The sequence below is a fragment of the Pollachius pollachius genome, assembly GCF_949987615.1.
Source record: "Pollachius pollachius genome assembly, chromosome: 14".
NCBI lineage: Eukaryota > Metazoa > Chordata > Actinopteri > Gadiformes > Gadidae > Pollachius > Pollachius pollachius.
This window is the reverse complement of record NC_136947.1, coordinates 8,262,676-8,406,854: the sequence shown is the minus strand read 5'-3', so window position 1 is coordinate 8,406,854 and position 144,179 is coordinate 8,262,676. Positions and strand designations below refer to the sequence as shown.

Below are 144,179 nucleotides of genomic sequence, written 5' to 3'. Positions count from 1 at the left end.
ATGCATGCATTATCTCACATGCTTTCTCGACATAAACGAGTGAGTGGGTTTGAAGTGAATTTCAGGGGGGCAAACCGTTGTTTTTCTAAAGTTAATGGTGGAACTGAATCCAAGTGTAACTATTGAGGCCTGAGTTGCTGTGAAATGGCCTGGGATTGAAAAGCATTGGATGAATAAAATCAAAGCATGGTTCCCTCTGTAGTTATTAGATCAATAGATCTAAGTAAATAATTGAATCAATAACAGCAGAACAGAATGCTCACATTGGTGACAACGGTGCTTTGAAATCAGTTGGTGTGCCACTAAGTTTGTTTTTTGGCTTTACGCCAAACTGAGGCCTCAACATCACGGTGGAAAGAGTAGGTCTAGGCCTGTAACACTTTAATTTATGCATTTATAATCCACCGATAACGAAGGCCTACACGGAGGATTATTGCAAAGCTACGGTCTTACATCCTTACTGTACCGACCGCGATATGTTGTTGTTTCTCTCTCTTCTGACAAATTTCCTTATTGTAAGTCGCTTTGGGTTAAAGCGTCTGCTAAGTGCCCTAAAAGTAAATTTCTCTAAAGTATAAATTGCCGTTGAGTCTCAATTTACATGTTTATGTAATTTCATTTTTAAGAGCTGCTATCTAATTTACAGTCAATAATTTAAAACACCCAGGCCTCCATTCCCCACTCCCTAACTGACCCAGATAGAGAGAGAGAGAGAGAGAGAGAGAGAGAGAGAGAGAGAGAGAGAGAGAGAGAGAGAGAGAGAGAGAGAGAGAGAGAGAGAGCCATGGACCCCTACCTGATATGGTCTGAAAAGTTTCCGAGAAGTTGAGCAGGTCTTCCCTGGCCTTGTCCCGGGCGTGCAGGTCCTCCTCCAGCGGGCTCCCCTGCCGCCTGCTCCCCGGGTCAACCGCACCAAGCCTCGGCCCGGGCAGCTCCTGCGGTGGGGGGTAGAAGCTGTCTGGCGGGTCGGAGAAGCTGGGCAGCGTGGTGGTGAGGGCCACCATGGAGGGCATCCCCTGGCCCAGGCTGGCGCAGAACGTGTTGGTCAGCCGGCCCGCGAACGAGGCCAGCGGGGCCAGCGGAGGCAGACCCGAGGTGAGGGGCGAGTGGGACATGGCTTGCGGGATAACCAGCGGTCTGTAGGGCATGAACATGGGGTAGCCGGTGTAGAGCAGGTGTCCCGGCCGCGGCTGCGGGGTTCCTATCAGGGAGTCGATGGAGAACGCGGTCCCTTGGCCGCCGGGTCGCTGCATCTTGCGGAAAAATGCGGTTTTAATTTCAAATTTAAGACGTCCGTCCGGTCCTTCCGTCCTTCCCACCCTCCCACCAAGTTAAAAGACCCGGCCGGTAGGATGACGATGAAGGGCGCGCGCTACAGTGGTGCTGCTCGAGGGAAGCGGAAGTAGTATGTCCTCTGTTGCGCTCTCATCTCGAGGACTGAATCGCTGCTCCAAAACCTCCTCACGCTATATGGGACCCGAGCCGTTTGTTTGCTGCTCACTACCTAGTCCTCTGTTTGTCTCTCACACACACACACACACACACACACACACACACACACACACACACACACACACACACACACACACACACACACACACACACACACACACACACACACACACACACACACTCTCTCTCTCTCTCTCTCTCTCTCTCTCTCTCTCTCTCTCTCTCTCTCTCTCTCTCTCTCTCTCTCTCCACATCAAGCTCTCTCCAACTCCTCCCTCTGCTCCTCTTGTAGGGGTGTGTTTGTGTGAGTTTGTGTGAGTTTGTGTGTGTGTGTGTGTGTGTGTGTGTGTTTGAGAGAGAGAGAGAGAGAGAGAGAGAGAGAGGAGAGAGAGAGAGAGAGAACGTATTGGTTATCATCTGCGGAACAAGGGGGGTGAGAAGGGGGCGTGTCCCCGGGGGCTCATCCATCTTCCTCAAATTACGCTTCATTTCCTTATTCAGCCCCTGACTTTTTGGCCGCCTTGAGAGGCGGTGGTTTCCCAGTGGATAGCCTACAAAATAGACGGGTCGCCCCAAAACCACCACCCCCACCCTCCTCAGCCCCCCCCTCCACATTGACTGGGAGCGGTGTGAGAGACTTCTCCGGCCCGGCCCCTTCCATAACCGTTGACCACACCAATCCAATCAGCTATTATTAATTTTGATTGATGATAAGTAATTACTTTGGACTGGAGGGACAGCGTAAGGCCACGGTGGCTTTTGTCCGCGTGACGGGACGGATGGCTTGGGGGGAGAGGAGGGAGGAGAGGAGGGAGAGGAGGAGGGAGGAGAGGCAGATGTTTCGCCTCTCTCTCCGGGAGAGGCGCTCCTCTTCTCCTGGGCTAAAACAATGCGTTGGGTCTCGGGGAAAGAGAAGCACCGCGCCGATTGCTCCCTGGAGAGACGCTCTGTCCGAATGATCAGAATCCAATATAACCCATTTATGAGGTCAACGGCAATCCGTGGCAATATGTTGGCCCGCCTGGCTCCGATTGAATGGTGCACCTTTATTAGGTCGCTGGAGTAAAGAAATGTTGAACTCAATTGAAGATAATAAAGCGGAATATATATGTCTCATCATAAAAAGTAAAATAGATTTAGGAGATGATGATAATAGGCCTTCTAGACATTGACACTATGCATGCATTATCTCAACATGCTTTAATGGCGTGCTTCCATAATTACGACATCCCGTTCTCTGTGTTCACGATGCTGATTTAATCGGAGATTATTTGCCCGTTTAAATGTCAATCCGAGCTGCTGATGATGATGATGATGATTAGCCGCATTGAGTCCAGGACGCGCGGCCACTCCAACCGCTCGTCTGATTGCAGGAGGACATCAACATGTCACCGCCATCTCTGATTGGCCCCTGAGGGCCGGGCCATGCTAATTCTGATAATTGCGGATGACTTCAGCAGCGGCCGCCTTGTGATCCCGCGGACTGGTCTTTCTACTGCTATCTCCCTCACAGCCAAGAGGACTTAAAAGTTAGCCCCCAGCTTGGGCATCTTAAAAACAACGCCTTTTTACCATGCAAACTTGACTTCAAAGTTAATTTGTTTAAAGTCACACAACAGTATAATTGTATTTTTATTATATGGGGCGGCATTCGACACGGCTTAGAACTGCCTATAATTAATTTCAACAATTAATGTATGTGTTTTCCGTGACTATAATTATATTTGTAGACGTGTTTCCAGCTTGCGGAAAGGTCACTCATTATAAAACGCAGAGCTATTTAAAGCTGATTCATGGCCGGCCTGTTGCCTCCTCCTCCTGATTTAGGTGCCAACAATGGGCCCCTCACGGTAACCGTCCTGTCTTCTGTGGGCGTTTCACTCAGACCTAACTCACCACAAAACAAAACAGATATGCCTATATGTTATAGATATTTAATTTAGTTACCGTGTTTTTTTTTTTACCTAGGCTTATATGCTACGCTTTATAATAAATGTTAAGATCTAGGCTACTTTCAACCATATGTTGTTGGTTTTTAAATTTAACCAATGTTATAATAATATTTAATAACATTTACAAATAATTAAATGTACAAATAGGATCAATGCACAGGCCGTCGCCAACAAACACCAGACCCTATGCTTAATAAAACGGAACCATTTTCTGAACTGTGGCAGAGTTACACCTATAGAGCAACGATGGTAACAAACTAATGAACACATCCATAAACAGCAATGCAAAGTTTAATTTATTAACAAATAATCGCCAGTTTCAAAAATTGTTAGGCCTGTGACCTACAATATAGGCTGTAGCATATTTATGGAATTCAAAATGTGGGATTTATAAAAATATTTTATCATGTCGATCCACGTTGGCAACCAACATTGCCTATGATCATAATTCATTTGACACATATAAAAATACAACAACTGTACATCCCAAAGTCGGCTCATCTATCTACATCTTAGCGTCTCCATGGAGATCTGCGTCAGGATCCCAGGCTGTCGCCTCAGGTCTGCAGCGCCCTCTGGTGGTGAGACCTGGTACAACATGGGAATTTACCGTGCATGGGTTCTAGAAATAAGATCATGTTCAAAACAACGTTTACATTCAGGGCATCTAGCAGACGCTTTTGTCCAAAGCGATTTACAATAGGTACATTTGTCAGAAAAAAGATTTTACAGTAAAGATGTAGAAGCAAGTGCCAAGCACTAACAATTGTTAGGTTAACCCATTCCCCGAATAAAACACGATAGCTAAAATATATTTAAACCGTCTCTTTCTCCACCTTGAATGTGCTTTATCAACTACACAATAAAAAACGTATGGCTTTATGGAGAAATATGACCAAAATAGTGGGCTATATTTATGTGTCTTTCAGACAGTCAGTCAGTCTGCTCTATTAACCACATCTAATGGTGGATTTTAGTAAGTGTTTTTTTTTTTAATTTTACATTTTGCCTAATGTGGGAAAGAGTCAATGAGGATTATGGGATTTTGAGCACATATTGTTTCCCAATAAATTTGGCCTGTCTGTCTCTCCGTCTGTCTGTCCGTCAAACTGTTTGTCTTTCTCTGTGTCTGTCAGTCTGTCTAACCACCATTTTATTCTTACAGACATCTACAGAGCATCTGCTAAGCATTTATCCAACAATCTGTCCTCAACTCAAACACTAAAACATTAAACACATAAATAGGCCTACTCGATCCGGATCTCAAGCGTCCAATCACGACACTTAATGGACGAAGCCCGTGAAGTGCAGCAGCAGGTAGTTCTGGATAAAGGTGGGCAGGGGCAGCTTCGGGACCACCCTGAGCAGACGCCCCTCTAGGTAGACCCGGACCCTGCAGCGGGCCAGGTGCTGTAGGGAGCGGGGGGTCCGGGCCAGGGAGAACAGGGACTCATAGAAGTCCTGGTGATCCTGGGTTTGGGAACGAACCACAACAGGAAACCTGAGTGAGTGTGGACGTTTTCAGTGCGGTTGATTGATGCTTTCGCCGTACAAATGCAATTCAATACATTGGATTAAATCAAGTGTGAAGGGAAAAAATACGAAATAAGCATTTATATATTAATATTGATATATATGTTATATCTATAATATTTATATACATAGCCTACAACCAATATATTTAGATAAGACATTGAATATAAAATAAATCCAATGTTATTCACCTCATCATCAGAACAAACTCAATAAATCAATCATCGAGAATAAAAACGTGTCTTTAAAGTTTTCCTCAAATCGACAACACCACAGTTGCGACGACGAGATGATGATGACGATGATGATGATGAGGAGGATGAGGTCAACATCTCCTTACCTTGAAGACTTCCGGGGGCACGGCCTCCACCCAGGCATCCGTGACCTTCAGCCGGCTGTAGGCGTTCAGCAACACCTCCACGGTACGAGGAGACCCGCAGCAGTGCTTCAGCACCTGCACACACACACACACACACACGCATACACACACATACACGCACACTCACGGCCGTCAGGCGGGTTTAGCAACACAACAGCTAAAGAGACGCTAAACACGTCGACGGTGGAAACCCGTTCAGCGCGACTGAGCTCGTGATTCCATAGCATAAAAATAAGTGAAGTAATTAAACACTTGTGAAATGAACAGATTGGTCTTCCCTCTAGGGGTTTAACTGGAAATTATGCAATTAGCGCTAATTAATCTCCTATTAACACTTGCCTAATTAGGAGCCGTGCCTTTTTCTGCTGAGGCCCACGTGGGTTCAGCAGCGATAGTGGTAGTCAAGCGCCCCGCGGAGTGGGGAACGCCTCACGTCGTGTCGCGGAATAGGGAATGTTTAAGTGAGGTTGTGAAGACTTTATTTTCAAACAAAGCCGGCTTGTTACCTCCAAGTGTGTTACACTTTTTGGGCTGGCTTTCCTTTTGGAAATAAAAATAATGTCAAACTAACTGAATCGACGACCAAGAGTTTTTGTGTGCGAGTGTTAAAGCTGGGGTAGGACAGTTATTTTAGACACATTTTTACTAATTTTTGTTGAAATTCTCTAAACATTAAAGAGAGCAATAAATTAATCAAATATTCTGGCAAAACTTCAACCCATCTGTAGCTGTTGAAGGCCTGTAATAACCAGTCCAATCATTTCATTCTGCCTGAATGAATTGATTGGATGGCTTTCCTGACTGTCTACCTTCCTACCCGCCTACCTGCGTGCACTCCTCCCATGCATGACCTGAGTATTCCTCAAGGCTGGGCAGACCTACAAAGCCAACGAGCTAGTCCTCTTTTTTGGGAGAGTAAAATAAATAAAAAGCTGAAATAATAATAACTCCTGTAAAATAATAACTTTATTTTACAGGAGGTAAAATAAAGTGACCAAACCAAAGTTAAAGTAGATGAAGATGAACGTACCATGGAGTGTAAAGGAAGTAAAATAAAGTTAAAGCAGCTGTAGACGAACGTACTATGGGTAGTAAAATAAAGGTAAAGTAGCTGTAGATTAACCTACCACGGGCAGTAAGATAAAGTTAAAGTAGCTGTAGATGAACCTACCAGGGGCAGTAAAATAAAGTTAAAGTAGCTGTAGATGACCTACCACGGGCAGTAAGATAAAGTTAAAGTAGCAGTAGATGAACCTACCACGGGCAGTAAGATAAAGTTAAAGTAGCTGTAGATGAACCTACCACGGGCAGTAAGATAAAGTTAAAGTAGCAGTAGATGAACCTACCACGGGCAGTAAGATAAAGTTAAAGTAGCAGTAGATGAACCTACCACGGGCAGTAAGATAAAGTTAAAGTAGCAGTAGATGAACCTACCACGGGCAGTAAGATAAAGTTAAAGTAGCAGTAGATGAACCTACCACGGGCAGTAAGATAAAGTTAAAGTAGCAGTAGATGAACCTACCACGGGCAGTAAGATAAAGTTAAAGTAGCAGTAGATGAACCTACCACGGGCAGTAAGATAAAGTTAAAGTAGCAGTAGATGAACCTACCACGGGCAGGGCCCCGGGCCACACCCGGATGGACCCGTAGTTGAGCAGCGACTGCACCACCCTCTCCGGCTGCTGCGCCGTCTTATAACACACCACCTTCAGGATGTTGTGCATGGGCGCCTCGCCGCCGTAGTCCATCTCGTTCACCCCCGCCCCGTGGGCCAGCAGCAGCTGCACCACGTCCGCGTTGGCCTGCTTGCACGCCATGTGCAGCGGCGTGCGCTTGTCTCGGTCCAGGGGCCCCACCTGGGCCCCGGCGGCCAGCAGCAGCTGGCAGACCCGGTGGTACCGGGTCAGCTCGTGGGCCTCGTGGGGGTGGGCGCAGGCCGCGCTGAGGGGCGTGAGCTCCTCCTCGTTGCGGCGGTCCACCGCCGCGCCGTAGCGCAGGTAGAGGTCGGCGTGCTCCGGCAGGCCGTGCCGGGCGGCCACGTGTAGGGGCGTGTCCTCCTCGTCCACGCTGCGGCCCGTGATGGCGGCGCCGTACTGGAGGAGCTGCCGGGCACATCTGGGGTTAAGGGGGGGGAGGTTAGAAGGCTTTTGGTTCGAGGGAATCCCTAGATAAGATGGGAGTGTGATTAGTCATTAAAAGCCCTTCCCTGTGCCCTAGCCCATTCTGCCCAAAAAGTGATTTTTCCATGAAAAACGATTCAACAAAGAACCTAAATCCTACTAATACTATCATTGCTGTATACGTTTCTCAACCTAAATCCTACTAATGCTATCATTGTTGTACACGTTTCTCAACCTAAATCCTACTAATGCTATCATTGTTGTACACGTTTCTCAACCTAAATCCTACTAATGCTATCATGGTTGTATACGTTTCTCAACCTAAATCCTACTAATGCTATCATGGTTGTATACGTTTCTCAACCTAAATCCTACTAATGCTATCATTGTTGTATACGTTTCTCAACCTAAATCCTACTAATGCTATCATGGTTGTATACGTTTCTCAACCTAAATCCTACTAATGCTATCATTGTTGTATACGTTTCTCAACCTAAATCCTACTAATGCTATCATTGTTGTATACGTTTCTCAACCTAAATCCTACTAATGCTATCATGATTGTACACGTTTCTCAACCTAAATCCTACTAATGCTATCATGATTGTACACGTTTCTAAACCTAAATCCTACTATTGCTCTCATTGTGGTACATAAGTTTCTCAACCTTAATCCTACTAATACTATCATTGTTGTGTACATTTCTCTACTTAAATCCTATTAACAATCTCAGCGTTGTACAAGTTTCTCAACATAATCCTTTTAATACTACTACTACTACTAAACCTACATATACATTGTTGTGTATACGTTTCTCAACCTAAATCCTACTAATACTACCATTGTTGTGCATATTCTCCTCAAATGTCCACCATCGACCCTTTCCCGCCCGTCCACCCGTCCACTCACTCGAGGGACTCCGGCAGGGTGCACACGTGCAGGGGCATGAGGCCGTCCTCGGAGACGGCGTTGGCGTTGGCCCCGTGGCTCAGCAGCAGCTTGGTGCACTCGGGCTGGCAGCTCTCGCAGGCCTCGTGCAGCGCCGTGCTGCCGCCGGGCGCTAGCTCCACATCGGCCCCCCGCTGGAGGAGAAGGCGAAGGCAGTCGGCGAAACCCCGACACGCCGTGATGTGGAGGGGCGTGGTCAGCTCCTGCTCGTAGGATAGGGACCACAGCCCTGGACAGGAAGGGGAGGACGAGGGAAGGAGGGAAGGAGGGAAGGAGGGAGGTAGGAGGGAAGGAAGAAAAAAGGAAGTAGGGAAGGAAGAAGAAGAAGAAGAAGAAGAAGGATGCGGCAGAGATGGGGAGAAAAGGTCAAGTTTAGACGCCCTCATCAGCTTCATTGGCATTCAGGTAAGACACTCCACATAGTAGAAATTTAGAGTTAATCAAATCCTCCACTTTGGTTCATAAAAGATGATGTTGCTTGGTTTGTGCCTCCTCAGAACCGTACAACTTATCTCCTCCAAGAAAGTTTGTTAGAATATGTCTCAAACTTGTTTCATATTTCCGTGTCTCCGGGATGACGTACTCAGTCCTCTGTAGTTGAACCTGAAGCTCTTCCACTCCTCTATGTTGCTGGTGTCATAGACAGAATTGATGAGGAAGGTAAACTCCTCGTCATCCATGATGCTGATCAGTGTCAAACCGTCTCCAACCAGGAGAGCGTTCCAGAATTGCAAAACGCAACCGCTGGCCTGAGCTGTGGCGATCACATCGCTGCGGTAGGTCTTCGGCTTGCAAAATGCAAACTTGGAGAGTTGACGATCCATAACTATAAAATATGAAACAAAAACTACGACATCGACGGAGCTGTTTCTACGTTTTCATTCTGGTAAAGTGTTGAGATTTGATGTGCTGCGTTTTCTCCTAGAGGAATCAAACCACTTAATACAGTCAAGTCAGGGTTATTCAGGGCGTTGTAACGTGATATCTTGGTCAGCCCTGTGAACCGTGCCAGGGGTACGCCTCAGCAACAGATAGCGGGTCACATGTGGCATGCTAACTGTTGCATCATAAGCACCGTTGCAGTCAGTGGTGAGGGAGTTGTGGGGGCTTTATGTGGAATGATGAGTGCATTTAAGCAAATTGCAACTTTGCAGCATAATGCAAACAATGCATTATGTTTTTAGTATACTGGATGTCAGACAATTCTAACCCCCAGCTCTGATCACTATAAAACATAACGGCATCACTTGGCTTGAATGTACTCTTCAGGTCTAACTCCAAGTTGTAGAAAACCCTCATTCACTCAGTGTCAGTTTTCGATTGCCAGTGTATCCAATGAACGCAGATTATTTTGAATCGTTAAGGCTCTATCCAACAGAAGTTAAGTGGCATTTTCCGAACATCTTTTGTGAGGCGTCTGCATAAAGCCGGAAATTGGAATGGCACATTGTTTTTCAAAAATTGGGAGGGTTGATGGTGGTGGCTAGGGTAGTGTGACGCAAACTTCCTAGCCTTGATATTTGAATCTGTCAAAAACCAAAAACCTGTCGATCCCTGCGCTGTGAGCTATCAGTTGACAAAAGAGCAATCAAAGCAAGAGCTTCAATTTGATAAAATACTTGTTAGTCTAACACCAGTGCAGGCGTGTGTCATGACTATGATAGACATCAATATATCAGAAGTAATCACAAACAAATGTTTGGGGCGAAAATATATATGAAAAACACCTTCATTTTCTTTTTTTTGTTTTGCTGGGGCTATACCATGGTAATAAAGTCATTCAACAAGAGCTAGACCCAATTTGGAGCACACACACACACACACACACACACACACACACACACACACACACACACACACACACACACACACACACACACACACACACACACACACACACACACAATTCTTCAGACATCATTGTCATCAACACTGCTCAAACATGAACCTCCACAAATTATTACTAAAAATAATTACCAGTGACGCCTCACCTTCCCCGCTGGCGACCCAGCGCATGTCCCCGCCCCGGGGCTCGATGATGAAGTTGGCCCTGGTGTCCTTGGGGAACAGCTCTCTGAGGGCCTCCAGGTCTCCAGTGTACAGGGCATTCTGGGTGACCAGGTCCTTGCACACCGCGGGCGGCGCCGAGGTCCTGGACGCCAGCAGCTGCCGGCTCCGGGCCTCCTTCTTCAGCATGTAGCCGGTGAGCTGGCTGGAGGCCGCCCTCCTCTGGTGTCTGTGTCGCTCCAGCATGTCCTCGTCCAGCTGCAGCGAGCGCAGCGCCGTGCTGCTGAAGACGAAGCTGCTGTTCTGCGACATGTCGGGACTCGCTCGAGAGAGAAACGTGTCGGGAGGCAAACGCCGTGAACTCGAATCTCGTCGCTCAGAGTTGCGGTGCGGCAGTCGTTCCGAGGCTGCTGCTGCCTGCCGCCACTGCGTGTTTCTGTCAGAGGTTCCCAGTCTGGCTGACATGTTCACGGACGTGTTGCCAGCTGCTGGGAGGTTGAGCCAACAGGGTTGTTTTGATATCTTACACCAGGGCCCCGGCGGACAGCGTGACACGCCGCAGTTCTGTATTTATAGCACCTCAGTCGGCCTCTCTTGTTGTCTCGCCTCCCAGCTCCCAGCACAGCTACACGGTTGAATTGAAATGCTGTTGTTGACCGAATGAAATGTGTTCAATCACCGACCGCTTCCATCACACACACGGCTGGCTCACAGCACATTTCTGTTAAGACCAGACATTGGATAGGGTCGTGTCTTTATAAGGTTTATAAAGCAGGGCCATACTGCAATAGCCTATATGAAAATATATACTTGGAAAAAAACTTTTAAATATTCATTTTATGATTCATAACAAGAATTTACTGTGTATTGAAATTTCCGGCAAAGATCACTTACACAGGGGAGGGCTAATGGGGTTATATCCTTCTGCCACAGGCACAAGGGTTTGTATAATTTAAATTACAAAGGTCAATGGTTTAGTCTAAATGTTTTTTTGTCGAGACAAAACGTACATACTATTATACTTCTATTATACTACTATATGTACAGTTGTTATTGTTCTTCAGTTTCGGGTTCGTAAAGGAAACCAGACATGCTGCGTTTGGACGAGTCAACGAGTGCAGCGTGTGTGTGTGTGTGTGTGTGTGTGTGTGTGTGTGTGTGTGTGTGTGTGTGTGTGTGTGTGTGTGTGTGTGTGTGTGTGTGTGTGTGTGTTAATGGCTTTTCTGCATCCGCGCGCTGGCTCCCTCCATCAGAACATTAGAGTCAATGACTGGCCACCGCTGTGTCACTCTGCCCCACGCATCGCCCGGTGATGATGGAGGGACCGCCGCATAATTAAGGCTTTTACGCCCACAGACAAGTGTCACACACACACACACACACACACACACACACACACACACACACACACACACACACACACACACACACACAAATAGACAAACCCATATTCCCACACAAACTACCATACACAAACAGAGACACAAACACATACATACAAACAAACAGACACACATACACACACACATACACAAACAGACACAGACACACAAACAGAATTTCGTTGCTCTGTACTCGTGACATGTGCAATGACAATAAATTCTATCTATCTATCTATCTATCTATCTATCTATCTATCTACACACGCACGCACACACGCACGCACGCGCGCACACACACACACACACGCACACACACACACACACACACACACACACACACACATCTCTTTTTGATGGATGGACCATACTTTCTAGTCCTGGTTACCAGCAAACACATGACCTACAGCCAAACTGAAACCTCTTCTGAAACATCGCTCAGGGTTGTTGTGGGTTAGGAGTGATACAGGATGAGACAATGACGGAATTGGCTTATCAGTTGCCATTAAAAAACCCTGTGTATTACGGTGAGCTACGATGCTAAACAGATTACCATGGACTTGTGCTTAAGTCGACCGACCTGTCCAGCACTCTGCACAGCGAGCCAAGCTATTCCTGACAGCAGAGGTTACTTAGCCCCGGTTCCGTTTGGAAAGCAGAATTCATCGCTTTGTGTCATCCACAAACTATCTTCGTATGGAAATCAAGGACATTTACCCTACCGCCGCCACATTAAAGTAAAGGCGGTGTAAGAGTTTCAACTTTGCAAACACACATTACCAGAGAGAGACAAGGAATATTGTTTTTGCTGCTGGAGTACATCCTTTTAAATGATATCCATAATGAGTTTATAATATGCATCTGGGCTACCTCCTTTCTACTTTGATGTCTTCCAAATGGCCTGCGTGTCATCAGCAAAACATGTAGGCACTTTCCCGCCTCATTGACTCCCAAATGTATTTTAAATATCGTTCCTGGTAACGCAATTATTTAAAACGCTGAACTAAACACTTACTAATGGGGAAAAAGACAGTGACTTCGATAAATTCATTTCTGAAATGGTGGGCATTCATGGGGGCTTTTTTCCCCCTTCTCCCTCCCCCCCACCCCCCGCCTCCTCCGACACTCCCCCTTCCTCTCTCTGTGAAGCAGAGGAAACTCTTTACGACAAGGAAAAGGCATCAGTTGTGGCTGCACCCCCCCCTGCCCTGGGAGGCCCCCCGCGGACTCACTAAATCTTTGGTTTCCTCACATTAGCCACCAGGCGCTGACTGCAAGGGGCTCTCTGTATTGTGGTCAACCTAGTCTCTCTCTCTCTCTCTCTCTCTCTCTCTCTCTCTCTCTCTCTCTCTCTCTCTCTCTCTCTCTCTCTCTCTCTCTGTGTTTCGGTCTCTCTTGTTCTATGGTTCTCTCTCTCTCTCTCTCTCTCTCTCTCTCTCTCTCTCTCTCTCTCTCTCTCTCTCTCTCTGTGTTTCGGTCTCTCTTGTTCTATGGTTCTCTCTCTCTCTCTCTCTTTCTCTCTCTCTCTCTCTCTCTCTCCTCCCCCCTCTCTCCCCCTCTCCCTCCTAGGGGCGGTGGCTTGAGACCGGACACATGGAAATCAGAGCTCTCGGGACGAGATGGAGCCACTTCATTTATGCAATCATAGGCAATTAGTTCCCTCTGATTATGTGCCTCTTAATGCTGTTTTGAGTACTGCAGTGCACAGTGATACAGAAAGAGATTAACGCCCTCCCTCCACACCAAGCAGTCATTTAATATACTGAGACCGTAATGAAATGTACACAGTAATTACTGTAATAATGAAAGCTAATGGGTTTGCGATTGTTTCGGCTGTTCGTCTACGGCATACTGTGCGTGCACACAAAGTCCAAGTTTAGAGTGTCACCATGGTTCCTAGCATAAATTCACCCTTTTATAAACGGGGCTGACGATTACTTCTTCGGTGTTGGTTTCACATGCTATTCTTTGCCGTTTCCCTTTTAAAATGTAGGTAGTTGTGTGTAGGTTAGTTGAGGGTAAATCGGCATCAATAGCAGTCCAACTGTATACTCTACGTTGGAGGTCACCATAGTATCACCATGAATGATTAACAATCACCTCTCTCTACTTGGTGTAGAGATATCTGACCACCTCTCGATTTGATGACAACATTGGCTAACCTCCATTAAGTGCAATTAACCTTACACAGTACAAAGCCAATTAACTATACCTCTTTATATCATACATATCATTATGTATACATACATATAAAGCCTCAGTCTCAAACTGAACAGTAGCCCTGAACTATTCCGTGGCACCAGGATTACTTTTTCCCTTGGAAAGCCGTGAGCCCACCCCTACCTATAATGCATCAGCCTTTGCGGATTCCAATCGTCTCTCAATGCACTGATCAACACGCAAATAGCTCCGCGCTTCATCACGACAATTGAGAGGTTCATATTTCAAGCTAATAGTCCTCGATAACTTTAACCATCAATCACAACCTCATTTCATTGCGTGTGCAGTTAATACGCGCTTCCCTGCCAAGTGGAACATTTTCTAATGATGCGCTCGCGCACGACAACAAGAGACACACGAGCCAGCCCCGGTCTGCACATCACTAATGCATCCATCCATAATATGTTGGTAGCAGTCGCTCTAAAGAAGACAGCAATGAGTATGGCCGGGGCCGTGGGTGTGTGAGTGTGGCTGTGGAAAAACGGGAGCCAAGATGGGAGACCTACATGGCAATGATAATCAAGGACAAGAAAAAAAAAACCTGGCCATTAAAGGTCTTCATCCTCATAGCGTCTGCAGATTTTATATCATTACCCCGATCACCAGTAAACATGTGAAACGAGTTGCCAGAGAGACAGGTGGCCGGGAGGAATCACGTACACAAAAGTATTAACATGAGAGCTTTGTAGGACGAAGCGGTATGTATGTATGTACAGGTTAGGTTGATGTAAACATGCTAATTGGTAAGACCTTTTTTATTATTTTCCATCTTTATTATGTATGGCATCGGCATGATGTCATTAGACTCATTATGTTGCAATCAAAGACTATTCAGTGTATGGATAATCACTGATTAGGTCTTTCATGAAGCTAATGAGCAAGTGTAACAGGCAGCGAGTCGTGCAGATCCCTGTGTTTTCTGTACTGCACTAAAACACACTCAAAGCCACTTTTTTTTTTTTTGCCAGTTGGTAGACTGCAAATAAGGTAATGCTAGGTATTGTCAGATTTGTTTAAATAGCAGCTTTATTATGTTTACATTAAATAAATGGATAAGTTAATGTTCAGTGTGATACATTTCATTCTTAATGCATTTGATAAATGTTGATTTAACAGCCTCCACATTGGATCCTTGCCTACTTTCTATTGATCCACATGAACATGAATGCAAAGGGCAGCATCTACATTAAAGCCTTGATCAATTTTGCGTCGAACGGAGTGAACATAACAACCATTGTTGATGCTTGAAGACCGATGAGAAAGAATGTATCTTCAAACAATTTACATATGCTTCTGCTGTCCCCTGTAGGATTACAGAGACAACTACAACAATACAAACTAAAACTGCAAGAGACATTTATTCAGGCTTCATAAATGTCTCCAGGCGTTTTAGTAGATAGGGTTAGTGCTCTATCGATATTTTTTAAGCTAGAACACGATTTTATAATTTCTAGCAAAGTATTTTGCGGAGCCCCTCGTATTGCCGACGGAACCCTGGGGGGTTCTGTATAAAGCAAATATAAAGTTATAAGATTTGCTTGTCTTCTCTCTGATGAGGAATCCCACCCCCAAAAATATAATTTATTTCATTATGATTTAAAGCATGACATGGAAAATCCATTTTGAATTTCTTATGCTGTAGGAAGTAGGGGAGAACGGGGTAATGTGAGACATTGGGTAATGTGAGACACCCCCTGTATCTAGGCAACGGGACACATTTGTGGTCATGTGACCATTATGTTTTCAAGCCCCTCCCATTTCCCCTTGGCCATGAAGGAGAGAACCTCCTGGTGCTGTGGTAAGCATGTTTTTTTCACAAAAATATATTTTTTGCATGTTAAAGTAAATTTTCTTGCTGTCAACTTAATCAACTGTTGTGCCAAAGCAAATTGATTCAGGTAGAAAAACTTATATCATACATGTTGATGAACTACCAACATATAAAACCATGTGATGATGCTAGCTGAAGATTGGCTTGATTTACTAAGAGAGGTCATTTTTTCTAAAATGGTGGTGGTGGGGGAAAGTGAGACAAATGCTGTGGGGTGAAGTGAGACAGTGTCTCACTTTACCCCACCATGAGGCACAAGTTAAGTTTAGTCTTAAACATATTTTAATGTAATATTACGTCACATATGTTTTATTTTTAATGTCATAAACATTGTAGAAAAGCCATCATGCCAAGGATATACAGCAGGAAGACAACCTGGGGCAAAACATCCCTTGAGGAGATGGAAAGTGCAGCCGCTGAGGTCAAGGAAGGGAAGATGTCTTTAAGAGCAGCTGCAAGGGACAGACATATTGACAAGTCAAGCCTCCTAAGGTTCATGAAGAAAAAAGAGAAAGGGGAAGTAAAATCAGTAGCCTGGGGTGCAGTAGCTGAGGCAAAGAGAATATTCACAGATGAGATGGAGGAGGAGCTTGCCCAACACTTGAAACAACTAGCTGACCAGTTCCATGGCCTTCCTCCAGTTAAGTGCCGTCAACTGGCATTTGAATATGCAGAGAAAAACTATATCCCTGTCCCTGCCAATTGGACAAAGACACAATGTGCAGGTAGGCTAGGGTGTTCAAGAGATCACATGATTCTGTAGGTTAACTAAGGCCAACAGATCTTGCCACAAAGCTAAATCTTATAATAATGAATTGTCTACTCTAGGTGCAGATTGGTTTGGCAGCTTCCTAGCACGTCGCCATCTCTCTGTCCGAACTCCAGAGGCAACATCAATGGGAAGGGCTACAGCCTTCAATAAAACTACAGTCGCGGAGTTCTTTGACAATCTGGCTGTAGTGATGGACAGGTGACAGAATTAATTCTGTAGTTGCACATTTTTATGGAGGATTTACCAGTAATATTTGTTTTTGATTCTGATAAGGTTCTTCCCTTGCGTCTCATCTTTAACAGGCATAAATTCCCTCCACACATGATTTACAATGTGGATGAAACAGGCGTATTTACAGTAAAAAAGCCACGGCAGGTAAGCTACACATGATACACTAGAGAGCACCAGGCTGATACTGAGTGGCTTGTGATAATGACCAGCTAGCTATTGACAGAATGCAGAAACTAATGCTATTAGTAATTTTGTGAACTTGTCAACTGGAAAAAATGAATGGACTGAAAATAAGTACAATTAAATACAACTTTCAGACCAGTGGTAGCCTACTAATTGCACATGCCATTGATTCTAAACTTTCTATTTGATTCAGGTTGTGACAGAGAAAGGAAAAAAGCAAGTTGGTTCTGTCACATCGGCTGAGAGAGGAGAATTGGTGACTGTGGTGTGTGCAGTGAATGCTGCTGGGAATGCCACATCTCCCATGTTTGTCTTCCCCAGAGTTAAGTTTAAGGACTGCTTCATGATAGGAGCACCTCCAGGAGCCAAAGGTACCTCCACCAGAACGGGATGGATGAATGAAGACACCTGGCCTGAGTTCCTTGATCACCTGATACAGCACACTAACTGCACCCCTGACCGTCCCATGCTGCTTATCCTGGATAACCTGAAGGCTCACATCTCACTCAAAGCAGTAGAAGTAGCCAAGAGCAACGGTATTGTTCTGCTCACCATCCCTCCCCACACATCCCATCGATTGCAGCCTCTCGACGTGACCGTGTATGGCCCGTTCAAGACCCAATACAGCCAAGCTCTTGATGGGTGAATGAGATCTAACCCTGGCAAAACAGTCTCCATCTACCAGATTGCTGGACTTGTGAATGAGGCCTTCATGTCAGCAGTGACACCACGCAACATCACTTCTGGATTTAGGTCCACTGGGATTTTCCCATATAACCGAGAAATTTTCCCTGATGGAGCGTTTGCACCATCCATGGTGTCCGACCGGCCAAACCCTGAGCTGCAGCCTGCCACTGCAGATGATCCGGATGGTCCACCCACTTCAGATGGTCCACCCGCTGCAGATGGTCCACCCGCTGCAGATGGTCCACCCGCTGCAGATAAATCACTTGATGATGCTAATTCATCCACTGCACATGGTCCACATGGATGTGCCCCGCCAGCTGACTCAGATGTGCCACGTGTTCCCAGCCGACCTGGATATGTGTCTCCTCGTGAAATCGTACCACTTCCCAAATGTTCCCCCAGAACACAAACCAAACGAAAGCGTGTGAAGACAGCCATCATAACTGATACTCCTGAGAAGCAGGCAATTGAAAAGGCTTATAAAGAAAGTCAAAAGAAACTGGCAGGGAAAAAGCAAAATAGCAAAGAAAAGGGAAAACCGAAAAAGAAAGCAACTAAAAAGAAAATCGTAGTTAGCAGCTCTGAGGAGAGTGATGTCCCTGTCCCACTTGATGATGTGTCTGACGAAGAGAGCTCTGAGGATGAGAGAAGTGATCCAGGAAACACAGATCTGTCCGTGGGTGACTTTGTCATAGTAAACTTTGCAACCAAACACAGGAGCGTCCGTTACATTGGCATGGTTGAGAAAGTTGAGGATGACGAAATACTTGCACAATTTCTCAGAAGAATCAAGGGAAACATGAAAGAGTGCGAGAGACCCATGTTTGCTATAAAGGAAAATGATGTGGCACATGTTCATAAAAGTGACGTGGTGAAGAAGCTGCCTCAACCTAAAAGGCCTGGAGGAACCACACGGAGAGAGCAACTCTTCATCTTTCCCTGTAACCTTCAGGGCTGGAATGTAGAGTAGCCTACTTCGAGTTAACACATAAAGCACATCCAAAGAGTAGGCTGATGTTCTAATCCATGTGGATCTAGTCCTGTGTTCTGACTCCCAGACTGTGTTCTAATCTATCTGGTTCTATCTGTCATTTGAATGTTAATTAAAACATTTTGAATTATACTATGTTGTATTTGATTTTGTTCAGAGTTACTTTACAGTGTTCAGAAAAAAAAGGGCTTAATTGACAATCCCCATGATTCTGTAACTAGTCTGAAATTAGTTGTGGAATGTGTGGTTGTCAAGCAAGCTGTCAGGATTCTAACTGTTACAACATGTTTTGTTATGGTAGTTTCAGAGTGGATAAAGTAAGTGGATCAGTTTACCCCTTGCTGATTCACTTTACCCCATTGATTTCGCTGGTCTGTCTCAGTTTACCCCTGAGATGGGGTAAAGTGAGACACAAGACCACTTTTTAAAAAACAATCATATTTTCACTGCCCTTCGTCCTGAATTCATTCTGATAATTTCCATGGCTAGGAAACATCCTGAATTAATGGTAAATGTGTGCATTTTACTGATATGTCATTTTAGCTGGCTTAGAGGGGAGCAAATGTAAAAAATGTCTCACTTTACCCCACTCTCCCTATGGTATGCATGGTATTTTTACCTAACAAAAAAAGGGATTATGGATCAACATTTTTTTTAAGATAAACGTATCTTCAGTGTACTCTGGGGCATAAAAGGAGGAGTCCCATAATAGGGGTTTATGAGCGACACCTGTGTGTGTGTCCTACAATGACAGCTCTGTGAAACTGGTCTGTTGATTGACTACTAACTACTATGAGCCTCGGATTAAGGTGAGTTATTATATCTTTATACGTATGTTCTCTTGTATGTTGTATGTAGGTGTAGGGATTCCTGATTGATGTTTTGATAGAGGGGTAGGGCGAAGTGGTAGTGTTGAGGTTTATTCGAGTCACACTCGAAACAACACAACGTGTCATCTGCAAGAGCTGGCGAACGCTGCACAAGCAACACCCGAAAACCACAAATGCATTTTTGCAGTTAATAAGGATTAATCAATTATGATAATAATCAGACTCAATGCATTGTAGATATTCTATAAAACAAAAAATCGCCAGTATGTTGATGGCATTTTGAATTTCCCCCTTTGCCGGCATATGACGCCCGTGGACAAGCTGCTAAGTTGCTGTACTTATCACCGCTCCTCTTACAGCAGACTGTTAGAGCAGGAGCATGGACTGCTGGCCTACAGAGCAACCCTATTCTCATGAAGTGGCCTGGTAATGAAGGTGTGTTTTATTTTATTTACATTAATTGCATGACTTGGTTTATCAATTGATGGCGGGAAACGTCTACGTTGTAAACGTTTTGTGAGCGCTCATGCTTCCCTGATCTCTTTCCTGAGATATGCCAAATAACCACAGAGAGTCAGAGGAATCCCCCAGTGGTACCAGATCATCTGGACTGGACCCTAGCTGTTCCTAGAGTGGTACCAGATCATCTGGACTGGACCCCAGCTGTTCCTAGAGTGGTACCATCTCATCTGGACTGGACCCCAGCTGTTCCTAGAGTGGTACCATCTCATCTGGACTGGACCCCAGCTGTTCCTAGAGACATTTCAACTGCGCTGAAATGTCAAGTACTCGGTCATACGCGATGCTGAGACCATGGTCATGAAGCATCTCTACAAGGTTTTTTGCCTGCGTAATATTTTGGGAGCTGTGGCAAGAGCAAGAGCATCAGAGTAGTTTGATGTTTCAGACAAGACCGGGCCAACATCTTTTTTAAAAGCCAGAAGAACATCTCTTCCTTTCTTGTATGCTTCAAGCCCAGGGATCTCTGCCAAAAGGCGGTCTTTCAGTCTAGTTGAGTTTACATCTGGGATGTCTGTCATGAATTGTTGAAGCCTCTGCTTGTACAGGCTGACCAATTTAGTGAGTCGAAATACAACAGGCTCGTCACTGTTGTTTCTGGTCTCAGTTACATAAGTAAGTAGCTCTGAGAACACAAGTGGGAGTGCTTCCCTTTTTCTAGATTCACACCATTTGTGTCATTGTTCTTTTCTAACTGATATGCCCTCTCTATATTGTATAGGGCTGCTAAACAGGAGCAATGGTACTTCAACTCCTGGGCCACAGAATCTCCACTACTCAATATAGAAAGGAGTTTACCATCATTAAGGTTACGGGCCCATTCGTTGAGCGTCATTCAGTTGTATGGTCATTGCCTGTCGTAGTTCGGACATGGGTTCCATCATCTCACACAAGAAACACATCTGCACTTGAAGCACAGTCCTGAGTGCCCCTCACCAGGGTCAATCTGGATGGAAGCTGCCCTTTTTCTTGTACGCTCAAGCTTGCTATTATTGAACATCAGACGACGGCTTTGGTGATATTTTGCACTGTTCCTTCTCAGTGTTTCCTCAATGCCCCCTCCATCGTCCAACCAGGACATGTCTAACCTGATTGGCAACTGGTTGATTGCTTGAAAGAGTGGTATGTTTGTGGCAATCATTGAATAACCATTGCTCTCAAGACTACATGAATAATGAGTTGGAGAACTCAGTGGATTAGAAGCAGCCATTATGTGTAATAGTTGAGGCCGAGGGACTATCCTTTTATCACCTAACCATACAAAATACAAAAGTACATTCAGATATGGGATACAACCAGGTTCATACATCAAAGGGCCCTACACCTAGCCCGATCGTTCATCCAGTGCCATTTAAGTCCCGTGCGATCCGTACAAAATACAGGTAGGACTATTCCTGCGCAAAATTAACCTATTAACCTATTACCTCCTAACGCTAGTTGTCGGGGCAGAGGGTGTGGTAAAAAGAAATCGCTATTACTAGACCACTAACAAGACTCAAAATAACCCCACACTTTGATGGTAGCATAATGAAGGCCCCTACCTGTAAACTGAAGCATTGAGAACTTTGTAAATATAAAGATAATTTGCAGAGACAGGTACAAACTTCACGTTGACAGCTAGCGTTAGGAGGTAATTAGTGGTTTGGGCTAAAAGTGGTCACATTTGTTTAGCATCAAATCAAATCCCGGCAAACCTCCAAACTTGGTACACATGTGTAATTAAACCCTAGGTTCATTTTGCGCCGGAATTGTCCTTTAAAGCCCATTACCCTTGGCTCGGCTTTCCCGCGCTGGCACATCCTGTCAATTCAGGTGCGGCTATCTAACTATACTACAACTAATTAAACTAATAGTTGGTGCATATAAGATAAGATATACTTTATTCATCTCAGCAGAGAAATTTAGGAAATAAAAATAAAGGGCTAATTAGATAGCATTTGGGACACTAAGCTATACTTGCTATAATTGAACTGAAGTGAGTACTACAATTAGTAGACTACAACTACAGTAAGTAGGCCTACTTTACCTGAACCCCATGCTGAGTCTCACAGCACCACCAATGTGCCCTGGTTGTGCTTTGACATCACTCTCTTACAAAGACGTTTTTCAACATTTTGAGATTGAGGACATTTTAATGAGGATCAAAAGATTTTTGTATAATTTGGAAAATTTAAACTTCATGTGTGATAACATTTGACAGAAAACTGAATTTGAGTCGAAAAATTGCCGCCATCTTGAAAACTAGACTTGAAATAGATTTTTATTTGCACCATTGGATTTGTCTACTCAAAATACAAGTTGATGCCTAGATAATTTAAACATTTCCAGCAATTACCATTGTACAATAAAAATGGTTTTGATACATTTGATGTCGCAGCCATCTTAAAAGAAATGGCCGCCATGATGGATTTTCAGGTGGCTAGTAGGGTAAGTAGGGTCTAGGCATTATTCATGCCGAATTTGGTGCTAGTATCGCAAAGTGAACAATTGTCCTAAAATATGGATTTAATCTGCCGGACTATAAGTCTCTCTCCTTTTGCCCTTTTTCTTTGCTTTCTTCTTCCCTCCTGCTCCTGCTCCTCCTCCTCCTCCTACCTTCACCTTCTTCTTCTTCTTCTTCTTTTGTACATCGTTAGCCATTATTGTGGCCTGATAAGAATGCAAATCGTCTGAACGTTTTTTTGACTTGGAGTGCCTTTTTGGAGGATAGTCCGCTTCTTCCTGAAGGCGCACCTGTTTAATATTGATTAATGATGTTTAATAATCAGCCACGTGGACACGTGGAGACACAGAGTGAAGCTTGAAGCGATGCTATCCGCTCTGGAGCCTCTGTGATACACAATAGAAATACATTGAGGAAATTACATTGAGTCAAACATACACAATAAAATGCAGAATATCGTCCACTAGGTGTCGCGCTTGCATCAGCTATTGCACACAAAGCCATCACTTTACATCCACATCCGCAGCGACCACCATGTACGTTATTATCTGCAGCAATAGTTAAGATCATACACTGTTAGCAACACTGTGTTATATATCCTACTTATACTCTTGTACTTATATGAATCCAATGTTACAGATCGTTGCTCTCTGGGCCAAAATTTGAATACATGGATATTTTTGGGATCAAGACCTCCTACTGAATACCCAGCCCAGAGACAGGTATGTTGTGTCTGACCCCGACATTTTTAAAACCCTGCCCCTCATCCCCATAGCATGTTAACACATAATCTAGGATACAAATCCATGCATCCAATGCTGTTGCTAGACTACTAAAGAGTGTGTCTGTCCTTGCTGGCAGATGGAGGGATCTTATCTGTTTAATAGATGAGCAGCAATCTGCCATTGCAGAAGTGGACAGATCTTAGTCTAGTCATTGTACAGCCTTTTATTTCCTATATCCTCCCTATAGTTCACATTTATCCATCCTCGTTCATTGTCCTCAAACAAAACGTGTCATTCGGAGTTAAACATCCACATTTCGTTCTAGTGAATTCTGCTATTAATTATAGTAACAACAGTGATTAATTACCAAAAACCTGACAACATTATTACATTTCTTGGGCACTTTTGATCCAATTTAAAGTGTCTGAGTAATCACGGCTGTGCGGTTGACATGCTTTGTGCTAGTCTGTCTAGTTTAAAAGCAGCCTTGTCCTTATCATCACATCAAGCTGAACAATTTGGTCTACAAAGACGTATCCAAGGCCCACTGAACCGATTGGTTCCCTGCATGCTTTGAACTGTATAGCACACATCTGTAGACTCCTCCCCCTTGCGTCCAAGGTAGAATCTTCCCCCTCAGTTTTTATTTCTTTGATTGGAACTCATATTAAGCTAAGTGTATGCTCACATTCATGCCAATATCAAGATAAAATTTCATCAATTCTATTATCTCAGGGAATGGTTTAACCTAACAATTCCTAGTGCACTTGGTTCTATGATCATCCTTACTATACCGACAGCATTGTTTCTCTTTCTTCTGACAAATGTACTTATTGTAAGTGGCTTTGGATTAAAGAGTCTGCTCAATTTAACTATGAATGTAAATCTAGGCAGAGCTTGGTAATAACCTAAGGGTGGTAGTACATATGTTTCGCTCTTAATCCCAAACTTCCCAATCATGATGTCTGTTTACGTTCACAGGTCACAGGACCTGTGTTGTGAGGGGCGGGCCCTCATGGTGTCATCAGCCAGCACGTAAAGTTCATACCTGATGGTTCCCCATGCACTCTGAACACACTTCTCCCCTTTGTTTCAATTATTTGGTCATTGACGAAAGTGGGTTCATAAAATCCATTTTTGAATTTTCCAATGCTGTAGGAAGCATAATGCATGGTATTTTTACCTAACAAAAATAGGTATTATGTATCAACATTTTTTTTGAAGTTAAACATACCTTCACTAGTGTACTCTGGGGCATAAAAGGAGGAGTCCCATAATAGGCGTTTATGAACGACACCTGTGTGTGTGCCCTACAATGACAGCTCTGTGAAACGGGTCTGTTGACTCATTGTAGTTAATGTGAAAGTGAAGTCGACTTTATTTCAGGTGCGAATGGAGATGACGCAACTCTATGGCGGGATCATTCTGATTTCTAGAATGTTTCTAGCGATTAACCAATGGTATAGAAGTATCAATCCTGGTAGTAAAGTTTAAGCCAATCAGGACTTGTTTTATTAAAAAGAAAAGTGCATTTATGTTTGATGGGGAAGTTATATGTCGTCATTATCCTTTTGGACACGGCACGTTAAAGTTGGATAGCAAATCTACGCATTTTGCAACAGACCTCACCTGGACGATGTCTTCTTCCTTCGTGAGTAATTTTATTGTTGACATTTAATCTCTTCGACGAGGCGTGTTTGGATGTGTTGAGTTCCGTTTTGGCAGCGGTAGTTGATGGTAGCCAAGTGAGGGTTAAGCTTTGCGGATTCATTTTAAGAGATTTCTTCAACCCTTTGCTGGAGGTACTGAGCCATTTCTCACACAGCATAAGGGCTAATTTACACCAGATTAGACATTTGGGCGATTACTGCAGACTGCTGCGGCAATGTGCAAGAGTCACTACCTTGTCTATTTATAGCCGCCATCTTTAACCACTTCCTCATTGCAGGGTTATCAGTTCTGAAACAACACGGTGGCGATCAAACTCTCTTTGATGTTTTCTAAATTAAATTTGTAAATATATTTCCTTCATTTGTAAAGGAAGGCAGAGTGATCCAGCACTGAAAAATTAAAGAATGTAATGGAGCAGTGTGGCAGTGTCGTTCCGAAAGTAAAAATCCCTTCATTTTCTCCATAGATGTTTTGATTAAAAGCCATAATGTCGTAACCATTCAAAGCATACTTACCACGCGCCGTTATATTGTGAGACGATGGTATATGCTCCTGTAGTCGCCACAAGTTAAAGATGTTAAAGGAGACATATTATGGTGTTTTCCCAACAAGTAAACATAGTATTTAAGTTCCAGAAAACATGTTTTTGAAGCTGTTTTCTGGAAATAGCTTCAAATCTCACCTACCACTATTCCCATCTGTTTCAGTGCCTCAGAAGTCGCTGTTTCTTGTGGCTGTAGCTTTAATGCAAATGAGCTGCTGCCCAATGACCAATGAGCTGTCAGACTGAACCACAGCATGGAGGAGAAAGTTATTGTACTCCGGGAGCTGAGCTGCCGGACTTGCCGCTGAGCTCCTCGTGTCGGAGCTGCCGCCGAGACCTATCTCCACCGGACCTGCCAGCTTTGGCGGCAGTTCAGCTCCCGGAGTACACCTGCCGGAGCAGCCGGAAAGCTTCCGCTGCAGTTCAACTCTTGGAGTACACTGCCGGAGCTGCCAGACTGCCGCTGAAGCTTCGGCGGCGGCCGGACGGCTTAGATGGCGGCCAGACTGCTGCCAAAGCTTCGGCCAGACTGCCGCCAAAGCTTCGGCGGCAGTCCAGCAGAGAAAGGGATTGTACTCCCGGAGCTTAGCTGCAGGGCTACCGCCGAGTTCCCCCCGCCAAAGCTGCTCGTCCGCTGGTCCACAAAATCTTAGCTATGCTCTGATTGGAGGGGAGTGGGGAAGTGGGAGGTAATATTCAACTGTGCCCCCTTCCTACGTAGAATGGGCCGCCGAATGGGCCACTGTAGGTGGGGTACTTTCAGAAATGCACTCACTCAAAAAATCATGTACAGACTTTTTTCAAAGTTTGTACGCGTGTGGGAGCACCAGAGACCCAAAACAACACCCCAAATCCCAGGAAAAGTGTCGTTTTCATAATATGTCCCCTTTAACTTCTAGTTTTTAGAAGTTTTATTTGCAATGTCATTTAAAAGCACTATAATACCCACAATCCTAAAGTGTAACACAACGTCTATGATTGGTTGAGCACGCTGTTACCATGGAAATGTTACCCGCAACCGCAAAAGTCAAGTCGTAGATGACTGCTGCTAATGAACTTGATCGCTTACCACAGAGAAACCATAATTTCCCTTAGATTAATGGAAAGTTTGAGAGTTGGTGTTAGAGCCGTAGAGGAAATGAGCTGTACATGTTGAAAAATAGGTTGACATAAAATATATGATTAAAAGATATGATATAGCAGTGCTTTTTAGTAACTTGGGTTGGAGAAAGGCTAGGAATACATTTAACTAGAATACGCAACTGAATTCACATGTATTAAAAATGTCACGCCCGGCTTTGCCATGCTGGGTTTGTCTCACTCTACCTGGCTTTCCATATAACATCTCTAGTCTCGCTCCCTACTGGCCTGCAGGGGGAGCTGTCCTGGTTAGCCATGGTGGCTAATTGGCTGCTGATTGAAGGGAGCATTAAACCAGTTCCTCCATGGCAGCTCTCTCTCTCTGATCTGATGCTCTGGCCCTGACGCCACGGGGGCTGGCTGCAGCACCTATCCCTTCTCTCCACCACCTTGTTTCTTTGTTTAGTTTTGCTCCAGTCAGCGCTGCTGTCTAATTGTTTGATTTCACCTCCACATGCATACACCACATACTCCAAGCACCCACACATTGTGACAATCCAGTGCTCTTTGCTCCTAACCTCTACCTGGTGTTTTCGTTGTATGTGAGTGTTGCCTATGTAGCTAGAGCACTGGCTAGCCATTAATGGGTGGGTGTGATTCATTCTTAGACTTATTATTCGTTTGAATAACATGTTTGTCTTTGTTGTGAGTGTACCAGGGGATCCCTGTAGGTGGAGTTGTAGTTGCTGCTGGCTTATGGTGACATAGCTGTGCCACTGTGCCACATGGAGGACGCGATAGTATTTTCCTTTTCAAATTTGTGAATTGCTGCAACGCCAAAGTTTGCCATCACCTTCTTGCTGAACTGGTAGTTTGAGGGGATGCCGATCGTGGTTTGAGTTTGATAATTATCTTTTTAAATCCGCTCCTTTCAACCAGTAATGCCAAGTACGGTCTAATTTCTTCTGCAATAAAACCCATTATGGCTTGGTGATCATTTTGCTTGTTCAAAAGCTGCAGAGAGAGGCTGCTGCTTAAAGGGGAAAGGGGCAGCATTTTTATTTATTGGTACACTAGTTGAGATACCTAGGAACATTGCACCTACAGAAGTTCTCAGATGACTCCACGTGAGCTGCATCAGTGAGGACAAGTACAGAAGAGTGGTGGAGGGTTTCGTCAGATGGTCCGAGGAGAACCACCACCAGCTCAACATCAGCCAGACAAAGGACCTGGTGGTCTACTCCCGACGGAGTAGGAAGGCCCCAACCCCCATTACCATCTAGGGGGTTGAAATAGAGACACTTGACTCATACAAGTTCCTTGGAGCACTCATAAACAATAAACTGGACTGGACAGACCACACAGAGGCCCTCTATCGGCGTCAGAGCAGACTCTTCTTCCTCAGGAGGCTCAGGTCCTTTGATGTGTGTGGCAGGCTACTAAAGATGTTTTATCAGTCTGGTAGCCAGCACACTTCTTTGCTGGGGAGTGCTGAGGAGGTGGCATCAAGGCTGGGGAGTCCAACAGACTCAACAAGCTGGTGAGGAAGGCCAGCTCTGTTGTAGGGCTCCAGGGGGTTGAAATAGAGACACTGGACTCATACAAGTTCCTTGGAGTACACATAAACAATAAACTGGACTGGACAGACAACAGGAGGAGGAGGACAAATTCGGGCCCATCCTTGGTAACCCCTCTCATCCCCTCTATGTTGAGCTGTGGCAGATCGGGAGCACTTTCAGTCACAGATTCTAACCCCAAGGTGCAAGACGAAGCGCTCCTTTGTGCCGACAGCCATTAGGCTGCACAACAACACCTGATGTATATATGTGTGTGTGTGTATGTTTGTATGTATGTATGTATGTATGTATGTATGCAGTGGCGGTGGGTCAATAGAGAGCGCTAGGGCGCCGCCCCTCCGTGAAATATTCACTTGAATATCTCTGCCAACTATTAATCAACTATTATCAATACGATATAAATCAACAAAAATACATAGCGTTTATCCTCGTTTAATTGTGTGATATACTTTTCACTGCCAGCAACCATTTAAATGCGTCTGAACGTCAATGATTTGGGCTAGGCTAGTTATTGGTCATTTGAAATAAAGCCCTCCTCCACGTTGAAGTCAATGTAAGCTCACTAACTATTTGCTGTCTATCAAGCAGAGACAGCTTTTCATTAACGCAAGAAAATTCGCCCTCAGGTCGCACCAGTGTGTGCCCCAGGCCAATGGTATCGCTTTTCTTTTTTGTTATCACCACAAGGACAATTCAGCGATCAAATAGGCTACCTCCCTAAGCAGCATTCGCGCAACACAACTACATGTAGAGAACAGATAGATCGCTAACTAGCATAGCGTTGTAAGCACTTTCCACCCTTTTCAGTGGAGGGATTGGACTCCTCAAGCAATGTTATACTTAAAAGGAGCAAGTAAGTTACATATTAATTTAGTCTTTCGGCCTGTAGCTTATAAACAAAATGAAGCAACTGTCCCATATTTCTTACTGCATTTGAAGTTGACTCTCAAAAAATGGACGCTACAGGACAGTGATCATGATTTGTCTCAATATCAGAATAACAACAATGGGTCAAATATCAATGGCTGGTGGGATGGCCATAAAGTAGGTCTGTATATGCAGTGTAAGCTTGTCCAGGCCCTGAAAGTCAGGATGTAGGCTATGAATCTGAATGAATAGTAGGTAAATAGGTAGTGGCCATCCCGAAATGCACCAGAATACAGGAAATCAAATCTATTAAATTCAATTTTTTTTATGGGGAGGGGGAATCCCAGACCCCCTGTCTATTACTGTGCCCCACCAACATTTTTGATCACCAGCCACCTATGTATGTATGTATGTATGTATGTATGTATGTATGTATTTATGTTAACATTTGCATTTATGCTGTGAAGTACTTGTAAATAACCACTTTATAATTTATACTGTTTATACCGTCTGTTTTGTTTGCCCTGTTTAACTTTACTTTAGAGTCTATTTTTGTTTTTCATTAGTTAGTTTCACTTTGTATTTTTATTGTACTTTATCCTGTTACTTCCACTGCTGCTGGGCTGTTGGACAAAGTAATTTCCCCTCTGGGGGATTAATAAAGTATCTATCTAGTGTCTGCTGGGATGCATAGCCATGCTAGTTCTTAATCAGCTGATTTAGAGCCCCATTCACACATGGCTCCCGGCAACTGGGATGAAATTGAAGGAACAGCTAGTGGTTTACACTATTCACACATGCAGCTACGCTCAGGAACATTTTTCGCCCGTTCACACATGGCATAGCAATGCCGGAATAAATGGGCCAAGGGACAGTCCAACAGATGGCAGTAATGCAACACTTTGATGCCAACTTCCATAGAACTCACGGATCGAGAGGAGCTCTCTTGTCTTGGAACTTTTCCAGTTCCCAGCCATTCTTGAAAAGAGGAGCTTGTTTGCAAATCAAATGATCCCTCAGGAACATTGGCACGTTAAGATAAACGTCCTCAGTGTAATCTTGTGATTGAGTCATTTGCTCGCTCTACGTGAGAGCGTCTTACGTCAGACAGATGCAACGCTTTACGTGCCTCTCACGGCAATGTGACTGCTTTCATTCACATTACAGGCTGTGACCTGGAAATGTTGCTAGGTCTTGAGCAGGCAAATTGCTGATTTCCCGGATTATCGATCCCTGTTCCCATTTACACATGACCCAATAAAGGAAATCTTTGCAGGGTAAGACTGCATGTGTGAAAGGGGCTTGTTAGTACCAGCCACTAGCCATCTGCAATTAAAGAGAGCTGCAACCACAGCAGCACCACATCCTCCACCTGTCTGAAGACACACAGCAAAGGTTGGTCAGAGAGACATCCTGATACAAAGCCTCATGTATCCAATGCTTCTTCTCTTCAAACACTAAAGGCAGCAGTTGCTGCTGGGCTGGAATTGCGCAGTTTGAAGAACAGGCCGCTAAAGAGAGAGGCCAACTCGGAAATATGCCAAATACCCACCAAGAAAAGGAAGATCTGCTCCCATCATCCCGAGGTTGTGGTGGAGAAGTTGGACTCCAGCCACTCAAACATGGAGATAGATGACCCCCTGGGTATGTATTTGTCTCCAGCCAGATACCAGCACAGCAGCTTTATTTTTCAGTACCAGCACCTCCCGATGGGAACACAGCTGTTGCCAGTTGTACCAGCTCATCTGCTTTAAAGAACCCTCTGACCACAGCACCACCTCGTCAACCTCGTCCGTCTGAATACAGAAAGAACGGAAAGAATCTAATTGGTGTGCGCGTGTGTTTTAGAGGGGCTACATAAGGCGCTGGAATGGCTGGAAATAGAAGACCATGGTAGTGTCTCTCCTGCTTTTGGTAACCTGCATAATCTGCAGGTAAGAGTTAAACAAAACCACACAAAAACCTAAGTTGCACACAGACTTTACTTTAAATCACCATATCCTCTAAACGCCATGCAGTGAATTTGCGTCATCATGTAGGTGGCCATGAAGCACATCCCAAAGAAACATTTTAATGTGTCACCGCCGGTAAGTCTTTCGTTTATTTATTTCTTAGTGCGATGTTACCATGACTCAAGTTAGGATGGCTAGCACATGTTAGATGCAGTCTGAACAGATGAGTTTTCAGTCTTCAACAGAAGATGTGTAGAGTTTCTGCTGTCCGGATGTCTGCGGGACACTCAATCTTACATGTGGAGCCAGGATGGGCAACAATCAGGATTACGTTGAGCAGCAGCTGATGTTATGGAGCATGAATCTGCAGGAGCAGGGTGTCATTTTTTTTGGCAGCAAAGGACAACCGGTCATCCAGTGTCACACCCAGGTTCCTTGCCATGAAAGCCACAGATACCAGCATTCTCAATATTGATGGAGAGGTTGTTGATGGGAGATGCCTACCCTGGAAGAAAGAGCAGCCAGGCCTTCTCCAGATTGTGCCTATCCCTCATGCAAGCCACAATCATCTTGCTGAATCTTAGAGAGAGGTTGTCGTGACCATACTGTCGGGGTGCTGAACTTCTCAATGACATCGCTGAAGAGGAAGTTGGTACTGTACATTGTCGCAGAGTCATGTGGGAACAAGAAGAACAGGAGGGGCTGAGCACAGTAACCTGAGGGGTGCCTATGTTGGTTATCAACGTTGAGGAATTGCGTTGCCAACCAGGAGACCCCAGGGGGTGAGAATCCCACAGGTGTTTAGTCCTGGGTCCATGAGCTTGAAGACAAGTCTGGAGAAGATAATAGTTTTGTATGCGGAGCACAGCATCCCCACATACGTTTTCCGTTTGTCCAGTAAGAAAGTAAGGGTGAGGGCATTGTTGGTGGAGCTGGTGGACTGGTATGAATTCTGCATATTGTCCAAGGACTGTTGACGGACTGTTCTCACAGAGGGCCTAATGCTGGTACTGCTAAATCGGTAGCCCATAGAAGGTTCACCATAACACAGACCCTCCATCCCTGCGCTTAAATGAAACGGCTGTTTTTTCTTGCCGTAAGATGCAGAACCAAAACAGTGTATCAATGTAACACTGTGTTGTACTTCTGAGTTGAGCCAGGTCATGACAATAGCGAAGACACAGCAGTAGCTGGTGTTCCACTGGATCATACAGGATGAGCGACATTAGCAGGGACTGAGCACTTCAGTGCGGCCATGTTGCTGGCGTATCGGAACAAGTTTTGCTGTCGTTTTTTTCTTGAGTCTAGCCAGGACAACATATAGGTGTTAATGCTTCTCAGCTATCTAATGAAACTCACCCTACGGTTCAGATTTGGAATGGGCCGTCCACTGATGATACCAGCTCATCTGGCTGTGACATCAGCTCATCGGCAATTGAAGAGCGCTTCAACCACAACACCACCACCACCACCTCCTCCTTTCTGAAGATCCAGAGCAAAGGTTGGTCAGAAGGACAGACAACCGGATATGAGCAGAGGATCTGCTCATATCCTCCCAGGCAGTGATGGAGAAGGTGGAGGACTCCTTCCACTCAAACATAGAGACATAGGGACACACGTCCTGGATCAGTATCTGTTCCTTCAGTGGCACCAGATTATATGCAATGAAAGAGAGCTCCCATCACAGCACCACAAAATTCTCCAGTCTGAAGACCCCCATCAAAGTTCAGAAAGACAAATTGATGGATAGAAAACCGAATACAAAGCCTCATACATCCAACTTCGTCCTATTGATACTTCAATTTGTCCACTCAAGGCAGGATTGTCTGCCAGGAAGAAAGTGTTCAGGATTTGAAGGCCGATTTGAACAGGCAGCTAAAGAGAGGCCAACTCTGAGATATGCCAAATACATACTTGGAGGTAGAGGACCTGCTCACATCCTCCCAAGGCAGAGGACTTCAACCACTCAAACATAGAGACATGGAGACTCAGGGATCACTGGGTCTCCAGCTGTATCCTGGGACCGTAGCTGTTCCTTCAGTGGTACCAGCTAACACTACAATGAATGAGAGCTCTGACCACAGTACCACCACCTTCTCCCATCTGTAGTCCCACATAAGAGCTTATCAAAAGACAGACAGACCGATAGCGGAATGGATAGTAAGTATTTGTGTGTGTGTGTGTAAGCTGAATTTCAAGCTCTATATGAGGAGCAGTACCACCTGGGGAAAGGAGGCTATGGTAGCGTCTGGGCTGGTATCCGCAAACAAGACAATCGGCCGGTAAGAGTTACACAAAACCACACAAACACATCACAGGTGTGAGTTTGACTTTCATTCACACAGACTTCACTTGATTCACCAAATCCTTTGCACAAGCTTAACTAGTGCATTTGTGTCTTTATCGTGTAGGTCGCTATAAAGCATATCCTCATGAAAGATGTCGTTATGGCAGAGGGGGTGAGTTAGTTTAATTTATTGTTTAATTTATTATTTATTCATGAATCCAGTTAGGATTGCTAGCAAATATCCATGTTAAATGAAATAACCTGTTCTTTGAAAACTATTGCTAGGTTTGATGTTGTTCTTCATTTCATTTTTGAGCTAACTATTGAAACTCACACTCTTGTTTAGAATGATCGGCCGACTTATTTTCCACTGGAGATCTCCTTGATGCTGAAGGTCCAAGGTGAACGTGGCTCTGCGAGCCCAGGTGCAGCTGTCCTCCTGCTGGACTGGTTTGAACTGGACCAGGAGCTGATCCTTGTGCAGGAGAGACCAGTGCCCTCCACTGATCTCCTGTGCTACATGAAGACCAAGGGGGGTCTCCTTGAGGAGCAGGAAGCTAAGGTCAGTTGTGGGAGGTTGGATGTGGGTTCAGTTCAGCTTTCATGTATCTTAGAGGGAGGCAGGTGTTGGTTAACTTCAGTGTTTGTAATAACGCCGTTTAAAATAACGACCTTAGGTAACAGCGTTATTTTTTCAGTAACGGGGTAATCTACCTAATTACTGTTTCCGTCGTTACAACGCCGTTAGCGTTGCTGTATGTTAAATGCGGTGCGTTACTATGAATTGATTAAATTGAACTGCGCAATCCGAACGCACCCCTGGCTCCAAACACAAACTGCTCATGAGGAGACCGGGTGGGTTAACAACGAGATAAGCGATTATGATTGGCTAAGGCAGAGTCATGTTTCATGGTAGCCAATCGGATCCAGTGTAGCCAATCGGATCCAGTGGCGCGTGTGCGCCACACGCACACGCACACACAAAACTGATTCGATTAAGCAGCAGAAATGGCGAGTCCAGAGCAATCCGATGAAAAGTTGGAATTTTCTGTATTATTCTGCAGATGTTCCACAGCCTTTGCAACCAAGCAAATTAAAATTCAGTTTGAAGTATATCAGGGCCTTGAATGGGCAGTTCAACCATTTAAAAAATCCAAATCCAAAATCCAAATTCTTTGACATATAGCAACTTATTTTTTTTACAGTAACGCAAATAGTTACTTTCCCTGGTAACTAGTTACTTTTATTATAGAGTAATTCAGTTACTAACTTAGTTACTTTTTGGAACAAGTAGTGAGTAACTATAACTAATTACTTTTTTAAACTAACGTTCCCAACACTGGTTAACTTATACATCATGATGGAAACAAAATCATTAAATGTAAACAGCAGATGGAGTAGCAGATTATTGCAGTGCAGTTATTTATGGATTTCTATGCATGTGTGTATTCTTCCCACCAAAATAAATCACTCTCTCACTCTCCATCAGATGATTATGCAGCAAATCATCAAAGCAATCACTGACATCCACTCCAAAGGCGTCCTACACCGAGACATCAAGCCTGAGAACATCTTGATAGAAACCGGTTCCGACGTGCCCCGTGTCAGGATCATTGACTTTGGATGCAGCTGCCTTCTCCACAACGGCGAGCATTATCAGTTCTCAGGTGAGCTTTTCCTATTTGTACTAGCTCTGTTCTTACAATGTTGACTTCTGAAGTTAAGCCCTTCTTGGTTTCCTTCCAATGTATTTATTGTTTTGTCTTTGTATATGCATCGTCTGTTCCAGGCACTTCCCGCTTCTATCCTCCAGAGTGGTTTAAGCATCAGTCTTACAGGGCAGAACCTATGAACGTGTGGCAGTTGGGGGTGCTTGTGTACTGTATGCTCGTTGGGAAACAACCCTTTTCTACAAAGAAGGAAATAATCAGCAAAGAGCCATGCATCGGGAGAGGACTATCACCAAGTAAGACACACACTTACATTCAAGCAAGCACTATTACAAACAGACACAACCATGGCAACAGTCGTATACAATGAGACCGTTGTTAAGACCCCATCTTTCTCTCCAGACTGCCAGGAATTTGTGTGGAGCTGCCTGGCCAAGGAACCTCTGGACCGTCTGCCCCTGGATAGCCTGCTGGCCCACCCCTGGTTGCAGTAAAGCAGCTTGATGAACCTGAGGACATCGCTGTGGACTGAGCTCAATGTTGCACCTCCAGGCCCCAGAGGTGTCAAAGGCTACTGTGCTGGGATTCTGTGTCATTAGCGCACAACTTTTGGAGTGTATATATTGTAAACTTTTTAAAATACATTTATTTAATATTATTTATTATGAAAAGTGGATATGGGCACAAAACTCAACTATGAACGTGAACATGGAAACCGGAAGTAAGCAGGTGTCCAAATGTTTCGTCCCGCTTTGACCACAGGGAAACCTAAACTGCCACACCTCCCGCCTCGTTGGCCGAAATGTCTGAAACTTGATATCGGAGCCATCATGCTGAACCTTTTTGCTTCAAGGACCCATGAGGTCCGTCTAAACAGATCTTTCTCTACCCGGACAGTAAATGCAAATGATATCTGGCCTGTTAGCCAAAAAGCAAAGAAAGACAGCTGCCTTTGGATATGTTTCACGTCCTGCCGGCCCACTCATCACTATCGTTGGACAAGGATGGTGTCGTTGACAAAGAAAATGGTTGCTCATCCATATGCTGTTTTATCATTCGCTGTATTGATCATTCATCACAATGTGTGCTTATTGATAGTGTGGCAATTGGTCACAGGGTGGCAGTATCCATACTACATACTATCCATACTGCGTCCGGTGCGTCCTGGTCCCTTCTTCCTCGTGTTTACCTGTGGGCAACTCGTTGGTCTTGGCCGTGAAGACGTGGTGTGACCCAGGTACGGAGTGGCCTGTGGACATATGCTGACGGTTGTTGCTGTATGGAGCAATTATATAGCGATACCAAGATAACGACTCAGGCGAAATAAGTCTTCTGCAATCTACGGAGGGTCCAATTGGCTTAGTTCAAGTTTGCCGACATTCAACAGCAAGTTTTTTTTATTATCTTGTATATATTTTTTATTTATTTATATATTTTTAAAAATCTGGAAATTGAAGTGCAGCTGTTGAGCACTACAAGCTATAGTATGTTACTTTGTCACAAGGACTGAAACAATGTTTTTTTAAATAAATTAATGCTACAAAAAAAACGAAAGTCATCGTATTGACTTTATTATGAAAGCATGGCAATTGAAGACACACAGCTATACACTCCAACCATGATACAATGCTTTCATAAAATGTATACATTATGCCTGCAATTGCATACAGGGACACAGGGGAATCGTTGACACCCTCCCTTAAATGTAGAATAGCTTTATAGCCACTTACAATAAACACACAAATTCACTGCCTAGTGTTTAGAGGATTTGTTGAATCAGTCAAGTCACTATTAACCTGTGCCTTTACCTGTGATGGGTATGGTTTTGTATAAATAATTGTTTAAGTTATTTTACTCACACAGCATGGCATGCATACACCTCATATGTATCAGACTAACTGACCTGATGGACCTACCAGCCCATGTCTGGCTGTGAGAGGGGTTGGCACTGAGCGCAGATGTTTAATTTTGTTTCAAAGAACTAGACAATCAATAGGCCATCTACAAGAATATAATACATGATATATAGATACAATTGAAAGACATAATTGAAAGTAAATGTACCTTGATTTATCGATTTTGTTAAGAGTAAGAATACCATACACGGTACTGAATCGGGAATCTAAATATAGTTTTGTTTCATTTATTTCAGATCACTAGGCTTGACAATCTCTGGAAATTTGTGATTTAACATAGTCTTCTTGATAAAAAGGGTTAGTGGTCATATAAGGAAAGCACTTTTATAAATGCTGATCTCTCAGTAAGTCAACAGTTAAAACGATTTCCAAAATAATGGCTAAATGTTTCCATAAATCCAGAAGTCAAGAAACCATGATGGTCAACAAAAATAGCAGCCTACACCTCCATCTAGAGGCGCTGGAAGGAACTCCGGTAGACCCGGAATCAAGCAACAAGTGAACCTGCAGTCATTTATTCCAACAAAATTATTAAACCAAAATACAAAAATCCGGTTAACGTTCCCTTCTTTTAGGAGGCTACATATCAAAATATGTAAAATAAAGTCCGCTCGTTTCATTTGGAGCTGGTGTATTTAGTGACCGCCTTGGTCCCCTCGGACACGGCGTGCTTTGCCAGCTCCCCGGGCAGCAGCAGCCTCACGGCGGTCTGCACCTCCCGGCTGGTGATGGTGGAGCGCTGGTTGTACTTCGCCAGGCGCGACGCCTCTGTGGCGATGCGCTCGAAGAGGTCGTTCACGAAGGAGTTCATGATGCTTATGGCTTTGCTCGAGATGCCGGTGTCGGGGTGGACCTGAAAGAACGAGAGAAAAATAGTTTGGTAACATCTTTTTTTGGAGGGGGGGTACACATGTCTGACGACGACACCACCCACCTGCTTCAAAACTTTGTAGATGTACATCGCGTAAGTCTCTCTCCTCTTGCCCCTTTTCTTTGCTTTCTTCTCCCCTCCTGCTCCTCCTCCGACGACCTTCCCCTTCTTCTTCTTCTTTTGTACATCGTTAGCCATTATCGTGGCCTCATAAGAATGCTAATAGTCTGAGCGTTTATTCGACTTGGAGTGCCGTTCTGGAGGATGGTCCGCTTTTTGCTGAAGACGCACCTGTTTAATATCGATTAATGAAGTTTAATAATCAGGCCTTCATCTGACACACGTGTTGGCTGTGAGTACGCGTGGAGACACAGTGACGCTTAAAGCGATGGTATTCACTCTGGGGCCATTGTGATGCATAATAGAAATACATTAAGGAAATAACATTGAGTCAAACATAAATAATACAATGCAGAGTAACGCCCACTAGGTGTCTTGCTTGTACCAGTTATAGCCAACCACATCCGCAGCGACCAACATGCACGTTATTATCTGCAATAGTTAAGATCATACACTCTGAACAACACTGTGTTATATATCCTACTTATACTCTCGTACTTACATACATCCAATGTTACAAATCGTTGCTCTCAGGCACACAATTTGAATACATGGATATTTTTGGGATCATGACCTCCTACTGAATTCCCCAGAGACAGGTATGTTGTGTCTGACCCCGACATTTTTAAAACCCTGCCCCTCATCCCCTTAGCATGTTAACACATTATCTAGGATACAAATCCATGCATCCAATGCTGTTGCTAGACTACTAAAGAGTGTGTCTGTCCTTGCTGGCAGATGGAGGGATCTTATCTGTTTAATAGATGAGCAGCAATCTGCCATTGCAGAAGTGGACAGATCTTAGTCTAGTCATTGTACAGCCTTTTATTTCCAATATCCTCCCTATAGTTCACATTTATCCATCCTCGTTCATTGTCCTCAAACAAAATGCGTCATTTGGAGTTAAACATCCACATTTCATTCTAGTGAATTCTTCTATTAATTATAATAAACAGTGATTAATTACCAAAAACAGGACAACATTATTACATTTCTTGGGCACTTTTGATCCAATTTAAAGTGTCTGAGTAATCACGGCTGTGCGGTTGACATGCTTTGTGCTAGTCTGTCTAGTTTGAAAGCAGCCTTGTCCTTATCATCACATCAAGCTGAACAATTCGGTCCACAAAGACGTATCCAAGGCCCACTGAACCGATTGGTTACCTGCATGCTTTGAGCTGTATAGCACACATCTGTAGACTCCTCCCCCTTGTATCCAAGGCAGAATCTTCCCCCTCAGTTGTTATACCTTTGATTGGAACTCATATTAAGATAAGTGCATGCTCACATTTTATGTCACTATCAAGATAACGTTTCATCAATTATATTATCTCAGGGTCAGGGAATGGGTTAACCTAACAATCGTTAGTACTTGGCACTTTGTTCTATGAACATCTTTACTGTACCAACAGCGATATATTATTGTTTCTTTCTTATGACAAATGTACTCATTGTAAATTGCTTTGGATTAAAGCGTCTGCTTGATGTAAAAGTGAATGTAAATCTAGGCAGAGCTTGGTAATAAAGTAAACTAAGGGTGGTAGTGCTGTTTTGCTCTGAATCCCAAACCCTTGTGATTCCATTCCCTTGTTAAGGACCAATTATGATGTGTGTTTATGTTCACAGATTACAGGACAGGTGTGGTGAGGGGCGGTCCCTTATGGTGTTATCAGCCAGCAGGTAAGGTTCACACCTGATGGGTCTCCATGCACTAGAAACACACTTCTCCCCTTCGTTTTAATGATTTCCTCATTGAAGACTGGGGGTTCATTGAGATAATGGAGGAGTCTTGCCTATTTCAATAGTTTAGTACAATGCACTGTTTCATAGCATTGTGTTCCCTATATTTTGATGACTGTGTGCTCTTGAAATGGGATTTCAGATTTCGGTCGCTGTGACAACACAAATACAGTTTGTGGACACCTTCTTTTCCTGTGTTCCAAGTCTGAATCCCATTTCGATTGGCTCGGGCGAGTCTTTTAGTATTTAAGGTTGAAAAGACTTCACGTACCTTATTTCTTGGTCACTGATTACATTTACATACTACCCATAGCACTACCATTTTAAACTTCATATAAAGAAAGGAATTAATGAAATAAACACATTTCCTTACCCTGCAACAAATGTCATTAAACAAAAGGATAAAAAATGAAATATAATAATTTTAAATATGGAATCAAATGAACACACGGTTAGCACTTAACACATCAACATGGATTTTCCTTTTTAACAGGATGATGTGGAATGTTAAATATTCGAATCAAATGAAAATTAAATTGAGACATGGCAGGTGATTCATACAACGTTTGATACAATGTGCGCTTGCGGCGGTTCTAATCACAATAATTAATATGTAAAGGAGACCTGTTTCGTTAAACAGTTCAGATCCATCAGCACACATGTCAAGATGAGACAGTAAAGGAATGACTTATAGCCAGAGAGAAAGGTTGTGGGGCTTTCTCTAAGAAGTAGCCGGATTAATCTACAAAACGAGCATAGTGTCGAACATTACCGAGACTACTGGGATATGTATGTCCAGAACACTAGTAGTTCACTAGTAATGTTCTTTTTCCAAAGGAATCCATAGAAGAAAATGGCTTTTTATATGCTAAAAGGTAATGTACATACTAGGCTCAGAGCAACCCACTATATCACACTGATAGTCCAGGTTCAAAAGCATACCCTCTCCAGGTTATTCTCTATAATAAATGAATTAATGCATCGACTGAACCCAGCAGCCCGATTGTGTATTCAGAGCCACTGGTTAAAGTCACATTACAAATACAATAAAGACAGGGAACTAATGTAGAAAGGAAGCATGGAGTGTCTCAAATAGCTCTTCCACCACCTCCTCCTTATTAATATTCACTGCATTATGCGGCACATTCTACAATCCACTTGAAAGCCAATTACGGTTGAGGAGCCTAGCACTTCCAACCTCCATTTTGCAACAACAGGCATGCCGGCTTGTGTACCCCCAGTTATGTTTCCAAAGACTAATAGATTTTGCAAAAGCAACATCCACGGCATGCAAATAATTGCACCGCGTGTGAACGTTAAAACTATTGACGTTCTGTTTGTGAACATCGGGGCATAATTACAGATGCAAATGTATGCAGAACGCAGGACGACTTTATTTATTATCCCCTAACGCTGGATATCAAGATATGTGTGTTTGCATGCGTGGCATTCAATATAAACATACTATCACTCTGTATTCACGCGGTGAAAATCCAATGTCTGCATGGCCTTAAGGTTGGCCTTCGTGTTCCTGTCACTCTGGTAAACGGACAGTTTGGGCTTTTTCCCTTCATGCAGAGCAGATGACAGAGCCATTCCAAACAGCTCGGTGCTAACCTCTGTGGCCAGCTGTGTACTTTGATAACGACGTACAAACACGGGGTCTGTCTACATGCTTGGCTCCTGGTCTCTTTTAGCAACGCTATTCCCCTCGGTCTCCAGCAGCAGAGCTGCGGTTCTGCACGCTCGCCCGCACCAGTTCTGTTTATCGCAAACAAAGTAGCAGCTATGCTACGACGCCTAATCCATGCCCCAACTGCCATTTTAAGCAATAGACTTCATATTCGACCTCTTTAGCTTGCGATACAAAAATGTCATTGCCAGCTGCTTTGCCTGTTATGTTGTGCATTTGACAAATAACATTACTTGAACTTGAAGTGACTGACTATTTGTAGAAATACAAATAAAGCGTTATGAAGCGATATACAACCTTCTGCCACGTTCATCTATCACCGTTGTGTGACCGTGGCAGGTTTATCGGCACTCGGACTGACTGATAGGACTGAAAAGCAGTGTTAAATAAGTCTCTGGATGGTAATGAAGTTCTTTCTGAAACCTGGATAAATGTGTGTTTTGCAGTGAGTAAGGTTAGTGAAAGGTAACAGAACGTCATTGTTTCTTTTCTTTTTTTAGTGTAAATATGGGCTGGTGGCGCTTTGTAGAATTTACATTTGAACATTTACGAAATGTACACTTACAAAAAAGTCTCCAGATTCTTCATCGGCCAAAGACATTGTGACACACAGATCTAAAATCACAACCGAATATTGCTCCAGCCATTGCGGTCCCATTCTCCTCTGCAAAGATTTTTCCAATTGGATTTCTGCAGCGATATTCTGTGTTCGACATGGCTTTCTCTGAGAACTTGATGGATGAGCCAGTATTTTTAGTTTCGTCTCAATCGTGATATGCTGTACTGTTGGTGGTGGGTACTGGTTGCTATGCTGTGCACTTGGTAACCAGGGCAAAATATTGATTTAATCCTCCAGGGTTGCGGTCATATCCTTGGAAATTCACCTATTGTTATGCTAATGCAGTCTCCCGGAGGTAGCCAATGAGTGATATTCTCTCTCTTTGCGACTCAGAGAAATGAAAGGGTTAGCTCGGCGTCATGTGGTGAACTTTTAACCCCAATAAAAACAACAAGCGCTCGGTTGGTCAAGCATGAAACACAGCGTTTGTCTACTGACAACCGTGGAGCCGGAGCCAGGGAAGCAGCACGCTTTGGGTGTTAGCCTACGGTGAACATGCAGGAATTAATTCATATCTTCAGTCACACCTTCCCAAATACACCAAGATTTCAATAATCATCCCCATTGTTTTTGCTAGTGTTTTTATTATGATTTAATTATGATTATACAGCGTAAACAGATTCACCCATACATGCCTACACTTGACACACATTCGTATTATATTTATTCCTTTTTTCTTTTTTTTTAACAATACTTTGGTTTAAAAAACACAAAATGTAATTGTTCCTTTGTTCTAATTTAGAACACAACCTGTGGCATCGGCGTTCTCCCGCGGTATCGCAGATCTCATCGATCGAACATGGTGTTGGAGGGTCTTAGAGAATGCTAACTCAATGAAAGGCGCTGTGTTCAGATTGAGTGACTTCCACGGTGAGCCCAGCCACACTGCGAAGGAACCGCTCAGCAGTGGGATGGTTCCTGACTACTAAAGAGGAGAGAGAGAGAGAGAGAGAGAGAGAGAGAGAGAGAGAGAGAGAGAGAGAGAGAGAGAGAGAGAGAGAGAGAGAGAGAGAGAGAGAGAGAGAGAGAGAGCTTGCGAGGGAGAGGGGCACAGCTCCAGACGGCAGAGTGTGATTCTGTACTTGTAGAGGAGAGACATCACGCTGGACAGCTCCCAGGCAGCCTGGGTTTCCTGCGGGCTGGAGGTAGCCCTAACACAACAAGAGGTGCTCCGGCGTGTTAATTGCTGATCGGCGCTAACGAGGAAGTGGTTGGAGAGCTGGCTGAAGCTGTGTGAGACCCCCCCCTCCCCCCTCCCCTCCCCCCCCCGCCCCCTACCCCCCCGGTGATCAGGCACAGTGGACGGCTGGTCGGAGGTCTCTGACCCCCCCTCCTCTTCCAACCCCCCACCACCCTAACCACCACCTTTTCATTCCCATTCTGGAAGACGGGAGAGGAGCCGGCGAGAACGGGAGGAGGAGGAGGAGAAGGTGGCAGCAACCAGCGACCAGTGAGCCGTTTCTCTCTTTATTATCTCCATTCACAAATCCACTGCGTCCTATTGTACCGGCGATGTAGAGTCGTCGCGGCGACCGGAGGAGGACGGGTCCCATTGACTGCCGTGGCTCAGCCCCTCTCTCTCTGTCTCTCTCTCTCTCACAAGACGCTAGCCCTTTTCATCGCAGTCCCCGGCTTTTCCCTGATTCTCTCCCGTTCCACGTCTCCGCTTTTTCTTCCTTTTTTGCTCCTGTTGGTTGTGTCTTTGTCCCTTTTCACGCCACCGAGGACCCAGAAGGCAGTGGCTTTGGCCGGGAGTGGGTGTGTCGTTTGTGGAGCCTGTCATTGTGCTTGGTTCTGCTACAAAGGACAGCGGAGTGCGGAGCGAGGAGGAGAGCACCAGAGATAATAGGAGGGGAGGCTGAATGGTAGAGAGCACGAAGGAGCAGGAGGAGCAGGAGGAGGAGGAGGAGGAGGAGAAGGGGGGAGAGCATGGGACCACAGGAACAATCTCTGGAAGGTGAATTGTGATAAAGGAAAACGATGACAGGGATTGACGGCACCTCGGAGACATCTGGTCGTTCCAGCGAGTGACACTTCTTGGGGGACGCAGGAAGCAGTGCTTTGCCCCACCAAAGAGCCGGCGGTGCTGTTGCTAAGCAAAGGGGTCTGAGCCGAAGTTGTGGTTGTTGATTTGTGATCAGGAGCCATCCCCTTAACTGCCGCCACCATGAAGGGGGACTCCGAGGAGAGCATCGAGAGCACCAAGCCCTCAAACCTGCAAGCCTTCGCAAACATCTCCACCCTCCATGGCATGAGCCACATCTTCGCCTACGGGCACATGACGTTCCGCCGGTTCCTCTGGACGCTCTCCTTCCTGGGCTCGCTGGGCCTGCTGCTGCTGGTGTGCATGGACCGCGTGTCGTACTACTTCGAGTACCCCCACGTCACCAAGCTGGACGAGGTGGCGGCGCCCAACCTCACCTTCCCCGCCATCACCTTCTGCAACCTCAACGAGTTCCGCTTCTCGCGGATCACCAAGAACGACCTCTACCACGTCGGAGAGCTGCTGTCGCTGCTCAACAGCAACTACCAGATCGCCAACCCGCACTTGGCGGAGCCCGAGGTGCTGGCCTCCCTCAAGGATAAGGCGAACTTCCAGAACTTCAAGCCCAAGCTGTTCAACATGACCGACTTCTACAACCGCACGGGGCATGACATCAGCGACATGCTCCTGCAGTGCACCTTCCGTGGAGAGGACTGCCTCCCAAGTAACTTCACCACGGTGAGTATCCCCTGGTCGTCACTGGCCGGTTCTGCGTGCTGTGTGCACGGCCAGGCCTAAAGGTGAGCTGGTGGGTGGAAGCCATGGAGGTTTATGTGTTAAAGAACAGTCTGGGAAGGATATACCCGTGATGTGATGGTCACATATGGCCAATGCTTGGATTCATCCCGTAGCCAGTGTGATGATTGTTGCTTTGTGATGCTGTTGTGTTAAGAGAAGCTCAAACGTGCTGAGTTTCTTGGTTTGATTCACAGTTTGGTTCTTTTTTTAATTTTACTGTGAATTGTAACATTTGGAAACTACCTTGTTATTTACACTCATAGCTTAATTGTGTGTGCGGTCAAATACAAACCAAAGGAAGTAGTCAACTGAAGTATATCTACTGTGGGTCACAGCAACAATTATTTGTCCCTAATGCGAACACACCTGTCTGTGCCTTTGTAGCTATGCTAAGGCTTCTAATGTGTACTAGCTTCTTGTAAGCTGGCTTCAACAGATTCCTGCTATCTGCACTACATATGGAATTCCAATGTTTTGGTAGAAACTATACTCAATGCAATAGCGGGAGATATTATTGATCAACACATTCCAGACTTTTTCCAACCAGATGTGTTGCTCTAACCTTCCTTAAATATATATATATATATATATATATATATATATATATATATATATATATATATATATATATATATATATATATATATATATATATATATTATCTTTGAGTTGCATATGAATGAGTGTCTGCTCAGTTGTGGCACAAAGTGCAGTGCAGGGAATTTCAAGTGCATGCAGCAATTTGCTGACGCTGATAAATAGCTTTTCAGACTTTTCTGACTTAATTCCTAGATGGGGGTTTTATATGTTGCAGTTTGCTATCAGTGAGGAGAAGGTATTTGGTGGAGGATGGTGTTGGTTGACGCCATCCAAGCACAACCTTTTAAAATGTATTTTATACGTTTGCATTGAGATTTGAACTCAGTTCCTCGTGGTTTACATGGTGAGACAATATTAACTTGAACTGAATAACCCAACAGAGCTTGGATCTAGTGTCATGTAACTTAATAAAAATGTCTGTTTGTACTATATGTTTAATGCCATAACCAAGAACTAAAAGGAATACTATATAATTAATTTTGTTCTTCCAAAATCATTGCGTTTATGCATATGATTCCCTCTTGCTTTCAGGCAGATCTTGATATTTTGAATTTGCTACTTCAGATCGAAATAATCTCATTATGCATGCATAAATTACACACCTCTTCCAAATAATCCCCAGCTATCCTTACTTATCTGCTTTTAAATAAGTTATTTTAAAATAAGAGCATGCCTGAAGTTTCGCTTGCTGCTTGATTGTGAAGTGCTGTTTTATAGCCTAACTAAAACTGCCCCTCGTTAAAAAGGCTGTTAGAAGAAATCTGTGAGTCAAAAACCCAATCTAGTACTAAATGGCAATTAACATATCATGTTGCATGTAGATGTTTTCGCTGTTGGCAATAAAACCTAAACAACAACTGTCAATTTTGCTATTATATTGGAACCGATATTTTTCCTGTGGTGGTGTTTTGATTGACTAAGACTCAACTCGCCATAATGCATTGGGACTACAGTGGGCAAAAATGTGCTCATCAGGAGACTAGATAATGACAGTGTGCCATACCCCACCAACAGATTGCTGGGGGCTGTATCTGGCCAGGCTATTTTACACGGCTGACTGGGAATATTGACTTTAACTCGTGGACTGCTTTAGTTCCCAACTTTTTGTAGTGGAAATAAATGGAAACACATCTGCACGTTTACTACTCACAAAATAATTCTTATTGATGTTTACAAAGGCCTGTACGACATTATTGTACAGTTCACCTTCCTCCCTATAGAAGTTTTTTTTTTACAAAATGTTCAAATGTTAAATATATCTAAGAAAACAATTGAAGTCATTTCCAGTAATTTCAATGTGTCTCAATGAATGCATAAGTGCAGATTGACAACACAAACAATTATGGGAGTGATAAACGTTGACATCGGAAAACATGAAAACAATTAGCATGAAATGCTGTGCAGTTTGTTGGATTCTGTTAGGCGGCTCGCGTTCCTCTTTGACACAATCAGTTATTCGTAGCGTCAACAATGTCTTTGTAGACTAATGTCATAAGTTGTATGTAAAGTCACTGCAGAACTTCACCTTTTGAACGGCATGTCAATTTTAGTTTGCACCACCTGAACGGTGATGATGATTCTTCTGAAATTAAATGAATGGATTTATCTGCCGGACAAGTATATATTCTGACACCTCAAATGAGATGAGAAACAACAGCATTGCAGACTGTTGAGAGTCTGCATTTGAAGTTGACTTGAAGTTGTCAAAATGGCGGTGCTTTCAAAGCGTGAGCTAATGGTCCATGTCAGCGTTTAGGCAAAGCTGTTTCTAGTGATATCAGCCCCAGCAGAACGCTGAGGTCCTGTGTCAGTGTGCTGCCATGTTTTCATTTCTGCTGATCAACATAAACTTTTGACTAACTTTAAAAGTCCCACGAGAACACCAATACAATTTCCAAGGTTCTTTTTGATAATCGTTTCATTAGTAGTTACCTTGGGAGTGGGTTATTTTTCAATCTAGAGATATAATATCTTCACATTAACAATTAGAGGTGTAACGTCTGCACATAATCACTGTAATTATGACACATGCACCGTTTTCGATGATACTGTTTATTCGAGTTAATGTAGAATCACATTTAAGTGGCTTTGCTGATAATGACTGTAATCTAGATTTTCACCTGTCCTTGGCATTTTATAGTCTTAGATGATGGCCTGTGAAATAGTAACATGTGAGGGCTTATTGGCCCAGCATCGCTCTCTAAACAGAACCTCATTCAACATGTGTGTTTGGAAGGGGCAGGGGGAGGGGGTTCGGATGCACAGTACTGAACTTCAGCGCTTTAGAGGTGAATTGGCTTTCATCCTCTCGTCTAAATGACAGTGGCTGCATGAGTCCCGGCTGAGTGGCTTCTTGTTGCTCACAGATTTTAAGTTGGCAACTCTTGGAAATAAACGTTGTAGAACAGCAATTCTGAGTCTCGAGGGGAATACCGGTTATTCCCGTGGGTCTTCAAATGACTTACAACCTGCTGCTGCCGCTACTGCCTGCCTAGGGGACAATCAAAATGCTGCATTCTCTGCTTCCTGTGAATTGAAAATGGCGTCTTCTTGTGTTCTTCTCGTTTGTTGCCACAGTATTTTGCTTGGGAGATAATGCAGGAAAATGTGTTTGGAATAATGATCATGTCCTAATTATAAAGAAATGTAATGATCTGATTCAGAAACCTAAGTAGCCTGAAATTATTGAACTTTCTTTCTAGTTGAAGACGAGCGAGCAGATGGTATATTACGTTTTCCTATGTTAACGATACGAGCATCGGGTTCTTTAGTGTTTTGTAACTTTTTGCTTGCGCATGATTGCGTTTTCCATTGAAGTATTGTATCAGAACGTGGGAGCACAAACGCACATGCCTCCTGGTTAATCGATTTGTGTCCCCCTCATGTTCAGAGCCTACAGAATTCCCTGTGTGTTTTGCCGAGGGAGCCCGGTGACTAATTACCAGAGCTTCAAAGACCGCCGCTTTCCAGCGTCGTAGACTTTACTCCAGCATCTCGCTAATCACGCAGGTCGAGTTGTGCAGAACTAATTTTACCTGTCAGTGCCCTGATTGCGCTGTGTCATAACTGTGTCTGCGGCGGTGAAAGCCATTTGCATTCGTGTGCGATGCTGTTGGTTCCCGTCCCTCATATCCTGCTGCGCTTGCCGTATTGTTTATCACAAAGGTTAAGTGTTATCCATTTGTTTTTATGAGAAGCAGAATTTGTAATCGGTCAACACACTGGTACAATGGTTATGTCCATTCTTGTGTGTGTGTGTGTGTGGGTGTGGGTGTGTGTGTGAATTTTAGTGTTTCAGCTTTATATACCAAGCAAAAATTTATAAAAAATGGGATAATAATTATTTAGTTATTATTCTAGCCAGTTTTTCTATTGTTTTTTGCCACTTTAATATGTCCTTTAACAATTTTAGGCCATTATATTTTTCAAAAAAGGCCTAATTATGAATTCACTCTGTGTTAAAGTACATCCCATTACCTTGCATTATTGTTATTAGCCCAACTTCTACAGAAGTTCACCACAGAAGAAATCTGCAAACTCTTCAGCATAAACTCTGCTTTTTGTTTTGCCTACGTTAGCCCCATAGTATCTTCAGTCAAACAAATGGCCAATGGCTCCATCCTTCCCTAAAAACAATTCCAGTTGACACCTGAAGTGGATTTAGTGAAGCATTGGAAGATGTTTGATGACAGTGAATGTACTGCACTTTATCTAAAAAAAAACCTGACAGTTTGCATTGCCAGTGTACTAGAAACACCTTGTCTATTCAGTAACCGTCACAACGTAGCATACATTGTGGTCTCACTTTGGGTAACACTGCCTACATCGGGCTTACAGAAACCATCGTACCTGTCCCCAGTTTACTGCTTTATTCTCTGTGCCTTAAGGGTTTAATTGAAAAAGTATGATAGGCTAATATTGGAGAAACACAGGCCGTGTATTACATTACATGCAGCATGTTCATTCCTGTTATCTCAAGCACACATCTTTTGTTGTTTGTTAGTCAATTAGAGGGATCTTTAATCTAAAGAAGGTTATGTTAAATATATACAGTAAAATATAACGGGAGGCATAAAACTGAATAATCTGTGTTCTTTGAGGACACAGTCAAGCAGTCTTAATTAGCTCTTTGCATGCTTTCTTGCCAATGGCTTTGTTCTGTTTGGTCTCTGTTTAAAGCTTTAATGCACCTTTTTAATCTCAGCTGAAAAATGGTTGCATTAAATGTTCTGATGATGAGGATGACATGACCATTGATGCATTGGTTTATAATGGGCACGCTTCTCTCCTGTGAGCGAGTAGACGTGCCTGCCGCCTCGGTCAGGTCTGTTGCCATGGTATTCCCGTCGGAGGCATGGTTCGACCGGCTTGTCATGAATTGCATTAGTCCGCATTCAGCATGTGTGCACCGCGTGTATGTAGTAAATACATCCATAAGGAAGTTGCAGTTCAGTTCTGGACCACATGATCATGTCTTGTATCGTTTTTACTGAGTTATCACTGAGTCATCACTGATGTTTTTGACACGATCATATATACTTATAGGGGAATTTGACACGATCAAATAACTCCTGTATTTTGCATTGATTTAGAGTCTGTTTCATGGGACTTGCCTCACAGCCAACACATTCCATGAACCACCATTTAATTTAGAATCAACCCAGAAACAGGTTAGCTCTAGGAGAGATGAGATAACTTTGAATTGTTTGGCTGGCTGCTGAAGATGCGAATGTGTAAAGAAGCAAGCCGGTCCCCTCTACCTTGGTCTCGTACACTTACATACATGCGAGCAGTGCCTTGCTCAAAGAGGCTGCCCCACTACAGGTGTGCCGGGGCCACGTGGGGGATTTGTTTGTCAGAGTGCTATGACTGTGAACCATCTCTAAAAAGTCTCAGAAGTAAGATTCTTGTAAACGGAGAGAGAGGTATGGACTGGACAGCGTTTTTCAACATACCAGTTGTAGTTGAGCAGTTTATGGATAACTTTATCAAAATCAATATTGATCAACATTTTCTATAGATATGCCCGGGTTATTTTAAACTATAAGCTAGTTGAAATGCCACACAAAGCGACTTCAACACTTGAAAATGAGCTGCTTTTTGTCCCTTAACAAGTGAATCATTATAGCTTGAAATAGCTTTATTTCAAAATGTTAATCACGTAATTTATGTCTAAGACACACATATACATTTGAATGCTTGCACAAATGTACAAAATCTACTTCGTTCAACTGCTTCAAAGTCTTCTTTGAACTCAAAGACGCAAGCCCAGAACATTATCTTGGCTTATCGTTGGTCAGCATATAGAAAATGCTTACCAAGACTGTATCATGAGTTTGCGATGAAACAGGTTTCATCGTATGTTTCAGAGGAAAAAGTTGATGATTTTGTTTCATTGGTTGTGTGTGTTCACTAGTGCCAAGGAGTTCAAAAGCAAACAACACAGTCACAACATAGAGATGGACAATGAGATGAGCCTGGAGAAATGTCCATTAACATTCAAAAATTCATTTTGCAGCTTGTTAGGATGGCCGTCGAAGAAGTTCATTCCTCTCGTTCAGGGGAGATGATGTTAAATAAGTGAGTATGAGTGTTGCTGAGTGTGAGTAATTGTGCAGCTATAGGCCTACAGCTGTATAGCAGAAAAGACAGCCACTTAATCCACATCAGCAGTTGAAGTGGTTGCCTTTTTATCCTATACCTAAGCCAAATATTACTTCACAAAATCAATTTTCTCTTGATTGATATCTTGTAGAGTGGAGACTGCTGCCTCATCTCCAGCACATGCATGAATTAATGCAACCCTACATACTTAAATGTGAGTCCTCCAGCCAGATTGCTATGCAACTCTACATACTTTAATGTGAATCCTGCAGACAAATTTCCATGCACCCCTGGCCTGTGTTTCATTATCACGGTCCTGAGCGATGAGGTTCTGCACCACTTTGACGCCAGCCCGGCTCAGCTTTGTTACTTAACATGTTGGTGTTAACCTTTTAGTTAAATTTAATTTATTCTGATCATCATTCCTTAAACACTGTCAAACGACTGAACAGACCCACTGTTTGTAAAGACAAACACTGCACCATCCATAACATATTTGGTTTTGGGACGATAAGCGAGCAAACGCATTGGCATGCATAAGAGGTACTGCATTACAAAACATATATAGGGGAGGTGTAGAATGATGCAGAAGGGGCCAAACTCCAGGTCCACACTGCGTCCGTTCCAACACCTCCGCCTCCCCCACACCTGCAGAGTGAGTAACTATAGGACCGACCCAAACAACATAGCATAAAGCAGGGAATAAAGCCGCTCAAGTCAATACTGGCTTGGTTCTAATATACAACCATGATGTTTAAACATCAGGAAATGTAAACACATCTTTTAGGAGGAAGGAAGGAAAATATCATACACCACGAGTTATTGAGTAAGTGCACAAGAATTGAACCAAGTAATTAACTGTGTTGAATTATTAGCATACCATACAGTGTACTGCTACTTGTAAACCAACAGCAGGCAAAACTAGATTACCTTTTCTGAGAGATTAAATGCGAGCTTGGCATCAATTTTGATTCAAAGCAATAACATCCTACTACTTGTGTGACATCAATAACACCCTACTTAGTTTATAAAGCAATAACATTCTACTACTTTATCACAGTAATATCATCATACTTATTGTGTCACAGTAATAACATCCTACTTCTTGTGCCACAGCAATAACATCCTACTTATTGTGTCAAAGCAATAACATCCTGCTTAAGAAATAACATCCTATTTCGTTTATTACAGCAATAACATCCTACTTTTTGCGGTGATATTTGGTAATCCACTCCCACATTGACTTTTGTCTTTGCCCTAGCATTATCTTATCTTATCATCATTGTTTGGGTTTGATCAAAAACGTTTTTCCTTCTACTTCCATGAAGCCGATACCATATTGCTGCCCTTCTGTGAATAAATATTAATGTACGGCTATGTGTTCATGTGATTGGTAGATAGTAAGAAACTCTCCACCTGATGGAGTTTAAAAGAGACAGAAATTAAAAATAGAAATGTGATCACAGGGAGACGGGATGTGCGTAGCTCATTTGTCTTTCTCAGACAGCACACAAAATATATTGCTCACTGAATTGCAGATTTTGCCAAATTCTAAAGTAATTATACTAAAAAGAACATACCTACTGAATCTTTAATCTCTCCTGACTTTTAATTTTCTTAAAGGCACATACCTTCATCGCGCCGGTCTCCCCAGGGGCTCATTACGACTCCAAACCCGAGGATATAAAATAATTGCTTCACTAGAGATGCAGGCCTCTCCAGTGTCACGTCTCTGAATTCGAGTGTGTTTGCCACAAAGTGTCTTCATCTATTTTGTCAAGGTACTTGGCTATCACAGCATGGACACACTTTACTTGGCAAGTCCGGATTTGACATTCAGACAGTCCTTCCAAAGTGTGACACGAGTCGCCTGTTGTCATGGATATTCAGATCTGGCCAGCGCTGGGTTGTTGTGTCTGCATCCCGCAGTAATTGGAAGACACAATGGTTCTCATTTATTGATGGATCTGATTCTGAAGCCTTAAATGCCACCAGGGAGTTTCAGCGAAGGCCAAAATCAGAAGCGGACGCTTTTGTCATTGAGGAAAAATAAGATAAACCTTTAAATGTGGGTTACCAATATCGTCTTAAATTAGGAGAACTCAACAATGAGTCCAATAACGCCTTCCTCAGGAAATTGCATGATTCGTATTTGAAGGTTCGTCTTGTATATTTCAAGAAGAAAATGCTTAAATCAAATAGATCATATTTGCAGATTATGATTATGGAACGTAAGGCAAAGCACTCTGATTGGCTTAGGATATAGCCAATGAGGCCCAGTCATTCAGCAGCATTCCGAGAGTAGAGTGAGGTTAGATATCATAATTTGACCAAAATATGACTTAGGCAATTATGCTATGAGGCTAATGAAATCCTTGCATTGCTATTGGACAAGACCAAAGTAAGGTAAGAGAAGTCCACGCCTCTCTGCCGGGCGGCTGTGGGGCCACGGTGTTCGAACCCATAACCAGCAGCCAGTCGCATACAAATGCAATCAGGGAGTCAGCAAGTCACTCTCATTTCTGGTGGGGGGGGGGGGGGTATTGTGTTTTTCCTCTACTTCTTCTGGTAATGACCTTACCTGGAATGAGCTGTTGTTCTGAACTGACGTGAGGAGTAGGAGGAGGAGTGGTGACTCATCTCGTTTGCATTTCCTGTAACCGCGCTTATCTCCCAGTGTGTGTCTATTCCAGCGGCACAATGTGTTCCTGCCTGTCATCTGCCTCCCCCTCTGTAGCTGTAGGATGCTAAGCCCGTAGCGCCGCCACCTCACCCCTCTGCCCGCCACAATGGAGGGCTTAGTCAGACTTGTGTTGAATTGTATTGCATATGTTAACGTCTTGATCAGTCGAGGAGCGAAAAAGACAAAACTGTAAGCTGCAGAATAAAACGCACAACACGTCTGTTGGGGAAGGTTTGGCTGCTTTATAGTGCGACAACGACTCCAGCAGAGATGGAGTTCTTTCTGGCATGGGGAGTTTGTCTGGCAGAGAGTTCTTCTGCATCTGCTGTATCCCCTTATTTTTCCTTCGCCTTTTCATTCCTTGCCAATAAAGGAGGAAGCACATTTGTACATTCCCCTGCAGAGACTTGAGTCCTACCCAGGAGAGCCCCCCACTTCCTCTTTACCCTTGTTTTCCTCTTATCTGGAGATGAGCTTTATTAGGAGCCCTGACGCGCAGCAGCCAATCTGGATTCCTGCTTTTTAAAGGCACTAGGGTACAAACATGCAGAGCAGAGGTTCCTCATGAGAAGAACGCTGCTCTCGGTTGGAGTTCTAACTGTCTGGCCCTGATGGCCATGCTTTCAGGAATCTCTCTGTCTCTCTCTCTCTCTCTCTCTCTCTCTCTCTCTCTCTCTCTCTCTCTCTCTCTCTCTCTCTCTCGTGTTTGTGAGATTATTTTCGAGACACATTCAGCCTGCGGGTTTTAGTCAAGTATTTTGTTTGCTCACACTTTTTTTTTTTTTTGAAAGGTTTCTTGTGTCCATACCGCAGATGAACTTCAACAGACACACTCCTCCTGGCTGGATTGTGCTGAGGCTGGGTCAACGGTGGGTCTTTGTCTCACTGCCTCTGCGTGGTCAGGCCTGCAGGCCCCCTGGCGGAGGCCTTGCTCTCTCTCTGCATATACATTAAAGGAGATAGCCTGGGTCCCCGCTGTAGTTAGCTTGCCCGCTGCTCAGCTCTGATCCCAGATCCCACACAAGGGGGCTGATGCCTTAACTGTGTTTTGAAGCCCAATCCAACGTTAGGGGATGATTCAACCTAATCTGCATCCTCGGGGCTAAGAATAAATGACGACCAACATCGTTTGCTGATGTGGAACCATTGTAAGCAAATGAAAGATCATTTTTTTGACACACACAACTGTTGTCATGGCGATGTTTCATTTGCGAGGAGAAGGGTCTGTTCGTTGTCGTTCCGTATTGTGCCACGCGTGGCTATACATCTCTTGTTCCCATTATGAGATGATTTGAGTGATGACCTCTGTGAACTCCAGATATCTACACCATTGTGTTCTGAACGGAACAATATATGATAGACAACCTTGCAAGACAAAGGGTGTTTCTATTCTAAGAATCTTTAAAGCAAATGAATGATCTATGTATTTATTCTCCTTATTTGAACAATGCAATTTGTGACATTTCAATTCATAAATAACTCAAATGTTAGTGCGTGCTACACCGATGTATCATGATGCTCGTAACAGAGCAGTGGTGGTCCTATCTGTCTAAGGGTTTTCTGTCCAGGTTGTCTCGTATAAACTCTGCCAGCGCAGAAGCACACAAACGATTTAGGAAGGGGAATAAAAGTTCAACTAAGACCCTTTCATTATCATAATGAAGTCATTATGGTTTGAAAAAATCGAAACGCTTGCCAAACTAACAGAAAACCGTTGCCAAGTCATATAGCTCCATTATTTCCTCTGCTAGATTAGGCTCTAGTCGGTTCAAAATGTTTCTTACAATAAAGGTAATAAAAGAACGTTGTTCTGAGATGTTGGGATGTCATTTAACGTGTGGCCGGCGTGTCTGCAACACAACGTGTCCTCTGAGGACCATTTAAGGGCCTGTCCTCATGCGGGCCATACCATGACACCCCAGTAATCACAGACCTCTGTGGGCTGGCTCTGAGCATTTCGCCTCATCATTCATCCGTGACATCGACCAAACCAACCCAGAGCCCGGCAGACTGTGGATACAATGCTCATTGGGGACCTTCCCCATCGTAGACGTATGCGGTGGTTGCCTATTCTCCAGGTCATTTCTGTTGCGTCAATCTCTTGCCTCTTCTCTCTGCCTTTCGATTGGCTCGTGAGGTCTCACACACTCACTTTTGCCCCTGGTTCCTCCAACAGGATTTCGCTAAGACTCCCTCCTCCATCCTCCCTCCCACTATGCATCCCCTACCCCTCAGCCAACTCCCAACCTCATTACCCAGAACAAGGTCCTCAATTGTCTCTGAATCACAGCCACTGTGGGAAACGTCATGTTCTTGTCCTCGGTATAAAACACTAGGGCAAATTCATTTTCTGCAACCAGAGTGTTTGAGAAAACACTCTGGTTGCAGTCATTATTTTCGCCTTCTAAAAATAAACGACCCGCATCATGCAATAACGAGTGTATTTAATTAATGATAACATTTAATTATATCTTACACATATTGTGGTAGTTTCTATTTTAACTCCCGAAACATGGAGAAAGTCTTCCAGTACCAGTATTTCCTGGCACAGTGAGCGTTGGAGCCGTACCGGACGCAGCTTCCCCTGCCAGCGATGTTCACAGTCCTGTCTGCTAGTCTCCCCTAGTTTCATCCCCTGCCAAGAGCCTCCTCGCACACGGCCCCTTGGCGTCCTGCTCCCCCTCCCAGAGCCACAACGTCCACCCAACGATCCCTCCCAAAAACGGTCCCTTTTAAAACTCATGAACAGCGACCACAAAATCTGACCTCGTCTACGGCCGTGAATAACCTTGGGTGGATACCAGATGTGGCTGAAGGGAAGGCCGTGGAGGAGGTTAATGTCTGTTGAATGATGGGGCTGGATTCAGTCATCAACAGGTTGTTTGGCTGGTATGGAGGTCATTTTGCAGTATGCCATTCACTCAATTCTTATTCAACGGCGCTGACTTTAATTCAAAGTGTCTTTATATCGTAGTTAAAAGTGACTTTTAACTACGAACTTGTTCAGTTGCCAGGCGTTGTTTATCTCTGTGTTGTGTCGTTTGGTAAAAGAAAGGCGTAGAAGTCGATTTGGACGTGTTTAATACAAGAGGGCAGGGCAGCATAGGGGCAGACATTTGAGTTATTCCACCAGTGTGGACGCTGACCTTTTTTAAAATGAAATTTCCCTAAGAGCAGTGGCCAGTGCCCGAATGTAGGCCCTCAGTCTTGTGGCTGTAACTCTGACATTCAGAATCCTTATGTTTATCTCATTGATTCTGCAACCGGCGCGCACACACAGTCCCTACTGCCCCACCCGCCGCCCTCCTGCCGGACATTTTACAGTCGTTCGTACGGTGAATACAAATGACTTGTGTGATATTTAAACACCCTTAACATTTGCCTAAATCACGCCGTTTGTCCCAGAGCAGGTTGCCTTTCTCCGTGTGGGAGAATGTGTGTCAAAGGTGTGTTGTTTGTCACAGTTTATGATCTGACCTCCTGTCCTCGCTGGCCTGGCTGGGACGACAACAAATTAGCCGTCGGCTCTGAGTCGTGATGACAGTTAACACAGTCATGATGTTAGTCGTGAACACAGAAACCTGTGTTAAGTGGAATGATAGTTCAGCTGGACATAACGAGATAGTTACGTTATTATGTCCAGTAACTACCTCATTACTGAACCTAGCAACGGCACCCACCCGAAGCACTCTGAACGCTAAATCGTGGCAGACAAAAGCAAAGTCAGGTATCATGTGTGGGTGTGATTTGAATAATGCAAAAATACTGCGGTTTCTCTTTGAGTGGACTTTGTTCAAAGATGTGGTAACGTCCAAAAAACGAATCCTTACACAATCCCACATAGTGCTTTCACAAAACAATTAGAGGCCAGTAAATGCTCCATCACCCTAATTAAACATGCGAGGAGGGGAAAGGGTGCCAGGGGAGTCATAGCCATGCCTTAAGCCCTACTGTCTCCGGTCCGTCCCTCTTGAGGGAGAGAAACAAACACTACAGTGGATTGGTTTGTCACAGGATTAATCTTCCTTTGACCAGATTCTTTGCTTGTACATTCACATCTGCAACACGGATTTCGAATTTGAGGCAATCTTTAAAGACTATTTACCTAGACTCTGCATAGCCTCCCCCCTAACCCCTCCTATGCACTTATTGTATGTTGTACGTCCTGGCACTTAATGTATGCAATTATTGAATATTGTACGTCTTGACACTTAATGTGCACATTTATTGTATGTTGTGCGTCCTTGCACTTAAAATAGTACTTAGCATCTTATCCTAGCTATCGTTGTTGTCTACGGGGAATGGGTTAACCTAACAATTGTTAGTGCTTGGCACTTATTCAATGAACATTCTTACTGTACCGACAGCGATATATAGTTTTTTCTTACAGATTTACAGATTGTAAGTCGCTTTGGATAAAAGCATCTGCTAAATGCTCTTAATGCAAATGTAAATGTAAATTCACAGACGAGGCCAGTGGCCATAGCTTCAGTCCTCCATTTGAACGGGTGCAGAGTCACGGTGGTTGACATGGTTCGTCTTGGAGCGGTGGTAACATTATTAAGGATGAGAAGACGCTGTGTCCACCTCCTCTCTGTGCTTCTCCTGCAGGCCACAGGTGCTGCGCTCTGCATAGAGTCCTATAATCGACAGATTTGTGTCCCCCAGTGGCGAGATGTTGGACACACTCAACTAATGCCTGGTGGCCCCGTGCCACCGCTGCTGGCGCTGCCTGTGGAGAACCACTCTTGGCTCCCAGGACCGGTGTAAACACACAGATCCATCACGGCCCCCATCGCTGGGAGATATCAGCCAGCTACAGTTGGATCTGAACACCAACAGGACCACCCTGATTAATGTGGCGTTTGTGCCCTGAGATGAAAGCCTGCATCAAATCCAAATCCACTGCACTGGAGATATTTAGGCGTCGGACTTGTATTTATAGCTGCTGAGCGTGTCGAGTCATATTCATGTTTTTTGATGTTTATCTGTACATACGATATATCTGCAGGCGGTACATGGTGTGTGTGTGTGGGGGGTCTAAACAGCATGCCACTGCTCGCCACTGATTGGTATGTATGCATGTATGTATGTATAACCTTTTTAAATGCTCTGTCAGAAGCACATGCTTCCCAAGTCAACATCGACACATTGGCTGGAAAACGTACTGTTCAGCATGAGTGGTACGTTTTCCAGCCAATGTGTCGATGTTGACTTAGGAAGCATGTGCTTCTGACAGACTGTAATAAGGCTGTAATAAGGAAAGTGGTCCTCTTCTCCTGACCTCAAAAAACCCCTCAAACAACCACGGTGTCGAGCTGCGTTCACCTCCCCTTTCATACTGCAACGTTGACCAGCCCTCAAACATCAGTAATTTAGGCGTTGGTACGTCAGTACAATCATGAACCAGATAAAACCAGCCCGGACGGCCAAATGGAGTAGAGGAGGATAGAGAGACTCTCCGACAACACAAAGTGTTGGCGATTACACTGAGAGCAACACCGTCGATCAGCCTGCCGAGCCCCAGCGGCACACACACACACACACACACACCTCGCTGTGTAATATTTGTTCCACTCATTTCAGCTGGGAGATTCACTCTGTTTCTGATGGAGTGCAACTGCTGCAGACGAGCAGTGGTGGTTCTCCGGAGAATTGGTGTTGGGTCTGTTCGCAACAGTACCTGAGAGGTACTTTCAATCAATGACCCCCGCGGTCACACAAGACTTTGGTTCTGATGTAAAGGTGCCCTCTTGACATAAGAATATTGTTGTTTATAGCGCAGACTGCTTGTGAACCCCTAGTCTGTTTTGTGTCAAAATCTGATCACAAAAACTGGCGGATCTAGAGTTCTGAGAAGTGTTTAAGAAGCTCACAGCATGGGCTGACTTGTTATAATATGTTCCATAAAGAAAACTATATGGAACCAGCAAAACCAAAAGTGATTATTATGCAAAGATAACACTGCATTTTTTTCGACTTCTATGTAATTAGGGCAGGAAAGCAATATAATAAAAGAATGGGAGCCATTATATTTAGGATGCTGGAAGCAAGCTCTAGTTTGGGCAGATGGAGATCAGAGAAGAGAATCTCCCTCTGCGCATCACAGTTTCAAAACATACATTTTTATTCAATCCTAAACTAAACATAGTTTAAAAAAAACATCAGTATGTAGTGTAGTGTACTGTATGGATGAATAACTCCATCAGGGTTGCTGCTGTTTTAGAGGGGGGAAATATACTGAGAACATTGCAGAAATGCATCGGCCCATGGGCAATTTGGAATAAGGAAAAGATTCACTGCGTCAAACCTATGCAACAGGAGAGAAAGGGGCACACAGATAGCTGGGGTTGTGAAGGGACTGCTTGGAAGATGACAGAGGCCTTTGGGATCCAAGTTTGGAATCCAAGTTTTTGAATGCAAAAAAAGGGTGCAAAAGGGTTTCTTCAGGTTTTTAGCGGATGTGTAGGGCTGCTGACTGTACTATATTCCAATAGGTTTACAGCCGCAATACATCTCTCCTGCGTAATACTCCTGACAAACAATGTTGAATATGTGCTCTTTAAATATGCTTCGTCATATCCATTTATTCATAATTTTTCCATATCGGGTGTTTTTTTGATACTTTATTTAGATTTCTGCACTTATTCATCCATTATGATGTTGATGTGTTTATGGTTATTCTATTTATGACAATCTATTATTAAAAAAAAACAACAGCTAACAAAATGAAAATTGCTATCATTACTAAATTGCATTTGCAGTGCTTCTCTAATTTTCTCTAATTTCTACAAGTAGGATTATATTTGTGAACAAAATAATGACAGAACAAGTGGAATAGCTTATGAGAAGGAACTGTTTAAATAAAGATTCTTAGTTCACTCAACACAATATAATTAAAACAGGCATTATCACAAACGTTACAGTCGCGCAACTCTGAACAATCTCCACCAGCCCAGAAGAGAATACACAAAAACAAAGTTGACTCCAGAGACTTTCTCTGTTTCTCAAGTCTCATGTTCCTGTAACTATTCTGTGATGTCAGTTTAAAAGACACCGGGACATCAAACGCCGGTGGCAGCCAATTCAGCCGCTCACTTGTATTTCATCATTCGTCTAACCTTTAGACGCGGCCTGCTCCGAAGCCCAGACACCGCTGCTGAGAAGGCAAATTTACCGTGGCTTTTAGTTGTACTCGCAAAATAGATTACTGCATTACCATCCATCGTATAGCGGCTCTGTTATTCCATCTCGTACTGACCCCGCATAAGAAATGTCCCTGCCCTATACGAAGTCAGGAGGAAGGACGTATAAATTGCCCGGGAACAGCAATAACACTATAGTGTTTTTTTATACGTTTTTAAATTGAAAGGGAGGAGCAGACCCCAGACGGTCCCTTGATGGTGTGAGGGATGTGAGCGGAGGGCGAAGATAAAGAGGCCTCTTGAACGCACAGCACAGGACAGACCCCGATGGTTACTGAGGGATGATGTCCCTCTGTCAGCCCTCTGAGGATTTACCGCCATTTTGTCTTCATTATTTTTCCCAAAACGTCCTCGGCTCCAGATTTAGTGAAGACTTGACCTGCTGTACATCACATCAAACACAGGCAGGAAAACATTTGAGGGCCCCGGGAATTTCACTTAGTTAAGGATATGCCTCATAAGGTGTTAGAGTACAACACTTGGAGAGCTGTTGTGAGCGGAACCAACACTCCCCTCAGATGTTTTCATGTTCCTTTTACACTTGTCTTCAGGCTAGTGTTTCTGAATGGCAAGTTCTCAGTGTGAGTGACGGCTTGACCAGCCAACACCAAGCAGAGGTTTGGAAAGGTCAGGTATGCGTGTGTGTGGGTGTATGTGTGTGTGTCTGTGTTTGTGTGTTAGTGTGTGCATGCGTTTGTGTTCCACCTGTGTGTGTCTGTGTGTGTGTACCTGTGTGTGCGCCTGTTTCTGTTTGTGTGTGTGTATGCCTGTGTGTGCGTCTGCGTATATGTACAGTCTGTGTGTGCATGAGCCACAATCCTGGCAAGGCTCTGCTCTGTGTCTGCGAGTATTGGCAGACGTCGTTACTGGAGGAGGAAGGGATTTCTTTATCCTTAAACATGAAGGCAGACCGTATGCTACTGAGTAACGCACCGGTTCATGTTTATACTCCAGATTGACTCGTCTGGTCTGAACCCAAACAAAAGTATTGCGCTTGTGATCACACGATACGCACTCTGACCATGAGTCACTCAAGCTTTCTTTCTCATCATATTTATATACAGTGGGGAGAACAAGTATTTGATACACTGCCGATTTTGCAGGTTTTCCCACTTACAAAGCATGTAGAGGTCTGTAATTTTCATCATAGGTACACTTCAACTGTGAGAGACGGAATCTAAAACAAAAATCCAGAAAATCACATTGTATGATTTTCAAGTAATTAATTTGCATTTTATTGCATGACAAGTACTTGATCACCTACAAACCAGTAAGAATTCCGGCTCTCACAGACCTGTTAGTTATTCTTTAAGAAGCTCTCCTGTTCTCCACTCATTACCTGTATTAACTGCACCTTTTTGAACTTGTTACCTGTATAAAAGACACCTGTCCACACACTCAATCAAACAGAGTCCAACCTCTCCACAATTGCCAAGACCAGAGAGCTGTGTAAGGACATCAGGGATAAAATCGTAGACCTGCACAAGGCTGGGATGGGCTACAGGACAATAGGCAAGCAGCTTGGTGAGAAGGCAACAACTGTTGGTGCAATTATTAGAAAATGGAAGAAGTTCAAGATGACGGTCAATCTCCCTCGGTCTGGGGCTCCATGCAAGATCTCACCTCATGGGGCATCAATGATCATGAGGAAGGTGAGTGATCAGCCCAGAACTACACGGCAGGACCTGGTCAATGACCTGAAGAGAGCTGGGACCACAGTCTCAAAGAAAACCATTAGTAACACACTACGCCATCATGGATTAAAATCCTGCAGTGCATGCAAGGTCCCCCTGCTCAAGCCAGCGCATGTCCAGGCTCGTCTGAAGTTTGCCAATGACCATCTGGATGATCAAGAGGAGGAATGGGAGAACGTCATGTGGTCTGATGAGACATAAATAGAGCTTTTTGGTCTAAACTCCATTCGCCGTGTTTGAAGGAAGAAGAAGGATGAGTACAACCCCAAGAACACCATCCCAACCGTGAAGCATGGAGTTGGAAACATCATTCTTTGGGGATGCTTTTCTGCAAAGGGGACAGGACGACTGCACCGTATTGAGGGGAGGATGGATGGGGCCATGTATCGCGAGATCTTGGCCAACAACCTCCTTCCCTCAGTAAGAGCATTGAAGATGGATCGGGGCTGGGTCTTCCAGCATGACAACGATCCGAAACACACAGCCAGGGCAACTAAGGAGTGGCTCCATAAGAAGCATCTCAAGGTCCTGGAGTGGCCTAGCCAGTCTCCAGACCTGAACCCAATAGAAAATCTTTGGAGGGAGCTGAAAGTCCGTATTGCCCAGCGGAGCCCCGAAACCTGAAGGATCTGGAGAAGGTCTGTATGGAGGAGTGGGCCAAAATCCCTGCTGTATTGTGTGCAAACCTGGTCAAGAACTACAGGAAACATATGATCTCTGTAATTGCAAACAAAGGTTTCTGTACCAAATATTAAGTTCTGCTTTTCTGATGTATCAAACACTTATGTCATGCAATAAAATGCAAATTAATTACTTAAAAATCATCCAATGTGATTTTCTGTTTTTTTGTTTTAGATTCCGTCAATCACAGTTAAAGAGTACCTATGATAAAAATTGTAGACTTCTGCGTGCTTTCTAAGTGAGAAAACCTGCAAAATCAGCAGTGTATCAAATACCACGCAAGGCGACAGCCAGCTCGTCAGGAGCAACCAGGGACACCTCGACACTCAGCTAGGAGGAGCTAGGATCGAACTAGCAACCTTCTGGTTACAAGTCAACCTGCTCTACCTACTGAGCTACTGCAGAGCTACCACTGTCTTCGTACCTTCGGTTGTAATCGCTTCGGAGACGGAACCAAAGGGAGATGGAGTTGACGTGTGTTGGTGTACATGGAGCTGTTCCGAGGGACCCTTCAGCCACCCCTGAATAGCAGACCACCTTTCCTGGTGCTCTGAAGGGGGCCGCATGTTTTTTCACTTCTGTTTAATGGAGGCTCGGAGCCGTCTTATAAGGATGTTACAGAAACATTCCACTGCCGTTGGATCGCCGCCAAAGCAATCGGCAATGGAAGGGCAACTTTAATTAAACCGTTTCCTGCTAAACTGTTGCAAAGGTGAAGTTTTCTCACTCAAATTCTTAAGTGCCAGAGGTTAACTAATTCAATTATAGACACAGGGAAGCTGGCCCCACAATAGTCAGGGGAGCATGACATCTGTGTCGCGATTTTCATGATCTTTCCAGCGCTCACAACTGTGGACTTTTAATATGTGGAAAGGTCACGGTCCCAGAAGATGTCTTCATGGGGAGACTTGTAAGGCGCACACACACACACACACACACAAGCAGGCACGCGAACACACACACACACACACAAACACACACACACACACACACACACACACACACACACACACACACACAGACACACACACACACACACACACACACACACACACACACACCGAAACGGCCAACCCCTCACGTCTCAAATTTATATAAAAATCCACCTGGTCTTTAAAGTCAGGATCAGATGGTCTTTTGAAGCTTCACTTCTTCCTTTGACTTAAAGGTACGTTTAGCCGGTCTTGTTGAACAGCAGAGATTGGATCATTAATTTGACTGGGGCTGTTCATTTGCTTATTTTCATCGGGCCACAGTATGGCTATATGTGCTTATGTGTGCCCGATATAAGTTTGTCTTTGGCTTGTTTGAAGTAAAGTTGGTGGTAAACATTACAGCACAACAAAGTGCTGTCGTTGGACCAAAGGGGTGTCCTAAAAAATTGACAAAATGCCTAAAAGCACATCTGTATATATTATAAAAAAGGGTGAGTTTCATGAATGCTTTTGCTGTTATGAAGTTGGTTATATATCGCACGGCACAATTTGTATTCAATGGTTTCCTCTTAAATCGGGGGAATGGACAATTCCATCTATATCCTGCGAAAGTGCTATTGATTAGTTTATGTGCCCTGGTACCACCACCTTGGGAATCAATCAAGGCGTGTTTTGTATTGTAGCGCTGCTATTATCTTTTTTTCACCAGCCCGGCCGAGTATGTTTTGCATTTCCTATTCAGCACCGGGGAGAAGGCTGAGTGTTTCAGTGTTAAAGCCAAAGTCTTTCATAGCGCTGGCTCGTTTCATTCGGATCGGACACATATCGATTCGATGACCTCGGGGCAGTGTCCACACGATGGGTTTCTCAGAGTGCCTGTGCCTTCTCTCTTCGATTGTTTCCAACGTGGGGAGAGCGATGGGGGCTCCGAGCGGTGCCCGATGCAAGGAGTAGAGCGCTGAGGGTCTTCTTCTGGGGCCTTCAGCCTTTAGGTTCAAACCCTCCAAGCTTCAGGTTGGCCATCGGAGAAGCACTGCCTTAGTCAGGGTTTTTGTCGTCAACATTTAACGTTTGAAAATAGTGATGTTTGTGTCTGCATGCGCTGCTGTATCGCTCATGAATGATTCACAAGGAGCTGCTGCTGCTACCATGTGGAGCTAGGAGCTAAGGAACGACGACCAGCACCTTAGGTCGACCAGCACGACCTAAGGTGCTGGTCGTCCTGGAGACGAGTTAACAAAGAGGTAGAGATGCAGCTGTTTTCTTATGCCAGCGCATAACTCCTCGTCCCAGGGCTGCCCAGCGGCGACTCAGCGCGTTTCTGACAGTATGCTAAATGGTAAATGGACTGCATTTATACAGTGCTTTTTCTAACCAGTGGCCACTCAAAGCGCTTTACAATTATTGCCTAATTCACACATTCATTCACACATTCACACACCGACGGCGGTGTCAACCATTGCACAGTGCCAGCCAGCTCTTCAGGAGCAGTTAGGGGGAGGTGTCTTTCTCAGGGGCACCGCGACACTCCGCTAGGAGGAGCCGGGATCGAACCAGCAACTAGCAACCTACATGTTACAAGTCAACCCGCTCTACCTCCTGAGCCACCGCCCCCCAGAAAAACGAGCTATCTGGACACGGGCCCCTGTATAAGGTCTCTCAGTCCCCCATTAAGCGGTTGCTGAGGGGACACCATTGTTTTTCAACGGGCACAGGGGGGACATCTGGCCCCGACCGGGCTGACCTCTGTCCCTCCTCACCGGGTCTCAACTCAACACAATCAATCTTTGATGAAATACGAAATCCTAAAAAAAAGAGTGAGGATTCTTGTGTTACCGCTGTACAGACATCGCCACGGAAACCGAGATCTATTTGTTCTGCGTTTGGCTGCTCTGTCTCGCCGTCCCCGTCCAAGGGCCCCTAGGAGCTGAGGAACCGTGGTTCCCCGCTGGGCGCGCTGAGACGGAACCAATCCCTCTCCCCCCTCGCACCATGTGCTCTCTGACGCGTTGAAGTGGCACCCCACCCACGCACACACCAACCCCCCCCCCCCCCCCCCCCCCCCCCCCCCCCCCCCCCCGACGTGATGCGGTGAACAGCTGGCCCCTGTTGTCGCGCTCACACGCTGCCTTAAGGAGGAGCACCTCCTCCCCAACACTTGTGAGAGGTGGTGTTGTTTTGGTCTGTTCCTTTTGTGCTTGCCTCTGTGTGCATTGCAGAGAAAGGGCAAGTCCAACCCCATTGCTATTCAGGTGTGTGTGTGTGTGTGTGTGTGCACATGAGTATTTGTGTGTGTGTGTGTGTGTGTATGTGCGTGCGCACATGAGTATTTGTGTGTGTGTGTGCACATGAGTATTTGTGTGTGTGTGTGTGCTCATGAGTATTTGTGTGTGTGTGTGTGCGTGTGTGTGTGTGTGTGTGTGTGTGTGTGCACATGAGTATTTGTGTGTGTGTGTGTCCGTGTGTGTGTGTGTGCATGGGTATTTGTTTGTGTGCATGGTTGTGTGTGTGTGTGTGTACGTTGGTGTGTGTGCATGGGTATTTGTGTGCGTGCGTGCGTGTCTGCCAGGCTCCAGGGGCACCTGTGGGAGAGCGTCAATAACACACATGCCAATCTTCTCAGTGGTTCCGGTCATTCCGGAATGCGTGGCTACGACATTTTGACAGATTCAAAAGAACAGGGTGCAATTGCTGTTGTCATTTGACTATAATATCAGAGACCCCTCCGCAGGTGGGCTATGTTCTATACATGTAGGAAGCACTGCACATGGGCAGAAGGTAATTCCGATTAATTATCTCTCGAGAGACTCCGACGTTCTCGCCTTTTGTGCGAGGCATTACAGGATCCATCATAGGAGGGAGGCTGGAGCAGCCAGGGGGTTGGACTCCCAGCACAAAGCTGCTGATTTCAAACCTCTGTTCGCACAGTTTATCTGTAGCCTCCTTGAGCTGGAGGATACCTTAAAGACGTGTATTAAATACAAATCTGTGTTATTTGCTCTGGATGTGAGTGTCTGCTGAATGACTTAATAGCAGCGATGTTACCTATAGATGACAGGGCTCTCTACGTCGAGCTGAATTCAAATGTCAGGAGTAGAACGGCGATGTACACTTGCCATAAATTATACTGACTTTATGAGCGCAACATTTATTTTATTAAGGGAGTATGTATATTTCGCACTTAATGTATGCACTTATTGTATTTTGTACGTCCTTGCACTTAAAAATAGTACTTGGCATCGTGTAGCATCTTATCCTAGCTATCTTTGTTGTGAACAGGGAATGGGTAAACCTAGCGACTGTAAGACTGTAAAATTAGATTTAGATTTAAATTTTATAATTTCATACTTTGGCACACATTTTCTATAAATCTCGCGTCCTATTTCATCTCTATGTCAACGAAAACAAATGTTTTTTGCTGAGCTGGTCCACGGGCACCGAGCAGGTGATTTTATGCTGAAGACTTGTTTTATAGGAATTTGCATCCAAATGCTGCGCTGTAGTCAGTTTGGGATGTGAGACTGTGAAGGTGACTCGCCGCACTTTAAAAACATGAGGATCGTTTGCATTGTGGAGTGAATTTCATAAACCGATGAACTAAAACGAAGATCAAATCTTCGGTTTTAAACGCTGGTTTTGTAATCCAAACCAAAGGGGACATAGGAGGTAGGTGTCTTTGATGGGCCAACAGATTATGGAGTTTAATTCAGGGATTACATGTATTAATAATGATTACTTAAACAATATGTCTGTATGAATCATAATGCTGGTGATTTGAATTTTGGGATCAGTCTGTTTATTTTGCTGATACCACTGTGTTAGTCATTTAACATTTCATAACAAGAAGAATATCTGCAGAAATGACTCATTTGACCCCCTAATGGTCGGCTAAACGGTTGTTAATGGGATGCACATGTAGCATCCCATGATGCACATGACACTTATAGGCGTTAGAATCCACTATCTGTGCCTTGCTATCTTTATCAGGGTAATTCATTTGGCTTAGTTTAGTGGAGCTATGTATGTAGATGGATGGCCCCCCTGTGAGATTTAATCAGGTGGATTTAGATTTTCTATTTTCATACATTGGCAAACATTTTCTATAAATCTCAAATCATATTTTTTTCTTCATGTCTAAGAAAACAAATGTTTTTTGCTGAGCTGGTCCACGGGCACCGAGCAGGTGATTTTATGTTGAAGACTTGTTTTATAGGAATTTGCATCCAAATGCTGCACTGTAGTGTGGCTATCAGCCTGGGATGTGAGACTGTGAAGGTGACCCGCCGCACTTTAAAACCATGAGGATCGTTTGGATTCTGGAGTGAATTTCACAACTAAAAAGAAAGACCTAGAATCACCTCACCTTAGAAATCCTCTTGATATTTAAAGTGTTTCACCCTTGGTTTTGTTGTGTCGTGCCTCTAACTGATAAATATCTTTTAATCTTACATATGGTAGTCTTTTATCTATTTGATTAGATGCAATGGAGTATGGCGATGATAAACCTGACTTAACTTTAAACTCTTGTGCTTAAAAGTGTGAATTATCAAACAGTCATCCGCCCAGAACACCATAGATTAGACCAGCATGTCTATAAATGACACTTTATGGAGCTTCGGCCATTGTGGCTAAAACAACAAAATGCAGTCAGGGAAGAACAACGACTTACTGTTAGCAACATCTGATCTTAGACTTGTGGCAGTCAGCCTTTTTAGGGATGCTCTCTAATGTTTCGAATGATTAGGTGTACATTAAATCTCATGTCTGGAAATGTACATTTAAATTAATGACAGAGGTGCTGCAGGAAGAGGCAACATGTTTACGCAGGGGAGACTCAAATTCATGGGCGGCTTAAGACGTGCGCTCCGGTGAAGCGAGACCCTTCTATCTCCTGCGATAGACACACAGCACATTTGCAGCTTCTGCATCCCAGCCGGCCAGTGCTACCTAGTAGTTCTGCGCATGCGCAGGCCGACAATATTGATTTGTGGTGTAGCAGTCGTGTAAAATACACATACTGCACCCCTGAGAACTCCAATAAAGACGTTATGATGCAGTGTCAAAATATGCCTAACCCCATATTCTTACAGTGTACATGGAGTGAGTAGTGGTGTAAAATAACATGATTCTGTAATGGGAGCATCGTTTGATGAAGGCAATTGGTCTACAGATCAGATACGCTACCAAACATATAAGGACACATTTTTTGATAGGGAAGCACGATTCGATAGACTCTGTGTTCTGCCAATGTATGCTCCCTTCTTGGAGTGTATCGAATAATGCTACTTTGCTACTGTATTATAATGTATAACCTGTTTAGATAGGTAGCATCGATTTGCAGAACAATGGCACAAACAAATTACATTTTTTGTTTCTATCTTGCGTGAACGACTCAATTCTGCTGCCATTTAATTCATCAAGTGCCAGCACCGCTCCTGCAACGCTGAAGGATTAATAGAAGAGCAAAATTCATTTGTATTAGTAAATGGACGTCTTTTAGTTCCCGGTCGGTTCATTGTGAGTGCAGAGCCTCAGATTGAGAGAAAGTCTTCACTGTGTCACCTGAAGCGATGCTGGAACAATTCCCTTTATTTAACAGCTCTGCAGCTAGCTTCTGGTTGATCCATACAGACACCTATAAACCGATCCACTAAAACTAAGATCCAATCTTCAGTTTTCAAGGAGACATATTATGATGTTTTCCCAACAAGTAAACATAGTATATGAGTTCCAGAAAACATGTTTTCGAAGCTGTTTGCTGGAAAAAACTTTTAGGGGAAAAAATCTCGCCTACCGCCATTCCCCTCTGTTTCAGGCCCTTCAGAATGCAAATGAGCTGCTGCCCATTGACCAATGAGCTGTCAGAGTGAACCACAGCATGGAGGAGAAGGGATTGTTGCCGTTTGCGGACTCCTGGAGCTCTATATCTATATAATATAATAATAATAATAATAATATTTTATAATATGTAGGTATTTATATAATATTAATATCTAATATCAGGGCCAAAAGCTATGTGCGCTTCGGATGATATTATGAATCATAAAAACTGCGTCTGACTCTCTGATACTTCCACAACAAGTAAAGACTCATAGTGGGGGTTATCTCGGCCATGGTTGAGAAGAATTGAGGGAAAGGAACTTTGGCCTTGACTCTCTGAAGACCATATTGAACCGTGACACGGAGGAGAAAAGGATTGTACTCCGGGTGCTGAGCTGCCGGACTGCCGCCGAGCTCCCCCCGCCAGAGCTCCCGGAGTACAGCCGGCAGAGCTGAGCTGCTCGTCCGCTGGTCCACAAAATCTTAGCTATGCTCTGATTGGAGGGGAGTGGAGAAGTGGGAGGTAATATTCAAATGTACCCCCTTCCCACGTAGGAGGGGGCACCGAAACTGACTCGCTTGTTTGGTAACTGTAGAAGGGGTACTTTCAGAAATGCATATCTCACTCAAAAGATCATGTACAGATTTTTTCATAGTTTCTATGCGTGTGGGAGCACCAAAGACCCAAAACAACACACCAAATCCCAAAAGTGTTGTTTTCATAATATGTCCCCTTTAAGCGCTGGTTTTGTATTCCAAACCGATGATAAGAGACATTCTGACTTGTCTTTGATTGGCCAACAAGATTATGGAGTTTAATTCAGGGATTACATGTATTAAAAACGATTACTTAGCCAATCTGTCTGTATGAATCATAATGCTAGGGACTTGGATTTTGGGATCTGTCTGTTTATTTTACTGATACAGCTGTGTTTTTTCATTTAACATTTCATAGCAGGAAGAATATCTGCAGAAATGACTCATTTGACCCCCTAATGGTCAGCTAAACGATAGTTAATGGGATGCACATGGAGACACAGAAAACACGAGTCCACTACCTGGGCTTTGCTCACCGAATCAGGGTAATTAATTTGGCTTAGTTTAGTGGAGCAATGTATGTAGATGGACGGCCCCCCTGTGAGATTTAATCAGGTGGACAATCACTCGTTCAATCCCATTAGGCAGTTTTAGGCGTTTTAGGTAGGAAATAAGATGCTAAAATATTATAGGACTTTATTGTTAGCACTTCTGATATTAAAGTGTCTGAATAATGATGCTAAGATTAAAAACTCATTATATTGCTGCTTTGGGAATTTAAAAATGATGGTTTAGACTTCATGAGTGATTGCAAGTTGTGGAAAGCGTGCCAAGAAAGACAAACCGAGGACTTAAATTGTGTCTTTCTTGATCTTCATAATTGTCTGCGTATCTAGTTTAATTGTTGGGTTTATTAATAACCAAATCATTCAGTTTATGGAGAATTATTTCCAAAATGGAAAAACATCATTGTAATGCTAATGTGTGTATGTGTGTGTGTGTGTATGTGTGTGTGTGTGCCCGTATGTGTGTTTGTGTGTGTGTTTGTGTGTGTGTGTGTGCGCACCCGTGCGTGTGTGTATGTGTGTGTGTAAGTGTGCGTCCATGCGTGTGGATGTTTGCTTTGTGTTTGCAGTGGTTTCATTCAGCACCGTTTGATCAGTGCAGACCCTCATGATGTGCGTTATTGCCCAGCGGGGGGTACATCATTATCATGTGTTTCTATAGTCATCTCGACACCACTTCAGATATCCAAGTTAAAAGGTAAAGTCTGCAGGTGGTATGAGCCACTCTCGAATCCAGTCTGAAGAGGCTTATTGTCTGTGGTCATATGTTGCGCCCCCCCCCTCCCCTCCCCTTCCCCTGTGTATCACCAGGCCCTTATAGATTATCCATCCGCCTTTACTACCCATAGCCCTCTCTCGCAATATTTCCCATTTACATTTAATTTGTCTGACTCAGCAAAAACACCCCACCCCCCCGCCTCCATTCTCCCTTCCACTTTGCTGCAGAGGAAATCGTCTGAAAATAATCGCGGTAAATCTCCTCTAAAGGTTCCTGCACTATGGCGCTTTAAATCACCAGCCCTTTCCCTCTCGGCCGGCCGTGTGTGTGTGTGTGCGTGTGTGCGTGTGTGCGTGTGTGTGTGCGCGTGTGTGCCTGCCTAGAAGTGTGTGTGCCTATAAATAGCCCCAATAGGGTTTTTACAACCCGACCATCACAGTGACAGCGGGCCGGGCCGAGTGACACGGGTGTCACACATGCATTATTCAGCCGAGCGCCTCATCAGCTCTTCTTGATTAAAAAATAAGTATAAATCTCCCGTGTGGACATGCGCGGTGGACTCCGAAGCGCTGCCGGGCAGAACGGTGCAGGGGGAGAGATCCAGAGTGTAGCTTTTGTTTTATCCCCTCGTTATTTTTTAAATAAGATTCAAATCGTTTCGTCGCCGTTTTCGCCTATGTTGTGAATATGCATGTGCTACTGAAGATAGTTACTATGATGTAATCATATTTAGTTCCCTGTCTACGTGGTGTATTCATCGTTTTTTTGTTGTAAATGACATGACGTGTCGTACTTTGATTAAGCCAATACACTGAAGAATTACTTATTTAATTCAGTCCTTTGCGTACATGTGCTTGGTAAAGCACAATGTGTCATCCTGGCCTTACGTGTGTGTGTGTGTGTGTGTGTGTGTGTGTGTGTGTGTGTGTGTGTCTGTGTGCGTGTGTGTGTGTGTTTATAATTTGTGCAGATATGGTTGCTATATCCCGTGTGGCAAGTGGACTTTACGTTGGTCTCTCCGCTCACAAGCGGTCAGGATGCAGACGTGTGTTCAGCGGGCCGAGTGCTGGTTCTCCCCCAGGCTGCTGCCTGCCCTCCCTCCCCTCTCTATTGATTTGTGGGGGGAGTGGGGGAGAAGCAACAGAATGTTTCCTCCTATGAGCGGTGTACAGTAGGAAGACGCACGTTCTCCCACGCTCAGCGGCGTGCCTCCAAACAGCTCCGGGACTCGAGGGAACGTTTAACCCCTCATCAACCTGATTCTGATTTCCACCTGGGTTTGACACATCCTGTGTTGAAACATGTATGCCGTGCTCCCCCCCTCCCCCCCTTTAGTGCATCAGGGATGGTGTATGGACCATGATTCATAGTTTTGCTACACATGGATTGGATTGAATTCAAGCACACATGTTTAAAACATTCATATTTTCAGATGTGTCTAAAGATCCCCCTTGGAAGAAATATGTGTATAACTGCATATTAAGAGAAAAAAGGCATGTGTGTGTAGTCGGTGAGCGTCCACCAGACCGTCCACAGCGGTGTCTCTGTGCCCTGCGTCACCGAGCCCGATACAGCTACAGTTGTTTACACTGTCGCTGTGTGCATCTCCTCTACCACGACTGTGACAGCCAGGGAGACACCACCCCCGTCCTACACACACACACATACACACACACACACACACACACACACACACACACACACACACACACACACACACACACAGGGGAGGATAACGACTGGTCCGACGTATGGTGTGTGATGAATGTCTTTTTTAACCTCGCCAGGCGGTTCCTCCGTGTTCTGAAGAAGAAAATTAATTAATTGACTGCAAACCGCCGCTACGTGCGCAGTCCTCTGCGCTTTTGTTTCCGTTGTGACGAATGCGCTTGTGAAGCATGCGTAACTCTGGTAATCTCTCTCTCTCTCTCTCTCTCTCTCTCTCTCTCTCTCTCATATCTATCTATCTATCTATCTCGCTCACCCTCACTCTCTCTCTCTCCCTTGCTCTCTCTCTTTCTCTTTCTTTCTCTATCTCTCCCTCCCTCCCTCCCTCTATCTATCCTTGCGTTGCAACTGCAGCTAGATGGATGAGAAGGCACCCTGCACATATTCGATTCCCCCCCCCATCTCCTCTCCGCCCAAAGCTTCAAGCAGGATGCCATCTTCAGCTAATGATGCTCCACGAATTAAACGCCGCAGCCCTGAAACCAAGCCCGCTGCCTCCCATCCATCATAAATGGCACTTCATGGATCCATCGTATCTGAGGACTCCTGATCTCGTCTCCCCCTCTCCCCAGTTGTCTCTTCAACCTCGTTGCCATGGCTGCCGGTGTATTCGCAAATTGCCATTGATCAGCTACGCGTGGACTGAAACCTGTCGCTCGCACGCGTACACGACCTGACCTCCCACAGAGGCCATCGAGGTCGAATGACTTCACCTCAAGGGTTAGACCCTACCCCCGACCCCCTCCCCCCATTGCTGGTCTCATGATGCCAGCCTTGTCAATCTGAACCCGCATGGTAAATGGACTGCATTTCTACCGCGCTTTTCTAAACAGTAGCCACTCAAAGCGCTTCACAGTATGGTCTGACATTCACCCATTCATGCAGCGTTCACACATCGACGGTGGTGTCAATCACGCAGGGCGATAGCCAGCTCATCAGGAGCAGTTAGCAGTTCAGACCCTTCGCAGTGCTGTGGTGTTATACATGGGGGGAGGGGGAGAGAGGCCAGTAGAAGGCAAGTCTGGTTTCCCCAGCAGCCTCAGGTCGAGCCAGGAGAGGGTTTATCGGAGGTGGACAGGCCCGTTCGCCTCTCTGTGTGGTTTTGGTCACGGAGGCTTGGGAGTACAGAGTGGAAAAGCTTAGTTCTGTGCCACTTCCATCTGCGGCTACCAGAGGCTCTCGGAGGTAGCAGGGCCCGCTGTAATCTCTCACCGGAGTAAATGGGAAATCCTAATGAAACAGGAATTTCTCCCGGTGCCAGGAATCCTGAGATCGACGCGGCGTTTCGATTTATCATACAGTTGGTCGGTTTGACTGAAATTCTATTATTCGATGTGTGTGTGTGTGTGTGTGTGTGTGTGTGTGTGTGTGTGTGTGTGTGTGTGTGTGTGTGTGTGTGTGTGTATAAATATTTATATATATATGGTTGCCAAATACCAGTGGTGAGCGGACCTTATAAGCTGTGAATGCGACAAATGCCCAGGTATTTTCAAAGATTTGTTTTTCAGATGACTTCATTTCGGACCGACCATGACAGTTCTGTTGTGTTACGATCTCCATGTGTGTCTGAAAGGCTGCCCGGTGTTTAGCCAATCTCAAGCATGTGCTCTATGATATCTCCCGCCTCCGTGAGTGTGCAGTGTCGGGAGAGATGCTGAGGAATTCTTAGCTTTTAAATCAAGTGACACAGCGCTACAACGCCCGCTGGTGGATATGCTCAGTTACACATTCCCTAGCATACTGCTTCACTTATCTCTATCAACAGATATCTGCATATGAATTCTTAATCTTTAGGCAATGGGGCAAGATTTTGGTTTACATTTGGAGTCCATTTGAGTATTATTGACCAATTATGGACCATTTGAATATATATTTTAGAAAAAATCATAATATATATAAATATAAATATTTATATTTATAAATATTTGCATAGATATATTTATACACAGATATATATTTATACACATATGTGTGTGTGTGTATATATATAGAAATATATATATGAGACGAACAACACATACACAGTACATACACACAAATATATCTGTGTGTATGTATATGTGTTGTTCGTCTCACACACACACATGCCCGCACCGCCACCACACTATACTGCCACCACACTATACTGCCACCACACTATACTGCCACCACACGACAGAGTGAATTCTCCCTGAAGTACATTCATGTCTCTGCTGAAACCCGCCCACTCATCTCACAGGAACTCCTCTGATGTGCCGAGGAGGATTTTGTCTGAGTGGATTCTGTGAACGTTTTGGCCCAAGACCATATACAGTAGAGTCAAAGTGAGGGTTGCAAAGCAAAACAAATGTTTAAAGGTAGCTAGGAGCTGTTGGCAGTTTATCGTTGGGTCGTTACACCATAGTTAGGTTGTTGTCTTTTCACATTTGCTTGCTGCTAGGCTATAGTGTGGCTAGCTTCATTGTTAGCATTTTCATCACTAAAGATACTTGAAGTGAATACAAAATGTAAGTGGAATTGGAAGGCTTGAATGTACGAATAGAGCACAACGTGTTTTTAATCTTCTTTGTAAACATCAATCTTAAACTTTTTTCAATTAAAGTATTTCCTACCAGATGCGTCTATAGATGAAGGTGAAATGACTCAAGGCAAAGGGGCTTGAGAACTGATATGAGTCGCACTGCATTCCTTAAGCCCACTGCAGGGCGCAGAGCTCCACTAAACCAAACAAAGACGTCCTGAAAGCTGTCAGTCTCCTCCTGTGGTTACAGGATGTTGTGTTGTTTATATTCGGCCAGACTCCAAAGCCTGTACACCTTTGGTTGTTTGTGATCGTAGATATTTATGAACACGACTGCTTTTGTGCCTTTGGCTTGTTGTTAATCTGGATCAGGAACGGGACAAAAGATAGACCAACATTGTGCCAGTCTAAATATGCGATAACATCCCATAATTTTCTGAGATGTATTGTTCCCAGTCAGACAAACAAACGTGGGTGCTTCAGTGCTTAACCTCCTTGGCAGAGCTAGCGGGATTCTTCTCTTTGTTACCAGGGACGTCATTTCCACAATTGTATTTGCTGACATTTGCAGATCCTTAGCTCAGATATCTCACTTTCGTATGCTATAGCAGAATCATTCGTAGTGAAAGGAATTGCATGTCGGAATACATAGTGGTTTCTTCAGTGGTTTTCCCAGAGGGTGTGTGTGTGTGTGTGTGTGTGTGTGTGTTGTTTTCACGTGTGTGGGTGTATGTTAAAATGAGTGCAGCATGCATAAGAATGAGCAGGTTTTTATTGAGAACTGAGATGAGGGGGTGAGTATCAGTGTTTTAATTAGTGTTTATGTGTGTATTAGTGTGTATTAGACTTTGCCGCGTTTGTGTGTGTGTGTATGTGTGTGTGTGTGTGTGTGTGTGTGTGTTTTCATTATCTTATCTTGCCTAGATCAAAAAAGATCCATTGACTTTTTTAAATGTTGTCCGTGCAATTTGTGTGAATAATATCATGTTCAAGATAGTAGACAGGCAGTTCTGAATCACCCAGGCATATATAGTAGAAAAAATCAGACCAATCAAAGTCAAGCTACATTTGCTTCAGCGGCTGACTCACAGTCAAGTCCAATGGAGACGTGTCAAGCTCATTAACAAGTCATTAAAGAGATCTGTGCAAATCCCCCTGTTATAACAGGCCATGGACAGGCCACTGTGTCCACACACTCACTGGTTAAATAAACATTGCCATCTGCTGCCTGCCTTTATAAATTCAGGTGTGGACTTTTTTTAATATGCTCTGAAATCCGGATGTTGACGTAACATAACACGACATTAACCAGTGCCTTTTTTTGTCCTCTCTTTGTCAATCGAAAGGCGGAGTGGACACAATACTCAGCCAGTATTGTAGCCGTGTGTTTGTGTTTGTGTGTGTGTGTGTGTGTGTGTGTGTGTGTGTGTGTGTGTGTGTGTGTGTGTGTGTATGTGTGTGTGTGTGTGTGTGTGTGTGTGTGTGTGTAGGGGCCTCAGATACCAGTCATTTAGCTCAGTGTGTGTGTGTGTGTGTAGGGGCCTCAGATACCAGTCATTTAGCTGTGTGTGTGTGTGTGTGTGTGTGTGTGTGTGTGTGTGTGTGTGTGTGTGTGTGAGTGTACGGGCCTCAGCAGATAGCGAGCCTCACAGCCAGACCACATGTCAGTACAGCAGGGGATCAAACGCTGGCGCCTGAAACCGCTTAATTGGAAAAAGCAGAACTTTGATGTTGAAGCGCTTAAGGGAAGGCGTCACAGAGGCGCGTTATGAAGAGACACCAAACAGAAGCTAGGGTGTCCCCGCGGGCCACAGTGTCTAGATGCCATCGCTGAGGATATAAGGAGGGTCCTGGTGAGCCATTACGAGGCGGCTCTTGTACGGAGTGGCTCTGTGGCGACGGCTAGTTAACCTGGAGCCGCTCTGCAGGGAGCAGGGAGGAACAGGGGGGGGAGGCTGAGCTCCAGGGCTAGGACCAGGGAACAGGGAGGGGAGGCTGAGCTCCAGGGCTAGGACCAGGGAACAGGGAGGGGAGGCTGACCTCCAGGGCTAGGACCAGGGAACAGGGAGGGGAGGCTGAGCTCCAGGGCTAGGACCAGGGAACAGGGAGGGGAGGCTGAGCTCCAGGGCTAGGACCAGGGAACAGGGAGGGGAGGCTGAGCTCCAGGGCTAGGACCAGGGAACAGGGAGGGGAGGCTGAGCTCCAGGGCTAGGACCAGGGAACAGGGAGGGGAGGCTGAGCTCCAGGGCCTGGACCAGGGAACAGGGAGGGGAGGCTGACCTCCAGGGCTAGGACCAGTGAACAGGGGGGGGAGGCTGAGCTCCAGGGCTAGGACCAGGGAACAGGGAGGGGAGGCTGAGCTCCAGGGCTAGGACCAGGGAACAGGGAGGGGAGGCTGAGCTCCAGGGCTAGGACCAGGGAACAGGGAGGGGAGGCTGAGCTCCAGGGCTAGGAACAGGGAACAGGGAGGGGAGGCTGAGCTCCAGGGCTAGGAACAGGGGACGCGGACGACATCTGGTTCGATGACTGAAAACTATCCAAACAATAACCGGTTTGTCCTTGCAGTCTGGTGTTCCCACTTTTTTTACCAAGTATGCATGGACACTTGGTTCATCCATGGTCACATGGTTCATCCATGGTCACATTGTTCATCCATGGTCCAATGGTTCATCCATGGTCACATGGTTCATACATGGTCCAATAGGTCATCCATGGTCACATGGTTCATCCATGGCGGGCAATTGGATTTAAATTAGGCAGTGGCTGAAGTCTCTCCGGTCCTGAAACGTTTCATGTGTGTAAGCCGTTTGGTGTTGGGTTGGTTAACCAGCAGAAATGCTCCCTTTAGTTAATCCTGTGAAAGGTGAGGCCAGGTGATGCTTGTCCAAATGTTCCCCTGGATTAAGGCCACAGGTCGGAGCCGAGACGATGTTTACTAGCCCGTTCTAATTGCCTTCCTCATGTCTTTTACACGGCCATTATGGCCCTAATTAGTTAACTCAAGCCTTAAGGCTGATGTCCCTCTGCAAGGTGTAATGGGGAGGGATGGATGTATTCCTATACTGTAGACCGCAGCTCTTCTGCTGCCTCTTCAAAACATATTTCTTAGAGACATACTGAAAGCAATCAAGTTGTTTATTTATTAATGTACGTTGACACTGTACATCTCTCCTCCATAATGAATAGCCACTATGCTTACTGGTAAAGGGAGTCAATAATTCTCATTTGTAGGTTTGAATACAAGTTGGACAATTTTGCACAAATGAGATGAGGCCTAATTTATTAAGTAGCGTTGCCTTTCATTGCCGATCCATCAAGTCTAATTTGAGCTAACAAGTGCGGGGAGATCCTGCCGGAATATGATTATTTTAATGACCCTAATACTGTGGTAGAGATTGAAATGGCTGTCGGAACTTGACAGCACTCTCTTTCACTTCTATCTGTGGGGTCCGGCCAGATTCAGGCGGTATTCCTCAATTGTATCCATTTTGGTTTCACTTTCATTTTAGATTTCATATTTCTTTTTTTCTGTTCTTGTTCTAGGGGTGGCATTGGTAGTATAAGCAGTATGCAACTCATAACAGTGAATAATAGTAACATTTTGGTGCTACAAATATAGTTTATGGTCATCAGTTCACTAGCCTACTTTAAGCTATTTCTTGAACTCCAGGCTTTGGATTGTAACGATTACCTGGAACAGAACCAAAACAACATATTGGTATTCAAGGTTTACTCAGGAGGAGTAAAATATTTGTAAAAATGCCAAAAGACTAGAAGAATGAATTTAATTCAAAGTCAACATTGGATATTGTATGATGACATTTACTACTGCAAAAAGGTTACCAAGGATTTTATAATGCCAGTTTGGATGACTGATCATGTTTCTTTATTACAAACGGTGTGGGACACTATCTAATCAAACCTCTACATAAAAATGTATCTAAGCTTACTATTATCGTCATTAAGTCATAATTGAAACATTATATATAAGGGTAACCATTCATTTTTGAAACCTCACTAAAACAAGGCCTTACTAGGATCACCTTTGCATGCTTACACTCTCAACCCACGTTAGGCAATAGGATTGTAAATTTTGTCTTATTTTTTTTAATGAAGAACCAAACCGGATATACTATCTAGACTTATAAATGTATAGAAGTTAAGGTAATTTATTACATGGCAATACTGGCTCAGTGCTATGCCATGCTGTGAATAATATTAAACTGTCTTGATAGAGCTGAGAAGGCTCAAACCAGTCACAAAACCATTTAACTCAATACATGACATGTATAGAAACAAGGCCCTTATGCCGTTGATCGTAGCAGAAGATTGTTCATTTTCACAGTATTGATTGAACTATCCAATATTGTCTGGGGTCGTTACCGCAACACATGTGAAATCGGGTTCAGAATAGCCTCAGATCAAGAATCGCTACCTGGAAAGTTGCTACAAGGTCTGCCTGACTTATTCCCTAACGTTTTTCCTCAAAGTCGACGGACGACGACTTTGTGGAGGGTGCTATATGTTTACTATCACAAAGCGACACTGATAACTCAAAAGTGCTACTTGAGAAGGGATTTAGTTATTAACATTCAAATAAACTTTCCATAAAAGAGATTTTGGGGGAGAAAGTCACCTTTCATGCTCCATAAAGCCGCATGCAGCTAATTGCTCCTCTGGACGGACTGAAGTGTGTTTTTAAGAGGGAGCTTTGAAGTAATCACAGTGAGGACTTTGTACTCACTGTGATTACTTTGGCAGCTTATGAAATCTCTGTGCTTGTGGCGGACGACTTGGTCCCCCAGTATGGATTTGAACATTACATAATGTGGTGGAGGGGGTTCTGCCATTACTGTTTGGCACGGCCACAGGTCCCAACCATCATGGGTACTGCGTCATTGAACCAAATCAATACACGTCCTTTGTGGAAGACTCAGTCTTCCTTATCTGTCTGTTTAACGTCTACCCTTTTCTTACCCTTCTTGTTTTACTCTTAAGACATAATTTGTCAAATAAGTCGAGTGCTAATCTCTGCGTTCGAATATAGTATCGTTTCTCCATTAAACATCAAGTCTAGAAGATGCTTATAGTCCCAAGTAGTCAAAATTAGTTATTATCGTTAATGATAACATTGATTGACAAGTGACATTAGTAGAGTCTCAGAGCAGCAATATACTTAATGAACTTATCCCTCTCTTGCCTTTTCAAACCACATATTTGTTAATTTGTTGATTAATAATCATTCTCTCCAATCATATTGTAGTGATCGTGTGTCTCTCTACACTATCATTATTTTATGCACACCTTATACATTTTGATTCATACTACTACTGATTCATACAATTTGGACAGCGATATTTTGACCAATTACTTTTTCTCTGGTATCTTGGTATCTGACATTGTTGTCTGCCAGAGACCAGTTTGTTCCAGTCAAATGTATTGTCATAGTACTAGGTTCCAATTGTCCTTTATAAAGAGAAAACACTTATCTCTTAATGGTAAATAAGCTGTGTGCTCACAACTGGTGTTTCAAGACCACCAGTTCAAGACCACCAAGTCAGTGTTGGCCGTGATGTCTTTTAATGAAACATATGAACTGACATTTGATCTTTCCGAAACAATTAGGGGCCGCTTCAGCCTCACATTCAAGTACAACAGTGGTATTCAGTTGGCAACAAATAGTATTAGTATTTGTTTGTTTTGGCTGTTTTTATCAGATAATGGATTCACCTTGTGCATATCTTTAAAAGAAGTTGGATGCGTTTGGAAACATTTGCAGTTTATAGTCGTTTCCACTAGGAATATAAGAAAAGCATTAGAGGTCATCTCTCTGAATAGATAAGGGAGAGAGTGCCTCGAAGAGACTGGCGTTTAACCCCCACCGCCGAAAACCATTATCTGCCAAGAAAGATTTCCTAACCAAATGTTTCCAGCTCTGAGGTTTCTGTGTTGTGTTACACCCAGCGCTCTGACCTTCCTCGAACAGAACTATGCAAAAAGAGGTTTATTTTTCCCTCATAAAGTGTTTCAAAGTAGACAACTGGAATGTGCATATTTTCTTTTCTACTTGCATTCATCCGAGGCAAAAGGTTTCTGTTTACCCTAAACATAATTGTTCCACAGTCTGAACCATCCTCTCGCTGTTTAAATGACCTTTTGGCATCTTGGAAATGGCATCCGTGTAACCACCCATAACATGTGCTCTGGTGGCTCCAGAAGACCGGCCCTGACATTCTCCCCTCACAAGCCAGTGTAATACAAAAGGGGGCAGATGACAAGAAGGATTTTTTATATCAGTAGTATCAGTAATCTAAACACGTTGGAATGCACCTCTTCCTTCCCCATAGTGTAGCAGGGAGCTGGAGAAGGTTCTCAGGCAGAGTAAGAGGCTGCTGGTCGTGAAATGCTGATTTTGTTTTTGTGTTGTTGTTGAGGCAACCGCTGGACCTTAGAGCGTGTGGTGGAGCTCCACTGTTTATTGAGTATCCCCCTAGGACCTTAACCGCTTTATCACTAGGCCTATTTTTTCAGTTTTTTTTTTTTAAATAACACCCAAAGTGTATGAGTATATCTGCACAATGGAATGGACCATTACAGGTTATCTTCGCAAAAATGGATAACACCTGTGAGATTTTTGCAAGTGAAAAAACTACTTGGTTAGAAAAATCGCAGCTAGCACACAAAATACGTGGAAGATTGAATTTCCCCCAGACATAAATGTAATGTTTTAGATTGAATACCACCTAGTGCATTATCAGTCGGTAGCCCTATAGTACTATAGGAACATAGCACAACAAATGATAAGTACCTGGGTAAATATTTATTGCCAATAAAGGGAAGTAGAACAAAGATAGAGGTTTTAGTAGAGGTAGATTCATGCAAAATATCCAAATAAATCAATAAATCCAATGCAAACAAATGTGAAATAACAATAAACTTGATAAGACACAAACAGGTATACATCTTCAAAACACATTGCACAATTTTAACACTTGACATCTGTTGCAAGATCAGGGTGAATATAATTGAATGACTCCAAGCCAAACAAACACAATTGCACCAAACAGCCACCAGATGGCTACGATAAATTGATTGTAAACAACATGTTTAATTTCTAAATGGGGCCCAGAAACTGGATTATCCGTTAATGGTGGTTTTATGTGATTAAACACAAAAACAACAAAGGTAAGACATCATTTTCGGATGTAAAAAGGGGAAGTTGTTTGTTCTTGATTATTTATTTTTTTACAGACTCTTTTGGTGGAGTCTCAGCTTACATATGATATATAGTGTAGATGAAATGATGAAAGATTGCTATTGCTGTGCATGTGCACAGTTATGAAATGCAAACTTTTTTTTTATTTTGTTTGGGGTTGGAATGGTCTTCAGTATAGCTAACAATGATTAGGACAGACTCAAATGTGAGAATCTAATCTTTCTAGGGGTGTGCCACATGAGTGTTTTCTAATATAAGTTTAAAAGCCTTAAAACGTCTTCACAATTAGGTGGGGGAGGGGATTTATCCAAATACGGGTCATTTTGGGTTGAAGAGGTTAATATAACAGAAATTGTAGTCTGAATCAATGTTAAGAATAATTATGGAAATTATGACAATAAGCAGTTTTTTTTGGCGAAAATGCAAACTACTGTGCTGATTGACTAAATCAACTTATTGAAGGTTTCAGTGAAAGTGTGTCTCAAGAAAACCCTGCAAGTGCTTTCCTTTTTTCTACACATCTTGCTTTGTCTATCTATTTGGATGCCTTTAAATTATCTCACCACAAGTAAATATCAACTCTGCACAGGAATATGGGCGCACCGCTCTATTGACCTTGTGGGTAAACACACAATAACAGGCATTAGCAGAAAATACCATGGGAGGGATGAAAACTCTGGCAATCCGATCCTCCTATTTCCCCAGATACTCTATCATTAAGCATCCTAACCCCATTAAGGTCATGAATTTTGAAAAGCATGTTGTGGAACATGTTTCTACACAAGGCTTCTGATCCACCTACTCTTGGCTATCATCTATTAAAGGAGTATATTGTGAATAATGGCTTCTTGACAGCTTATAAAATGTAATTTGCCAATGAAAAAGAATATGATCTGGTTACCATTCAATTGATTTTAAGACAAAGCACTTAGCCTCAATTCCAGTGAACGTAAACCTACCATTACCACAGCGGTAGTAATGACGTTGCAATGAGTGTGAGTCTGTGTTTGTTACTGAAGAGACACATATTAAAATAGCGTGCGTTTCACAATCGTCCCTGGAGAACCAAAATGAACATAACAAATTAGCGGTCAGTGGATTGAAGACACTGCGTCTTAACTGCCCCGCCTTGACCATTCAGATGGAACTCTCCCCCTCGGCCTCGTTCGGACCGACTCTCCCATCACAGCGAAACCCAATCTCTGGGCTCCAGTGGGCTCTGTAAGATCTGACTCATGATTGGTCTACTGTTTCGTAGCCTACCTCTACATTTCCTCCCTCCCCCTTGCGCCTCTGCCCTGGGTGTGGCAGAAACCAGACCCCTCCCGGATCCTCCTTGCAACGTCCTTTTAGGTTGTGTCGAACGCCCCGTCCACCATCAGTGCAGCTCCCCTCAAAGTACAGAGAGAGTCCTCCACCTCAAGCACCAAGACCCATTTCTCGGGATCCGTTGCCGCTTGCCTGGAGAGAGAATGGGAGCTCCCGAGGAGGAAGAAGAGCGCCCGCCCTCCGACATCACCGTGTTCGGCGCCAACTGCACCCTTCACGGCCTCAGCCACATCTTCCTGCCCGGCGGGGTCACGTTCCGCCGGCTCCTGTGGGCGGCTGCGTTCAGCTCCTCGCTCTCCTGCTTCCTGTACCAGGTGGCAGGCCGCGTGATCGAGTTCTACCAGTATCCCCACGTCACCATCCTGGACGAGATGGACGTCCCCGTCATGTACTTCCCGGCCATTACCATGTGCAACTACAACAGCTACCGAAAGTCCCAGATCCGGAAGAACGACATCTTCTGGATGGCCGGCATGCTGGGCGTGGAGCAGGGCGACTTTGACGACTTCATGGCGGTGCTGGGCCAGCCCACGGACAACAGCAAGTTCTTCCCGAGCAAGACCTTTAACATGCTGGAGTTTGTGCAGAGGACCAGCCACAGCATCGACGAGATGCTGCTGGACTGCAGATACAGAGGACGGGAGTGCGGGCCGGAAAACTTTACAACCGTGAGTATGCCCCCACACCCCCCCAACGCTCTCCCGATTTCATGGCTACCGAAATCACTACTACTCTCCAATGCAGTGATTTTATTCATGGTTATGCTGCGGTTTCAAATCCTACAGCTGCACACGTTGTTTCTACAACGATGAGGCCAAGTGTGTCATCCCTCTTTAGATTGCATACGACAAAAGCAGGTTTCCTTTTACTCTGTTCATAGAATTGTTTGGTTTCAGCTTTATATTGAATAACCCTTCTGAAACTCTCTCAATTGGAATCGGAACTACTGAAGGGCCATATGGCAAACTAAATCTCTGCTAATGGCATGCATTATGTAACAAGCATATGCTGATTGTAATGCAAGTGGAGACTTGAATACATTGTTTTTATTCATGCTGCAATATTCTCAGAGGGCTGCCTTGATCGCCACAGATCTTTTATTGGTTTAAGTCAAATTAATATCATAGAATTAAATATTCTTTATCAATTCCTTATTTTGTTTGACAATCGTTGTTTTCCTTAGCTTTACATTTTCAGGTGCTATGGGTTTTTATACACATCCTGACCCAAGACCAAAATAAATGATGTCCGCAAGATTTGAAGAGAATTCAATCGTTCCCCCACAGAGACAGATGAGAATTGTATTCCGATGAAACGGGACATTGATTTGAGTGATGAAAGCATAGCGGGGAGATCTGCTTGCTGCACAATCTATTTGGGAAGTAGCACAAGTGAAATAGAGAGGCAAATTACTTGGAATAATTGCTCATCCATTCATTGGTTTATCTTCTCAGGGAGATATAGTTAACATAAATAAATGAAAATAACCAGTTGCGGCATTTCAAACTTTGCATTACAAATCAATTTGTTGTAAGGAATATTACAGAATCTTCGGCTAAATCGTTAGAATTGAAGTATAGCATGAATAAATACCTTGCATCGAAAAGCAGGTGTAGGATTTGGTATGTATTTGGTGTGTATCAGTCATCTGACCTTGTCTTATCGGCGTAATGAACAAAGGGCACATTTCAGCTAAATGTCAGAAATCTGAGACCCTCAGAAGGCCTAAGTATAGAAAAGATAATTAAAGATTCATGGGGGCTGCCTCAACTCCCCCCCCCCTCAACGGCCATGTGGATCTGACTATGGATCTGACTGACTATGGTGGTCGCACAGGAAATGGGTTTGATTCCAAATCACCTTTCAGGTTCTGCTGTTCACGTTCTTGACAACCAGCGTATGAAGAACCTCTCACCAACCCTCAGAGCACATTAATGTTCTACACATGAAACGAAAGGATTATGTTATGAATATTCTTCTGGAGCAAAGCAGGTGAAAGGTTCTTCCGGGGTGGAGCCGGGGGTCAGGGGTAACCAGGAAAATCGATCAACGGCAGGTCAGATATTGGCACATATGGGGGCATGGAGCTGAGTTCTGCATTGCGTTGTGAGCTACAGGAGGCAGAGCGCGAGTCATCCCCCCCCCCACCGGCGGTAGTGTGGCGTGGTGATCTGCCGAGGAGAGAAGGCAGGAGAAACGAGCTGATGTTTGGAATCTGATCCATCGTTAAACATACACAGAGACATGATGTAATCGATGTGACCTTGTGCTGGATGGTGTGGTTTAAACCGTAAGGAGAGATGAGGAGCCGGTCCAGAGCCTAGAAGGGGATGGGATGTGGGAAGACTTGTTTAGGTTAAACAACGGGTTTGGTCGCAGTATTGTGAAAAACAACCTACTGGGGTACAGGAGACAGGATGGCCATTGGAAGACCAGGAGGAGGAACAAGACATCATTAGACTAGGAGGTGAAACAAGTGGCCATCATTAGACCAGGAGGTGGGTCAAGACGGCCATTATTAGACCAGAAGGTGGCACATGACGGCCATTATTAGACCAGGAGGTGGCTAGAAAGACGGCGATTATAAGACCAGAAGGTGGGTAAAGACCATTATGAGAGGAGGTTCAAGACAGCCTTTATTAGACCATGAGGTGGGTAAAGACCATTATTAGAGGAAGTGCAAGAAGGCCTTTATTAGACCATGAGTTGGGTAAAGACCATTATGAGAGGAGGTACAAGACGGCCTTTATTAGACCATGAGGTAGGTAAAGACTATTATGAGAGGAGGTTTAAGACGGCCATTATTAGACCAGAAGGTGGGTAAAGACCATTATTAGAGGAGGTTCAAGACGGCCTTTATTAGACCAGAAGGTGGGTAAAGACCATTATGAGAGGAGGTACAAGACGGCCTTTATTAGACCATGAGGTGGATAAAGACCATTATGAGAGGAGGTACAAGACGGCCTGTTTTAGACCATGAGGTGGGTAAAGACCATTATGAGAGGAGGTACAAGACGGCCTTTATTAGATCATGAGGTGGGTAAAGACCATTATGAGAGGAGGTTCAAGACGGCCTTTATTAGACCATGAGGTGGGTAAAGACCATTATTAGAGGAGGTACAAGACGGCCATTAGTAGACCAGTCGGGCTGCTAACTGTCTGAACAATGGACTCCCGATTGTCCAAGGACCTTGGTTCATCCTAGGAGGGGGATAAACAGTTTTTTTTTGCATTTGTATGCTTTATGATAGAGTGAGATAGACAGGAAGGTATGGAAGATAGAGGGGAGCACATGCAGCCAAGGACCATCGGCAGGAATCAAACTGGGTCGCAGCGGTCAGGACTGAGCCTTAATGGTACGCGCTCCACCCAGTGAGCCATCGGGGCGCCCCGAGCACAGTGGTCTTCTGTGATCAAAAGAGCCGCAAAAACCACAAAGTCCAGTGAACGACCAGAATATAAAGGGCCTCAAGAACAGGGGAGGACAACAGCATTCAGACAGCTTATCGTGACAAAAAAAGAAAATGCTTTAAATGTGTTGAACGCAGCCAACAGGTAGTCCAGGAGAAATGTTGAGGAGCCAAAGAGAAATGTAGTCTAAGTGGAGCGCTCCAAACAGACCAACGAGTGTCCAGGGGCTTGTTATGGGAAACATTGAGTGGTGATTTGACGCAGCTATCCCAGTTATAACACCATCACTGTAATAATATTTATTTTGAATGGGTGCTTAGGTAGCACATGTACACGTATACTTAAAAACATTTACTGTGTACAGCCACGGTTTGAAACCATTGGAAGTGCATATATATTCGTATAGGTGTTTTTAGTGTTTGCCAATGTAATCTTAGGTTGTTTATTATGGCTGTATGCAATGTGTCTCGAAATGGGAAACTACCACCCTGCAAGTAATGCACTTGAAACAGGACCATATGTTTCCCTCTAATGACTTGTGTGCATTGATATTAAGAAGTCCTGGAGAGAAAATATCACCACCCAAATCGCAATTATTCCCTCTGCAGTCGGTAATGAAAGTAATTCGATGAGCATGCTGCAACTCACCAAGGAAAACAAGCCGAAGCTGACAGATGGTAGATTGCTGAAATGTAGGAAAAAACAAATAAAAACATGCGCTATAAATATTTCTGAGGATGGCCTTGTGTGTCCTTGGATTAATTCAAGAGTCAAGTTGAGTCATTTCGTTGAGTTGTAATCGTTACTTCCTGCGACCAGCCTTTCCGTAAAATGAACAAAGGGCTCAACCGTGTGCGACGTTGAACGTTACGCAAAACGAGACGGTTGATGGATTGTCGGAGTGGTCTTGTACATTTCTCACTGGGACATTATTTGATTATCCATGTGGATCCCAGAAACCCCCTCTCATTTCTTCACAATGTTTAAACTGCTGTGTGATTGATCGCCTCGTTAATACCCAGATGCATATACTTCCATGCTTCCATCTGAGCAAGGCCAGCATGCTTTTCCATGACTAAATAAATCAGCATCCAGTGAATACATCTTTGGACGCCGCATTGTGAGCTCAGCATCATTGCATTAGGATATTGATCGCCTGCTTAGTGCTTTTTTACTGTGCCAGAAAAAATACAGGTAGCTGATACTAACACATCTATCTCCATAACACGCTGTGGAGTGATTTAAGTGTATGTTGTGTGGGGACCAACTTGTCTCCTTTTAAACAATTACCAAGGGGCTGATCTTTAAAAATCAAATCATGGGTTAGTATGGGTGGCTGAATGGAGTTTTGAGGCAGAGTTGGAAAGAGAGCCGGCCTCTTGGAAGAGATAGGACACAGGACTCCAGGACATTACAAGAAGCGCGTCTATGAACACTCGACGAGTGTCGAGGTGTCCCTGAGCAAGACACCTCACCCTAACTGCTCCCGACGAGCTGGCTGTCGTCTTGCATGGTTGAAACCGCTGTCGGTGTGTGAATGTGTGCATGAATGGGTGAATGTTAGGCAATATTGTAAAGCACTTTGAGTGGCGCTGCAAAAAAAAGCGCTGTATAAATGCAGCCCATTTACCCTGCACGTCAAGTTCACTTGAGTACATCGATAGAAAAAGATAGAGTTAGAGAGGGAAATGCCAGAGCATACACAGGGAGACGGAAAGAAGGTTGAATATGTTGGGTTAAAAAACACAGGCCAGGGGTAAAACACTGTTTAAACGGATAAAGGTGGCAGTGGGACAGGTGAGAAGCAACGTTTATTGCTATTCGCGTAGGCTTGGAGCTAAGCCAGCTGGTGCATAGACGCTGAATTGGGCAGACACATTAAGAGACATATAGAGAGACTCTGAATAAGAATAGCGCCACACCTCAGGCATGAGGAAGAGGTTGATGTATCTTAAAGCCGATGGTGAAAACAAACAACGCAAACACAGTGAAAGCAGGTGGGCCACCACGGAGCCAACAGCGAGCAGGGTTGTCCCATTACTCAGGGGCCCGGTCGGGGCCGGCCTGGGAGCCACCGTTTCTCTAAGTGCAATATTGGCGATGAGATCAATGGCAGTGAAGAGGAATGGAAAACGAATCCACGGCTGGTGGTGGTGGGGTGGCCGGGGGCTGGCGCTCTGCAAGTCGCTGCATTTTCTGCGGAGTTGTCCATTGAAATGGAAGCGTTGCCGCAGGCAGACACTGGAGGTGTCAACTGACAGAGCCCTCTTTGCTTAATTAGCCTGCTTGGCTCATGTGTTCCCTCTCTAAAGCCAGCAGAATCGTTAGCATAAACCAGCTGTTGGCATAAACCAGCTGACCACCACTTATCGATTCTCTGTCTTCTGGAATGCATTAAATGCAGTGTATAGATGTTGGATCATTTGAGAATTATAATGTGCTTTGATAGCACCATACTTACCTGCATGGTTGGATTCTGATTGCCACATGTGAAACCTTTGATTAAAGCCGACCTGTGGTTTTAGATGTGCTTTGCTCTAGCATTACCTCTAATATTTGCCTTTGCTCCCCCCTAATGGCATATGGGATCTATATCGCGGTCTCTAAGCCAATAAGCCCAATAAAACCCCTTCATGTTGTGTATCTTATTCCAAGTAAATCGAGTTCCCCTTTGACAACAATTGTAAAGAGGGTGTTAGGCATGAGAAAATCACAAAACACAAAGTAAGCTCCGAGCTCGACTCCCCCTTAGTGATACTTCAACGCGATTAAAGAAAACATAACTTTGACCACATTAACTCTGAACTTTTAGAACAAAGTCGTTGTCTCCCCCCCCCCCCCCCCCCCCAACACACACACTATGAAAACCCAGATAAGAACATTTGGGGAGATAACGGATGGAGTTGAGTAGGGGGAAATCTTGAGTGAGTTTGCAAGGTTATCAAAGCGTGACCGGGGGCGACGCAGTGAGTGGCAGCACCGTCGTGTTATTGTAGATGGATTCACCCGACGCCCATAGGAGGGAGTGGGAGAGGACGTGTGTAACCCAAGCTGTGATTTACGGATACAAGACGCCCACCCTCCTAGACGTCTGCCAAGAGGAGCGGGCGTTTTGCAACTCCTGTCTTTTTCATTAGTTATGGAGGAAACACGTCCTCTGAATTGAAAACAACAGTGACCGGAACATTTTAGAAAATACATGATCCTTACGCTGTTGGAATGATAACATCCCCCCCCGCGCGTAGGCCTACACACACACACACACACACACACACACACACACACACACACACACACACACACACACACACACACACACACACACACACGACAAAGTGAATTCTCCTGAAGAACTGATTTTGACAGGCTGCTAATTAGTAGGGAAGCCACATTTCAGGGTTCATGATGACGCGAGACGTCTCTGTGACGCTTCCATTCACACCGGCAATCTGTCCCCGACAATGACGGAGGAGAGACGCCCGCGGCCTTAATGTCCACAGACGCGGTGTATGAATAGTGAGAACGGCGCAGATGCATGCCTTTGGGTGCAGTCTGAACACTTACTACGGGCGGAGAATGGCTTCCTGATTGCGGTGAGTCACGCCGTACGATTTGGGTCGTCGTTTGAAGCTTTGGTAACAACGTGTTGTTTCAGAGACCAGCCACTAGGTGTCTCCCTTTCCTCAAAAGTTGTCGTCAAGCCAAATTGTGACAGCGGGACCCTCACTTTTTTCGATGCGTATGATAATTTTGTGAGTGGTAATGTTTGCAGGGGATTTCATCTTCATGCTCCAGATTTGTATTTGTTTTAATGAGACTTTGTGATTCATCTCTTATTGGTAATAATTCAGCAAACACATATTGCACTCACCAATAGACTGATCCTGGTCTATTATTGGGTGCGAATGGAAAGCTACCACTGTCAAAATTGTGGATATAGGCCTATATATATATATATATATATATGGTAAAAAATAATGCGTTTTTTTTACACTTGTTGGCTATATCCATAAGCATGTTTTTCTTTCTCTTCTCCATCTTTTCCCTGCAAGTGTGTGTGCGTGCGTGTGTCTAATTGCTTTCAGATATCTGCTTGTAGGCCATTCTCCCCGGCCCAGGCAGCAGCAAAGCCAGAACTCTCTTCTGTTCCTAATTAGACCCCAGGGGTTCAGCTGAGCCCCCACATCAGATGGGAGAGAGACTTCTCTCTGACAAGCTGAGAAAGTCCAGCCCATCCTTAAAAGGTGTAACAGTGTAACAAGTTGGCCTAAATTAACGTATCTGGTGCCATCACTTAGGCAGGTATCATTATTCTATATCTTTATTCTTTATTCATTATTCTGTTATTCTACATCTCTCGCTGCTTGTTTTCCTTCAATGCAAAAGTCAGGTGGTCGACGAGAGAGAGAGAGAGAGAGAGAGAGAGAGAGAGAGAGAGAGAGAGAGAGAGAGAGAGAGAGAGAGAGAGAGAGAGAGAGGCTGTATTTTAATGGATACCAATGCAATATAGGTCTTAGTTCAATGTTATTCCTAATACTACATAAGTACAAATACATGCTCTCTAGCAGCCATAAATGCAGTCGTAATAGTGTCAGCAGAATGCCTTATTTACTTTCTGGAGAAATGATAAACAAATGTATTTCAAATGTATTAGTTTCCATTACCCTGAAAACAGGAATTCCTCGTGCTTTCATTGGTTCATAGAAGTGTCCTCTGCCACGACTAAGAACTCCTTAGATAAATGTGGCTTCAGTGATAGTTTAATGGTCAACCAAACCAATCAGGGCATCTTTGACTTTGACTGGTCCTGAAGGGCTCTGTGGGGAGGATTGGGTCTCAACGGTTTAAAAAGCGGCTGCTCTAATTTGCACCTCGCTGATAGGATTTCATTCAACAGATGAACCAGGAGCCAGGGGAACAGGGGGTAAACGTGATGCGGAGCGTCGATGTGACTCTGGGCGTCGCAGGTTCGAACGGATCCTGAAACATAATACAGTCCAAACTGCTGAGCAGGAGACAACACTGGGACTAACCGGTGCGATTGACTCTCACCTCACGGGGGTCCTTTGATAAATACATCTGGGGAAGTACGCCTAATGGTTAAATGTGTCTGCATTGATACGCTTCAAACAAGGAATTGAGCGGAAAGGAAAACAATAGAGCTAATCCGTAAGAATGTGACATTTTGACCTCTCTGATAGTAATGGAGAAGAAATTTATTAGGTTTCCTCTGAGTATTCATCCATGATGAGATTGATTTATAGTTTAAAATGGAGAGCTTAGTACTCTTTTGTGTCCAACGACAGGCTGTGTTCAACCCTGAATGCTAATGATCTTAAAGGGTTGGAGACTGTTATTCGGCACAAAAGCACCCGATGGGTGTTGAACAGGCCGGTGTATTTCACCCTGTGTTGCGTGTGCCCCTGGTGGCCTGTGAGGGTACTACATGTGATGCGTGGGATTGAATTCTTGAAATGGACACATTTACCATCATAGAAAGGGAAAACCAATTAAATACATTATAAATGTTTTTTTCAGTAAATGTGGTATTATGACTTGCTATTATTTCAAAAATAGTGAAATTCCGTTAATTTTTCTTTTTCTATTGATGTTTTGTGTGAATTTGTGTTTGCTAAATAAACACACAGGGAGCACATGGCTGCTTCTGGATAGTACTCGCAGTAATAATCAAGTATGAAGTTCTACCCGACACCTCCACTATGATCTCGTAAAAAATATGCTTCTGTTGCAAGCGCTAACGATAAATAACATTAAACAAGGATTGCTGTACTTTTGTACAGCCATGGTTTTGTACAGGCATCCCAACAGCCATGGTTGGGATTTGGCTCGTTCTAGTACATCTGTGTTGTTATTTGGCGTGATACACAATCACAAAAAGGGCAATAAACCAACAGCTGTATCTGAGGCCGTTATTCGTGGTACCCTGTGAGACACCATTTGAATGCTTTAAACACAAGTGCTACTCGTATCCCATAAAGAGGGACATCCTCACTCAATCTGTCTGCTGTTCATCATGATGTGTTGGCATGGCGTCCAAAGTTTGAAGCAGAAGCAGTCTGCAGATGATTTATGACAGGCAGGTGCTGACATAAAGACATTGAATGCTGTCAAACTGTTATCATGCCCCATCTCAAGTTTATGTTTCTAGCTTAGGCCTATCCGGTCCCTGAGACTTTGTAATAAAACCCTTCGTGCCATTAGAACTGTACAGCTGGCAGGTGGATTTTGATGGGCTGCACAGTTTTCTGCTGCTCCCAATGTTGATGCTGGAATGGTGGTGTTTACCCTGGTCTTGAAACATTTTGAGCAGCTCAAAGACTTGCCATCTAGTCTGAATGTATTACGTTCATTCTAATCTGTTATTGAGGTCCGGTTCACACAGTGCCTGAGGTTCTTAAGGCGTTTTGCTGCGGTTTTGCCTTGCCTCCACACGGCAACGGAGATTTTGGGCACTGAAAGCGGAGACTTTTATAACCTTTTTTGTCTCTTAAAACGCAGTCCTTGCCGTGTGGACGGGTGAAACCGTAACTTTTTTAAAACAATAGCGACACGCTGATCTGAAGCCGTTGTACGCAGGCTCGCGGTTTTCTTTAATGTTTATTTGTATATTTTAGCAGAAAGGAACACTGCCGCCTACTGGCCGGGTATACTTACTACACCATTTTCACTGGTTGGTGCGTTTCCGTGTGGACGAAGATAGCTCTGAAAACGTTGTGTGGATGCAAAAAACTTTTTCCTTTTTAATGACCTTAAGCTCTTATCTCTTGTGTGTTTACATCTCCTTGTTCTCACAAAGATACAATTAATGATTTTACCAATATGCTTATTAATATCGTTCATGCCAAATATATTCTATGTTATAGCTTATAGAATATAACATATTTGCCCTGAAGGTGGTTATTTGCTGTGCACAAAATGTATATAATAATATATATTAATTTGTAAAATTGTTTATATAATATATTATATACAAGTGATTACCATTATCAAACATGGATACACATACACAAGGCTACATTTTTACCAATACATATGCATATATATCACATTTGTAATGTATTACATGTTAAACAGCTGAACAGCTAAATTAAACCTACAACACAGATACAGTGAAGGTAGTTTCTGCACTCCGACCATTCGTCCTGTCGGTATTCTGATCAAAGTCAGGGACCATTCAGTTGGATCCAATTAGACTGTAAGATGGAATGCCTCGCTGGGTTTCTGTAGCCCACAGTTATGGTTGAAAGACAAAAAATCCATAACAACTATCAATATTTTTCAATCATTCAACAACGAATTTGAGAAAAACAAATTTATAATATTACTGATTTACTGCAAAGTTATCAAATATGAACAGTTTTTATTGATCCCTGAAGGATAAAGAAGGATAAAGAATCTGAGGGCTGGCTTTTGACCACCCCCTGGGCGAAGATTTGGTAGTGAAAAGCGAGACTATAACACCCCTGATATAAATAAAATATAGGACTGGAGCTCTACTCCATCACTGGGAGAAGAAAACAATTCCCTTCTCTGACTCCACCTCGTTCTCCATTCGCCAGTCGCTAGGCTGTGGAGCAACTGGCTCTCTGTATCTCGGTGCAGACTGCACGCCAACCGGCTGGAAACAGCATCCCTCCAGCCTTCGAAAGGCAGACGGCAAGACAACAGGCTGGAAACAGCTTCCCTCCAGCTTAGGAGAGGCACAGAAAGGTGTCTGGCTCTAGGTGACTGCTGGACTGAAGGAGAAGTCACCAAAATGTGTAATTATCTGGAATAAGGAGAGGGAGATGGAAGACCTGAGATAACAGGGTAGGTTTATATTATTTTTTTCAGGGGGGGGAGGTTTCCAACTCCTTTCCTCTTGGACTGATGTCTCGGCTTACATCTGCAATTATCACATCCATGTATCTATGGACGAAGGTATGCTGATGGCTCTGCTTTACTATTCCCACTACTGGATCGATTCAGTGTTTTGTTCTTTTACTCCAATAAAGGGATCATTATCTAAATCAGCCTTAAATGCCTGAGGGGAATAGTTTCTTTGTTTATGTCTCCCAGGCACACTTCTTCCATTTCCGGACAGAAGGACCACACTGCTCTCTGATTCCTTCAAAATAAGATCCTGATCAAGACTGAAATGCTTTTTTCCCAATCAGGCTTCAAATTCAAACTGTATGCGTCAGTTGAAACAGCCGAGGATTGTAAAGTGAAGCTGCATATTTTGGCAGGAGCCACCCACCTGTGAACCGTCACCATGTTAACCCCAACCAAATCTGCCTCCGTCTCCTTCGCGCCCCACAAAACTCCTGAAGCCCAGAAGGATGCCCCCCTCAGGGGCCTAGAGACCACCGCCCTCAGGACAACGTGGAAGGAGATCACCCTGGCTTTCATGAGGAGGACCAAGATCCACGGGCTGAGGTTTGTATTCACGTTGGAGAAGTCCGGACCACAGCGGGCTCTCTGGCTGCTGGCCTTCTGCGTGTGCGTGGCCATGCTGGTCACCTGGTCGTGGAACCGCATCTTCTACCTGTTGTCCTACCCCGCAGTCACCAAGATCTACATGGTGTGGGCCCACAACATGTCCTTCCCCGCGGTCACCTTCTGCAACAAGAACGTGTTCCGCGTGTCGAGCCTGACCCAGGACGACCTGTACCACGGCGGCTACTGGATGGACCTCATGCACCCTAACCACACGGTCATGGCGACCGGCCTGGCCATCCTCCAGGAGGACCACAAGCACGGCCTGTTGGGCCTGCTGGACTTCAGCGACTACAGCCCGCCCCCGGACTCTGACGTCAACACCACCGAGATGATGGGCAGGTTGGGGCACCAATTGGAGCGTATGCTGCTCGAGTGCAGGTTCCGCGGGGAGGTGTGCACCTACAGGAACTTCAGCACAGTATGTACAGAGCCGCGGTGTTTGTGGTGTGTTGCCGATGTGACGGTGGTTGACTGGGTGTGTTAAAAATGGGGGCTGGGGGAGGGCTTGCCTCCTGTATCCAGGCATGTTTCGGTGAGGTGTCAAAATGGCAGAGCAACATATTTTCTTTGTCTCATATGTTTTGTGAGTTTTAGTCTCGATGTGTTGCTGCACAATCAAAGGCCCTGACAGCCACATGCATACACCCACACACACATACACCCTGACACCCACAGACACGTTGACACCAACACACACACACACGCTGACATCCACACACATACACTCTGACAACCAAACATATAAACGCTAACACACACACACACACACGCACACATGCACACACACACACACACAAATATACACATATACCCTGACAACCACACACGCCCACACACACTGACACACAGACATGCACACTGATGCACACGCTGACACACACAAGCACACAAAAACACTGACACCCACACACACACGCTGACACCCACACACATACACACATACAAACACACACAAACACGCTAACACACACACACACACACTTACACCCTAACAACCACACATATACACGCTAACCCACATACACTCTGACACACACATACACCCTGATAACCATATACACAATGACACCCACACACATACACCCTGACAACCACACACATATACGGCACACACAGACATGGACAGTGACACACAAACATGCACTGACATCACACTGTGTGCTGACACACACACACACACAGACACCCACACACACACACTAACCCACACATATAAACTCTGACACACACACATACACGCTGACACCCACACACATACACTATGACACACACAGAAACACAGGCACGCACGCACGCACGCACGCACGCACACACACACACACACACAAATATAAACCTTGACACCCCTATATACACTACAACACAAACACACGCAGTATGTATTTTTTCACTTTCATCACATTTTTGCTAACGGTAATCACCGTAATCACCTCCGTCTCACAGGACCCGAAGACAGGAATCATCCGTCTTCATATTCATCACAGTGTGTCTGCTGCTGCTAGGGGATTTCTCTAGCTGTGAGTCTCTCATTGTGCGTCAGTGACAACAACTCCAGGAAAGGAACGATGGCAGCATTAATAATTCAGACATTAGAAATCAGCAACGCTAATTTATTCGTTTATTTCGTATGTTGCCCTTCGAACACGATATATATATATATATGAATGGATTCCCTCCCGTTCCCTTAGTTACTTAATTGGTAAATGGATAACTCTGTTCCCATCCAACTAACCTTGTCCATATAGGTGGATAGAAAATAAATCATACTTCTGTATTTTCTTTTGTAGTTCACCTTCATTTCATAGTAAGTTTCCTGGTCATGTGCAAATATCAAGGTGTGTGTGTGTGTGTGTGTGTGTGTGTGTGTGTGTGTGTGTTGGTGTGTGGGTTGATGTGCGCGTGTGGAAATGTTTGTTTTGGGTGTTCAAAGATGGACATAAGCAGTCCTTGTAGTTGGAAGCCCTGCTGTTGTGTTTCCTTATGTCTTCACAAAGCAAACCCACAATGCCTTTTGTGGGCTGTGTTTTTCAACAGTCACAAACCAATCATGTTCACAGTGCATGAACAATATCTTTACCACAAATTATTATTATCTGCTGTGGCTCCACCTTTAGGTCAAACAATCTCAAAAATTTAATGCTGTTTGTCTCAGAGTCGGGGAGCTTGGCTGCAAAAAAAAAGGACAACACAGAACACATCAATGAATCACATTTATTACGAGGAAACGTAAAGCTTCCATCTTGATGGCTCGCTAACCAAATCCTATAATGATAAGAAATATATAAATCAGCTCTGTTTCCAGCAATCATCTCAGTTGCCATTCAAATAACATGGGTAACAATTGTATTACAATGAATGGAAAAAGGTGAATGGACTTTATTTATTCAGTGCTTTTCTAACCAGTGGCCACTCAAGGCGACAGCCAGCTCGTCGGGAGCAGTTAGGGTGTGGTGTCTTGCTCAGGGACACCTCGACACTCGGCTAGGAGGAGCTGGGGATCGAACTAGCAACCTTCTGGTTACCAGCCGACCCGCTCTACCTCCTCCCACCCAATGAATGCATTTCCCTTTTTCTCAACCCCAGATTTACACACGCTACGGAAAGTGTTACACCTTCAACTCCGGTCTGGACGGGAACCCGCTGTTGACCACGCTGAAGGGAGGTACGGGGAACGGCCTGGAGATCATGCTGGACATCCAGCAGGACGAGTACCTGCCCGTGTGGGGAGAAACAGGTCGGTCATTAACGTTTGCGTCTTCTAGTGCTGATGCTTTCATTTTGAAAGGACACCTGTTACCGGGCTAGCTTAAAGGTCCCATGACATGCCACCAGGTGTGGGTTGATTAGCCGTTACAAGCCGTTTTGGAAATCTGTTCCTTATGACATCACAGGTGGGCGTGTCCACCTAGATGTGTGACGGATAGATGAGCAACGTTTGCTACAGTCCACTGGGTAGGCTGGTAGACTGATCTATCCAACACACATCTAGGTGGACACGCCCACCTGTGATGTCATAAGGGACAGATTTCCAAAATGGCTTGTAACGGCTAATCACACCACACCTGGTGGCATGCCATGGGACCTTTAACTGTTTTCAGTGTGGTTTGATGATACTGCTTGATAATAACGTATTGATAATAACGTAATAATCCATTTTATTTATTTATTCGCTATAAAAATAAAGTTTGATATGAACAATTTTTTTGAACAATGGACGGTATTAATAAAGTAAATAAAAGCTTATAAAGACGTAATAAAATGCAGGTAAAAGCATTTCATGACCCAGAAAAATAACCCAATACATTATTCATGAATGGCAATGATGATGTCAATGTATGTTAGCCTTGCCAAAGAACACCATCCTCCCTGCTACCCTTCCAGCATTTATTTTTTGCCCAGTCCTTGCTGGCCACCTGAGAGGTAACCCATAATGCCGCTGTGCCTCTGTAGGGCCGGCGTGAGGCCGTTTGTCTCATTGTGTCTGTCCTGCTGTGTCCACAGACGAGACCTCGTACGAAGCGGGCATCAAGGTCCAGATCCACAGCCAGGACGAACCGCCCTTCATCGACCAGCTGGGGTTCGGCGTTGCGCCTGGTTTTCAAACCTTTGTGTCATGTCAACAGCAACTGGTAGCTAACATTTGGTCTTGCGCACCACCACCACCTCCCCCTTCCTTCCAACCAGCACCATCGTCACCACCTTCAAACACCACCTCCGCTTCTCAGACCTCCATGTGTCGCTCAGCATCTTCCCCCCACCCCCCATTCCACTCACACACACACTGACCCCTCTTCTATGCTTAAACTCCACCCCTCCACCCTACTTGTACTCCACCCCCCCTCTGTGTCATGGGGGCCCTGGACTCAAAACACCTCTGCTTTTTAGTCCATGTGTGCATGAAACTCGGATGGAGGATCTTGAGATGGAAACAAGGTGCTCTGGTGGGCTGAGCTCCACTGATAGGACGGGAGAAGATTCAAGCACGCAATTTAATAATTTTTTAATTGCAATTTAATAATTTGCTTGGTTGAACCCTAGTCCTTTTCTCTTTGACTTCAATTGGAGCCCAGGCAAGTGATGACCAGGCAGGGAACGAAAAGATAGACTTTGTTTTCTGCACCGCTAGAACCCACCAGGCGAAGGTTGTGACATTGGATCAGAATGTTTTATGTATTTCACGTGTATTGTGGTTACGGGACAATGAGGAAGGCAAGGACAATGAAGAGGAAACTTCTAGCTGCGTTCAAGTTCAGAAGAACGGTTCTTGGCCCATTAAACACAGATTGTTAGGAATATTCCCAAAACAGATATTTTACCTCTTGTTTACCCGTCCACTGTCCAGTCCGTGAAGGAGAAAGCATTAAAAGCCTTAAGCATGGGGTGGTGTGCAAGCTCATAAATTTCTCCTCCCAGTTCATTGATTTCCAAATCTAATCAAACCATAAAGCGATTTTCGGATGTTACCGAGACAGCAGATCTTTAAAACGGTGTCCACGGTGCGGTACAACGGTGCAGAGGCTCAACATGATGGGATTTGAACAGTGATTCATGCTGTGTGTTGATTTATTTAGCGTAGCGCTTGTTAGCTGCAGGGCACGCCGTTAGCATGTTTCCCCCGTTTGCTAATTCCCCCCCATCAGGCTTGTAATGCTTTTTTTAATTCATTAGCCAGAAATGGTCAAATACATGGCTCTGTAATTCCTTATCCTGGGTAATTAATTTTAATCTAAAATCTCCGTATCTCTGTGAAGCAAACTGTCATGGGTGGAAGCAGAACATTTACCACTTCAGAACAGACGCACTCAATGATGGCACTTCGGTTTTGTGCAATTATCGGTTTGTGCAATTATTTCTTTGTTGGAGCGTTCTGCCTTACTACAACGGGAATTCAAAAGAATATGGATTATTAATTATTATTTCTGGTAGTTGGGAGAACATGCTTTTCTGTTGGTTTAATAGCCATTTAACTAACAGATTGTATTACAACCTATCACAGGGTATTATTTCTTGATAGGTTACAATAGTATAACAACATCTATTACAACCTATGAGTAGAGTAAATTTGATGAACAAATATTAGTATTTCAATGATCAATTATCAACCTAGAATCAATGTTGTTGATCAGCTGCTCTGGTTCCCCCCCCTTAATTTCAATGCCTTCAAAGCCCGCTTATAGTTTGAAATACTTACTCATCCCCCTCACAGGTGTTGAATCCTTGATAGAAAGTTTAGATTTCGTGAATCTGCTGGTCCAGCTCTATCCATTAATCTGGATAGGTTTCCCCGCTGACTGTCAGACTGACGGATGAAGTGGGAAAGCGGGGGGCAGACGGCTGAATAACCAACTAACCAGCGCTGCTTCTGAGCCATCAGTAACGGGCGCCACTGGGACAATCCGATTGGATTTTTATTTAGTATTTGACCTTGGCAGGAGTTGGTGGAGGACAGAGGGCCTTGACCAATCATGCCAACCATGTGGCAAATCCTTTATTTTGCTGCCCTCACATGAGTAACGATGTGTGCTGTGTTCCCTCTTCTCCCTCCCCTCCTTCCCTCCTTCCCTAGATGAGACGTTCCAAGAGGCAGCTTCACTCTCTGTGCTGTGCTTCACACTCTTCTCTCGCAGTCAGAGCCTCCTTTCCTCCATGAGCCAGGCGTCATAGTCAGAGCCTATTTTCCTTCATGAGCTGGGCTTCACTCAGTCTGAGCTTCCTTTCCGCCCTGAGCCAGGCTTCACTCCCATTCAGAGCCTCCTTTCCGCCCTGAGCCAGGCTTCACTCCCATTCAGAGCCTCCTTTCCTCCATGAGCCAGGCTTCACTCTCAGTCAGAGCCTCCTTAGCTCGGCTTTGGGCAGGGCCCGGGCACCCAAACATTTTTTTCCACTCAAGAGCAGAGGTTAGCGTATTCCTGTCTTGAAATGCTGCATGACCCGAGATTCAAATATTGTTAAGTAGCCCCACCCACCCAAATCCGAATTCAACAGCCCCATTTCCTCCGCTGTGAATGAAGCCATCTGTGTCTTTTCTTTTTCTTTTTAGTTTTTATGTGGCGGGAGCACAAGTAAATCTCAGGACCGACGATACATCCTCGTTCTTGCCGCCTTTACCGTGGCCATTAAAGGGCTGCTAATTCCCTCCGCTGGGGCTAACATGTGCAGCCAACACATGCAGCCTAGAAGGTTCTCTGCTGGTGTGTGTCTCCATGGCTTCAGCCTTGTTGTTATTATTTGATGCACTACCCCCTCGTTCAACACATTCCTTCGACTTACTGTTGTGTTGGTTGTCCCCCAGTGGGCCCACAGCCACTCATCATTTCCTTAAACTCATCATCACCCATGCACGTGAGGGTGTTTCCCAAGACCCCCACCCCACCCCACCCATAACTCTCTCCGGCTATGGGACCGTTAGCTGCCAGCGGAATTTCAATAAGAGCTTCATTATGTTTGCATGAGTAAATCCTCGGCCTTCCAGAATAAAGACTCTATGGGCCACCTACTATTGAGTAAATGTCCTTCTCAGGTGGCAAAGCTTAATCTGGATGGACTGGAGGGGAGGATTAGGCGTCAGGGTGAACTGCAGTTAGAGGTGGTAGTACTTGAGTTTCTTATGCAGGACTGCTCTGATAAGAGGCCCCCCCCGTTTGTCTGAATAACCTTGAGATATTGGAAAAGTGTCAGATCACTTTCAAACATATGCATGTGTTTTAGCACAAACTAAGCAAGGTTTTTCAAAAACTGAACTGTGTGCTACAGATCAGAATGGGAAAGTCTAGTTTTAGAAGAGATATCATTTATCAAAGAATGGTCGCTGTGGGAAAATGAGAAAGGTTCTTAATAAGAGGATCCATTTCAAATTCCCGGACACACATTTGAATATCATGACCTGTAACTGGATTTTAACATTGAAGTGCAAAACACGAGACCTATGCTGACGCTATGCCTATAGGGTTAGCATATGCTATGCTATACCCTATACTAATGCCTAAACCTATGCCTGCCAACCATACCATCATACCATCCATCTTATTAACATGTAAGCTTTGGATAAAAGTAGCATTTATAAAGTAAAAGTATTGCACTCAATACCAGCGTAGACTGTGACCACAGAGCACCATTGCGATTCACTTTCCGTGTCCATCGATCGTGGTGGCGTCTTTTCTGACAGTCCATATTTTCCTGCTGCGAGTTGATAGCATTAGGCCTGTTTCCATTCCCCCATGATCCTCTGCAGTCTGCTTCCCCCACAATAGGACAAGCCCTGCATCAGTAATGTTTCCTAACCTGCCAACGCAATGCCTGCTGCAACACACACAGCCCCCTACCCTGTTCACCCATTGTCTCTTTAAATCGGATCGGGCGTCCTATGTCAGCACTGTCCACAAACACTAAAAAGTTGTTGTGTTTTTCTTGTCTGTATGTTTTTGCGGCTGCCTGCGGTCCTGTTTTGGTAACAATTATCCATTTTCCGATGCCAGACTGTTGTCCGCTGGGCTTGACTGGTGTGTTGATGTGTCGGTGTACCGGTCTGGCAGACGGACCCCGAGGGGGATAAAAACACACCCTTATTCCCCCCCCTCTTCCAGCTGCAGTACCTGCCACCACCTTGGGGCGACTGCAAGTCCACCCCCATAGACTCCGAGTTCTTCTCCACGTACAGCATCACGGCATGCCGCATCGACTGTGAGACGCGCTACCTGGTGGAGAACTGCAACTGCAGGATGGTGCACATGCCCGGTAGGCCCCGACTGGCCCCCAAATTTAGCATTGAGTTTGTTTTGCAAACCGAACCATGTTGATAATGTCTCCCGCTGTGAACTTGCAGCTATCCATTAATATATGTTGTACGTCCTTGCACTTAAAAAATATCACTTAGCGCTATGCAGCGTCTTATCATAGCTATCTTTGTTGTGGGTTAACCTAGCGATTGTTGGTGCTTGGCAATTGGTTCTATGAACATCCTTACTGTACCGCAAGCAATATATGTGCCTTAGATAAAAGCATCAGCTCAATTCCCTGAATGTCAATTCAGAAGACAGAGGGTACAGTTGTGTTGTGTGTTATTGGTGTGAGCAGAATAACGATGCCTTTCTGTCCCCCCTGTGTGGTGTTGAACAGGTACCTCGACTGTTTGCACACCTGAGCAGTACAAAGACTGTGCTGACCCAGCGTTAGGTGAGCCAAAACCCAAGGACTGCAAACAGAGATGCTTATTAGTTGTTGTTTTTTAGCAAAGCAAATGCATTCTTTTTCCAGGGATTGTTTGACTGCATGAATCTCCCTGCGTGTCAGATAGCCCAGGCAGTTCGCAGCCAACGGGCGCCAAACGGCACAACATGACACATAAATTAAACCCTGGAGAATAGTTTGGCATTCACTCGAATGAGGGGTTATCAGTCAGTGCTGGAAAACATTTGTATCTTTTAAATCCCATTAAAACATTGTGTTCTGTTCATGGTTCATTAAAATATAATCAACAGCGCAGATCTTTTCCCCCCTTTCCGTTCCCTTGACATATCCCCTGGATTCGTTCATTATTTTTGTTTCATGGAAAGTGAACGATGGCAGCAAATAGTTCTGTTCTTCGTTTTAATGTGCTTGCTGGCAATGTTCTTTATTATACATTTTTTAGACTGGGACGCTTTCATACTTGTGCTCGGTCCATTGAATGATTTGATCCACATCCACAGACTTTTTGGTAGAGAAAGACAACGATTACTGTGTCTGTGAGACGCCCTGCAACATGACGCGCTACGGCAAGGAGCTCTCCATGGTAAAGATCCCCAGTAAGGCGTCCGCTAAGTATCTGGCTAAGAAATTCAACAAAACCGAGCAATACATCGGGTAAGTATTTGCCCATTGGCTCTCCGTCCCTGAGAAGATGACCTTGTGAATGACTTTTCTTGGTTTGTTTTGTTTTGCTTTGAGTGGGTAGCGTTAGCATAGCGAGATGTTGGTCTCCATCGTTCACCTTCAATGCCATAACAAACGAGACAGGATTAAACTTGAAATGTGTTTTTAATTATTTGAATTATATTTCAACTCTTTACTTACCAATGAAAATGGTATCCTGAGAGAATCTCGTCTCCCTTCCATCCCCCCAGAGAAAACCTTTTAGTGCTGGACATATTCTTTGAAGCTCTGAACTATGAGAAGATCGAGCAGAAGAAAGCGTATGAAATCGCCGGGCTTCTCGGTGAGATCCACTAAGCTTACTTTATGATGGATGTAGGAAAGAACAAATGCATTGATCCTAATCTAGAAAACCTTCCTCAGGCTTTTACGGCCTTTCTCAAACCGGGACCTCCAGCTGCAACCACTTAGGACCAATGTACTTACAGCATTGGAACAGAGAAGGAAACGGGTCCTAAATCCATCTCCGAATGCGAGGCGCTTGAGTTAACACTGGCAGAAAGCCAGGGTTTAAATTCTCTGATTTCGTCAGCTTACACATAGTCACTCACGCGGGAACGCATCGCTAGTGGAAGTCAAGTTGACGGGATCTGTGACAAATGCATGTCTCCATATGTGTCTATGACATCCTAGGTGACATCGGAGGACAGATGGGGCTGTTTATTGGAGCCAGCGTCTTGACAATACTGGAAATATTCGACTACTTATACGAGGTAAACACTTTACCCCTTCAGTGAATTCATTTTACGTTTCTGTCGTTTTAGGGAGAAATGCTGTATGACTATATTCTGCAGCTATCGATTCTTTTTGCACTTTTATACATTGCTATTGATGCAACTGGCAGAACCAGACCCTTAAATATCTGTGTACTGTTGTTATGAATCAGAATCAGAGTTATTTTATTACATCTTATTGTAGGGCCAACCCAAGAACACGAGAGTGCAATTATTAGGCTTGGTTCCTCAACAGTCAGATAGCAGCAACAATAAAAGATAATGTAAATTAATATAAGTAATAATACAAATATTTCAAATAAAGTAAGTAATAAGAACTACAGAGACTAATGTGGAGTGCCATTGATCGCTATGCAAGTAAATTACTTTGATCTGCTTTCCTGTCAAGGTGTTCAAGGATAAGGTCCTTGGTTTCTTCATCCGCAAGAAGCGACCACGGCGATGCCAGAGCGACAATCTGGTAATACTTTTATTTTCTGCTTCTCACGCTGTCGATCCGTGACACAATGTCAGATAAACCCAGGAACCAGAACAGTGTCTTCTTGTGTTTAAGATGTGTATTTCTGAAACCTAAACCATGTCAGAATGATGCCCAACTTATTTGTGACTTTTTCCACTGCCACCACTTTCACTTTCTGTTCAAATGTATTTGAAACTATTCCAAATATGATTTGAACTTTGATGTCTAAAGAATAAAACATATCCATCCCAACGGTTTGGATATTTTTTTCTTTAAATCGATAAACACTAACTAGATTTTCCTTTGCGAAGATCTCCTTATGGTTTATTCGTCCACCGATGTAGAGATAGATTTTAACTAATCCAACAATTTATCTGGAAATTCTGGTTCCTCTCTTTGGTCATTAATCAAACGTAGTGAGGCGTAATTTGCTCAGTGCAGCCAACAATTGTGTTCCTGAGTTCATCTACCTGTTTGTTTCCAAACCCCCCCCTGTGCAAAGAATTCTGCTCTTTGTGAGACAAGCCCAAATGTTCTTCATGAGTAACGATGGAGCGAGAAAAAAAATCAACTTCAATTTGCTTTACAAGTCTTTGAAGAAGACTTTGGTTTGTCTCTGAATGAGTGCAGCGTACTGTAGTGGCATGCATGGTCGCCTTGGTTCATTAGATTACAGTTCAACAGAGCAGAACAAGGATGGGTGTGTTCTTCCTTGTCCGAGTAAAGATGTGTAAGAGGAATGATTCCAAGACATCTGGTTTGGTTGAGATCAATCAGGGCATAACGCAAGCCATGGTAGGAAAACAAACCTAAGGCACATTGTGCATTTAGCTTTCCTTTCTGCATTCCCCTCCATCCATGTCATAATAACACTTGCTTAGTCTGATCCATCTTATCCACCTCTTACTCTCATGACAAAGAAACCACCTCCAACTGACTCGCTCATAACTCCACGTAAACAACCGAACTCTGAACATACGGCATATCATCATTTTCAGACGTTAGATGTTTTCCTCCTCCTCAGTGCTCATCCACAATGTTGTAGCTGTACGCTCTGAGCACTTCCTGCTTGTTAAAGCCCAAAAAGACACCAAAAACACATTTCATCCTCCAACATTTGATATCCCTCAACTTGAAGCCCCCTGATAGTCCCCGCCCCCTCCCCCACAACTGTTAGCATTGCATTGTGTTTATTATTTCCATTCCAGCCACCCTCACCCATCTTTCTTTTCATCATGTCTATTCCAGGAGTTTCCAGAGAACCCAACCAGCCCTGGTGTCACGCCTAATCATGCCCCCAGGTAGCAAACCCCATTAATATGAGAGCCTCCCTCCAACGCTGTCACTCTCCTCTCTCTTTTTTCGGACATTGTTGGGAAACATCCCCGTATGGTTCATCCAACACAGGACGCCATCGTCATACATACCATATCCCGTTCGGGGCGGTGGATTAGGTGTTCCGCAGGCGGCGGTCTTTCAGTTGAAAGTGGGATTAAATAGGATCATTCACACGGCGCTCTCTGATCTGAAACCCCGTCACCTCGTATCGACCAGGGAGAGGTTAGTTCCACCACAGTGTGTGCTCTTTGATCAGCGGAATCGTCTGCGGAAGACGACTCGGCAGTACGATCAAAACATTCCTGTGAGAGTTAAACTTAAACTTCACCGTGACACAAAAAACTGGCAACGAATTCCAATAATGATTTTGTTTTCTCCTCCCCCGCCCCCCCTGACCCCCTGTAGGGATAAGAGCAGTGCTCCAGTGAAAAACAAATACATATCTGTCCAACGAACACAGCGCTACACCAACCGAGATGTGTTTTCCTGCAGCACCGCTGGCCGTTTACATTAGAAGCTAGCGCCTGATAACATCACTAGATGCATTACTTTGTGATGTTATGTACATCATCTGCATGCGATGATTTCACATACAATAATATTTTTCCTTTTCCTGCCGGGAATAGCAATTAAACCATTGCTACGAATGAGTGCATCACTTCTCCCCATGTAGCGGCAACATCTGAAGCAAAGCCTGTTTGCCCAGATAGAAACACAGCACATGCCGAACGATTCAGCTTTCATCACTGCTAGACGTTATAGTGCGGGTTCGACTGAAGCCCAGGACTAAATGTGTTGTTCTTTCTTCTCCTTCCCCCCTCTGTCCACTCATCTCTCTATATCTCACCCCATTTTTGGCCTTATATATTTTCATTGGGCTCCATTTTATTCTGTGCTTGCTTCCTTATCCCTGTATCCTTTGAATCTGGGATGCATTTCTCTGTCGTTCGCTGTCCTTAATGTTGTGACCTTGTGTCCGATTACATTGTCATTGCCCTCCATTTTGTTTGTTTTTGGCTATCCGTCCCTCACATTATTTTCACCCTATTTTCTCCGAATTATGCTGCCCTGCACTGCCCTTCTCCCTTAATGCGGATGACCTCGTCTCGTCTCCTCCTCTCCTTTCTCCCCCCTCTTCTTCCCCTCTCTCCCCCCAGAGCACCTGTGACACCCTCCGGAGTCACTCGGACAGTCTCGGATTCACGCCGAACATGTTACCTCGTCACCCGACTCTAGGGAACTTCGAGGAGTTTGCTTGTTGACCCGGTGATGGAGACGCAGACTGGGGCCAGGTGGGGGAGGGTGGGGTGGGGGGGGACACTATCGAGGATCGGCTACAAACTGTGAAATAATTCATGTAAAAGTAAAAAAGTGAAGAAATCCAAAAGGGAGAGCGTATACTCGACAGCGTGGTAGACCTTGAATAGAAATAGAATACTATCATCAGTTACAAAAAAAATAAACACCAAAAAATATATACACTTCCAAAACACAAACTCAGGTTTAACTGCCATGCCGAGGGCGTCCACCTTTTATTTCATATCGTTTAAGACGTTCATGGTGTTCATCCGTGGTGTAGTTCACTCGCTCGCTTCTGTCCATCCATGCTTTCTCTTGGTTAAGGGTTTTTCTTCTGATCCAAAAGGTATTTCTGACCGAGTTAAGCGATTGTATATGGGAAGGATTGTGACCAGAGGTAATATAATAAAATGTATAATTACATAGCACCACATGCTTTGGAGTTCTGTGGCCTATGAATCCAAGGAATAGATGTGGACTGGCAGGAGTGGCATACATTCAAAGTATGAACAGCGATGCCCCCTCTCTCCCCCCCTGTAATCTGATGAGACAGGTTGAGTGACTTGTTATCCCTTTGAGCTGTCACCTAGTTAAAGTCAAAGAAAACGTTTTTTTTGTGATTTATTGTCTGACGTTTTGAGGGGTCGACGGCTCATTATCAGGATAACAACACGGTCTTCACTCGTGACCCCGAGTCAAAACACACATCCATAGCTTATCGCACTGCTGTTTGTCACTATGCCTTTGTTACTGCTAAGCTTTCGTCTCTTCGAGTGGAAGAATGTACACACACAGTCACCTAGACCTCTTGAACGTAGCCTGAAAGCGTAGACTGACGATGATTGACAACAATATGAGTCGCTAAGTATTGAACATTGGTTGTGCAATATAAACATGTTTTCCCATGGATGTGGTGAGAGTGTTTTAATGGATGTCTGTTTGAACTGTGTTTCTCACCAAGGTTCACAGAGAGGAAGTGAGTCAGGCGAGAAACGATTGTATCTTAATATGATATGGCTTATATTTAACATTTACATTATAATTTTCAAGTTTTAGAACAGTGTTGCTATATACGACATAATGACTGTCATGAGAAAAATGCATCCATTTAGTCCGCTGTCAACCTTGGCCCTGGTTTCCGTTCGATGATTCAGTTTAGAAGATCAACCACTAGAATTTTCTTGTGACATTCTGCATTATTCCTCATTTGTCCTTACCGATGGCAAAATAAGTTCATAAATCAGCACAAGCCCCAGTGATAGTAATCTATTCTCTATTATAAATTCATGGAGAACACAGACCGTCTGTAGATAACATTCCTTACCGTCACATGAATATGTACATACCCGCAGAAATGCCATACGAAATTCTAGACTCCCCACGAGGTCAACGTTTTGTTCCAGGGGGTTTTCGCCCTCCCCTCTGATCTCGTACCAGAAGGCCAGTCCGTTCACCAGGCGCCACCTAAACCTAATCCCGTCCACGTATAGCCCTTGAATGTGTTTATATCCGAGTGGACCCCGAGTGTCTTCCACCCTCCAGTGACTTAGGCCTACGCGACCGACACTGGAATAGAATTTGTAGAGACAAAGAAGATGTAAAAGGAAAACAAAAAAACAACAACCCTGACTATCTTATCTTAAATCGATTTTTAAAAAGAGCGACATTGTAATATTGCATCATTGTATCCTATTGTTATTACGATATCATGTATTGAAACCGCAAAAGAAAAACGACAAATTGTGATGTATAAACCATCGAGTATAATAAACGATACATTTAACCATCTCCCTCACGTTCCCACAACTTCTCTTCTTACACGTCTGTCCGTTTATTTTCCCGCTTGTCATCCATGTTTGTTTCTTTCCCCCTCCCCGAACCCATGGCTCTGGACTTGTAACCACGCCAGTAACACCTCACACATCTGAACTGTGATCGTTTGTTGGGACTACAGTTCAGAGACAACAGACAGCCTATGTTGTGTTCTTTGTTTTTTACTTGGTGAGCTTACCGCCTTGCCAGTAGGGGGGGTTGGTGTTAGAAACACCGGAGCTTTATTACTCTGTTGTCTGCTTATTTAGATGACTGTTGTGAAGCACAAAACCTTGGGAGATCAGCCATTACTTTTTGTAGCCAATGACAGGCACGTCTTGTTACCACGACAACGCGCCTATAGGCTTTAGTTTGGAGTGTCCAATACACGCGCACTTAAGGGTTAATCAGGAATACGACAACATACTTTGCGTCAGATCAACAACACAGTCCAGACCTAATCCAAAGGAAAATAAAAATATCGCTTTACTATTCAGGGTTGTTTAATTAATGGGTGGTGTTGTGTTGTCAGCAATAAATTAATTGATTACGGTACTACTGTTAACAAATCCAGTCGGCATACATCCTACACTTGAGGATTCCCAAATTGCATTCATTCATTCCTGTCCGGTAGCTGTTTAACGAACGTAGGCGAGATGGCTACGGGTTTTGACATGTGTATATTAAATTTCTATATATTACGATGATCTTACATATTAACTGGTTAAGAATACAAAAAAATATTACTAAAAGGTATTGCCCCAAATTAAATGTGACATTGTGATGCTATACGATATCGTTGCAGACATAGTTTCTATGTCATATGTCGTCCCATTTCATTAGCGTAAGAATGGTTCATAAAAAAACCTTGTCTATTGGGATGATAGACAACCAACTGTGAACATAGGGTTAACATGGGGTTAACATTAACTGGTGGCCGTGGGTCCCTCCCCCCTCGTATCCCTGCCTTACTACCGGTCATACAAACTATGTATCCCAGCTAGCAGCTAACTTAGGGCTTGAAATATTTGTGCTATTTTTTTCCAAGTAGTTATACAATTTCAACGCTCATTTATGAAACCATAGATGAACAGCATTTCATATCAATATATATATCTATATATATAGCCTTTTAGATTTGAATTATTGAATTATCAAAGAGCTTGATCCATCACACTCTGCAGCACATTATGTCATTTTCCTTCTTGCATGAACATTGTGTATTACCAATATCTACCTACTGTATTATCAGACCTGTTGAAACATTATTTATTTTTTTGTATTGTATCCAAATGTAATTTTGAGCCAGATGAAACAACGTGTTAATGCAGCCATTCCCTCTGTGCTACTAAAAGTATATTAGACCTTTGGAAAAATAGCAGCACCGACAACCTCGAGGAAGGCTTGGGATTGTGCAATATTTAATTCAGTGTGGGTGCGATGAGTGACTTATGTTCCTGACATTTTGAATGGAGAGCGAGAGAAAAAGAAAAGAAAATACCTTAAGTGGCTTGAAGTGAAGAGTGGTATTTACAGGTATTCTGTTTTGTATATTTTATGATTGCATGCACAAACAATTTGGGAAATTTTGGGCTTGCTTCATCTGGCTCTACGTACTGTACATTACAGTATATTGTAGATTTGTGATTTAACACTGACGTGGACATTAAATAGCTCCTACCCTCTTAAATGTGTGTAATGTCTCGTTTAAGTTTCGTATACACAGCTTGGTTATGCGTTTTGCATCTATGACAAACAAGATGACTTTTAGTGTGCATTTTTGTGTGATCAAAGAAAAAGACAAGGAACAGAGTGGTTATACCGTCACAGCTACAGCCATCTATTCTTAGTTCAATAAATCAGTGGGTTTGTTTATTTCCACTTTATTAAAAAGTGAATCATAGTGGTTCAAAAAAAAAAATACAAAACCACTGATGGCGTATGTTTAATGGTACATTAGCTACGTGGTGAGTAGGAAAAAGGACACAAGAAGGTGCAAACTTCAATGTTCAAAATCCAATGACATTGTGGAATATCTCTAGAGCGGTTTGTCTTCAACTAGTTCTGGAATAGCCTGGCAGCACTAAAGCATGATGAAAGCAAATCGCACTACAGTTTTAGAATAAAATCCTAACATTTTTCCACACACACACACACACACACACACACACACAACCTTTGTCATGAATACTAAAAGTTGCTGTATAAAAGCAGTGTCATATTATTGAAACAAAATATCCTGTACCAAAACAAATGGTTGTGCTGTATTTAAAAAAAGAAAAGACCTAGGCTTAATTAAGCAGACATTCAATTATTAATAAATACATGCATTCAATTATTTTGCTTACATCAGTAGAACAAAAATAAAATATTAACTTTTCTATCTACTTCAGAGACAACCCATGATGAGGGAAACAATCTGGGGGGTGATTCTGCAATGGAAAAGGAAGCCGTTTGAAACAAAGAAACCACAAGGGACAGAGGGCGTGATGAAATATAAATTCTTTCGGATCTCGTTTGTGATGTACAATAGCCAACAATTCATTTTTTTTTCATATTTTAACTACAAAAGAAAATGAACAGATTATAAAAGATAGCAATGATGCACTAATGGTCCTCTGTTCATCAACTCTACAATTTACATTGGTCCACTTTTGTTAACATGGCTGTTGCATTTTAATAGACTAAAATGGTGACAAGAAGTGACCCCAGTGTGACTGGTAGTTGACAAATCATGCACACAAAAAGCTGGCAAAAACGTGCAACTAATATAGCGTTGTCCCAGACCATTGTACAATCTGCTCTTTAAAAGTAATGGAAAAGTGATGGGTTTATGCTTAAAATATTGATAAAGTTTTTTTTTCTATTACTCAGTGTAAAATGGATGCAATTAATGAAAAAGGTGTTCATGCCTTTAAGGAAAGCATAAATACCTCACTTAAAGTGACACCACACTAATGTATTATATGCATTTAGGTTTTCCATTTATGACATGGCCTGTTCAAAGTTTTGAAACAGGGCATCAGAGAATCATCACTACTAATTTCACAGTCAACTCTGGGCATGTATTCCATTGTAGCAGATATTAAAACTGAAAGACCCATGTTTGTTCTTCAAGATAGCCCTTGATAAATTGAATCAAAAAGCTGTTATGTTTCCCAAAAGTGCGGTCAATAACGACGAAGTCTGGGGTCTCCCCAGGATAGACGAGACCTCGCACGGACAGACTTGCAAACCAGAACAAAGTAATAATGATTAACAAGGAGGCACAACAAGATGATATCAAAGCAAGGGCATTTCCGAAAAGAAAGAATAGATACAGGGTGGAAGGGTCTGAGTGAAAACGTGTTGGTCAGGAGGCTTGATTGTGGTGGTGGTGGTGGTGGTGATGGTGGTGTTGAAGGAGGTTCACCTGCTACGGTGTGGTCTACGGTGGGCAGAAATCAGCAAAGTATGGGTGCTGCAGGGCCTCTTCCGCAGAGATCCTCTGGACCGGGTTACACTTCAGCAGGTTCTGAGTTAAGATTACAAAAGACATCTTAATTCAAGATTTTAAACCATAAGGTCCAAACTTCACAACAAAAAAAAAGGTCCAAACTTTATTTTTCTAGTTTTATAATAAAATCATATATATATATATATATATATATATATATATATATATATATATATATATATATATATATATATATATTAGTGCTGTCAAGCGATTAAAATATTTAATCGCGATTAATCGCATCAATGTCATAGTTAACTCGCGATTAAATCGCGATTAATTGCACATTTCTTTATATACTAAATATCCCTTGATTTCGTGCTGCTAGCCTTTTAATGAGATCAGAGTGTTGAGAAGGACAGTAATAAAATATATTTGGTAAGATGGATATAAGAAGAGACCCGCAGTGAATTCAACCCGGTCCACTTGACATCAGGGAGGTGCATGACAGTGGTAGGCCTACCGTAAAACTTCAATAGCCCAGGCTTTTATTTGTTTCAATCACTGAACTTTCGAACAAAACTCTTGCTCATTAAAGGTGGGAAATACTATAACATTTATTATTTAAACCAGCATGAATATTCCTACCGTACGAAGGCCTATACACATTACCAGGCTATCGAATAACACCTACACACACACACGGCGGCGGAGTGGTAATCGGGAGAGCTGGGGTGGGCCGTTAACGTTTCGGGGCTATGGGGCTGATTACTGCGGGATAACAATATTGCGTTTATAAAAGTTTCTTGCAGCGCCGTCCGACAGCCTGAGCTGTGCGCCCACAACCTCTCACTCACTCAACAGCCGTAACACTCAAAAACTGTCAACGTCGCAACCAAGTCGATTTTGTCTAGAGGGGAGTAACTGAGCGGCCCCTTCCGAAGTGGTACAGCCCAGGTGGTCCTTGAACTGCGATTGGTCGGAAAGAGGTAACAGCTAATGACAACATTGAACTCTAGTACCAGGCTCAAACAGAGTGACACACAAACACACACACACTTTTAAGGAGTTTTTGTGCGGCGTGCTTGTTGTTTTGTTTCCGGTGTAGCTAGATCCGGTATGGTTTTGGAGTTTTTCTTAAGTGACTAGTTGTTGCTAGACAGCAGGTGAAAAAACGACAATGTTTGCCAAACCAAAAGAGCGTTAATCGCGCGATAAAAAAATGAACGCCGTTAAAATTGGTTTGCGTTAACGCCGTTAATAACGCGTTAAACTGACAGCACTAATATATATATATATATATATATATACATACACACACACACACACACACATGCTTTAGCTACACGTGTCACATTATTCAAACAAAATCTTCTGTAACAAAACAAAATGGTTGATGTGAACTATATAAAAAATAAAATACCTAGGCTTCATTAAGCAGACATTCAATTATTAATAAACAGATGCATTAAATTATTTTGAGATTTTAACATTACAAAAAAATTCTCATAGATCCCTGACAGGGAAGAACATATAACCCAGGAGAGACGTTTCTAAAGAATGTAGGATAGGTCTGCCATGTTTAGATAATAAGGAATGCATTTGTGGTCATTGGATAGATAGTGGTCGTTTCTTACATGGTTGGACACACAGCAGTACAAAGATTAAAAGTGTTGAATCACCTGCAGCAGGTCTCGTCCTGTGCTACTGAGTTTGGGAACCACGTTGACCAGTGAGGTGGTGGCGGGATACATGGGATACGGCTAGCGGTGGACGGGGGTAAAAAAAATTAACTAGTTAACCATCCGCTTAACGTCTTGTCCTCTGTTGGGAAACACTACAATATATTGACAAGAAAAGGTTAATGGGTTACCTTGTAATCTGGTAGTTTTGTCATGGCTTGCCACTGCTCCTCAGTTGGCGTACCCAACAATGTACAACAGTGTTAAAGAAAAACTACAAACACAATGGAGTCCACAACACAAAATATATTCCTCCATTTAGTTTTATGCTGTCGCGTCATGCTGTACATTGTCAAAATATAGCCCGTCTTTAAAAGACAGAAAACCATTTTAGAATCGAGAGTAGCATGTATAATGAATGAGTATAGCAACTTAATTAAACAGAAAAGTATTTCAATATTAGCAAACGGCAAAAGGATATCTGAAGATGCGCTTCAATTGGTCGTCAACATCATTCCCAGGGAATAACGGCCTGCCCGCATTGGCCAGCTCTGTATGGACACAAGAAAATAAATTTAAAATCATATTCAACAAATGTTGGTTCCCAGACATAATATTGACATTTACATTTAGCAGATGCTTTTATCCAAAGTGACTTTCAATAAGTACATCTGTCAGAAGAAAGAGAAACAACAATATAGCTGTCGGTACATTAAGGATGTTCATAGAACCAAATGCCAAGCACTAACAATTGCTAAGTTAACCCATTCCCTCTATATACAACAAAGCTAGCTAGGATAAGATAAAATTATATCCAATATAATAACAGTTGTACAAACCTGCAAATATACACCCTGCTGACCACATATCGATTGAGGTAGAATAGAGTTTAGCACCAAAAAGGACATCGGGAGGCCGGTACCACAGAGTCACCACCTATAAACACGACAGCACAACATCAACAACTCCTCCAGCATCACTTAAGATACCAATGTATGTTCCGATGATTTTCACGTTGCATAATGGATGTTGATGTTGTCAATGATTTTCTGAACTGGTCCCTGAAATGTTCTCCAGCAGAATGTGGGCAGTTTGCCGTTTGGCCCCAGGTACTTATCAACAAACAGTGTTACCAAGGACCTTTTTCACGTAACATTCACCTACCTCAGCCGAGTAACACCTTACAGGAATCCCAAAGGCTCGAGCCAAACCAAAGTCAGCCAACTTCAACTCTCCATTCTGGTGATACAGGCAACAGTAACGGGTCAATTAAAAGTTTCTTGGCTTTGACCTTGGACGTAGAAAGTTAGCCAATAGCCTAGTATATATGGTAGTATTTAACTTGCAAGGGAAATTGTACAATCATTTGCGATGTAAATCATATATAGAATTAACCCTTGCTTTGTGACGTGCATTGGGTTAAAACTAAATGATTTTGAACAGACTACAGCCTAACTAGGCGTCCATGTTGGAACACGCACTCTGTTAATAAGGAGATTCTGTGGCTTCAGATCTCTGTGGAGAACGTTCCGACTGTGACAGAAGGCCAGGCCCTTCAGGAGCTGGAACATAAACGACTGGAGAGAAAAACAGGAGAAACACCAAGTTAAAAAACTCACACAGAATAAATAATATGTTGAAGAGTCAAGAGAGACAAGTGATTACCTTCACTGTTTCTGGGTCTAAATCTCCGTTGCAACTGTCAAAATATTTCTTCAGATCCTAGAGATGTGAAGAGTTAACATTCCCCATTATCTGACAACATGTATTCGCAAACAAATATCAATCATTTCTCGGCACAGTTTCCTTACCTGATCGCAATACTCAAAAACCAAGGTTAACTTTTTGTCACTGTGCAGCACATCATGTAGCCTGGGTACACAAAAAGAAAATGTGTTCAATGATGAACAGCAACCAGACAACCAGTCCTACACTAGCCAGCAATCAATGCAGAAAAAAGATCTACAACACTAAAAACAATCGTACTGTTTGAACCAAAGGCACTCACCTGACAATGTTTTTATGTTTAAGTTCCTTCAGGAGACAGATTTCTCTCAAGGCGGAACTTGGCACCCCCTAAAAAACATAAGTGATAAACAAATGACCAGCCTCCAGCCCCCTGCTGCTACTGCTGACTGCCTCACACATACCTCGTCATCGTCATCCAATCGGACCCTCTTCAGAGCCACAATTTCGTGCGTTTCGCGGTTCTTCGCCTTGAAGACGGTCCCGTACGTCCCTGGGAGGGAAAATAGCACAGCGAGAGACGGGCAGTGGGGAACGTTAATGAATGAAAGGCTAGCTGCTGGCTGTACCCTTATGCTAGCTAGAGCTGCCTTTCTACTTAAAAACTGCAATTTAGGGTCAAACATTCCCGACTATGTGGTTCGTTTGACGTAAAATAGAAGATGTTGCCCTTGTTTAATGTTAAAACCATGACTTGACACTACCCATTTATTTAGGCGATGGGCTAACGACTTGAATCTGGACGCAAAGGAATGCTAGCTTGGAGCTGAAAGGTATCCAACTTCTGCCTCATAGTTGTTGTACTTACCCTCTCCGATTTTCTCAAGCTTTTCATATTTCTGCATGTTTGGTAAGTGGCGCCAGCCTTAATATAACTAGTGAACCTCTAGGTCTATCTGATACAAGAAAAAATCCGAAATCCGGAGTGATGTTTTGCTAGCTGGTGTTAGCTCCCAGACTTGTACCCTAGACACTTCACTAGGCAAGCTGTTCTTGTTGGTCATCTAGCGGCTGAAAAAGGAACGGCATCACAGTGGAATTGTCTGGAAATGCAATCCATACAGTGATTTAGGCTGCTGCAGGGAAGGACACTTGCATGGACAAAATGCATGCAAATGTTCTAAACAAACAATCAAAAAACGTAAGGTAGATAGACAAGGTAAAATACTAGGTATAATTCACATGTCTCATTTAAATCTTTATATGATCATATAAGCTCAGCAACACAAATTATTTAGCTTTTTGAGAAACAACGTATTACAAAACATCCATCAGAATTAGAGGCAATTATCATAAGATGGCATTGTTCAGGCGGTAGCAAGGTCTGCAGACCTGTGTGGGGAAAGCTTATCTTTAGCAGGGTCTGAAATACAAGACATGGTACATGCACACAGGCAGTAGAAATGGACTAAGCTGCCATTATTTAAAAAGGCTACATTTATGAGCAGTAACTCGTCAAGACCAAAATGAACTCATAAATCAGTACATTAGATACCCTTATACTGCATGACAAGGAGGTACTCCAATGCAAATAAAAATATGAATATCATTGAAATGTTGCCTCACTAAACCATGCCTTTTAATCTTATCCAACCTCCTTAAAAAAATGTCTGGCCATACATGGTGTATTATGTTTGAGGAATTACCCTTGAAATGTTATAGTTTAAAGTGATACTGGTTTCAAGCTAGATAATATTTTAAAGCATGGATTTAAATATGCTCTTTGCGTAGCAGCTTCACCATACTTTTGTAACAGATGAAAAAGCTGTGAGACATTAAGAATAATTTCACATTCTGGATTTGCTCTACCCTTTAGCGTAATGATATTGAGGGTACTAATGGCAGGAGGACCTGTATTAAGAAGTTAACGTGGGTGATGCCTTGTTATGTAGTAAGAGATGCATGCTGGCATCTGGAAAGGGGTGGCAAATTTCTGCATATTATGTTTAGGATTCATATCTGACTGAAGATGGCGGGTTGTATTTTGAGAATTTAAAAATCTATAGCAAAACACCCTTTCTTTTAAGGGCCAAGATGCAGTCTGAACAGACTAATGCAATAATCCTTTAAAAGAAGTATACTTCATTAACTTTGGTACACATCAATTAGTACATATTAAGACACAATTCATAAGCACCAGAGCCATAAAACAATAACTTATTTAATCTTAGTGTTTTTAATTCATAATGCAATAAATACAGTACATTTTCAGATAAAATATAAGTTCTATACAGAAGAGAATAAAACACTGAGGTATTCCATTTAATTAAATTCTGTACAATTATGCTACAGGCAAATAATCCATGGCAGTAAAACCCTATGTCCAGAGACCACTATCATACGAATATAATGATTGGTCCAAATATGTAGACTTTACATGTACATATAACCTGATCCCAGTAGTCAGAGACTTTCGTCAATATTGACATGTCACATGACATTTGTGATGGTACACATGATCGTAAACACTTGTTAAATCGCTCATTTCTTTGCTTCAGCTCTTTGCCTACGAATCAGATCCGAATAAGGTCCACCTCTGCCGATCAGCTCCAGATGGGTCCCAGCCTTGGAACACAGAACAGAAATGTTGGTTATTTGCAAGTGGTTCTCTCACATCAATGTTAAAGGTGACATATTATACCACCAGGGGTGAGTGTGATTAGCCGTCACAAGCCGTTCACCTCTTCTGATTTCACAAGTGGGCGTGTCCACCTAGATGTGTTCTGGATAGATCAGTCTACCAGCCTACCCAGTGGACTGTAGCAAACGTTGCTCATCTATCCATCATACATACGTGGACACGCCCACTTGTGATGTCCGAAGAGGCAGATTTTCAAAACGGCTTGTAACGGCTAATCACACTTGCACCTGGTGGTATATTATTACCAATGACACTTTAATGTGTGACACCCACGGTAATCAAATCAACACAAGGCTTGCGGTTTTCTTTGCCTCACCTCCACAATGCGGCCGTTGCTCATGACGCAGATCAGGTCTGCCCCCTGGATGGTGCTGAGGCGGTGGGCGATGATCAGCACCGTGCGCCCTTTAGTGGCACGGTCCAGAGCCTCCTGCACCACCCGTTCTGACTCGGCGTCCAGGGCGCTGGTGGCCTCGTCCAGCACCAGGACGGTGGGGTTCTTGATCAACGCTCGGGCGATGGCGATCCGTTGCTTCTGGCCACCCGACAGGGTCACACCGCGCTCCCCTGGACGCATCGACACAGAGGATTGAAAACAGCCATACTAATCTCTGATCCATTTCATAGCAGAACCTTTGGGGGGGTGACGGCACAGAGCCAGGGCCGGAAACCGAACACTGCAAAGGGCAGAGTTGCTCCCTTGTTTCCTGTTACGTTGCAGATTTATTTTACCGTAGAAAACTAATTTGCACTTGTGGATGAAGCTTTCAGAAGAGGATTTTTTTTACAATTGCTAGTCAATACCTTTGGAAACCTTTACAAACAAGTTTTTACGGTTGACTACGGCTGGCCGAGTTTGTGTTCCACAATGACACGCTCACAGACCTCCAGCACAATGGTGGGTCATAACAAATATTAATTTTAAGAAAGTGAAAAACTCGGTTGCCCCAGATTTGAGCTGATATTTCATCCGTCCTTCGGCAATACAAAATAGCTTATCTTGAAAGGGTCATCTTACAGTGGAGCCATTGTTTAAAAAGGCTGGTTGATGGTACGTTTTTAGGTACGTAAAAGACGTAGAAGCCCACTCTTGGAAAAGCTAAGCAGACCATACCGACCACGGTGCTGTAGCCGTCTGGGAAGCTAGTGATGAAACGGTGGGCATTGGCTTGCTTGGCAGCACTGATGACCTCAGCATCTGTAGCCTCAGGCTTGCCAAAGCGGATGTTCTCCATCACAGAGGAGCCGAACAGCACAGGCTCCTATTAAAATCAAGAAGAAAAAGACAATTACCAACAGATGAGCCAGCGAGAGCAATAGGACGGTTGTACAGTTCATTATCCATGAGTGCAATTGAACGTCAAAGAAAAAAACAATCCTTACTTGATTGATAAATCCGATAACCTGTCCCCTGAGCCAGGACAGGTCAAGCGTTTGGATGTCGAGTCCGTCCAGCATGATGACTCCATTATCTGGGTCGTAGAATCGCTCCAGCAGAGCTGCCACAGTGGACTTTCCTGTGTACATTACATCAGTGTGGAAATGTGTTTATGAATGGATTAAATAGCGCAGGTTTAGGCAGGTGATTTTGCGACTTCAAGGTGAACGGTAATCACCGCTCTAGCCGGCTGTTTTTACCTCCTCCAGATTCACCGACGATGGCAACTGTTTTCGCAGGGGGCAGTGTCAGGTTGAAACCCTTTAAGATCTGATGGCCTGGTCTGGTCGGATAACTACAAACAGACAAAAACGTGTTTACTTTATCGCAAACATGGCTTTGTAATTTTCGTAGTATGTGTAGTGAACAACGGAGTACAGGTCCCTCACGTGAATGAGATGTCCATGAAATCGATCCTCCCGGTCAGGGAAGTGGAGGGGATGCGTCCGCCTCCCAGGACCTGAATGGAAGGCTCCAGGGTCATGTACTCAAACACCCTGGCCCCAGAACTCAGACCTCTCACCACCTGCGGAGCACATGTTGGATAAGAAACAGCCTTTATATTCCCTGTTAACCACCAATGAGATTGTCTTGAGAACCAAGCAAAAACTCAGAAAAAAAGTGTAGACACGGAGACATTAAATAGAAGAAATGACTCCATGGTGTCGTACATATATGTATCATGTTGTGTCATGTTGGCCTACTGACCTGCCCGAATAAGATAGAGATGCTTGCCAGAGATCTGTTGAGAAAGAGTAACATAATTGTGAAATTGAATGTGTTGATTATTGTAACGCGGTGCACTGCTGTCGGTCAGATTTAAAGAAACCCTGAGGTCTTACCTTTGGACGGTTTGAGAAGCCACCAGAAAGGACATGAGGTCGCCTGGGGACATTTCATCACCAGCCAATAGAGATCCTCCAGCGAAAATAGTCCCAAGGACAATGCCTGTGTGAACAAACAGACACATACACACAGACACCTGTTAAATGAACACAGTTCAGCAAAGCGCTTTTCAAATCAATAAAGAGATGAGAGGGAAAAACAAGACCTTACAGTTCAGAGCCACGTTTGACAGGCCTTGAAACACAGCGATTCCATTGCCCAGACTCTCATTCATTTCACAGGACTTCTCCACTTCATAGGCATATAACCTGGAAAAGAAGTAGATATTGAAGTAAATATACAATATATAATAGGGGCCAAGATGATGATGTCTGAAAAGATAATGCAATCTTTTTTTGAAAGAAGTACACTTCATTAACTTTGGTACACATCAATAAGTACATATTAAGACTATCCTCTGAGATCATCAGAGAAGAGATCATCCTCTGATCTTGAGTCAAAGAAGTAGCCTATATATGAATGAATACATATTTCACGATAACTACACTCTGGCTTACTGCAGCTCCCTTTCCTCCATGGCAAAGGCTTTAACCGTCCGCACGTTGCCTAGCGCCTCGTCAGCAACACCTGTTGCCTTGGACACCTGCAGCCTCACACAGGATCCAACATCAGATTTGAACAGAAACGGCAGAAATCGAAATAGATTCACATCACATAACAGCGAAAGCCCAGCGTTCACCAGACCTGCTCTTGAGCCAATCGAGACAACTTGCGGAGGAATGAGCCAATCAGAGCCCCGCCGCCCACTAGACAGGGCAGAACAACCACGGTCAGGCCGGTGAGTTTAGGGGAAATGATGTAGAGGGAAACGAAGCACCCAACAGTCTGGGTCAGACTCCGCAGACCCTGAGAAAGGCAAATACATACAAGAGAGCAGAGACAAGAAGGGGAGATTAGTCACATGCACATTCAATTATAGCCATTCACTGTACAAACGAAATGAAATATACTACTCCCAACTGGGACTAAATTAGGTCTGCGTACGTAAATAAGGATCGTCTACTGATAACCTATCAGCATATGTCTTTAAAACTGGAGTTTGATCTCCTATTATTTATTCGTGATTCCAACACATGATTGATGAAAACATTCAATAAACTTACTAGGCCTAGAGTAGCCTACATTATTTCTTAGCAATACACTATAAGTAGACAAACACATCTCTTGTGACTAAATTCTGAAGTATCAGTACCTGAGAGATGACCAATTTAAAAGAGGACTTGAACTCCTGAATGTCGGAAGTCAGGCGGTTCACAAGCTGCCCAGTTTTATTGGCGTCAAAGAACGCCACGTCCTGCCTAACAAAATAACAGCAAAGACACAGCAGGCATTTAGTATGACCGTTGTATAAGTGTTATACCATGGTCCTCAAGTTGGGAGTGGGTGACAAATAACATTCAAAATATATTGGTTGAGACCTAAAAGGTTTGTTAAATGATATAATGGCCACACAATAAAGCAATGTTCTCTTCCATACTATGGAAAATACGCTATTGTTTTGTTAGCATGATACAATGATGTGCTGCTGAGTCTTTGGTACAAAGGAAGAAACCGGGGGGAATTATTTACCGTAATAAAGCAGCGAAGAGGGTCTTCCTCATATCTGAGGCCACCCTCTCCCCCACCCTGGACAGCAGGATGATGTAGCCGGTGGTGAGAAGACCCTGGGAAGGAAGAGGAGGAGGAGGTGAATCAGGGATGGATTGTTCCACATTTCCACCGATTTCCATTTGTCCAATGTTTACAGTGACACCAACGGTAATCTGACTTCTAGATTCTATATTAAATTAATAATAACACTATTATTAGGTTATTCAATCCAGCATGGATTAAAAACATGTATTCACAGTAAATGTTATGATTTGACAGGTACAGATGTCGCAAATATTGAGAGCTATGAGGTTGGAATAAAACTTCTGGTTTATTCAAGGTTAAATAAGGCTATTGAGGATATCAGGAACAATGCCACTTACTTGAATACCATAGAGTCCAAGCAACTTGAGGGCGGGACCTCTGATCTCCTGAACATAGTTCCCAGTGTGTTCTCTCATGTAGCGGGCCACAATATTCACCAACTCTCCCAGTATCAAGGGGATTTGAATGTTCAGGATTGCAGCACCGAAAGCAAGCTGATTAGAGGTAAATAACTTGGTTGATTGGGATGAAAACCAACTGTCAACACATGTGTTTAACATGGAAAAGGTCTAATGTAATTATGTGACTTTAGGCTTGCTTACCACAACAGCACCGAGGAGAGCAAAGAGCTGAGGCTTGACAAATTCCCATAGAATATGCCATTTGAACTCGGGGTCGGGATCTTTAGTTGAAACCTCTGCATGGACGTTGTTATTGAAATCTGCTTCACAGTAAGCGACTCGGCCGGCGAGCCGCGCGGCTATGGTGCAGAAGGCTGGCCCCAGAATAAACTTAAGGGCCACCCCCCGGGGTTTGGACGTCCGGGGGGCTGCCTGGCGGACAGCTCTTTGGGTCAGACCCCAAATCCGACTGACGGCATTGCCAGGTTGTCGCAAAGACCTACACATGTGTGGCACATGTGATGAATACAACGGGGCTCTGAAACATAAAGAAGCGCACTTTTTAGGAATCTCTACAGCACTGCTATTTAATGACTGGCTGACCATACAGTGTTTGACTTTGAGGTGCTGTATATATCGTAATAGTGTTAATCGTTTACCAAAACCTAAATTACAAATGTATTTGTCAACAATTTCGAGTTTAGATATTGCAATTAATGTTTTATCATTGTACAGCATCGTTTAAGGACTGAAATCGGAGCACCCAAACACATCAACCAGCCGGACGGCTTATCTGTCAGTCATACCGTGGAGATTTCCATAAATCTGTGGTTTTATTTAACCGCGTGCAGAGCGACCGGACTGGTGCACCAGTGGTTGTTCTGTAACACAGTAGGTGAAGCATATTTCCCCAAGTGAAGGGTAGTACTTCTACAATGAAAGGTAATCGCTAAGCCCCACAGGTCCCAAGGAGCTACATGCGGGCTGCCATGTTGACTGTCACCCAGAGTGCATTTCTCGACCCTTGATCCTGTGGACTTTTACATAAAAAACATATAGATTTTTTTTTTTGTGAGACCACTGACTACTAATATGTGTGTCATTACGATTTCCCCCCTTGAATATTAATGCATTTTTTGTAACATTGTACACAAACTGTAATCTAACCGGATGTGACGTCTGATGAATCTCAAGCGACGTCACACATGTTTTGTTGACATTTGTTTGCGAAAGACATAACGCGAGAGAGACGCACACACACACACAGACGGTTTATTTTGGGAATCCAAATTAACCTCACACAACACATCCCAGCCCTCCCGAAAAACAAATACACACACCCGCCGCAGTCCACCATAAAGCCAACGGGGAAAAGCTCAACGGGGAACCAAGTCCGACGTCTAGCGCTAGCGAGGAGCAGAGCAGGATTGGAACAAAACAAACCGCGTCCTCCGCCGAGCGGCTGAATCATCCAGGGGCTAGCCAGTAGCCTGTCAGCTGGACGTGTTGACCTAGCTCTCCCCCCCTGCAGGGGAACACCACAGCTCAGGGCGATGTGGTGGAGCTCCGTCTAGGCTGTAGGCAGTATTGGTTGGTTAACCTATAGAGGAGTGCGTGTCGGCGGTGCCCGCTTCAGACCGAGCCCGGGATGGTGGTGTGTGACCCCGGCTGTCACGCTAGCACACGGCGCCGTTAGCTTGTTTTCCCAGCCCGCACATTATCTATAAAAAAAATACAAGGGACTGTAGTATTAAAATAAAATAAAATAAAGGGTTGAGGACTCGCTTGATACCCCGGGGAAGGGGGTGAAGAATGTGAAGGACAATGGCCAACTTTGAAGCTTACCAGGAGTACCAGAGGATTGAGGACTTTGAGGAGGACTCGCCGCCAGGGGAGGAGGATTTGTTGGTGCATGTGCCAGAAGGCCTGAAGGGTACACAGCTCTCCTCAAAATACACGTTTCATGTCAATGTGCAATACTGTACAGTTTATAGTTGAACTCGCTTGCTTTTAATGTCCCCGCTTTCAGGTTTGTAGCTGGTGATACAGTATGCATCTAACATGCACCGTTTGTCTTGCAGACTCATGGCACCACATCAAGAACCTGGATAACTTCTTCACGAGAATATCCTTTGAATTTCGGGGTCGAGGTTGGTGGTAGTATTAGTACTTCGTAATAATGAGTAGGCTGCTTGTAAATGTGGCTCTCAAATGGGCCGATGGTGGCTGCCTGACGGATGATGTTGACATGACAGTGAACAGCATTGAGGATGTCTTATTTGTAATGTTGTAACGGAAAAATAACAATTTTCCTCAAGGTGAAATGTACTGTAGTGTCATTTGGAATAGTGGAACTGTCTGTCATACTTTTCAGGTGGTGTTTATAAGTATATTCCTTAATTGACTGTCCACATCTATAATTTCCATCAGAAGAATGGCTTTGCCTGTATGATGTTGTCAGAGTTCTTCGAACTGATGTACGTATTATTCTTTTTTTTTTAAAAAAACTGATTAGGATCAAAAAGCTTGAATATTAGTGTCAAGTAAAACAATTACTTGCAGAACATTGAATTTGATCTCAGCTGTAAAGAACCTTGATGCTGAATAGTCTTCAGGACTATATATGATTGATCTAAATTACAATGTCTATCATATCTACACACACAGTCACAAAAGTGTGTTAAATAATCTGTTTTTAACAGAGTTAATTAAGAGTTTTTGACAGTCAACTGTCAGTAATATAATTTCAACGACTCTTATAAATGTCAAATCTGTGTGTGTCCTCTTAAGAACCTGGAGAACTTATCCCCATACATATTGTTAACATGCACAATCTCATCACAGTCAGTTCCTGTTTGTGGTCACATTCACAACGTTCCTCTTCAACTGTGTGGAGTATGACATCTTATTCGCCAACCGGGCAGTCAATCACACCGGGCCGAGCCAGAACCCATTGGACAGGAACAAAGTCACACTCCCTGATGCTCTCCTGCCTAGCCAGCAGTGCACTGAGAAGTAAGTGTGTTTCCATCCGCAGATACCGTAATGTGTATCGCTGTGTGTTGTGTTCATGTGAAATGTTGTGCAGTCATAAGTACACCTGTCTACTTTGCGCTAATGTAAGAGGATTAGGTCAAGTTAAATGTTGTTTTTACAAGCACTAGGGTGTAAAATATAATGGCAATCACAATTGATAAAGTAGTGTGAATAAATCATTAATTCTTCCTTATACAGTAATATTCTGCCTTTTAAAATAGGCTGTTTGTTCATTGGTTTGTGTGACATGTGTTTAGAGTACACATTGACAGGCATGTCATTTAGGACAGTCATAGTCCCCCTTCTATGTACCATTTTGTGTTCAGATCTTTATCACAGCGATGGTCTCAAAGGGTGTCACAGGACAACAGATGGAAATTAGCCCCTGGGCCACAATCTGGCACATTTATGTGTACTACTGTACATGTTTATTAATGTGCATTGTCCTGAAATAAACAAATAGGACCGCAGTCAAATTACAATAGATGGCGATATTTTAAAACATGTATGCTCATTGTTTTATAGGGTATTTTCTACAGCTGTTGAGTTAACAGATTTTGATGAAATAACTATATTTAAGCTTCACCCAATAACAATCAGTCGCTATTATTATTTGTCAGATTGACCCAATTTGACCACATCTTCTTTTTCAAGACAATAACAAGACATATGTTGGCTCGCTCTCGGCCATAAATACACATTATGAGTGGTGTGGAAAAACAAGTGTGTTGTTAGAGAGTACTGATCATACAACTCACCCCGGTGACTACATTTTGCGGTAGATTCTTGTGACCTAATGACCCTTTAGTACTTTCAATCATGGAAACAATGGTTAGTTCTGGGCTGATGTATAAAGAAGAGCCAGCGGTACTTTGCTTTATTGGTTCATTTGCGGAAATTACCGGTACACTGAGTTCCAGCCTTCGAGTATTCAGAAATTGCGCAAGATTGAGACATTACATCTTGAACGGCGTCACCGAGATCAACAATAACAAGTTGCAATAGTCTGGCACTGGGGATGTTTCCCTTGGGTGCTATTCATGCTCAGCGTTCATGAACACACACACATGCCCCACGCTGTCACTGATATCCTCAATGTGGTGAAACTGGTCAACCGAGTAGGGAACCTGACAGCTCAGCTAGACCATCCATGCCTGACGACCACATGGTGTACACACACACACACACACACACACACACACTATGTGTCGCCAAGACACACAACTCTCAGCCAGCACACTGCCGGTCTGACTCCAGCATCGCAACAGTTCCTTCCTCTGGTTGTTTTCCTCATAGCCACACTCACGGCTCTCATCGATTTGGCTCCTGCTGCCCACCATAGTTAAGTGGCTGTTTATATCAGGGCTTAATGACGCACAGTTGAAGCTGGGCATTCTAACTTTAGAACGCCATGACCGGCAGTCTGGAACAATCTCAAACTGCTCTCGGTGAAGACCTATAATCCCAGAAGATTGTTTTTGGGAACATTGAGACATTTTCTCCTGTCCACTGTAATTCAAAAGATAAAGTGTAGGTGACCTCCGACTCTGCCAACAGTGTGTGTGTGTGTTGCGCTGACATTAACTGTGTATATTGGGGATTTTTATTCGTGGCTGCCTTGAACGATATCCAATGGATTTATTAATGGTTTCGTTTTCTTCAAACTTTATTTATTTTTAGTATTAAGCTGTTGGCTGGGACTCTGTAGAATATATTAAACAAAAACCAAGCATAACAAAAATTGCATGGTGCGTCATTGCTTTCTCACGATTTCTGTTGCGTATGCTGAATATTGGATGTAAATTAATCGTGCCTTTTAGTGCAAGTGTTGCCATACCTTTACAGTTAGTCTGTCTACCACCTTGTGTTTCAAGCAATCATTTCACATGATTTATACGTCGATCTCTTATTTGTATTCAGCATCCAGGAAAACAGCTGGATCATATTCCTCCTGATCATGGCAGCCATCTTCTGGATCTACCGGTTGGTCAAAGTCTTCTGCAACATCCTCAGCTACTGGGAGATCCGGCAGTTCTACATCAAAGCGTTGAAGATTAGGATGGTAAGACCCACTGCTCGATCCACACCTGTATGTCGGATTAAAGGACAACTTCAGGATTTTTTAATCTTTTTTTAATGCACTGCATTTAAAAAGCGCTTTTATAACCAGTGGCCCCTCAAAGTGCTTTACGACATTGCCTAACATTCACCGCTCATGCACACATTCACACACCGACGCCTGTGTCAGCCTTACAAGGCGACAGCCAGACACCTCGACACAGGACCCGGGGATCAATCTAACAACCTTCAGGTTACCAGCCAACCCGCTCTACCTCCTGCCGCCCCCTTTTCCTTAATTCTCGGTCTAAATGACGAATGTGGACAACAATCTTTTAAATTGGTCACGTATGGAGCGCGGTAGCTTCCGCCGTTGCAGCTGCGAAACAGGCTTGTTGTCGGCAATAGTCACTCATTCCATAATGATGGTGAGAATATGGTCCAGGTGGAAGAATTGATCCTTTAAAAACACAGACCTTTGGGCTCGGTGGCTCAACCCACTGAGCCGCGGACCACATGGGAGAAACACCTTGTAGCGACACGCATCATTTAGATATCCTTTTTTATATAATGGTTTGACCCGGGGATGTGTCCAGAGGGCATCGAGAACGCTGAATTGGCTCAAAAACATAAAGGACAGTACTTTGTCATTTAACTGCGTGTCCTGTGAACCGTTCCAGGACGAGCTGTGCAACTTCACGTGGCAGGAGGTACAGGACCGGCTCATCAGCCTGCAGCGGGAGCAGCAGATGTGCATCCACAAGAAGGAGCTGACGGAGCTGGACATCTACCACCGCATCCTGCGCTTCAAGAACTACATGGTGGCCATGGTCAACAAGTCCCTGCTGCCCGTGCACCTGCAGCTCCCCCTGCTGGGCGACATCGTGTTCCTCACGCAGGGCCTCAAGTACAACTTTGAGCTCATCCTGTTCTGGGGGCCCGGCTCGCTGTTCCAGAACAAGTGGAACCTGCACCCCAAGTACAAGCGGGCGGGGAACCGGCTGGAGCTGGCCCAGCAGCTGAGCCGGGTCATCCTGCTGATGGGCCTGGCCAACCTGCTGCTGTGCCCCTTCATCCTGGTGTGGCAGGTGCTGTACGCCTTCTTCAGCTACACGGAGGTGATCCGCCGCGAGCCCGGCAGCCTGGGCGCGCGCCGCTGGTCCCTGTACGGCCGGCTGTACCTGCGCCACTTCAACGAGCTGAACCACGAGCTGCACGGGCGGCTGGGCCGCGGTTACAAGCCCACCTCCAAGTACATGAACTCCTTCACGGCGCCGCTCATGTCCGTGCTGGCCAAGAACGTGGCCTTCTTCTCGGGCTCGGTGCTGGCGGTGCTGATCGCGCTGACGGTGTACGACGAGGACGTGCTGACGGTGCAGCACATCCTGACGGCCATCACCGTGCTGGGCGTGGTCATCACCATCACCAGGTAGGCCGGGCGGGGGGGCATGGGGGTCAGGGGACGCGTTGAATAGGGCGGAGGGTCAGGGGAGGGGGGGTTTGGGGTCAGGGGACGCGTTGAATAGGGTGGAGGGTCAGGGGTTGGGGGTCAGGGGACGCGTTGAATAGGGCGGAGGGGGTCGTTGGTTTATTCCCGAATGCTGCTTTTTCGAAACAGTTTTCTTTAATGTCTGATCGTTTTTATTATATTATCTTCTGTTATAAATACTTTTTAAAGTGTGTTTGCATAATAAATATTGTTATATATTCATAATAACAATAATTGATATGCCATAAGGTGGACCTGTTTATCCAACTGTCTTACAATACCTTGAGTGAGTGCATTTCTACGGAAAGGCATCTTCGGCCACAACGGGAACCGAACCCCTGACCCATGGCAGAAACAGTGGCGTACCCTCGCGTCACACCACAGGAACAGGGCTAATCCTCTGTGCCTGCTGCTCTGCCACACCCAGGTCGTTCATCCCCGACGAGCACATGGTGTGGTGTCCGGAGCAGCTGCTGCAGTGCGTTCTGGCCCACATCCACTACATGCCGGACCACTGGAGGGGCCACGCCAACAAGGGCGAGACCAGGGACGAGGTGGCCCAGCTGTTCCAGTACAAAGCGGTGAGCGACGAGTTGGGCTGAACGATTTCATATTGCGATTGCAATTAAGCATGCGATTTTTATTTTTCAAAGTCCCTTATGTTCTGTATTATTCAATAAAAAAGCAATAAATCCTATCGTGTGACCAACACAACATTGGAAGCAGTCAATATACGCTGCTCTTTCCTTTAGGCCAGACCTATGTGTTGAGATTAATTGATGCATGAATTGATATTATTACATCTTTATTCAACTATTGAATTGTAAAAGAAAAATAAATACTTATACTGACTAGAGATTAGTAAGATTTGTAACTAATTAAAGAAAACACATTTTATTAATCGCAGCCTTTCATTTAGGTGAGCTCTTAAAATAAAGGCTTAGGACGAAATGTTATGTTATGTCTCGTTCCATGTGTCAGGTATTCATCCTGGAGGAGCTGCTGAGTCCCATCGTGACTCCCTTCGTCCTCATCTTCCTGCTGAGGAACAAGTCCCTGGAGATCATCGACTTCTTCCGGAACTTCACCGTGGAGGTGGTCGGCGTCGGGGACATCTGCTCCTTCGCCCAGATGGATATCCGACGCCACGGCAACCCAATGGCAAGGCCCCCGTTTTGTTCTTCCACGTCATTCCTTACAGTTTACTCCGCATGGCATGCTGTCTGTAAATCCTCATCCAAGTGTAAACTCAACTGTAAAGTGTAAAAGTGTAGTCCTGTGTCGTACGGCTTTGCGTATAAGTCACCCGGTAGATGCAGCACATATCATTAAACAGAAGGTGGGCAATAGGGGTAGGGCATCTTCCTCTCGGGTCTACAGTCGGGCTATGGCCATTGGGGATTCAACCTAGCTAGCATACCACGGCACAGAATCAAGCGGTTAGTGTTGAAGCCGTGGTAAGTCTTCTGTCTGTGCAGAAGACTAACCGCTTTGTCCGTAGGACAGAAAAAAGTAAATCTAGTTTAACAAAAAAGGATCCGTCATGTCTTTGTTCATCTTTCCAAGTGTCAGGATCCTAACGTTTCCCTCACCCTGCAGTGGATGTCGGAGGGCCGCACAGAGGCGTCCGTCTACCAGCAGGCGGAGAACGGCAAGACGGAGCTGTCGCTCATGCACTTCACCATCAAGAACCCGCGCTGGCAGCCCCCGCAGGACGCCTCCATGTTCATCAGCCACCTGAAGGAGAAGGTGCAGCAGGACGCCCAGGGCGGCCCCTCCACCCAGCTGCTGCTGTCGGAGGCCCCGCTCTGCGGCTCGCTGCTGCTGTCCAACGAAGCCGGCTCTGGGGTGAGAGGACGTGTGGGCTGGGGGCTTGGTTCTTTATTGGTGTAAATTTACATTTCCATAAAAAATATTGTTTTCTAATTGCATCACCTATATATATATATATATATATATATATATATATATATATATATATATATATATATATATATATATATATCTCTGAGCAAGGGCAACATGAAATTATTCACAAAGAACATTGATCTGAAATGATCATGGAGTGAAAAGATAAATCGATTACTAATAATGGTAATTCTAAATGATTGACAATTCAGAATCGTCGCACTGATTGGATGATCACACGGCGGCCCCACCCTAACGCTGCTCTTCCCCCCCCCAGCCTGACAACCTTCTGGCCAGCGTCCTGGCCCACCCGGTGCTGACCGCGTCGGGGCTGCCTGGCCGGGACCGCGGCTTCCTCCCGCCCAGCACGGCGGCGTCAGCGGCGGCCAGCGTCTTGGCCTCACTGTCCGCCTCGCAGCTCCACCCCCAACCCGGCCGCAGCCGCTCCCTGAACCCCCTGCACCCCGACAGCCCCCTGTACGCCAGCGACCGCACCGTCATGGACAGGTGGCCCCCTCCACTCTTCTTCTCCTCCTCCTCCTCCTCCCGCATGTCATTGCACCTTAAAATCAAAGAAAGACACAGTGAATGAAACCACCTAAGGCGTTCTGTGACTTTAGACTATGGCAATATTTGTGTTCAAATATTGCCAGTTAATACTGACACATTACAATGTGACAATGAATGTGGTTAGGGATAGGCTTGAAACAACGCCATTCTAAGGGAATCACTCAACACAGCTGAATGGTGTTCTCAAAATAATGCTTGCCTAGTGGTAACTTGAGACAGAACTGCTGATATACAGTATAATGACCTTGACAAATTGACTGCCAGCTTATATATCAGCCTCACCATGAGCCCAGCCATTTCACCAATAAACAATCAATCATGATGCTATATTTTATATGAGACCACTTTTCTGTTTGGATAATTATCATGGTCAAGAGAATAGGTCAAGATATAGCTCATCACTAAGATGAGATGTATCTGAGTTCACCTCTTGACATGTATCTGAATTCACCGGGATGACATGCTGCTGAATTCACCTTGACGACGTAAAGCTGAATTCAGCTTGACGATGTATAGCTGAATTCACCTAGATGGCATATAGCTGAATTCGCCTCGACGACGTGTAGCTTAATTCACCTCAATGACATGTAGCTGAATTCACCTTGACGACGTATAGCTGAATTCACCTTTACGACGTATAGCGGAATTCATCTTGACAACATGTACCTCAATTCTCCTTGATGACATGCTGCTGAATTCACCTTGACGACGTGTATCTGAATTCAGGTGAAGGTGCTCAGAATGATAATGGCTGAATAACTGCTGTGTCTCTCCGCAGCATGTCCAACAGCGACGCGCGGTTCCGCAGCAGCACGATGCTCTCAGAGTTCTCCTCGGCGGAGATGAGCCTCCACGCCATCTACATGCACGAGGTAACACGATTTTATCTGCCGATATTGGCCTATCACAGATATATCGGTATCGTCGTTGTGTTTGCCGATATGCACAGATAGGAAATCATTAGTAATGGTGTAGATCTATTAGCGTAAACACCTCTTTAAAACTCTAAAACCTCTAAACGGAGCACATCCGCGTCCCAACACCAACGACTCTAGTAATGGCTCTGGTACATGTATATACCTATTAATCATGCTTGTGTTCCCAGGTCCACCAGCAAAACTCGGCGCCCCAGAGGACTTCAGGGCAGGGCCAGCACCCCGTGCCCATGAGAGAGCTCCACACTGACCCTGGTAAATCAGAAGCTATCTGTGTGTCCGTGTCTGAACAGCATGTGTCTGTTATGAACGGCCCCCTCTTATCGAGTTCACTGTCAACGCGCGCCACTGTTCTGAGAAGCTTGTGAAGAGGCGTCAGTGTCTCGCGGGGTTTAATCAATCCTCCGGCGCCCTCGGGGTAACCACTCTGTCCCTTCCTCGGTTTAGCGCTCATGCCGTGACAGAAATGAACCGCGGTCCTCCTTAGCTACTTCAACGTTTGTCTTAGAGACTTCGTCAATCGTCACGTAACGCAGGGAAAAACATCTCCGCCGTGGACCTTGCTCCGGTTGTTGCCATGGAAACTGGCACAAATCCACGCGCATTTCCATGGCGACGACTTCCAGCTCTCCAATGTTCTTTAAATGGCGCCTGCTCTTCCGAACCCTCTTTACTCCGGTCCTCAGGTGCGCCTCACTCACACAGCCTCCACTCAGCGGCCGGCCTCGCCGGGCCCAGCACCCTGGGGGGCTGGAGGGAGGAAGAGGAAGAGGAGGAGGACGAGGGAGAAGAGGAGGCGATCGTCAGTGGGTCCGCTCCCCAACCAGACGGCAGGAGTAGCTGCTGAAGTGCCTTCTACCATAGGGTACGGGCTGCACACGGTTAAAACCGGTCACACCAGAGCCTCGCGTTCTCCTTAAAGTTCCTTTAACGGAGAGCGACAAAAATGTCAATTTTTTCTATGTATAATATCTGTGAAGCCCAAGAATATATGCGCTCTGATCAATGTTTTCTCTTCCCCTTTTTAGTGTTTACACTTTCCTTTTGTTCGACGAACACTGTGGCCTTAGTGGATCTCCGCGGGGGGGATGCTTTGATTGGACCTTTAAAGCCGTCACTCAAGAGTTTTCAGGCGGTCGGGACTTGATTGGACACTGACCCCCTGTCGGCGCGCCACCACGCCCCTCCTACACCGTCCCGTCAGGCGAAACATGGCAGGGAAAAAAACAAGTCTTCCATCGTCTTTCTTCATCTCTATGCCATGACTCAGTATGTATTTATAAATGTTGCGCTCTAATCCTACGGAGTGTTTTGTGTGTGTGTGTGTGTGTGTGTGTGTGTGTGTGTGTGTGTGTGAGGGTGTGAGAACGAGAGAGAGATGCGGGGCTGATCACTACAGTGTCCAATGCAACCTGCATATCAACAGACATTGAAGTCTCAGCAGAAGGAGCTATCTGAACCGTTCAGTGTTGAGGTGGTGATCTCTGTCTCTCAGAGCGTTGAAAGCAGCATCCACTTTTACTTTACCTTTTAAGAGCAAGAAGGTCCATTTTCTCATTTTAACTCTAGTAGACTTTATGAGCTTTTACCTGTTGTTCATCTAGATCGTTTTGCTTTTCTTCATCGCCAGAGGGCCTCTGAGAGAGAACAAGCAGTGAGGCGTCTGCTGCCGTGCTATCTGAGGGGTCGTTTATGCATATTTTATCGGACTTGACAACGGGCCTGCTGGGCTTGAGTATAATAGGACTTTAAACTGGAGGAAAGGTATGCTTTAAAGCTGCTCCTTTTTTTATTTTGGTCCTCAAAATGTACCATTTGAGACCTAGTATTACTATCTCTGAAACCTTCTATATATTGATTACCGCTAAGACAGGATTCAAAGTGCCATTTAAAAGTCACGTTACAATTTAATCCAGAAAGTAGTATAATTAGGCAGTTGTTTATTAGCATAAACACAAATAACCCGCTAAAGCTAACCAAAATAGGTAGGTCTGAAGTAGATGAGGTCTACACTAAATGTTTTTAATGTGAATCCTAGACGTCAGGAGGATTGGTTCTATTATTTCTGCCACAGCTACAGTACATTTATTCATCAGGCAGATCTAGGGAAATTATATCAACACATCTATGTATCAAAGTCCACATTACAGAATGCAGTTCAAAGATTGCAACGCAAAGGCTTTTAAGGATAAGTGTATATACTAGCTTTGATTTTCCACATTCTGAATACAATAATTGCCCTCTCCCAACCCCTTAAAAAGGATTATGCAAACGTTGGATATTTGTGATGCAGATTTGATCACAGTGATTATAAGGTTGTGAGCTGCTCAGCAAACGATTATGTTTTGCTTGTGAAACAGCATGTTCTCTTTGGTTTGAGCTTTTCATGTAGGTTTAGTCTAAAATAATAACAATTCTCAATTTCTCATCAATCAGTTCATTTTATATTAGATTTATTTGATTGTGTACATCATTTCATATTTCTTTAAAATATTGATTTATCCCATATTCAACTGTCGAGACAACATTGAACAGGCAATATTGTGATAGGTGAAATTCATGCACAAGAGCATATTTTCAGTTTCAGTTTTCAGTGAAAGAAAAAGCTAATTAGAGCAGCATGCGTTTTGCGCGACTCTTCACATGTGCTCCATTGAAAACGTAGAAGGTGTATCTACTTGCATTGCTTCCTAAACCATTATCCTGTATTCTTCTGTTATACCACTGTCAGACTTCTGAGAGCAAAGCAAAGGTATCGCTCTCCCAAGTGCTGCTTTGTGTTTTGTAACGTGTTTGTGTGCGTGTGCGTTTGGTGTTTTTGAAAGAATAGGTTTTGACATAGGCTGCACATTTATACTATCACACGACTCAGCATTTTGCACTGACGGAATGAGAAAAGACGTTATCAAAAGTCTGGTGTAACTTGCATCAGCGGCGTCGTTTCAGGTGGGTTGTGTCTCCGGAAAGGGACAGAGAGTTAGTGTCCCGCCCGTGAATGACCTCGCTCACTGTTTGTGTGTGTGTATGTATATATATATATATATATATATATATATATATATATATATATATATATATATGAGCATCGCATTGAGATCGCCGTGGTCGTCCTCACCGAGCGATCCGCAAAGCACTGTGGCTGTCGTGTACCTCTGGTTTCGTGAACGTTTTCACATGACACAAGACGACGTGTCGCACCGTGGAGTATTTCTTTCTGTTGGGATTTGTTTTGAAATTTATGTTTACAGACTTGTAGACAGTTGGATCTACACTCTATCTGATTCCCCATCATATTTAATGCCCTCCATATCGACACTTTTGTTCTGTTTTCACCAGTGCCTTAGGGCGTAGTCTTATTATTTCCACCCCGAACAAGCATGTTTTTTCCGTTCACACCTTTTTAGCAGCACATATGTACAGTATTTATTTATTTTCAGTTTTTTCTGCAAGATGGTCGTGTTGTAGTATCACGTGGGAGTCGTACTCTGGTATCGTGGATGTGGCTTGTGTAACGTCAGTGGAAAACGGGACATCGTGTCTAAAGTCTGTCTTCACAGGAGTGTGTTCACTAACACCAACTGTTGAACCCTGTCATATCCTGGCTTACTCACTATAATCCAGTCTAAGAATCCATATCGACAGAGACAAGGTGCTATGTTTCAATCCTACAGTGTTGGATTGGTTTTTATGTTTTTTTTTTGTTACACATTTGCTTTTGTTTTGTTTTTGCGTGATGAAGAAACACAGGCTGATAATAAAACTTGCCAAAAGAACTTATTTTTCAGCTGAGCTTTACAATGAAAATATTGTTTTCCTGTAAGTTAATAGAGAAGCGAATCATATTTTGAGGGTATTTAATCTTTGAAGTGTGTATGGACATGTCGATTTAAAATAAAATAAAATGTGTAAACATAAGTTTACAATGTTCAATGTTCCAAACTGGGAAAATCAGGGTGCGTCGAGTCTTCTATGAGGCCACAACAACGCACACCCTATCTGTTTCAAAGTGGTCTTAGATTGTATGGTAAATCTCAAAGTGTATTTTAAAACTCCCTTTGTGGGATTAGCCTAATATCATTGCAGCATATTTACCACCCATTTGCCAGATGTTGTTTTTCTTTGGAGTACAGGAACCTGATACTTGGCGTTGTAAAAAAGATTATAAGCACATTTTTCTATTTTTTCTTTTTATTATGAAAACAGATACTTTATGGGTGAGCAATCAAATCTATAAAAAGGAATTGAACAAACAAAACAAGTTTTTCACTATTTGAAAATGCAACATAAATCAAGAAAATAAGTGAGACAGGCTCAAGCAAATGCGCTGCTACCTTTTCCCTTGACTTAAAGCAGGCTTAGCTATAGGCAGTTTATGCTGTAAGCGTTCCGCCACTTTTTCTGTTTCCGGCGATGGTAGAACCACGCCCTGAACGACCTCCCTTGGATCCTCTGGACCCCCTGGAGCCTCTGGATCTCCCACGGGCCCCCCATCCTGATCTACGGCCAGACCTGCTCCTTCTCACTCTGGTCTGTTATCAGGAGATGGCACAGAAATGGATGCAGGGTTAAAGAGGTGAGGATTCAGATTGGTTCGAGGTCGAGACAATAGAGTGAAAGAAATACAGATTCAACAATTTGTCACTGCTTAAAATAATGTATTCCGCTTAATAAAATAATTTAGCATTCTTGATAGTTACATTAACTACTGTACTGTTTAACTACTAGGGAAACTGCACACACATCATTACATGTGAATGTGATGTTCTTCATGAATCATAGGGAGACCATCACATCATTACATGTGAATGTGATGTTCATGAATCACATGGATATCATTACATTTGAATGTGATGTTCTTCATGAATCGAATGGAGACCATCACATCCTTCCATTTGAATGTGATGTTCTTCATGAATCATAAGAATAGCATTCTCATCAGCTCTGCATAGATACATCATTTTTTTTAAAGTTTGGATACGCCTTACCAGGGAGGCCTCCTTGATTGCAGCATCACAGTTGAACTGAAAGCCTTGAATGTCAGCATCTTGGTTTATGTAGCTCAGCGTGAAATTGCAATTCATAATTTTCTGGAAAAGACCAAAATGTGGAAATAGTTCATTACAATTTCAAAATAGCATCTGTCATGTGAATCTAACATTACTAAAAAGACACTCTTTTCAAGAAAGGACATGCTTACCCCGTTTTCCTTCAGAGGACATTGCTGGCCGGGCATGGAAGTGTTCACTTGGCTGCAGTCTAACTCTTGTGCAGGGAATGTCATTTTTCTCACTGACATTGTGGACAGGTCCACATCCTCTGGATATACCTATATCAAAGATAGACATAGTTCACGTTAATGCAATAGTAGCCATCTTTCATTTCAGCATTAAATTGCATTATAGACATGCCATCAAGACAAAGTGCTGAAGCTATTTTCCATGCTTACAGTTTCAACTTGAAGCTGGTCCAGCAGGGGGCGGTAGTTGTTCAGAGGGAAGATAAAGGGGTCCGGGATCATCTGAGCCTCCACCAGCAAGGTAACCGCAGCGAAGCACAACAATCTCATCTGAGTCGTCATTTTCAGTTTGGCTTTATGCTGAACAATTCAGAACTCAACTGGTGGAGAACGAGAGCCTGAGCGGTTTTTATATAGGCTGTTGATTATTGAGCCACCTCGACGAAACTTCCAGCCTTGAGCAATCCGTGTGTTTTTTCGGTGCCTCCCTGTGGCGTTATGTTGGCCTATTTTACGGGAAGTGTCGAGACTTCGGGGCATTTCAATAATTATTAAGCCCTTCTGTTATTAAGATGCAAATGTACAAATGTGTCCGCACCAACTGCATGGATTATACAATGCATACAATTGCATTGAGTGAGTCCACAGAGGAGTGGATATATCCTGTTTAATAGTCTGGAGACCTACCTTATTATTATTTTTTATTTGAACACAGTTTGGATATTCTCTCTGCGATTTATTATTTTAATTGACTTGTTCCGATTTTTTGCTCGTCATATAATGCAGAATGATTAACAAACAACTGCACTTTCAACTTTTTTTTTTTAATCTTTGGGGTGCAACACGATTCTAGTTAGGTAACGTTAGTCCTGTTTATTTTCTCTGATTCATTGGTAGGTCAAAAAATAAATGCAAGTCTGTCTCTGTTAAATGCAATTTTAAAGATGTAATTTGACAGACTTTTTGACAGATCGTTTTAAGAGTTTTCATTAACACATGTATTTTAAATATCTCCAGTACAAGCAAAACATTTACGAAACAGAGGGAACATATCCCATATTGCGAAACATGTTCTGAAATCGCAATGCTCTTGAAATACCCCCACAGGCAAAAGCTGCACAAAACTGCACTTTACATAAACACACCGTATGTGTTTATGTAAGTTGTCCATGATGATTGCACGTTACATAAACCCTTGCACAATATCATTATTGCAAAAAAAATTACAAGAGGACATGTTGGGCAAGACCATTTACAGAAACAACAACAGAGAGAGGCTTTATACAGGGAGAGAACGGAACACAAATGCTTTATCTAACAAACTGGAAGAGAAGAAAATATGTTTCTGACGGGAGAGGCCTTTGCAGAATCCTAAATGACGAGGAAGACATACTTGAAAGAATAGCGTAGAGAGATGTGAGAAGCCAGTGGGATTGAGACAGCACAGGCCTAGTCAAAAAAAAGGAAGAGATAGGAACTGTCTGTGGCACTAACAACAAGAAGGGTACATTGTTGTTACCTTTCTTTATTAAAACATTCAGCTTCAGAGTGGCTGGGCCTTCGCGAGATGGAAACGCAAAACCATTTATGTGTACAAAAATAAATAACACATTTAACTGCTCAACATCTGAAAAACTGTTGACTGAAAACCCGTCCATTTGATCATGTGTTTTACATTTTGGTCACTCAATGATCATAGTTTCCCAGGGGAACATTCAATCCATGCAACACAGCTACATGCATTGTCCCAGTCTGGTCTTTTCCCAGGCTCAATCCTGCTCTACCAACCGCCATACGGTTATCTGAATAACTGGAAGGGAAATAGTGAGTCATGTGTGAGTGAAGAGGACGGACAGATAAAGGCTTGTATTTATTAGCCTCTACTTCAGATAAAGCCTTGTATTAATAAGCATCTACTGCAACTCCAGGGCCCTATTATAGTCCTATCTTTGCTTGGTATTAATCTGCAATACCAGCCAACAGAAGACGTCAGTTGTTTTACATCTATTTATGTGATACTATACTATCATAAACGAATGGCCTGTGTTTATCTTTTGGAGAGGTTTTTAGAATTGTGTTCAGTATTTGTTACTTACAGCTTTTTTCTTCCCTGCATAACTTCCCTTTTGTTGCTTAAGATACTTTCTCACGTGACGGTAACACTTTGCAAATAAGGGTAGGCTACATTAACTAACATTATTTAACTTACATTGATAAGCATTGTTGTATTGCTTTAGCATAGGGGTTACATTTAAGGTTAGGGTTACTAAATAATGTATAAATGAATACCTTAGTTAACACCATAGCCTTCGTAAACATGAACACCTTTAGTAAACATAGAAAATATTAGTAAATAATGACTAGACCATAAGTTAATTGTCAATTGTGAGTTAATGCTAATTACGGCATACAACTAATGTTAATAAAGGGTTAATGTACCCTTATTGTGTGTTAGCAACATGACTTATTCTCCACACAGACTTCAGTGTATAACCTCACATCACCGTGTGATTGTGTGTGTTTGTGTGTGTATGTGTGTGCGTGATATGTTATTGAGAGAGGCACAAGGGCGCCATAGCATGAGAGTGGACAGGAGGTCGAGGGAGTAGAGAGAGATAAGATGAAGAGACTTTACTCACTTATCAACTCCTCAAAAATGTGTGTCTTGTTGAGAAATACTTTGTCTGAATGGTATAATGCATGCAAAGTTTATGATGGACAACTGAATCTCAAACAAAGGTACTAGTTCTAGGTTAGAATTTTAAGGAAACTTATCATACATCACGATTCAGAATGAAAATCCATTCATACCATGGGCCTACAAACAGCAGATTGGTATGATAGATTTTTCTACTTCTTTTCTTCTATACATTGGCGCCATCTACTGTTTATTAGCCCCATTGTAATAATACTATAAATAATAATCGGCCTACTGATATTCTAATACTACTGGGCCTAATACCAATACCTACCGATGAAACTGCAAATAACAATAGGCCTTATTAATTATAATTCCCAGATGGTCCCAATCGAAGCACCTGAATGTCTTGCTCCGAAAGTGCAGCGGTGAGAGGTGATGTGTTCCAGCGTAAGAGCCGTGGCAGAAGATGAAGTGAGGAGCCACAGTGAGCAGTGTTAAGCCTCTGCTAGGGTTTCTCCCGTTTAAATCCAGACCGGGACCTGCTGCTGTCACTCACACGGTGGCTCCGGGGGGAAAGCCCGACGGAAGGAAACGGACAACGCCGGAGCACACTTTGAACAAAGTTCTTATGTTTGATAGTGCGTAGGCTAATCATTTCCGACAACTGGCGAAGGAATGCGAGGCATTTGACTGGGTTGTTTGAGGCCTGCTTTGAACTGACTGAATGTGTGCAGGAAAATGAAGAGCGATCTGATTTGATCAAAGGATTATCTCATCTGATTGTAGGATATGACTGCATTTCTCCACTTACAACAAAAGAGATGCATTTGATAATATGGCTTTGTATGCAGTGTAAGAGTTGAATAGATGAACACAGAACGACATTCATGTTAGTGAAATGTCGTTTTCTGTGGTGAAATGTCAATTAAATAGCAGTGGATGAACTATGTTAATAAAGACTTTTAAATGCAGTCTTGTGTCTCGGTGAAGTCAACCGAGCCGCTTCACATCCTAACCTGTGGGCCTGCCCTGCAAGCTATCTGCAGTGATGAGTGACGGGTCTATTTTAGAAAGGAGGCTGACCCCAAACAGCACGTCGGCTGTTTGTCATCGTGAGGTACCAGGGAAGAAAGAGAAGGTACGTATAGTCCACCGCCCACCGCGGGACACTGGGGGGATGTTCCACTATTCCGGATTTACAGTCAATTGGAGGATATTTCAAGGCAGAGGAAATATTTTGTTTGGGATTTCTACGTACGAAACGTGGATTATTTTTTTCATCAAACCACTTTTAGTCCAATGGTAGCCTACAACACCGATTTGACTATAGTGTGTCTGAAGAATTAAGGTATAAACTCAAGGATTTATTCAATTGTTTGATATTGATGTAAAACTAAAATAAAACAAACTAGTAAATACTTTTTTATTCTATCAAAACTTTCTTTCAGTAGAGAAAACTGCAAACCAACAAGTAACGTTACCGTACTGTACTGCATGGTTATGGAGTCACTTTATATATTGTTATTTAACTTTATATGATTTACAATG

General features: G+C 43.9%; 8 protein-coding genes and 2 long non-coding RNA genes across 13 annotated transcripts in view; 4 read left to right on the top strand and 6 right to left on the bottom strand.

Moving 5' to 3' along the window:
• The window catches only part of gbx1 (gastrulation brain homeobox 1), a gene marked incomplete at both ends in the record, with an annotated part of 1,970 nt that extends 717 nt beyond the window's left edge, over positions 1 to 1,253 (bottom strand). The window contains one exon of the mRNA XM_079750336.1: positions 797 to 1,253. Coding sequence (XP_079606462.1) covers positions 797 to 1,253 — 457 coding nt within the window. The remainder of the gene's footprint in view (positions 1 to 796) is intronic.
• A 3,435-nt stretch (positions 1,254 to 4,688) lies between these two features.
• Positions 4,689 to 10,703, bottom strand: asb10 (ankyrin repeat and SOCS box containing 10; the record flags this gene model as incomplete). Its single annotated transcript, XM_079751565.1, has 5 exons — positions 4,689 to 4,874; positions 5,278 to 5,391; positions 6,927 to 7,431; positions 8,346 to 8,613; positions 10,376 to 10,703. 5 exons carry the CDS (start codon positions 10,701 to 10,703, stop codon positions 4,689 to 4,691), a joined length of 1,401 nt encoding a protein of 466 aa, XP_079607691.1.
• A 5,458-nt stretch (positions 10,704 to 16,161) lies between these two features.
• LOC307086346 lies at positions 16,162 to 18,216 on the top strand. Its single transcript, XR_013812432.1, has 3 exons — positions 16,162 to 16,546; positions 16,650 to 16,791; positions 16,896 to 18,216. It is a non-coding gene; the product is annotated as an uncharacterized lncRNA (long non-coding RNA).
• Positions 18,217 to 24,705: 6,489 nt separating this feature from the next.
• Positions 24,706 to 36,393, top strand: LOC307086239 (serine/threonine-protein kinase pim-2-like). Of its 4 annotated transcripts, none has more exons than XM_079751378.1 (6): positions 24,706 to 24,853; positions 33,305 to 33,352; positions 33,527 to 33,742; positions 34,670 to 34,847; positions 34,970 to 35,146; positions 35,253 to 36,393. In XM_079751378.1, the coding sequence occupies exons 1-6, from the start codon at positions 24,737 to 24,739 to the stop codon at positions 35,342 to 35,344; spliced, it is 828 nt and encodes a 275-aa protein (XP_079607504.1). In that variant the 5' UTR covers positions 24,706 to 24,736; the 3' UTR covers positions 35,345 to 36,393. The 4 variants fall into 4 exon arrangements, with proteins under 4 accessions (XP_079607504.1, XP_079607507.1, XP_079607505.1 ...); XM_079751381.1 differs by having other exon boundaries at positions 24,710 to 33,175; XM_079751380.1 differs by having other exon boundaries at positions 24,720 to 24,853; positions 25,581 to 33,352.
• A 989-nt stretch (positions 36,394 to 37,382) lies between these two features.
• On the bottom strand, positions 37,383 to 37,835 carry h2bk1 (H2B.K variant histone 1; the record flags this gene model as incomplete). Its single annotated transcript, XM_079750661.1, has 2 exons — positions 37,383 to 37,619; positions 37,701 to 37,835. 2 exons carry the CDS (start codon positions 37,833 to 37,835, stop codon positions 37,383 to 37,385), a joined length of 372 nt encoding a protein of 123 aa, XP_079606787.1.
• Positions 37,836 to 43,976: 6,141 nt separating this feature from the next.
• On the top strand, positions 43,977 to 108,998 carry asic1c (acid-sensing (proton-gated) ion channel 1c; the record flags this gene model as incomplete). The annotated part of the gene is made up of 11 exons (XM_079750177.1): positions 43,977 to 44,531; positions 98,904 to 99,054; positions 99,822 to 99,949; positions 103,904 to 104,054; positions 104,436 to 104,492; positions 105,008 to 105,161; positions 105,422 to 105,513; positions 105,864 to 105,943; positions 106,353 to 106,424; positions 107,673 to 107,725; positions 108,920 to 108,998. The coding sequence occupies 11 exons, from the start codon at positions 43,977 to 43,979 to the stop codon at positions 108,996 to 108,998; spliced, it is 1,572 nt and encodes a 523-aa protein (XP_079606303.1).
• A 3,786-nt stretch (positions 108,999 to 112,784) lies between these two features.
• cdk5 (cyclin dependent kinase 5) lies at positions 112,785 to 118,703 on the bottom strand. The gene is made up of 12 exons (XM_079751413.1): positions 118,546 to 118,703; positions 118,142 to 118,230; positions 118,000 to 118,067; positions 117,803 to 117,863; positions 117,657 to 117,713; positions 117,473 to 117,568; positions 117,156 to 117,230; positions 116,831 to 116,927; positions 116,473 to 116,542; positions 116,183 to 116,243; positions 115,992 to 116,072; positions 112,785 to 114,387 (listed from the first exon to the last, which is right to left on the bottom strand). Exons 1-12 carry the CDS (start codon positions 118,580 to 118,582, stop codon positions 114,301 to 114,303), a joined length of 879 nt encoding a protein of 292 aa, XP_079607539.1. The 5' UTR covers positions 118,583 to 118,703; the 3' UTR covers positions 112,785 to 114,300.
• A 1,288-nt stretch (positions 118,704 to 119,991) lies between these two features.
• abcb8 (ATP-binding cassette, sub-family B (MDR/TAP), member 8) lies at positions 119,992 to 125,733 on the bottom strand. Its single transcript, XM_079751473.1, has 16 exons — positions 125,565 to 125,733; positions 124,960 to 125,296; positions 124,696 to 124,851; positions 124,292 to 124,386; positions 123,915 to 124,020; positions 123,407 to 123,568; positions 123,220 to 123,305; positions 122,873 to 122,970; positions 122,659 to 122,764; positions 122,525 to 122,558; positions 122,206 to 122,342; positions 122,017 to 122,111; positions 121,762 to 121,895; positions 121,493 to 121,640; positions 120,695 to 120,945; positions 119,992 to 120,302 (listed from the first exon to the last, which is right to left on the bottom strand). The coding sequence occupies exons 1-16, from the start codon at positions 125,660 to 125,662 to the stop codon at positions 120,219 to 120,221; spliced, it is 2,127 nt and encodes a 708-aa protein (XP_079607599.1). The 5' UTR covers positions 125,663 to 125,733; the 3' UTR covers positions 119,992 to 120,218.
• A 270-nt stretch (positions 125,734 to 126,003) lies between these two features.
• On the top strand, positions 126,004 to 137,765 carry atg9b (autophagy related 9B). Its single transcript, XM_079750432.1, has 14 exons — positions 126,004 to 126,691; positions 126,840 to 126,885; positions 127,173 to 127,235; positions 127,603 to 127,773; positions 129,715 to 129,856; positions 130,533 to 131,281; positions 131,769 to 131,922; positions 132,323 to 132,502; positions 132,941 to 133,189; positions 133,527 to 133,756; positions 134,598 to 134,691; positions 134,925 to 135,009; positions 135,441 to 135,619; positions 135,783 to 137,765. Exons 1-13 carry the CDS (start codon positions 126,583 to 126,585, stop codon positions 135,599 to 135,601), a joined length of 2,433 nt encoding a protein of 810 aa, XP_079606558.1. The 5' UTR covers positions 126,004 to 126,582; the 3' UTR covers positions 135,602 to 135,619; positions 135,783 to 137,765.
• Positions 137,766 to 138,944: 1,179 nt separating this feature from the next.
• LOC307086493 lies at positions 138,945 to 140,358 on the bottom strand. Its single transcript, XR_013812437.1, has 4 exons — positions 140,201 to 140,358; positions 139,952 to 140,080; positions 139,740 to 139,841; positions 138,945 to 139,283 (listed from the first exon to the last, which is right to left on the bottom strand). It is a non-coding gene; the product is annotated as an uncharacterized lncRNA (long non-coding RNA).
• Between the last annotated feature and the right edge of the window lie 3,821 nt (positions 140,359 to 144,179).

Bases quoted from the DNA above. Each gene is read 5' to 3' on its own strand.
- atg9b (XM_079750432.1), top strand. From the start codon at position 126,583: ATGGCCAACTTTGAAGCTTACCAGGAGTACCAGAGGATTGAGGACTTT. The intron at 127,774-129,714 runs GTAAGTGTGTTT...ATTTGTATTCAG, and splicing joins AGCCAGCAGTGCACTGAGAA to CATCCAGGAAAACAGCTGGA. The intron at 132,503-132,940 runs GCAAGGCCCCCG...CTCACCCTGCAG, and splicing joins GACGCCACGGCAACCCAATG to TGGATGTCGGAGGGCCGCAC.
- abcb8 (XM_079751473.1), bottom strand. From the start codon at position 125,662: ATGCTTCACCTACTGTGTTACAGAACAACCACTGGTGCACCAGTCCGG. The intron at 125,297-125,564 runs GTATGACTGACA...TTTATGTTTCAG, and splicing joins GATTTATGGAAATCTCCACG to AGCCCCGTTGTATTCATCAC. The intron at 121,641-121,761 runs GTAAGGATTGTT...TGATTTTAATAG, and splicing joins TTATCGGATTTATCAATCAA to GAGCCTGTGCTGTTCGGCTC.
- LOC307086239 (XM_079751378.1), top strand. From the start codon at position 24,737: ATGTTTGATGGGGAAGTTATATGTCGTCATTATCCTTTTGGACACGGC. The intron at 33,743-34,669 runs GTCAGTTGTGGG...ACTCTCCATCAG, and splicing joins TTGAGGAGCAGGAAGCTAAG to ATGATTATGCAGCAAATCAT. The intron at 35,147-35,252 runs GTAAGACACACA...CTTTCTCTCCAG, and splicing joins CGGGAGAGGACTATCACCAA to ACTGCCAGGAATTTGTGTGG.
- cdk5 (XM_079751413.1), bottom strand. From the start codon at position 118,582: ATGCAGAAATATGAAAAGCTTGAGAAAATCGGAGAGG. The intron at 118,068-118,141 runs GTATGTGTGAGG...TATGTTTTTTAG, and splicing joins GATTGGATGACGATGACGAG to GGGGTGCCAAGTTCCGCCTT. The intron at 114,388-115,991 runs GTGATTCAACAC...ATCTTAACTCAG, and splicing joins CAGGACGAGACCTGCTGCAG to AACCTGCTGAAGTGTAACCC.